The sequence below is a fragment of the Notothenia rossii genome (assembly GCF_949606895.1).
Source record: "Notothenia rossii genome assembly, chromosome: 9".
Taxonomy (NCBI): Eukaryota; Metazoa; Chordata; class Actinopteri; order Perciformes; family Nototheniidae; genus Notothenia; species Notothenia rossii.
In genome coordinates, this window is record NC_136907.1 from 67,878,796 (window position 1) to 67,994,906 (window position 116,111).

The 116,111-nt window shown below is 39.4% G+C and overlaps 12 protein-coding genes and 1 long non-coding RNA gene across 22 annotated transcripts in view; 2 read left to right on the top strand and 11 right to left on the bottom strand.

The window, feature by feature from the left end:
• The window catches only part of mmp16b (matrix metallopeptidase 16b (membrane-inserted)), a 16,560-nt gene extending 8,683 nt beyond the window's left edge, over window positions 1-7,877 (top strand). For both annotated transcript variants that reach the window (XM_079650209.1, XM_079650210.1), the window contains 4 exons: window positions 1,056-1,206; window positions 3,075-3,190; window positions 3,972-4,016; window positions 4,195-7,877. In XM_079650209.1, coding sequence (XP_079506335.1) covers window positions 1,056-1,206; window positions 3,075-3,190; window positions 3,972-4,016; window positions 4,195-4,556 — 674 coding nt within the window. In that variant the 3' untranslated portion in view covers window positions 4,557-7,877. The remainder of the gene's footprint in view (window positions 1-1,055; window positions 1,207-3,074; window positions 3,191-3,971; window positions 4,017-4,194) is intronic.
• Window positions 7,878-29,222: 21,345 nt separating this feature from the next.
• Window positions 29,223-33,099, bottom strand: LOC307019368 (low choriolytic enzyme-like). The gene is made up of 9 exons (XM_079650214.1): window positions 32,786-33,099; window positions 32,630-32,699; window positions 31,982-32,051; window positions 31,737-31,892; window positions 30,702-30,822; window positions 30,439-30,617; window positions 29,757-29,838; window positions 29,415-29,539; window positions 29,223-29,333 (listed from the first exon to the last, which is right to left on the bottom strand). Coding segments are annotated over exons 2-9 (804 nt in total). The 5' UTR covers window position 32,699; window positions 32,786-33,099; the 3' UTR covers window positions 29,223-29,331.
• A 4,987-nt stretch (window positions 33,100-38,086) lies between these two features.
• On the bottom strand, window positions 38,087-43,821 carry LOC307019366 (hatching enzyme 1.2-like). The gene is made up of 9 exons (XM_079650212.1): window positions 41,711-43,821; window positions 41,554-41,624; window positions 40,909-40,971; window positions 40,664-40,819; window positions 39,624-39,744; window positions 39,359-39,537; window positions 38,677-38,758; window positions 38,281-38,405; window positions 38,087-38,199 (listed from the first exon to the last, which is right to left on the bottom strand). Coding segments are annotated over exons 2-9 (798 nt in total). The 5' UTR covers window position 41,624; window positions 41,711-43,821; the 3' UTR covers window positions 38,087-38,197.
• Window positions 43,822-48,355: 4,534 nt separating this feature from the next.
• On the bottom strand, window positions 48,356-49,504 carry LOC307019369 (uncharacterized protein). The gene is made up of 5 exons (XM_079650215.1): window positions 49,366-49,504; window positions 49,087-49,159; window positions 48,852-48,968; window positions 48,666-48,744; window positions 48,356-48,486 (listed from the first exon to the last, which is right to left on the bottom strand). Exons 1-5 carry the CDS (start codon window positions 49,470-49,472, stop codon window positions 48,401-48,403), a joined length of 462 nt encoding a protein of 153 aa, XP_079506341.1. The 5' UTR covers window positions 49,473-49,504; the 3' UTR covers window positions 48,356-48,400.
• Window positions 49,505-54,127: 4,623 nt separating this feature from the next.
• Window positions 54,128-65,260, top strand: pter (phosphotriesterase related). The gene is made up of 5 exons (XM_079650211.1): window positions 54,128-54,255; window positions 59,802-60,259; window positions 62,522-62,787; window positions 63,233-63,373; window positions 63,889-65,260. Exons 2-5 carry the CDS (start codon window positions 59,828-59,830, stop codon window positions 64,097-64,099), a joined length of 1,050 nt encoding a protein of 349 aa, XP_079506337.1. The 5' UTR covers window positions 54,128-54,255; window positions 59,802-59,827; the 3' UTR covers window positions 64,100-65,260.
• c1ql3b (complement component 1, q subcomponent-like 3b) lies at window positions 64,874-67,154 on the bottom strand. Its single transcript, XM_079650213.1, has 2 exons — window positions 66,146-67,154; window positions 64,874-65,851 (listed from the first exon to the last, which is right to left on the bottom strand). The coding sequence occupies exons 1-2, from the start codon at window positions 66,755-66,757 to the stop codon at window positions 65,672-65,674; spliced, it is 792 nt and encodes a 263-aa protein (XP_079506339.1). The 5' UTR covers window positions 66,758-67,154; the 3' UTR covers window positions 64,874-65,671.
• A 1,918-nt stretch (window positions 67,155-69,072) lies between these two features.
• Window positions 69,073-72,930, bottom strand: LOC307019372. The gene is made up of 3 exons (XR_013802635.1): window positions 72,873-72,930; window positions 69,371-69,464; window positions 69,073-69,221 (listed from the first exon to the last, which is right to left on the bottom strand). It is a non-coding gene; the product is annotated as an uncharacterized lncRNA (long non-coding RNA).
• A 1,783-nt stretch (window positions 72,931-74,713) lies between these two features.
• Window positions 74,714-91,690, bottom strand: gpt (glutamic--pyruvic transaminase). Of its 4 annotated transcripts, none has more exons than XM_079650856.1 (12): window positions 91,226-91,410; window positions 87,464-87,650; window positions 83,220-83,309; window positions 82,912-83,020; window positions 82,634-82,767; window positions 81,774-82,017; window positions 80,259-80,338; window positions 80,033-80,169; window positions 79,341-79,515; window positions 78,374-78,529; window positions 75,972-76,084; window positions 74,714-75,332 (listed from the first exon to the last, which is right to left on the bottom strand). In XM_079650856.1, the coding sequence occupies exons 1-12, from the start codon at window positions 91,258-91,260 to the stop codon at window positions 75,242-75,244; spliced, it is 1,551 nt and encodes a 516-aa protein (XP_079506982.1). In that variant the 5' UTR covers window positions 91,261-91,410; the 3' UTR covers window positions 74,714-75,241. The 4 variants fall into 4 exon arrangements, with proteins under 4 accessions (XP_079506982.1, XP_079506983.1, XP_079506981.1 ...); XM_079650857.1 differs by lacking the exon at window positions 91,226-91,410 and adding an exon at window positions 88,167-88,317; XM_079650855.1 differs by lacking the exon at window positions 91,226-91,410 and having other exon boundaries at window positions 87,464-88,125.
• Window positions 91,691-91,999: 309 nt separating this feature from the next.
• LOC307019762 (guanine nucleotide-binding protein G(I)/G(S)/G(O) subunit gamma-5-like) lies at window positions 92,000-93,774 on the bottom strand. Its single transcript, XM_079650859.1, has 3 exons — window positions 93,598-93,774; window positions 92,891-93,032; window positions 92,000-92,283 (listed from the first exon to the last, which is right to left on the bottom strand). The coding sequence occupies exons 1-2, from the start codon at window positions 93,676-93,678 to the stop codon at window positions 92,907-92,909; spliced, it is 207 nt and encodes a 68-aa protein (XP_079506985.1). The 5' UTR covers window positions 93,679-93,774; the 3' UTR covers window positions 92,000-92,283; window positions 92,891-92,906.
• Window positions 93,775-93,849: 75 nt separating this feature from the next.
• On the bottom strand, window positions 93,850-101,864 carry ssx2ipa (synovial sarcoma, X breakpoint 2 interacting protein a). 2 transcript variants are annotated; one of them, XM_079650853.1, is made up of 14 exons: window positions 101,668-101,864; window positions 99,939-100,084; window positions 99,600-99,757; window positions 99,272-99,481; window positions 98,512-98,622; window positions 98,282-98,417; window positions 98,120-98,195; window positions 97,858-98,020; window positions 96,199-96,346; window positions 95,953-96,089; window positions 95,570-95,743; window positions 95,349-95,466; window positions 94,635-94,788; window positions 93,850-94,479 (listed from the first exon to the last, which is right to left on the bottom strand). In XM_079650853.1, exons 2-14 carry the CDS (start codon window positions 99,979-99,981, stop codon window positions 94,338-94,340), a joined length of 1,770 nt encoding a protein of 589 aa, XP_079506979.1. In that variant the 5' UTR covers window positions 99,982-100,084; window positions 101,668-101,864; the 3' UTR covers window positions 93,850-94,337. The 2 variants fall into 2 exon arrangements, with proteins under 2 accessions (XP_079506979.1, XP_079506980.1); XM_079650854.1 differs by lacking the exon at window positions 101,668-101,864 and adding an exon at window positions 101,513-101,661.
• Window positions 101,865-102,485: 621 nt separating this feature from the next.
• On the bottom strand, window positions 102,486-105,998 carry LOC307019040 (uncharacterized protein). Of its 4 annotated transcripts, none has more exons than XM_079649645.1 (3): window positions 105,862-105,998; window positions 104,679-105,491; window positions 102,486-104,333 (listed from the first exon to the last, which is right to left on the bottom strand). In XM_079649645.1, the coding sequence occupies exons 2-3, from the start codon at window positions 104,720-104,722 to the stop codon at window positions 103,025-103,027; spliced, it is 1,353 nt and encodes a 450-aa protein (XP_079505771.1). In that variant the 5' UTR covers window positions 104,723-105,491; window positions 105,862-105,998; the 3' UTR covers window positions 102,486-103,024. The 4 variants fall into 4 exon arrangements, 3 of the variants coding, with proteins under 3 accessions (XP_079505771.1, XP_079505773.1, XP_079505772.1); XM_079649647.1 differs by lacking the exon at window positions 105,862-105,998 and having other exon boundaries at window positions 104,679-104,998; window positions 105,103-105,744; XM_079649646.1 differs by lacking the exon at window positions 105,862-105,998 and having other exon boundaries at window positions 104,679-104,751; window positions 104,857-105,744.
• Window positions 105,999-106,138: 140 nt separating this feature from the next.
• Window positions 106,139-110,128, bottom strand: LOC307020871 (mucolipin-3-like). Its single transcript, XM_079652515.1, has 12 exons — window positions 109,784-110,128; window positions 109,501-109,668; window positions 109,264-109,417; window positions 108,885-108,966; window positions 108,715-108,811; window positions 108,498-108,597; window positions 108,233-108,345; window positions 107,434-107,583; window positions 107,188-107,289; window positions 106,958-107,080; window positions 106,631-106,840; window positions 106,139-106,534 (listed from the first exon to the last, which is right to left on the bottom strand). The coding sequence occupies exons 1-12, from the start codon at window positions 110,108-110,110 to the stop codon at window positions 106,397-106,399; spliced, it is 1,764 nt and encodes a 587-aa protein (XP_079508641.1). The 5' UTR covers window positions 110,111-110,128; the 3' UTR covers window positions 106,139-106,396.
• A 494-nt stretch (window positions 110,129-110,622) lies between these two features.
• bcl10 (BCL10 immune signaling adaptor) lies at window positions 110,623-113,679 on the bottom strand. Of its 2 annotated transcripts, none has more exons than XM_079652517.1 (3): window positions 113,371-113,679; window positions 112,250-112,538; window positions 110,623-112,150 (listed from the first exon to the last, which is right to left on the bottom strand). In XM_079652517.1, exons 1-3 carry the CDS (start codon window positions 113,419-113,421, stop codon window positions 111,741-111,743), a joined length of 750 nt encoding a protein of 249 aa, XP_079508643.1. In that variant the 5' UTR covers window positions 113,422-113,679; the 3' UTR covers window positions 110,623-111,740. The 2 variants fall into 2 exon arrangements, with proteins under 2 accessions (XP_079508643.1, XP_079508642.1); XM_079652516.1 differs by having other exon boundaries at window positions 110,639-112,153; window positions 113,371-113,675.
• Between the last annotated feature and the right edge of the window lie 2,432 nt (window positions 113,680-116,111).

Consider the following 116,111-nt stretch of genomic DNA (forward strand, 5'->3'; position numbering starts at 1 on the left):
CAAGCAAGCAAACATGGATGGTAACAAAACAGGATTATTTAACATTTTTCAAACCGCTTTTATACGTGGAAGACATCAGACACACAATGACTTGTTGAAACCACTGATTTCGTTTACATATTTTTTGTCTGTGTATAAGAAAATTGGCACCTTTATTCGTCTTCTTCCCAGATTTAATTTACATAGATAAAATAAATAAATACAAAAATAATAATAATAATCAAGGTTATCCTCACAAATAGGAAAAGGGTTCTGACAAAATAAATAAAAACACCTTACACAAAGAACCCTTTATCCTTAGTTACAAATAAATATCCATGATATTTCAAAACATGTTATTTTGACAAACGAGAACACTGTTGTTTCCCCCTCTACGAGTCCATGTGGATATTTTTGCTCTTCAAACATCCAGTCATCTTTTATCATAAAGCGTCTGAGCGGGTGACTTTGACGTTGCTTTGCATTCTGTACGGTAAACACAATGTTTGCAGGTCCATTACAGCCATCGGACCATCAGCAGATTAACATGACATCTGTCACCCAGTCGGATCAGAGTGCCTCATGCTTTATTTATTCTCTCAAGGGGACTTAACTGCATGTGTGTGTGTGTGTGTGTGTGTGTGTGTGTGTGTGTGTGTGTGTGTGTGTGTGTGTGTGTGTGTGTGTGTGTGTGTGTGTGTGTGTGTGTGTGTGTGTGAGTGTCGAGCTACTTACTGCAAGCTCACCACCCCAGCAGCTCTCCTCACCCTGCCTGATGCATTTCTAATTTTATCAATTAAAAGCAACAACAGCTTCAATAAAACTCAAAACAACAAGTTTCTGCAGCGTGGCGTTCATAGCATCATCCTCCTGTTTGTTGTATTATGGATAACACCGCATAAATGTTGTGTTGAGCAGATATTTTGTCAACGAGGTGTCACATCTGACCTTTAAAATCTTGTGAACAGGAACACACTTGACTGAGCTGAGAGTGTTTTGCGTGGTGTGACTTTTTATGTCATCTTCATCATAATGTCTTCGTCCCAGAGCATCATAATTTGTTGTGTTTATTTTAGGAAACCGTTTCTGGGTCTTCAAGGACACGACTCTCCAGCCTTCGTACCCTCAGGACATCTCGCTGTTCGGGAGCGGCATGCCCACTCAGAGCATCGAGACAGCCGTCTGGTGGGAGGACGTCGCCAAGACCTACTTCTTCAAAGGAGACAGGTCTGTGACGAACGGTTATCAGCACTGATGTGAAGTTAAGATGTTTGGCTCTCTGGAGTCTCTGAGAGCAGACAAAGTGCTGTGAGGATCAATCAAGGCGGAAATCTTGATTCAAATCTTTTGATTAAGCCGATAAACTGATTCTGTTTGACCAAATTGTATATAAACAGTAAGTTAAGGAGTAGATATTACAGATTTGTTTTATTTGTCAGCCCTTTTTGGCTCCTTATAAACACATTTAGTCAGTGTTTGGTATATTTAATGATTTTGTGGGGACAGTTTCCCATGGAATATTTAATTATTTAGCAGGTTTTTAATTCAGTTCACGTTGGCATAGATACCGTAGCTGTCATCTTTGAAGCAATGCAAGCTGTCACATTTTGCACTGAAAACACTGATTGCCTATTTAACAGCTAAGAAAATGCTGCTAATTGGCATTCAACCCAATAAGACCCAATAAGACCCAATAAGAGTAACACATGTGATGGGGATTGTAATGCTTGAGAGTTTTTTTCGAGTTTTCCCCGAAACAGCAGAGGATGTGTTGTTTACCCGTGTGCGTGGCAATGATGTTAACTGTTGAGAGATGACAGTGTGACTCACATGTTTGTTCAGCTGTCATGATAAATCATATCCTAGGAGGTCAGTGGATGGATGGTGAAAGCTGTCAAAATGCTTTGTCATGATACTGTCATCCCTCAACCTGCTGCTGCACATCATGACAAACAGGAGGTTTTGTCCATCGTCTCAAACACCAGTGCCTCTCTCTCCCTCCCTCTGCGACAGGGTGCTGTTTGTTCTAATTCAAAGAAATGTCACTGCATAGCAAGATTTATGTGTGTGAGCATCAGCGTATGAGAAGCAGATCAATCAAAAACAACCCCTGAAACACATTTGCCAGGCAGATAAACACAGTGTGGATGATGGATTGACCACTTTCTCTGGTCATGTGGATCAAGTCAGTTGCAGATCTTTTAAATGTTCAGATTAGGTTATTTTTTAAATCTCGCTGCAAGCTACAGATAAAATATGGCTGTGAACACAGTGTGCAGATGTTCAGTGCCATGGTGCAACCTTGATATTGTATACTTCCTTTTTTAAAGCCGTATATAGTTAGAGAATAACATCTTCTTAACTTAGAAGGCTTTTCTATCTGAGCAATATGAAAAATAACTGCCTCACTCACCTGGTTTTTATATCCACCTTGCTAAAAATCCGTACTCAAAGGGTATGTACTGATAAAAGCACTGGTATCATCACAGAAAACATCATAACAAGCATTGGAGCATCAATAATTGATATTTAGTTTTGATTTTGTGTAATAGCATAATTAAATCGTTGGAGTAACAAAGCCATCTACTCTTATATAACAAATAGATTATGTTTGCATCCAATCAGCTTCTTCTACTCTTTTGTTATGTATATTTCTTCTATGAAATGTGTTTCTTCACTGCATAGACACCTGAAAAGCCTTCATTTGGGAGACCAAAAGCCTTTCTCATTTGCTTGACATGACTGTTTTGGCAACTCAGCCCTTGTTTGAGTTCCTGTGCAAGGGTCTTGGCATGATTTGATAGTGGACAGGAATAAACTGAGGAAGTTAGTATATTATAATAATAAGTACTTATATTTGTATACTCCAGGGATTTACAAATAGCCGTGTCTGCGTAGCGTTGATGAATTTAGCAACTGTGTCCAGCTGCCGGATTAATTAAACTCTCATCACTGAGCTGATTTGTGTTTCAGTGTGTGGATTTGTGCATAGTTACAAGAATGTGTAATTTTCTCCGAACGACCCGGATCAGGGGGTCAGGTGTTTTACAGGCCCATGTCACTCACTGATGCTACTTCTGTCTGTCCTTTTGTAGGTACTGGAGGTACAATGAGGACATGAGGACCATGGATCCAGGTTATCCCAAACCCATCACCATCTGGAAGGGCATTCCCGACTCTCCACAGGGGGCCTTTGTGGATAGGGCCAATGGTATGTGAGCTTTAATGACCGTGTAACTAGTCAGTGAGATTGGATTGAGAGTATTTACACACTGGCAGTGCAGCACTTTTGTTTCTAAGACAGAGTGACATTTATAAAACATGAAGAGCAACACTTAACTCTTGTACAGAGATGCAGTTTGTCTGGTATTTGCTTTTATCGTTTTTAGTCCTGAATGCAACAACATGACAGAAGGAAAACAGGAAGTTGACTGAACAGCGTTTTTTTTCTGGATACATTTTCCGTGAATATATTTAAACTGGTGGAAAATCTCTGCTTTAAAACATTTATCAGAATTGGGAGAATCTGCACATATAAACTTTTCATAAGGGAGTGATAAACAAAAAGGAACACAATGCAGACACTGCAACTGCACAACACCAGTCGCAACAAATAGTGGATCCATAGAAAATGCATTTTGAATATCAATGGTTTACTTGATGAGGTTCTACATGATGATTTTCTGCTTGTTTTCGTAATGGATGATAGTCATTTTTATATTGTTTTGTTATCTCATAGACTATACGGTTAATGGTAATGAAAGAACATAAATAAAAAGTTCAGGCAATTCAGATCAGCATATCCAAGTTTTTCTCCTTTAGGAACTTTGACTCTTCTCAATTTTTTCTCCAATCTTGTTTGTTACAAATACAATGTTACTGTACTTTTCATTACTTTCAATACAACTCTATAGAAACCCAAAATGAATAGCCTTATTTTTAAGCAACCTAAAGCACGCATCGAGTAATTAATCTCTTTCTTTCACATAAAGATTCTGTTGAGAGACATCAGAATAAGAATCAGCTTAATTGGCCAGGTATGAGTACTGTGAATTTGACTCCATGTTGTTCATTGTTGCTATCTATATAGAAATTCAGCTAAAAAAAAAAAAGGACAATAACACATAGTCACTATTGCATGCCAAAGTGGTACATGCAACTGCACTGTATATGTATAAAAGTGGATTTGCTTTGTCCCACAATACCTCCCTGCAGGTTTTACCTACTTTTACAAGGGCAAGGACTACTGGAAGTTCAACAACCAGCTGCTTCGCGTGGAGCCCGGCTACCCGAGGTCCATCCTGAGGGACTTTATGGGCTGCGACGGGCTACCTGCAGACCCCGACTGGGACTGGAACCCCCCGGTGGCTGAGGAGCGCCACTACGACAACGGTGACGTGGACGTTGTCATCAAATTGGACAGCGCTGGGGGCACGGAGAAAGCCGTGGCCATCGCCATCCCCTGTGTCCTGGCGCTGTGCATGATGGTCCTCCTCTACACCGTTTTCCAGTTCAGGAGGAAGAGCACACAGCGCCACATACTGTACTGCAAGCGCTCCATGCAGGAGTGGGTCTGAGGGGCTGTTATCACTCTGTATAGAGAGGGGGTGTGAAGCTCTGATAGAGGTCTAGCTATTACTTGAAGCCCTAAGTACAGTAATTGGAAGCACTGTAAAGGGTACAGTTCTTAAGGATTGCCATGTTGGCAGATTTGAAAGCAGCTTGAACTCATAACAAGCTGCAAGGAAGCGAAACGATCAGCAGAACTCAACTGAAGACATTAAAGGAGCCACATCTCCTGTTTCCAACTAATATGTATGTATCTGCTTTGACTTTTTTTCTGTATCTTGGAATGAACTAAATTAAGTGAGACAGAGTTAAGCTACTGTAAGTGGGACCTTTGTCTATCCTCGTCTCTGCACGTCGCTTAAAAAGCCCCTAGCACTAACTTCAGTGGACAAATTAGAAATAGGCTTTACTTTCAATTCTTAATTAAAGCGCTCTGAGCTGTGCTTTTTTTTTTTCATTTAGTGTCCCCATAAAAGATTATTCATTGTGTGGAGGACTGATACACAAACCAAATATGACCTTTTCTTCCAAAGAGGATTACTGCTCAATTTTGTTTTTGATGGGATGTTTTTTCCTCCATTGATCGAACATTGTTGCATCATACTCCGATTTTCTTTTAGCCATCGGCATTCACATCCACTCGTCTGCTCTGTAATCTGTGTCGATGGGAAGCAGCAGTTAGTAAGAGCTTGGAACTCAAGACTGTTGTGGCAGTGTATCTCCAAAACGGGGGCCAAAAACCTCTCTGCAATATTTATGAGACTGCCTTAATCACAGAATGCTTAAACTCCCTTCCCTTTCTCTCTGTTTCTCTGGTGTGGAAGCTGAATAATAAGTGAAACAGTAGGAACACAAACAGTGCATTCATTGCTGCCCATAATGCAACTGCAAAACTAGAAGTATAGGACAGTTTCAATCCACACCCGGGTTCATTACTCTTGAAAATGTGCTAAGCAGTGCTAAATACCTGATGGCTAGCAGGCCATCAGCTTTCATTTACTGCTCCACCTGAGGGTATGAGAGAGAAAGTGAAGGCTAGTTGTGTGTGTGTGAAACAGACAGTAATTACCCACACTATAAATGTAATGTAGTGTCAGTTATCGAACAATTACCATCCTGCTTCACTTTTTCCTGGCAAGTTTGGACGCTAATACTCCATACGGTGTCAGGCCATGCATTTTAAACAGCTTTCTTTTTCAACTTTTGTACAAGGTTTACATTATATTTCACAGAGCACGCAGAGAGTTAGTGGAGGAAAGAGAACGTATACACACAGTACGTTTCATTAATCACTGCATATGGTCAGTGCTTTTGCCCAGATTGCTCCATCTTCTCACTAAGTTATTGCGAATAGTTTCTGTGAAAATGCAAAGTAAACAAAACATTAAGAAGGAAACACACATCTAAAACAATAACAGGATATAATCTGCATAAATAAAGACACTGAGGCAAATTATTGTCTGCATTTTCGAGTTCAATAATAGAATCAGGTTGTTCAATGCACTGTAAACACATTTACTATTATAACTATTAACAACTTACTAATAAATGCTTATAGAACTACTCTAACATTGGAATTAACAAAAACAGAACTAGCAAAACTAAGTCTGATGACAAATATGTTACATATATATCGTGATCTATGAATATGCCTTTAGATGACATATGTTTCAAACTGTCTAATCAGCTGATTATGAGAACCAATAATATAACATTAAAAAGCAGAGTCTCTTTCACGTGAGTTGGAGCAAAGGATGTTCCCCCATCCCCATGTATTGTATGATGAATGCAATACACAGCCTGGATCCTAATGAAATACATTGTCCTGCAATTGCCTTTGATTGTTGCCATACATGTAACTATGTGGTTGTGTGGTGTAGCGTTTCTCAGAGTTCGCCGGATGTCAGTGAGCATTCATGATGTGATTTTGTTTTCCTATAAATATTCGTGCTTTGTTACTCTTTTACTTGAAATGGTCATCAACATCAACTGTACAGGATATCCGACATAATCTTTAATATCAAGGCAAAGCTATTTTAATGCCATATCTCAGAAGAAATTAAGAGATTTTAACATGTCTATAATCAATGAATTATCTAAAGAAGGGTTAAGGGGTTGGATCTTGATTGATGGGTTGAACCTTTATTAGATGTGGTTTTATCTTGTCATCGTTGGTAAGGGATAAAAACTTTCAAACCTATGGGCAATGCATGCCGTTGTAAAACTAAGATGTCATTCTTTCATGGATCATTCAGACACTCTTCTTCTGTTCAGTCTCTCCCATTGTGACTGAGCAGCACTGCAGGTTTCTGTTGGATGCGTTGACACATCCAAACTGTCATCTTTTATAAAAAACTAAATGTGAAATTACTAGCTTCCAACCGGTCCTCCCTGTTCCAATCTTCAGTCGATTGTCAAACTGATGAAAGAAAATGTACGCAGGCAGGAACATCTTTCCTAAAGCAGTGCTGAATTGCAGCACGAATCACACCATGTTGATCTACGACCCACTGTAATTTAAGGCGGAAGAAAAACCCTCGGCTCAGTGTTGTGTGTGATGTCTTATCAGTTTTGTGTGTTTGTGGTGAGGCTCTGATGGCTCCAGCGAGAGTGAATTAAAGATGGCCACTGATGCGAGTCGGTACTGTATTTATTGCCGTATTTATTCCTCTGTGCTCAGCACCACAGATCTTGCATTGCATTGTACTGAGGACAAGAAGTGGGTTGGAAATGACACGTTTTTTTTCTACCACTCCCATGTAATTGTCCACCTTCTGTTACTGCCTAAGCAACAAATGATCTGCAGCGTAGGTTTTTTCCAATCTTTGAAAGGTAAATCACAAACTTGAAAAGGTTACATATAGGAAATGCTCTTTTTAACACCTGAATCACTTGAATAACTTGACATTTTAGATGTGAATTAAGTGCAAGGTGGAAGTGTCAATGCTCTGACCTGTCCCTGTTTATCTTCAGACTCCTCCAAGGTTTTTTTTTGTCTGCCTTGACACACTGCATAGCATTCAACTAATTTAAAGTGTTGTTAAAGGAAGTAGATGAGACTGATTAGACAGCAGTCGATACATCAGAGAGACAAGGGTACGGACGAGACAGGGGACATTTTGCAATCATTTGCCGTCACAATCTTGTATACATGAAGTATATATATCCGCAAGGCATAGTGTATGAGAAGTAAACATTGCATAATATGTACATAAAGAGTGTATATTGTCTGCTTGGGAGGATTTTGTTTTTAAAGTCATTCATTACATGGATAAAGAAAACGCTGTGTGTTGTAAATAAAACAAGTCAATAAAGAGTGTCTCCTTGTATCATGCTCTCACAAAAATGTGCATTAGATAAAAGCAGAAAACATCTATTAAAGGGTTGGTTTAACCAAAGGTAAAATAGGAAACAAAGTAAAAAATACCTCTAAATGTATTTACCAATGCAGATAATGTGATTAACACATTTGTTCCAAGGTATCAGCCAAATTATCAAAACAAAGGTGATTATAAGATGTTCTTAATCTCTTTTCAATTCCTGACATTCATTTGTTGACATCACATCCATGATGCTGAAGCTTTTATCCGAGGGAAACCCTAGATAAATTCCTGATATTGTTGCAGGAGCCATCCTTCATTTGTTGCATGTTTGTGATTGCTTCGAGGGGCACATCGCCTCTTTGCAGATCTCTCTGTGGCCTGGTGCTTGAGTCATTCCACTTCCTTTTTTGAGTAAAAACAGACAGAAAATAGTTTTGAACACACATAACATAATTATATCTGAAACACTGCTGTTAGTAGTTATGGTACATCAATAAAATAACTTCTGCTTTTATTCAACTTAATTAGCTTAACAGTTATTTTCCCCTGATTATCCCTTATAATGTAGGTGGTAATCAGTATTCACTTAATATTTAAATGGGTTATGATTATTATTTCAATTATTAATCAGAGTTCCAAATTGATAGTATGGTTTATTTTCTGAGAATACCTTAACCAATAATTATCTTAAAAAAACACAGTTTTTCACATTTACATTTTAATGCCTTTTCAGACTGCACGAAATAAGCACCACATTATTATCAACCCCTATTTATGATTTCATGAATACTCAATCAAAAATCAGTTATCACAAATACTTGTTATTAACCAGGCCGGCCCGATCCCAACATTATGTATGTAAAATGTACCACTGATTACATTGTAGATTTGACTATAGTCATTTGGATCGGTGGCATTCTTAGACCTTGTTGTGGAAGCAATCTGTAAAAGTATGAACAAAAGTAATGTTAAGAGATGTTATGGTACATCTAAATGTAAGATACACAGACATACATATAGTGGCCTTTGGCTGATAACAAGTAAACTCACCTTCATTCTGCAGAAGGCAGGGGCTGCAGGAGGGGGGAACTCAAAGTTAATTGCAGTAGTTATGCGGGTGCTGCGGGATATATGTCTGATTTCAAGGTCTGTGGGGGACTCCTTTAATATCTGGCAGACAAAAATACAAACACGTTAAGCTTGATAAGCATACATGACTCACTCTGCAACAGATCATTATTATTTGTAAGGAGTTTCCTTACTTCCAAAACATCTAAAAAAGCACTTGAAAACTAAAGTTGTAAGAAGTAGTTAATGTCAGAAATATGACACAAGTTTTCAGAGCCAGTATCATTTTAGCTGGTCACAGAGAAATGCCAAATTGTTCTCACCTCATACATGCACTTCTCTTGGCTGTCATCACACTTCTTTGTGCTCCAAGTTTTCACCTGGCTCACCACAGCATTGAACGGTTCAGAGCAGATATTGCAACTCTCTCTTTTATATTACTAAAACGACATTAAAGGCAACTAAATATCTTTATAATACTTCACCATATTGCTCTTTATAATGACGGGTCTATTTCTGAGTCGGCAGCCGGCAGCAGCTGCTGCAGTAAAGCTGAGGTAGTGAGCAAAGATCCAACACTCATCATGGTTGGAGGTGATGTCTTAAGTGTTCAAACCCTTTGCTGTGAAGCCTTTTAAAGTTTACAGGAAACAATGCATCTTCATTGGTCACCTGCCTCAATAAGGGGGTGTAACTTAGAAGTGAAATCAATAAGAGCTGCCTCTCCTAGATGTTTCTAGATCCCGCTCTGGGGATACCCGGTGGACAAGGGACTTGAAGTGATGATAGTGTAAAAATATACTCCATAAATTAAGTAATGATGTCATTTCTTGAGCCCTTAATGTTTACTGGCACCTGGAGGCCACTGTCAAGTTGAAACCATTATGCTATTAGTTGTGGAGAAAAGACTTGATTTGATTGGATGACAAGAACAAGAGATGTGTTCATGGGATTTTGAATGGCACTCGTGGGATCTTTAATAGCCCTAGAAACAATAGAGTTATCACAAAGTTAATAAAGCACAGATAATAGATTAAGAAAATGTCAGAGTCAGGTCATGTGTGTCAAGATTTATCGTTTCTTATGATCGTGCACATCCACAGCAACAAAGACTCATGACTCCTGATACCTGTCAGACCATGACCAGCGCAGGGGTCGGATCAGGTTTGAACCGAAGTCACATTCAGCCAGGTCACTCCTTAAAGGGCCCTGGCAAGCAGAACTGATGAGTCCTAAAGCTACAACATCTCAACAACTTGCTTTCTTTACTCTGAACAAGTGTTTGGTGCATTGGTACAGAGTTTGCTTCTTTTGACACACAAGCTAGCCTCTGTTTGACTGTGTGCCCCAACAAGGAAGGGGTTTATGGACAGGCAAGTTAGGGCTACTCAATTCATCTTATTTTAATCGCAATTACGATTTTGGCTTGCAACGATTATGAAAACATCATAATCGAAAGAAAACGATTATTTATTTAATTTTAATCTTTACATTTTTTTATTTTTTTATTATTTTTTTTATTGGTTTTTCAGTTGAATTATACTTACAGTAAAGGGTAATCAACCGTTAAAAACATACTGTTACATTTTTTTTTCAATAAATTGATGTTTTCAAAGTAAATGGATAATCGTTTTTAATAATCGTGATATCAATTATTGACCCAAATAATCGAGATTATGATTTTTGCCATAATCGAGCAGCCCTAAGGCAAGTAACCTTACTGTCTCTTCTTATTTTCTAACAAGCATCTGTAAATACTGAAGCCACTTTTTCCAAACTTCCTGAACTATCAACATGCATCTTTGCAGTTGATCCCACCTCCAAGCTCACTCAAACCAACATGGCATACCTGTTTAGATGTCTTAGACTTAGAATAACGATGGCAACAGGTGTATCATAAATGATTATCCTATAACTTTATATTATAGTTATTTACTCGTGATATATTATAGTTATTTATTCGAAACTATTTCTTTCAACCAGAAGGTTGAGGGTTCGATCCCAGCCCATGCAGCCGACATGTCGATGTATCCTTGGCCAAGATACTTAACCCTGAGTTGCTCCAAGCCATCGGTGTGTGAATGTGTATGAATGTTAGTTCCTAGTAAGCTACACTGCTCTGTATGAAAGGGTGTGAATGGGTGAATGACATGTAGTATGTAAAGTGCTTTCAGGGGTTGTAAAGCACTATATAAGTACAGTCCATTTACCATTTCTTTTGGATCTAATTTCTAACAAACAGATGAAAATTGTGAACAGCATAATCTGGATTGTCCACAACAAAAGGCCCAGTTTTTGGACAGAGGTGTTTCAGTTGAAATGTCTTAAATGCAAAATGTAAAAGATGAGATGTTAGTTTTACCAGGAATAGATCTACGAGTTGAATGTATGAGTGAATGAGACATTTAACCACCTGCAACAAAAATAAACATTGTTTACATGTCTATAGCAGATCAATCAGAAAACATGGTGTTTTTTGTATCTTAATTGAGCTGACCTCGTGCTTTTTCTGTTTGTCTGTTTCCCACACTCCACTGGAATCCTGCGTTCTTAATATGTAATTTCAGAGGCACTATGGGTGATAAAAAAAAATGACCTGTTTGAGTGTTTGTGCAATTCAAAATCAGAGGCATTTTATTACAGGAATTATAGACATTATCAGCGCACAACCACAAAGTCATACCCTTCATAAAATCAATCAAAACATTATTTTCCACAACTCATGACAAGCCTGATTTTTCAAAAACATTTTTGGGAAAAATCACTGCCGTCCAGGAGAAAGAAACCTGCTCTGTATCAACATGAAGACTCTGCTGCTGGCCTCTGCTCTCTTGGCAGGACTCTTTGTCTCCCTGACTGCCGTCCCTACCCTATCTCTGTTCCTTATCATGCCTTCTGCAAAACACTGTGGTGAGTTAGGATTGCTGCTTTTTATTCTAATGCGAGTTAAGCCAAGATCGCTTTAGTCTGGATGTCAAAAACATGATTTCAAATTAACTTTGTTTCATTTCTCTTTTCCAGGCTCTTTGCAGTACCTTGTAATGAAATCAACACCAAAGTAGTTGCACAGATTCAAGACTTCAGCCCTCAATAACTACTCCCCTGTTAATGTGAATCTCATTTCTTATCATCATGTGTGTGTAATGACATTTTGTTATCTCTTCCAGCTTCTGTCCACCAACCCTCTCTCCATTAGAGCCAATCATACTTCACTCGACAGCCCCGAGGGTGAGAACATCACCTTCGCATTGAACCCCACCATACTGACCACCGGCTGCCGTGTGTTCGTAAGTATCAATGATGCTCAATTTAGAAAAATGAGTCCAATTGTGCATAATTCCAATGGTTAGTGGTTTATAAGTTGTTGAAGTTTAACATTATAGCTTAAGATAGCTTTATGTGACCAGACATAATAAACAGTGATAAACAAGTGCAAAAGTAAGTTATTCCTTTGGTTAGTCTGTAATTATTTTACCAACAAAGTAGCTATTTTACTTGCCCCCTCAAGACATAAGTATTGAGGGGGCATTGCATACTTATTGCAAATAACCATACATTTACATTAATTACTGACAGATATGTCACATTAGGCTTGATTCCACTTTAATAGCAGCACCAGCTTTCTTTTATTAATACATTTATAGATATGAGCTTCTGATCTACTGAGAAAGAAAAAGGTTAACATAAGAAATAGTTTGAAGAGATATCTGCTCACAAGTTTATAACTTAGTGATATACTATGTTTTGAAAATCAAGTCATTATTTTCAGCATGTAACCTTAGTGTAAATGTATTAATCTGATTTATTTGCTTCCTTTCCAGGCACAGTCCACTTCTTTTGGATTCACCAGTCTTCTCGATGGTGGACTGAACTACTGCAACCTCTACAACCTGCTGTCAGGTGAGTTCAGGATCACTTATCAGCATGTCTCCACCATGCATGCTTAACCTTTTGTTTCTGCACAAAAAAAAAGAAGAAAATCCAGTTATTTTTTAAAGTACATTTGTTAAATATGGGTTTCTATTGTCATGCACACGTTAATAAACTTTACATTTAGAGACATTAATGGTTTATCAAGGTCTATGAATATTAAGCATAATTAATATAACTACATGTCTGATTGCAGCAAGCGGCCTCATCTCATCCCCAGACTTCATGGAGATGACCAATGAATGGGCTTGCCTGGGCTACGGGCTCGCCTCTTCTAAAGCCTGACAATCCTTAATTGATGAAATAATGTAACACTTCATGTCATGATCTTTTGACATTAGAATTGGAAAGTGGTTTTCCCGAGTCTGGTGTCTCTAACTAATATGTGAAATATTCAGTGAATAACTCAGAATTCAGAATAAAAAATGAAATGCAGTGACACTTCAATAATGTAATTCTCTGTGATCTGTGTGTCCGTTCGTATTCTTTTCTCCTGCAACTTGGCATGGTGAGGGAGCCATCCATTGAACAATAATCTAGTTTGATCTTCTCTACTTCAGCCAAGTTTGCCCAAATTAACTATTCCAAATAGCTAGACAATAACAGGAATATTATTGTTTGTTTAAAAACAATAGAGTTTTAACAAACCTCTCTTCCTCCCATGGCTTCTAACTCTTCAGTTTTGTTCATTTATTCATAAGTTATGTTTCTCTGGTGAGAGGTCTACGTCTTTCATGCCAATCATTTTTGATAAATCCATAAAAAATAAAAGCATGGTCTGCAATGTGCCGACAAGGTAAAGCTAGCCATTACTTTCGAGTCTAGACTCTGGAGCTATTTCAGTCCAAACCACTTTAGTCAAAGAAAATGTATTTAAATCTGCAGTAAGCAACATTTGCTGGTATGGCTTTGTCTTGACAGCTTCCCGCCCTTCCAGATGCATACATGTACAGTATGCCTAAGGCTAAAAGAGCAGCAGCAAAATGACCGCCATAGGGTACAGAACAAAGCAGGCATCAATGACAACAGAAACAACATTAGATGTGTCAAATACAGCATGAAAGGAGGAGCTGGGGTGTAGGTAGTTTGCTTAGTAGCCTGCAGAGGAAGCAGCCAACACAAAAACAGCTCCTAGTGCAAACAACAATCACTCCAACAAGGGAGTTGTTCATCTTTGGTCTGTCATTTGTACTATATTGTAACATCATGGCACATTTCCATTTTATGTCCAGCTATGGAAATTAAATTGCAGAACACTTCCTGATCAAACCTAGGTTAACCCTGTTACCCCCAAGTGTACAGTTTTGGGATCAACTGTGTCTGAATATTACTTATGTCACTGTCGGTTGTTTTGCCCCTATATTGAAAAGTACCTCACCTACAAACATTATGACAGTATATATTATATACAGTATATATAATATCGTTTTTTTCTCTTGTGTATGATTTTATTATCTGTGCACTGCGCATGAACCTATATGGAGCGTGTGTGCACGTATGGCTCAAATCACAAGATTTTCCAATTTCAAGGACCAGTAGTCATCATAGTCATTCACAGATCAGAGGACTCCTGTTAGCCATACATGTTGGTCACAGTGACCACATGGAGAACAAATTACCTGCATGAAATTATAAGATTCTTTAATAACACCAAAGAGTGGCTGATGGCTATTCACAAAGCAGGTGACTATTCAGTTTTGTGAATGACCTAAGTAAGTGTGTCAGAAAAATAAATGTTTTGTTTTTTACACACATACCTACATTAATATCCAAGCCTGGCAGGGGAGATGGCATATGATGAGTACTGGTTGGTCAGGGCACTCTTAACTGTGAATCTCGTTTAAAATGTTTTTTATTGTTACCCTAATGCGGTCCAAAAGCACAACATGTGGTCTTCGTTCTGTGATGTATAGCCACCATTGGCGAAGAGCTCAGTGTGCTGCAGCCTGGTTATGGAAACTGATTAATCCATAGCCTATATTTAATTACATTTTAATTTATGCCACTTACCACCCTGACAAAAAGCTCCCTGTTGCTTTGACCTCCTACATCAAGTTAACAGGTAATTATAATACATGTAGGTGAAAACTTGAAAAAGCATGTGTTTCAAGGGTTTTTGAGCAGAGCAAATAAATGTTTGAATATATTTGTAATGCTCAATGTTTTATTCTTGCAAAGCATGAAGTTTCTCAATGATTAATAACTAGTGCTCAATGAAAAGAGAAATAATATATAACCTTTGAATGTGGTGATCGGGTGAAATCCCTGGCCTCGGTTAGTGTGACCTGAACATATGGGGCCAAATTGAAAAAAGGGACAACAATTATTGATTTTTCTAGTGGTAAACTATAGCGATCAATAATATTCTTGAATTGGCTCACTTCAGCAGCCAAAAGAGTAAATAAAACCATGTATTTCTTGCTTTTGATGCCAGAATCATACCCTGAGAGAACAAAACTAAAGAAGTGAGAGCATGGCTGAGAGATGAAGAGAGGTTTATAAATCTATATGAAGATACTATTATTCCTTCCAAACCAAAATAAAAAGTAATGTTGTGAAAGAAAGGAGATCTGTGTGATCAAACTAAATTATTATCCATCTCAATGCTCAGTTGCAAGACACAGGAAAACCGACCCGTAATTAAATTTCAAGATTTTATTTGTTTTTTCTTTCCTATAGGCAGAGGTATGAATAATAAATCAAATGCTAGTTGCATACAGCCCACCTGGACAAAACATTAACTAATTCAAAGGATTCAAAGCTTCTTAGGCTTTGCAGGTGGCGAGTCCGTAGCCCAGGCGAGTCCATTCATTGATCATCTCCATGAAGCCTGGTGAGGCTCGCTGCACACACAAAACAAATGGATGTAGATTAGATCATCGAACACTCATGCTAAACACTCAGTGGTATTTATGCAATCATTATGTATCTGAAGATAGATATTAATAAAGCAGAGCATTCTTATACGATTACATTATGACAATTACTCTTCCAAGAATCTTAAATCTATCAAACCTTAGATGCACGAGTGACTGGACCCTACACTCTTCCATAAGAGGGTCAACAATATGTGTAATATGTGTTTTTATGCCATTTTGGTCATTTTGGTTAAGAAAAATCACTTGTTTAATAATTAGTATTATATTTTGGTTCACACAAGAAATATTTAATATTGAATTTTTCACGGTTTATCATTTTAAACTTTTTTTTTTACATTTTGAAACATTTTTTTATGGAAGCTTGGGGTAGTAATACAAAAACAATTTCTTAAAATGTAAATTAAAAATGTGAATGGCATGATATCCAAAACATGTTTTTTGAGGAATAGCTGGAATATGAAATGATAAAAATGTTTAATTAAAAAGATACTTCAAGAAGGGTAAAAAAAAAAGACCCACTTGTGCATCTAAGGGTTAAAAGAGAAGCATGCATGGACTAGACTGTTCATGTTGAGAAGTGTCCTCCTCAAGGAGAGCAGTGGTGTGTTGCTGAGAGAGCGGGATGCTGACTGGTCCCCTTGGCAACTTATTAATACGAAAAAACTGGCTTGTCAAGTAAACCGTTTAAATTGATTTAGTTAATGGCCTATACTTTGTGTCTTGTGCTCATTGTCCTAAACCAGGGGTGGGGAACCTTTTTCCTCTCAAGGGCCATTTCAATTTTTTCAACATCCTCCGAGGGCCGTACAAATTATTGACCTCTGCTTAAAAATACAAAAATCACAGCCCATTCATTTCGCCTTTCTTTCATGCAGTGCAAAGAAAAAGCAAGCTCTTAATCCAGATATTTTACCATGACTCGCGCATGCATGCACATGCACGGTTGTGGCATGACCACCAAAACCGAAAGATATGGACACCAGATGTGTGCAAATCTATTTAGTTTCCTATCCATGTGGACATGTCTTAAGTGTGGGGGGGGGGGGGGGGGGGGGGGGACCTAACCTCCTCTTGGGGGGTCCGGAGGCATGCTCCCGGGAAGATTTTTTTTTTAAATATTGAAGTTAAAAGCATCAATCTGGTGCACTTTGAGAGCAACATTAAGAGATCTATGGATACATCTCTCAACACCCATATGAAACAGAACTGTAAGCAGATTTCTTTTTCTTTATGGATATTTTACAAATCACTCCCCTTTCAAACTGTATTCTTGTTTATTAATAACCATTTTACTGTCATATAGTATTTTATACTTGTTTACTTTATTCTCTTATTTTTTTATAACTATAATGATCATATAAAGATGTGCCTTTACCTCACTGGCTGTAGAAAAAGCTTCTTATATTCGTTAGCATAGCTTTAACCAGATGCTAATAACAACAATGTTATTGACTGTATGATCAGTATGACAGATGAGCAGATCGCCACTGGGCTTTCAACTAAAGACACAGCCACGCACAAACTGCGGCATGTGTACGGCTCCTTATGGGTGCTGCAATTTTTGGATGTGCCGGAGCGACGTTCTGGTGCGCTCCGTCAGAACTGCACCCCTGTCAGACGAGACATATACCACGTGATGACACGTTAGGCTCGTGTTGTGTTCAAGGACCCTGACCTTGGCCAGGAAAAACAGGTACTCGCTTATTTAATTATTTTGCTGTCTAGATTTCTTAATTTTTTTCTTTTTTGCGTGTGTTTATAAATTACCTCGAGGTTCCGTATCAAATGGTCTCGCGGGCCGTATACGGCCCGGGGGCCGGAGGTTCCCCACCCCTGTCCTAAACAGTGATCAAATGCAACTAGTAAAACAAACCACATGGTTTCAATGACACATGTAAATAAACATTTTCACTTGTCAGCTTGTCACAATTCTGTTGCATTTGCCCCTGAAATTAGACTTTATAAAATGTTAAATGTCAGATTCATCCTGAGTTACGATCCTTGTAATTGATTTGTTCATGGGTATGACTTATGTGTCTTGTGGTGATTATGTGACAGAACAGCCCTGATTGTCTTTAATTCCACAATACAATGCCTCTTATTTAAAATCCTGCAAACCCTTGAGCAGTATCGCAATTCCACAAAATACACATTTTTATGCCTGGGGAATGTAGTGACATTTTCTCTATATGAGAATGAAATAAAATTAAAGATAAATAAATACAAACTATTTATATACAGAGAAGTAAAATAAGTTAATGTAAAATGTCCAATAAGCACATTTTTATAAATGAAACATGCCCCTGAAATAACATTTTAGCAACATTTTTGAAGAAAGTTTAGAAGTCAGCTTTCCTTTGTTAGTAAGTAATATTTTTTAAGATTAAGGGCCGATTTCATCAATCTGGACACAAAGTCCTGATTAGTCTTAATATCGTTAAACCTTAGTACGCTTGGAGCTACTTAGTCAGAAAGTAGAGGTGTTGATGTTACATGTTATTAAATGCAATCTTGAAGATGAGACAGCCACAAAATATCATGTTTCAGAGCAACCAAAATCAAAAAGGATTTACATGTGGCTACATGGCTAAGGGGAAAGAAGTATGGTGTATAAATGTACTTTATGTATCAGGAAAGAAGAAAATATATTTTTCTGAAACTTTTCGAATCTCTTAACGCAGATATAAAGACGTGAAAAAGTACTTAATAGGTGACCTTTAAGACAATGGTCACAAGACACAAAGTATAGGCCATTAACAAAATCAATTTCAAGGGTCCTTTGCTTGACAAGCCTGATTTTTAGTATAAATTAGCTGGCAAGCAGCATCCAGCTCTCTCAGAAACACCACTGCTCTCCAGGAGGAAGAAACCTGCTCCGTATCAACATGAAGACTCTGCTGCTGGCCTCTGCTCTCTTTGCAGGACTCTTTGTCTCTCTGGCTGCCGTCCCTGTCCCGGATCCTGCTCCTGCTCCTTATCATGCCTTCTGCAGAACAATGTGGTGAGTTGGGATGCTGATCTGGTTCTGAGATGTTACATGTGTTGCGTGTTTCATCATGAGATGAGACAATATTTTGGTGTCAGGAAAGTAAAAAAACAGAAACTGGATAACATGCAACATCTTTCTCTGAATTGTTGTTTTTTTGCTCCAGGCTCTTTGCAGGACCTTGTACTGATATCAAGACCATGTTAGTCACACAGATTCTAGCCTCCAGCCCTGCGTATACGGTAAGAACCGCTGTGCTGTTGATGATGTTTTAGACCAGGGGTGTCCAAACTACGGCCCGGGATCCAAATGCGGCCCGCAGGCCATTTTTAATCGGCCCTCAGCTAATTAACAAAGTGTAATGAAATATGGCCCACAAATGAGCATTGTTCTTGTTTTATATTGTACTTCTTAAATATACATGTAAACATGAACAGTATTGATGTGTTAATACAACAAATAACATTTTCAAAACAAATCTAAGTTGATGAGAAAAAGCCCAATAACTTATTTACATAACAAGCTTGAATTAGACGCTTCCTATTTCCTCTTATTATAAGCAATCTGAGGCTTCCATTTTAACGAATGAACTGCCCAAAACATTAATCAAACCGTGTGGAGATCTGTGATTTAAGCTGTTTTTTTTCAAGTATCAAGCATAAATGACCTTGATTGATTTTGCTAACTTACAACTTAACTGATAAGGCAATATACCTCTAGTGAGCGGCACAGCCCTTCTTATATTTTTCTGTGTGTGGCCCTTGGAGAAAAGGGTTTGGACCCCCCGTTTTTAGACGGTTAAGACAAAATAACAGACATCAATTATATTATCTTCATGTATTTAATAATGTTTAGTGTAATGCTATGTTTCTGTTTCAGCTTGTGTCAGTCGTCCCTGGTTTTGTCAAAGCCAACCACATGTCCCCGAAGACCCCCGAAGGAGAGACCATCCTCATCTCATTTAACCCCACCATACTGACTGGAGGCTGTCGCATGAGTGTAAGTATCAATGATGCTAAATATATTATAGCGTTAAAACAAATGCAAATAAATGGTTCACTTTAAAATTGTGACTTTTTTTTTTTCTTTTAACAAAACTATTTGCTAGGTGTGTATTATCTGCCCCAAAAAGTAACTTTCTTGTTGTCTCGTGGGAGAGAAACATTGGGATTATTACCTCTACAGCCTGTTTACATGCACAAAAACCTATATAACTCACCACAGGAAAGGGACAACCCCAAAAAGCATAATAAGGCCTCTGTAACCGATGATCTGCTGATCTACTGTATCTGAGAAACAGAAATTCACAAGATAATAATAATTTGAATAGAATTGTACTCATAAACTTTCAACAAACTATTATTATTGAAGGGTTCATCTATATTGAAAACCAAAACTAAGGCCATTAGTCACTGTGAGTAACTTTCGGACAAATCTATGTTGTGTATTTCCTTACTCACCAGGCACTGTCCACCTCTAATGGATTCACCAGTCTTTTCGATGGTGGACAGAACTACTGCAACCTCTACAACCTGGTGTCAGGTGAGTTCAGGATCACTCCTCAACATGAACTGTCTCCCCCATGCATCCTTTTCTCTTTGATTCTTTTAAAGCTTGACACCATTCAGGATGATACATTGTCATGTCATACATCTGTTTAATGAATGTCATTGAGTAGAATGAATGTAATGATCTAATTAATTTGTGTTTGTTTGTGTCTTGTAGCGAGCGGCCTCATGAAAGAACCGGGCTTCATGGAGATAACCAATGAATGGGCTTGCCTGGGCTACAGACTTGCCACCTGTAGCTGAGCTTGCTTCACTAAATCATGTTGGGATTTGATATATTTGATTTGTAAATGTTTTCTTTTCACCTTACTTATGCATGCACCCTTAAGAAAAAAGACCAATAAATGATATTGCAACTGATTTTGCTTCCTGCTCCTTTTTTATTTTCAGAACAAGTATAGGAATCTGTTATTTGTCCCACAGCGAGGAAATGTGCATTATTACATGAAATTACCAGTGCAAATAAAAGTAATAGATAAGATGAGTACGCTAACATTTTGAATAGAGAGAAAAACAGGTTAATAAAATAACATAAAATAAGAACATACATAAAAATAAGTATAAAAGCTTTATGAAAAAGTAAGTGAACAGTTATCAGCCAATTATGAAATTATACACTTGTAAAAAAATAAAAGATATAAATATTGGACATAGCACTGTTTTTGCACAACAGTGTTATCGTCTATATTGGTGTGTGTGTGTGTGTGTGTGTGTGTGTGTGTGTGTGTGTGTGTGTGTGTGTGTGTGTGTGTGTGTGTGTGTGTGTGTGTGTGTTGGTCTACCAGGGGCCGTGGTGTTTGTAAAGTCTGATCGCTGCAGGAAGGAAGACTGCCGCTGCACTAGTGCCCTCTACTGATCCTCACAATAAGTCCTTCATCAGTTTATCAGGGGAGTAGAGATACTGTCAGACATAGTGAAGGAAATGTTTTACAGAAATGTATAATTAAAACGTTAGCCCCTGCACAACACTGTATTTCCCTGTGTGATGGTGAACATCTCTCTCTCCCCTGACTTCTAGTTTAGGGAATATTGTTTGCCTCCAGTGCATTAGGTCCAGGGTTTTTGAATATGCCAAGCAGTACACATCATTTCACTATAATTTCATGTGAGATAAGATCACATCAACAAACCATTCATATTCTCGATTTGGCTATCTTTACCGGGTCACAATGAAACAAAATTGAATATTCTGGCAGATACAAACCAGGCTAGGATCTATCTGTGATTTCTTCACAGTTTTTGGGAGAAGAAAAAACATTGGCCTTTCGCTCAAGGGAAAAATCATATCATGAGAGCAATTGAATAAAACCTTAGGAGGTAGAAGGCAAGGGAGACAGGACTGCACACTCTCCACAGTTATTTCCCCAAACCCAAAAGAAAAGGAGAGCAAAAAAATGCTCTTAGAGAGAAGTGACTTATAGATAAAACTATTTTTTGATCAAGGTGTGGCTCCCTCCATGTTCAGTTGCAAAAAAAGAAACAGAGCATAATGAAATGGTAACATTGTATTGTTTTACCCTACAGTCAGAGGTATGTATAATATATAAAATAATAGTTATATACCTGGGCAAAACAACATTTGCAAATTCAAAGGACTCTCAGTTGGTTCGGCTTCACAGGTAGCGGGTTTGTAGCCCTTGCAATTCCATTCAGTGGTTATCTCCATGAAGCCCGGTTCTAACGGGAGGCCGTTCGCTGCAAAAAATAAAGTAGACCAAATTAGATCATTCTAATCAATAATGTCTTTAAATGTTAGATTTTAAAAAGTTGAATTATACCAATATATACATTTGTGAAAGCATGCATGGGGGAGAGTCTTCAAGTGATCCTGAACTCACCTGAGAGCAGGTTGTGGAGGTTGCAGAAGTTCTGTCCATCATCAAGAAGACCGGAGAGTCCAATAGACTGTGCCTGGTAAGTAAGCAAATATATAAGATGGATACATTTACATTGAGGTTTACAACTATCATGACTTTGTCAGTGTTTTTTGACACATTAACAACAAATAAACAATACCTTGTCAAAAGATTTTGTCTATTTTCCACATAAATGATTTCTTCTGTCAACCTATTCCTTTGTCTTTTTCAAATACAGTGGATCTGTAGGTCATCAATTAAAATACATGTATAAAAAGAAGCTGGGGTTCTTTAATTATGAGCGCACAAAAGGGAAATATCACCTTCTATAACAAACATGTGAAGCCTGCAGTTATACTGTATCTCTCACAGGCTCCGCCCTCTACTGGACTCATTGGGGTACTACCCCTTGATCATATGCAAGCAATCATCCACTGAGACTTCTATAAACGTAGCCGGCCCCGGGGCAACCTGAGAAGTAAGACGAGAAAAGAAAGAAAGAAGAAAAGCATGGACTCAACACTCAAACACCGGACCTTTCTGACATGCCCTGGCCTAATCGCGGGGGCTGATCCGCACCGCCTGTGCTTCCAGTGCCTGGGGCCGGATCACGCCAAGGACGGCCTAAGCCAGTCGCCGGCCTGCAACGCCGGCCTGCAACGCCTGCAAAGGACACTGATACAATTTGAGAGATTAAAAAAATAAATAAAAATAAAAATAAAATAAAAGTCGGAGATAGTGATAGAAATGGCAGTACTCCAGGTGTACCATGCTCAAAGTTTATTGGAAGGCCTGCCGAAAGAAGAAGGTCTTAAAGCCGGTTTTTCTGGGAGACCGGAGAGAAGTGCATTGCAATAATCTAGTCTTGGGAAGACGAGTGCATGAACCAGTTTTTTGGTGTCATCAATTGAGAGTGAGGGCTTCAGTCTGGAAATGTTTTTCAGGTGAAAGAAGGAGGTCTTGGTGCTATGTTTGATCTGGGCTTGGAAAGACAGAGTGGGGTCAAACCACCGAGGTTGGTGACAACAGAGGAGAGAGAAATGAGCTGACCATCAAGGGAGGGGCTGATGTTGGCGGCCTTGGCAAGCTGGTCGGTGGTGCCTATCAGGATTGTCTCCGTTTTTGCTGCTGTTGAGCTGGAGGTAGATGGTGGTCATCCAGGAGCGGATGTCTTCCAGGCAGGTGTTTAGTGTTTGGATAGTATTGGTGGTATTGGGTTGTGTTTTGATATAGACCTGGGTGTCGTCAGCATAGCAATGGAAGTTGATTATGTTGTCTGATGATATGACCGAGATGTAATAGATAGATTGGCCCCAGCACTGAGCCCTGTGGGACCCCGCATGTCACTGCGGTGTCGTCAGACCTGGAATCCCCCAGAGACATGTGGAACTCCCAGTTGGTGAGGTAGGAGGAGAACCACTTGAGACCCGTGTCCGTCACCCTGGTGTAGGTCTCGAGGTGGTGGAGGAGGATGGTATGGTCCACTGTGTTGAAGGCTGCACTCAGGTCAAGTAGGACCAGGATGCTGGGTGACCCAGAGTCGGCTGCCATCAGCAGGTCGTTGGCTACTTTTATTTGTGCTGTTTCTGTGCTGTGTGCAGGGCGGAAACCTGATTGGAAGGTCTCATACACTTTATTTTCAGACAGATGAGACCTACCATGGCAGGTATCATCAGGGGGCAGGGCCTTTTCGGACACGGCGTGTCCCGGTGTGCCCCCCCTCGACGAGAGCCAGGCGGCCCATCTGCTTCCGCAGGCAGCTGGTTGGGCGGAGGGAAAGAAACCTCTGCCCCCGCGGCAACACCTTAGAATATTTGGATAAAATGTTCAGGCTCTGCGCACAGATTGCGGCTGCGGCGAATAATCTTGGCGTGTTGGGTGTCTCCCTGATTACCCCTCAGATGGACACCCCCGCCCTCCCGCCTCAGGACGGGAGCGATTATCCGGACCGCTGCATTGGTCAGATGAATAATCTGATCCATGGGGTGGCCGCCGCAGAGGGGCGGGTGCAGTTGCGGCGCCAGAGATTTTCTCTAGGGGGTGCTGTGGGGTAGCTTGACGTTTCATAGAGGGTGCTCAAACATTTAGAGTTTCCCATTAATGCACCAGAGCTACAGTTGAATTTTCTACTGCAACACTCCCCACACAGTGCACCAGCGACTGTCACAATGTAGGCTCGATAATCAGCTCACGGCATATAGGTGTAAGCAGGGGTAAAGTGCTATTTTTACAAGTGGAGAGTGGACCTAACCTCCTCTAGGAGGGTTTTTTTTTTTAAATATTGAAGTTAAAAGCATCAATCTGGTGCACTTTGAGAGCAACATTCAGAGATCTATGGATACATCTCTGAACACCCATATGAAACAGAACTGTAAACAGATTTTCTGTTTCTTTATAGATATTTTACAAATCCCTTTTAAAACAAACCGTTTGAGACCCACTGAGATAACTAGACTAAAGTTAACTATCGAGAGAGTCCTTTACTTCACCTGAGCTGAGGTTATCTGAGACTCTCAGTTTGACAGGAGAGAGTTCTCCCTCCACCTTGTCGTTGAAAAAGCTCCTTATATCCGTTAGCTTGACTAGCTAGCACCAGATGCTAACCACAACGATCTCCGGTAGATACCCACTGGTGCGCGAGGCGAGCTCTCTCACTCGCTTGCGTACGCACACAAAATGGCTCGTGCCACACACACACCAGGGCTCGACATTAACGACTGCCCGATGGCCCGGGGCCATCTAGCATTTAGCTCGGGCAATGAAGCCTCACCTGCTGGTTGCCTGATCGGTCAATCTATTATGCCAGTATCATACAGCTCGCGGATCCAGTAATGAGTGAACCGACAGTAAAACTAAACATATCTATAACTAGTTTAGGTCGTTTGAGAGTTAATTAAAATAATATAAATTCTAACCTGAAGTGTGTTTTGTCCGCTCACCGCTGCATGTGATCATGCAGAGCTGCGTGTCGACTCGTCAGCAGCAACTGATCTCTCTCTCCCGTCAGATTAGACTTCACTCGCGTTTATGTCCATATCGATCTGATCCAGCTAGTTCTAGCTAATGATATGTCTACGTGCTTATTAAAAGACACCTAAACAATAAGTGTCGCTATGCAACTGGGTGAGGCCACAAAGTATAGCGCAGCATTATGAATTTGTTTACATGCCCACCGGAACCCCGACGCATTAACAACAGATCAACGCACAATCAACCCAGGACATCTCTTTCTCCACATTAAGTGTTAGACATTAGAATTGACTATTCTTGTCTGTCACATACTCTTCTTGTCTGTCACATAAGTGGCGCAACTGAAGCGGTATTGCGCTAAAGGGAAATTATTTTGACCGGACATTTTGACCGAAGAGATTTAGATTTGCCGGCTAACGGGAACAAAGTAGATAACATTACAAACATGTTTAACAGGGGCCATAATAGTGTAAATATTGTTTGTTTTGGCAGTTATAACTGAATTGAATGGGTTTTTTAAAAACTTTTTTACATCTGGGAAGGCATTTGCCTTCATCAGATGGAAAGTGTCTTGACCAACAACTTAAGTATTTCTTATAGCTATGCAGGGCATGCAAGCGAGCAAACACAAATAAGAACAAACAAACAAGTGAAATGAAGAATACAATTTAAATTGTACAATATAATATTGTGGTGGGGCTCCTCTTATAATTCAGTCTAGAGAATGCACCAGACAGCATCTAAGACCTGCAAAAATCAAAATGTTCTAGGTGCGTCATTTCGTCCTTGCGCATTTTTCAGGGCAATCTCTATTGGGCTCAGGGCCATCTGTAAATTAGCTTAGATGGCCCACAGGGCCATCTCCCAAAATCCTTAATGTCATGCGCGCACACACACACACAGAGACCCTATTGCAGAATCCCTCTCGCTTTCAGGTGATTTTGATTGAGTGTCCACACGTGGACGTTTAAGGACTAAAAAACGATAAATGTTTCACTTTGCTGTTAGCAAATAATTTGGCGCTCTAGCTAACAGGAAGTCACTCAAGTGTCACAAAGTAATTTAGCCTATGGGCAGGTCAAACATCGAATGGGTGCTGGCCATTCAACCCAGTCTCATGGCATTTCGTGTTCACCAACACGATTTTTAATCTATTGATTCGTGTTCACCAACACGATTTCCCCCTTTTTTTCGTGTTGCACAGCACGATTTTAAAAGCAATGTATTTCTATTGGTAGTCTCACGACATTACGTGTTATAGGAAGACCGGAAGCTGTGTGGTTCATAAAAGCATGTTCTTACTCAATATCAAGCCATAATTATTGCTTTTATTTTAAATCGTATAATTTCGGACTTTTGTTGCCGTCTCTGAGGAAAATAAATGGGGCTGAGAGCCTCAGGATACTGAAATCTGTATATTTGTAAAACTTTTTTTCCTTCTAAGTTGTTATTCTTTTCAAAATAACACACTGTTATTTACTCACCAATAACACACAATTATCCTTGTTTTTATTTATTTGTTTAATTCCATAATCTCTGGCTTTTTTGGCGTCCGTCAGGAACTGAATTTCAAAATAAAAATAACCGGAAACAGACGTAGGCATTTCGAGCGATTACCCAAGATCCTCAGCTATGGTTTAAGCTCGCCGATTGGATGTTTTAGCCGCAATGCATGCTGGGATTTGGTGTCTATATGATATGAAATCCGGAAAACATTTTAAAATAATACTTAATTCCGTGTGTTCTTGCTTTTCTCTTTGAAAGTCATCACATAACGGCATTGTAATACACGGTTCGGCTGCATTAAATATTACAGATCTGCCGTAGTTCTTTATTTATAGAGCCCTGATGAGAAGACCTTTGGAAAAACTGGAAGAAACGCCGCCGAAACTGAAGACTTGACGTGGATCATATATATATCAACAATTAAACAACATCTTCAATTTTTCTTCACACAATTCGTCTTCTCGCAATATCAACACTAATTCGGCTGACTTTTACATTTGATCCAATTGGTAGATAGTTTATATTTACACCATAACGGTGCACAGCTGATATAAAAGGACTTCTAGTTTTTAAAGATATTACTGATTTTCTTTGAATATAAGAATGTAAATACTGAGTCTGAAATAGTATAGCAATATGCTGTAAAATTATGTGAAAGCATGAATAAAACTACACATCTTCAGATGTTGTACATACATAAGTGTCCTACACTAATAATAAAAAGTTATTATGGCTGTGTGCACCTTGTGTGCACCGCCTAGTGGTTAAAGCATGTTATTGAATTATTGTTTTTATGTGTTATATTTGATTACAAAAATATTAAGAGTACATACTTTCATAGGGGGAAAGTAGAAGGTCTGTGATAGAAATATAGAATATAAAAAATCAAGAAGATACTGTAAGTGATCTCTACAATAAAACTGTTTAGAGCAGGATGTACAAAGATATTAATATGAGGATGTGCAAAACAGAAAAACGAATTAACCTTTATTCAAACATTAAATAATACTTTAGATTAAGGTCTTCTTTTAAATAAGAAAAAAGCTTTGGGGGTATCTACAGATAAATATTAAGCCTGACAAAGTACTTAACGTCTAATATATTGCTTTCCTGCAATGTTGACTATGTTGAAGCACTTATTTTAACTGATATCATACATATGAATTATACTCTTATGTATGTAGATAATATAAGAAATGTGCAGAATATGACAGTTTAATGGTGGTGGTACCATGGTGGTACACACATATTGATAGATGTCTTGTAATGCGCTGTTGAGGAACCTGTGACCCAAGTTTTTCATTCATTGCATACACAGTTGTGTATTATGATATGTCAATAAACCTTTGAACATCTTAAAATCTTGAAAGGGATGTGCAAAATAGCCATTATACAGTCTTTAATTAACTATTAGTAGAGAATAACGAGTAATGAATATACTTTATTACTCGTTTCCATTCATGTCAATTGCAGATAAATGTTTAGTCTTCTCAAGCACCAACTATCAAATATCTCTCCTGATTGTTGGCACTTGACAATCACCTTCCCTGAATTTTACTCAGGTGTAACTAAAGTCTGCTTTCCTGCAGGCGAGGGAGTGCAGCGCGACGGCGAGACAAAGGGAGAGGCGCCAGCATGGAGCTCCCGTGCCCGCGGCGCACTCCAACTCTTCGGCCCACCACGTGGAACCAAAGCTGTCATTTGAATGGCGGTCAATACAGATTTGGAAGTTTTTGCCAATCCGATCAGAAATTTAAGAAAACCGTGGATTTTTGGATATTCAAAGAGCCCGATTACAATGACCAGACAGGCAAACAATGACATTAAATAATTGGAAACCGGCGATCGGGCTCGATATATGGTAAAATATAGCAGTAGGCGATCGATCGACATCTACGTCACTTTACGGCCCTGCCCACTTTTGGGGGAAGCCAACGCTGCCATTTGAATGGCGATCAAGCCTGAAGCCACAGAGCTCTTCTTTTACTGTCATCTTTTCTTAGAGGAAGTACAGAAACCCTGAACTCTGGATTTGTTTTAATGTTTGAGGTGCAATAAACAACATATTATCTAAACAGAACTACGCCTATATAGCGTACAGTGCCCATAAACTATGCCTCCCCCCCCTCAAATCAGTAAGTTGAAGTGCCCCAGGGAGGGGAGGTGGGGTCAAGTGTCACTGACCGGCTTGCAATGTTAGTGCAGGCCCTGGTTGATAGAAGTTCAGAGTTTTGTTTTTGGCAAAATGTCAGAAATGAAAAACTGTTGTGCATTTTTCAATTCCAAATTATAAAAGCCAAGCCTCTCTTTATAGATGTCAAAATGAACCTGGAATTTGTTTTTTGCCCCCTGCGTTAAGCTCACATATTAATGAATATATAATTGATGTGGTTATTTTAATAATTTTTTTGAATCTGCAGAATTATCCCAAACTTACAAAAGTTATCTTTAGCTAATGCTGAATTTGCATCAAATTTCAGAAAGTGTGTAATAATAACACCAAATATTTATTATATACAAATGAATAGGCTTAGCCGTTCAGAAAAAAACTAAAACCAATGAATGAAAAATTAAAAGAAAACGTGATACGTTAAAGTAACTTTATTGTATGATGATTGACTCTGCAGCTTCTGTTGTTGATGGAGCTTCAGGAGACAGTATTCCTCTGATCCTGAGTCAGCACACATGGACAGCTTCCTCTGTAACAGTGAGAGGAGGGTTAGGTCAAAATGAGTGTGTAGTACAGACACAAGTGATAATGTGGTCATGTGGACACTCACAGCACTGGTAGAGAGTGTTGAGTCTGGCCTTATCATTGCGGCTCATCTCCTTAGCGTTGCCAAAGGATACGTTGGGGTTAGGGATGGGGACCATGGTGGGCTGGCCATTCTTGGAGAAGGCAGTCCTACAAGAGGACAGACAGCAGTTACAGTGAGCCACACACACACACACACACACACACACACACACACACACACACACACACACACACACACACACACACACACACACACACACACACACACACACACACACACACACACACACACACACACACACACACACACACACACACACACACACACATAATCAAACACACAGTGACTTCATGTTGTTCTCACCTGAAGTACTGCATGACAGAGTTGTAGTCGTAGGGAGTGCCCTGGTTCAGGGTGGAGATCCTGTTGAAGTTGTGCTCCATACCTAGAAAAGATACATTAAAGGAATTTGTAATTACTTTGGTTTGAGTTCACTTTTACACAGGATAGAATCCAGCTGCTGAAGAAATATCCCAGTAACCTTTTTAATGTCTTTTATAACATATTAAGCTCGAACAGACCCTATTTAATATGATATTTACAGTAAGAGAGCAAACCAGCAAATCCCAATATTTGAGAGGCTTAAAATCGCAATTTTTACCATATTTCACAAGAAATATTTTAATAATTAACCTGTTGTGAAGATAGTTGTCAATTATTATTTCAGTTGTTGTAGATCTTGTGATATTGTTGTCCTTGTAGTCCTCCACTATTCACTAGGGAAGCAAGAAATGAACTTCCCTAGCTTTAAAGAGCGACAGAATGTTGTTAAGGACAATAAGCACGGCAGATTAGCAGAATTGTCTAATATCAAAGTGTTTGCCTGTTTGTCAGGTTGTATTTTTTATGTCATAGTACACAAGGTATCTGTATATCAATCATTACACCTGCATGTTTGCATGCCTGCATCTGAATACTTGTCTTCCGTTTACCGGCTCTCCTCGCTCCTCTTTTTATCATTGTGAATAACAAACAGCTCCATTACCAGACACGACGTTCTGCAGCAGGACTCTGATGTGGTTGTCTCTGTCAGAGCGGGTCTGCTCGTGGTTGAAGCCCAGAGCATGGAGAAGCTCGTGCTGGACGGTGTGATGGTAAAGACATCCGCTGCGGGCCAGAGACACCACCTGCTTTCCACCACGACGGCCGACAAAGGACCAGCAGCTGGACAGAGTGAGGTGAGTTAAAGGACACTGAGGTGTGAGGAAAGCTTTGGTCTCCAACTCTTTGACAACATCAATTTCTCACCCATTCTGGGACTCAATCTGCAGCCAGTCGCGGTCGTTGCTCATGGTGGATCTGAAGCGGATGCAGGAGAAGGAGGAGAAGGACTCCAGTCCACGGGTGATGATGGCCTTCTCGCGGGAGGCTGGGAGGAGCATAGCACACAACATTTAGCTTATTTAAGAGCTTTCATTTTCTTGAAATTACATCACAAGTATGCTGACTACAGCAGATATTCTTTAACATGGAGTGTAACAACAACTCCTGGAGGTTTGCATTATTTAGTGCCTACAAACCCATAAATGGTCAAATGAGACAGGAAACATGGGATTCAACAAAACCATTCAGATTTGCCTCCCTTCTATGTTACATGTAGGTTCAGTACTGAATATCTCCATCCAATTCATCCATATTTTTAAGCCAATCAGAGCAGGTTTGTGTTTACACAAACTTAAAGAGACAGGCGCTAAAACGAGTCATTTCAGATGGAGAGTGAATGAAGGTGTTTACAGTCAGACATTAAGAGAAAGATTATATGTTTTTTGAACAATGAAACATGTAATCATGTTCTAGTAGAAACCCCAAATGTAGGAATGCATCTAAAAATCAGCATTTGATGTGCCCTTTAATTGAGTTATTTCTAGTTATTTAGAGTCATTTAGCCCTGATAGTGATTCCAGTTTAAATGAGAGGAGTTTCTGTTTGCTTGTTTAACACATTTGTTTGCGTAGGAGAAGAAATAAATTACATAAATAACTGAAGCCTAATGATACTCCTAATTCAAAGGGCTTTCCCCCCTTGGTGATATAATTTTTGTTTCTGAATTCTTATTATGTTTGACCTTTTCTAATCAGTTTTTATTTGTAGTCTGTCATGTCATGACTCCATGGTTCCTGGCTTAGTGGACCTATTACAGTGTTGTATATTCTAGATGAACCCTTCTCCCCTCAGTCTCACTCTCAAGCCTTTTTATAAGAGATGCTGTTAGAGGAAGCTGCATTAAAACTGGAAGCCTACAGGATACAGACAGACATGTTAGCCTGGCTGTGTGAGACTTACAGAAGCTGTTGGTGATGTAATAAGGAATGTAGACCTTTCCATCACTGTACTTTAACCACTTGCAGCCACGGCTGGTGCAGGGGTCGGCGTTTCTCTCTGCCTCGTTGTCGATGGCGATGTCCAACTCAGTCAGGATAGGCCCATTGTCGGAGCGAACTGAAACACATCACACAGCATCTCAAACTCCTGCTGAGGATATACTGATAGAAGACTAGGAGCATGGAGGTGCAGCAGCTCACACTCACCCAGATCTTTGTTGGCTCTCTCCAGAATTTCAGACACAGAAAGCTCCTCTGATTCTTTCTCTGCAGAGAGACATCAACAACACCATTTTATTTTGTGTAAAAACACAGTAGCACAAACTGTGCATGTAAAGACTTGAGGTCTGATCATTAGAATAGATACATACCTGCCTGCAGGTTCAGCATGGGATTAGAGGAGAGAAGACAAACACAGTTTAAATTACAGCTAAAACGTAACAGAACAATATTTTTGTAAAATAACCATATACTGTGTCTTAAGGTAAGCCACTACAGGCAAAAACATAATTTGTTATACGCTGGTGAATTTTAAGAGTTTGGGCTATTTTGCTTCCTTCAGACTAGTTGTGGAATCCAAAATTCACATTAATAGGTTTTTTTTTTGTTTAACAAAATTATTTTCGTGCAGAACATGTATCATCATCTGTGACAAACTTCTCTTAAAAAACTAAAAAGTAGTGCAAAGATCATACGTAATGGTCAGCTCAGCAGATCCAATTTTTTTATTATAAAACGCATCTCCCAGCAGATGGGAAGATGAGCGGCTTCATATAATATACAAGAATCCTTTCATCAAACTTGCATTTTAACATGAAAATGTATGAGCAGATATCACCCTGCCATTGCTCCTACCTCAGTGTCGGCCCAGCAGCAGGCAGACAGCAGCAGCAGAGCGAGAGCGGAGAACCTGAAGACAGACATCCTGCAGGACACACACAGCTTCACTCAGCCCACAGACACACACACAGAGGAATATACACACTGAAACAAAGTGCACATTGAACTCACCTTGGATCCTTGGTGTGGATTAGTGCAGAGGAGGTCTCTCTCCAGCTTTTTATATACGTTCAGCTGTGTCTGTCAGCCCAAATATGGTGTATCTGAGTACAGCAAGTCACAGAATCAGCTAAACTCACAGGCTTATCTGCAATGTACAGTATGTTCCATACATATGCAGGTGGGAAATGAACAGCTGTCAACAATTCAGTTGTCAGTATTTAAGTATATGTATGAAATGAGAATGTCTACGAAAGAATAACCTGCAATTACACAATTACATTAACTGTGCATTTTTCCATTGCAGACGGATCAGTTAATTAAATCTCAACCCATTTCCCTAAAAGTTCATATAAAACTAAACCGCATTAGTAGTTCTGTTATAAAAGCAAATATTGAAGACAATAAATGTTTATAATAATAATTGCAAATTATATTTATTGCTACGGTTAAAAGAGGCTGGATGATATTGTAACATTCCCAAAATGTTTCTGCATCTGAAAGTTGTTTTGTGTGCTGTTCTGTGTTTATTGGAAACACCTGGACTCTGATTTGACAATACATTGATAATAGAGGCATACTGCGAATACCAAAGGTATATTATCTTGGGCAAAATATATATATATTTATCTTTTATCTAGACAGTCTATCATCACCACACAATCTACTCTTAATGCTAGCTACATCTATTCACCATGTTAAATGATTTTCAATAACTATATCATATTTAGCTTCTTTTTGTTGTGTTTTGTTTCGTCATTACAGACCTCTACGTGGTTTCAGGGTGATTTTGTGTTTTTTAAGTTATTTTTTACATATTGTATTGCACCGATAATACCTGTGTATCATTAGGAATTGTTCATAAACTCTATTTGAAAAGTGTCTGTGAAAAATTAGTTTGTGTAACACTCTTCATGGTTTGGAAGTATTTTCTGCATATTTAATAATGTATTTATCTACATTGCCCATTGTCTGGGCCCCAATCTCAAGCTTCCAATAGCTTATTGGGTTTCCCATTTCTCCATTATGTCTTATGATTGATCTTATATTTGGATTTAAACTTGTGTATAAATAAATAAATACAATTAAATGAAGGGATATTTAATTTTTCTTTTGTGAGGGCAATTAAATGAAGGGATATTTAATTGTTCTGTTGTGAGGGAAAGGTCGGTTCAGTAAATGAAATTAGACATGTGTTTTGTTAAGAAATGGTGCAACGGAAACACATTATAAAATGGCTTTTAAAAACATTTATTAAAAAGCAAAGAGAATAAAATAAACATAAAATAAACTAAAATAGAATAATACATGAATGAACTACATAAATAAAAGTTACAGTGCAAGACATGAATAGTTCAATTAAAAGCAGTGGCAAAAAGAAAAGTCTTCAGCCTCGATTTAACATTTGTAAGAGTTGCAGCAGACCTGCAGGATTCTGGGAGTTTGTTCCAGATGTTTGGAGCATAGTAACTTAATGCTTGTAAGAGTAATTTTGGTGTGAGTTCATGTTTGTGTTTTGGGCTGTCACAATTTGGTGTTATTCACTGTGTGTGCCTTAGGGTGTTGCTGTCCGAGTGCCTATGGCACAGGTATTTAAGGTTGGTTTTGTCACCTGATTGGGTGTGTCTGACCCCGGAAGGGCACATTTTTTTGCTTATGTTATTTGCTCAATGTGGTGGATATCCCACGCTCTCTGAATCCAGCAGTTATAGGTGGGCATTTCTGTTTTCAACCATTTAATGGTGATGCACTTCAGGGCCGCTGTCAATACAATTCTTAATAGATATGTCTTAGAACTCCCTTCTAGAGCTTGTGCAGAAATCAGCACCAAAGTAGTTGCACAGATTCAAGCCTTCACTCCTGAGTATATGGTAAGAATCGCTCTTTGAATGATGTTTAAGACAATTAAAAAAAGGACATACATCAGGGGCCGTATTCACAAAGGATCTTAGGGCTAAAAGTAGCTCCTAACTGGCGAATTTAGGAGAAACTCCTAAACATAATGGGCGTGTCAGTCTTAAATTTAGGACTCCTAATTTTATTCACTAAGAGCAATTCACAAAGTATTTCAGGCCTAAAAGTAGCACCTAAGTTTAGGAGAGCTTAAAAGTCCTCGAGAGGACTCCTAACTCAGTAAGACCTATTCACAAAGAATCTGAAAATGGCTGAGAGACGAAATGTTTTGGAAACAATGGAAGACTGTGAATTGATCAAGAGATATAGGCTAAATCGTGAGGGTATCAAACTTATTGTGGAATTAGTGCGGGACGCAATAACATCCCCGACTAACAGGAATAACCCGATTAGTCCGGAAATAAAATGTTTGGCAACACTACGATATTTAGCAACAGGGAAAATGTAACTTTGTAATGCGGACGATTTAGGAATATCGCAACCATCAGTCAGCCGTGCCATAAACCAAACCATCAACGCGCTCTCTAGACCACATATCATCCAACAGTTTATCCGGTTTCCTTTGGACAATCAACAACTACACAGGATCAAAGCCAACTTCATGGCAATTGCAGGTATGCCCGGTGTGGTCGGTGCTATTGACGGGACGCACATACAAATAATTTCGCCATCAAAAGATGAGGACGTGTTCGTCAATAGAAAGAAAGTACATTCCATCAACACGCAGATTGTTTTCATTCATCATGATAGGGGGACTTGAACGGCGGTATGGGCTGTTATTGAAAGTGTTTAAGTGCTGGAAATATGCTCATTGGATAATAGTTTGCAGGGTGCTTTTAATTGCCTCCTTGTTTTAATGCAATTTACGTATTTTTATTGTTTGCTCTCTCTCTCTCTCTTTAACGTGCATCGTCATTATCGTGGTCTGCACAAACTTGTCATCATGCGTGTATTCTGCTAACTGCACTGTCCATAACTATTTGATAGGAATACATTTCTAGCCTAGGCTATTTCCTTGTTTTAGTGGGCTCGTTTTTGGGATGTTGCGGATGAGTTTCAGCGAGACCGCCTGCTCTGAACAACCAATCACCGTACTGACCGCTTCTAAACTCATGCACGAGAATCAACGTAATCCATAGCAACGGCGCGTCACTCTTAGTTCACTCTTAGTGATTTATCCTTAGTATGAGTAGGTCTCAGCGGCTTTGTGAATAACTTTTAAGAAAAAACTCCTACGTAAAATGTTTTAGCGCGAGTTAGGAGCACTCCTAGCGGTAAGATAAAATGCTTTGTGAATACGGCCCCAGATCTACTATCATAATTTAAGTAATGAATACTTTTCTTTTTTAGCTTGGGTTAGCCACCCCTCTGAATATCAAAGCCATCCACACTTCCCTAAAGAGCCCCGAGGGAGAGAAAGGTGGGGCGTCACATTGAGCCCCACCATTCTGTCCGGAGGCTGCTGTGTCACTCTAAGTATCAATGACGGTAGATGGTCTTCTGCTGTGTTTAATTTTTTAGGTTCCAACTTATGGGGGCTCATAACTAAGTAGCCTCAGCTTTGTATTTATGTGTGCATTATGAGACAAAAGATCGACTCCATATATGTCTTGATAACCACCAATAAAGCATGTTATGGCAGTGTGTAACCCTTCTAATCAATGTATATCTCTTTTATTTATCAGGCAATGTCCACTTCTCTTGGATTCACCAGTCTTCTTGACGGTGGACTAAACTACTGCAATCTCTACAACCTGCTGTCAGGCGAGTTCAGGATCACACATGAAGCGTCTCCTCCACGCATGCTTTTCCTTTTTATTCCAAACAGACAGCTTTTTGGATGATCATATGCTTCTACCTTGCATTATTCAAAGCTAAATCTTGAACATTGATTGTGTGATTGTCACTAAGTATTGAGCATAAGTGTTGAATGATCTATTATAATCATTTTGTGTTTGTGTGTCTTGATTCTAGCGAGCGGGCTCATGACTTCATGGAGATGACCAATGAATGGGCTTGCCTGGGCTAAGGAGTCGCCACCTGCAAAGCCTAAGAAGCTGCACAATTGAAACTGTTTCACTACATCATGTGTTTGAATTTGACATGTATTATTTTCTCCTTAGGACGACTAATGTACGCCTCCTCGAGAAAATCTAAATAAATGGTTTTGATTGTAATACGTTTTTTGAAAATGTCTATTTTTACCAGACAGTTTTAGACAGATCATTAAAAGGAAATCAAATCAAATTTATTTATATAGCCCAATATCACAAAACACGTCTGTCGCAGTGGACTTTACATATATAAAATAGCAACATTGTAAACAATAAAATTACAGGAAAATAATTAATAGACAAGGCAGAGTGTAAAATACAAATAGAAATAAAACAAATTAAGATTAAACAAAACACTATCAAAAATACATAGATGATATAGTTGTTCATCATTGGCGTAACAATACAAATGTATCGGATAATTTCTTATTATATTGCCCAATGGTAACATATACAAGGAAAACATAATGGGTCCAAGGACAGAACCTTGCGGCACTCCATGTTATACTGTGTTTTTTTATAGAGAATTAATTGTGAGCATAAACAAACTGAAACTGTTCTGATAGATATGACCTAAACCAGTTTAGTGCAGTACCCTTTATTCCAATTAACATGGAAATACTCCTGAGTGAAGATACTTGTTTACTAAATGAAGGAGATCTGAGGCCATGCAATGAAAAACATTTTTGAAAAAGCCTGATTGGTATAATGTGTCAAGGCAGCAGGAGATGGATTTCAGATGTTGTATAATGTTCTCGAGGTCTTTATCATTGATCAGATGGGATTGTGTGTCTTTGAATTTATTTTAAGTGGACACAGGGACAACACATTTCCTGTAGCTGAGGCACTTACTGCTTGTTTGATTTTCTGAATGTTGTCAGTGAATAAGGAGGCAATTTTAGTGCAGACCCTGGTTAATAGAAGTTCAGAGTTTTGTTTTTGGCAAAATGTCAGAAATGAAAAACTGTTGTGCATTTTTCAATTCCAAATTATAAAAGCCAAACCTCTCTTTATAGATGTCAAAATGAACCTGGAATTTGTTTTTTGCTCCCTGCGTTCAGCTCACATATTAATGAATATATAATATGTCTTCTTCCAGACTATTTGAAGGCAGAAATCCAAAATAAACATTGATGTGGTTATTTTAATAATTTTGTAGAATCTGCAGAATTATCCCACATTTACAAAAAGTTATCTTTAGCTAATGCTGAATTTGCAAATGTAGACATTGAATTTCAGCAAATGTGTAATAATAACACCAAATATGTATTATATACAAATGAATAGGCTTAGCCATTCAGAAAAAAACTAAAACCAATGAATGAAAAATGAAAAGAAAACGTGATACGTTAAAGTAACTTTATTGTATGATGATTGACTCTGCAGCTTCTGTTGTTGATGGAGCTTCAGGAGACAGTATTCCTCTGATCCTGAGTCAGCACACATGGACAGCTTCCTCTGTAACAGTGAGAGGAGGGTTAGGTCAAAATGAGTGTGTAGTACAGACACAAGTGATAATGTGGTCATGTGGACACTCACAGCACTGGTAGAGAGTGTTGAGTCTGGCCTTATCATTGCGGCTCATCTCCTTAGCGTTGCCAAAGGACACGTTGGGGTTAGGGATGGGGACCATGGTGGGCTGGCCATTCTTGGAGAAGGCAGTCCTACAAGAGGACAGAAAGCAGTTACAGTGAGCCACACACACACACACACACACACACACACACACACACACACACACACACACACACACACACACACACACACACACACACACACACACACACACACACACACACACACACACACACACACACACAATCAAACACACACACACACACACACACACACACACACACACACACACACACACACACACACACACACACACACACACACATAATCAAACACACAGTGACTTCATGTTGTTCTCACCTGAAGTACTGCATGACAGAGTTGTAGTCGTAGGGAGTGCCCTGGTTCAGGGTGGAGATCCTGTTGAAGTTGTGCTCCATACCTAGAAAAGATAGATTAAAGAAATGTGTAATTACTTTGGCTTTAATTCACTTTTACACAGGATAGAATCCAGCTGCTGAAGAAATATCCCAGTAACCTTTTTAATGTCTTTTAGAACATATTAAGCTCTAACAGACCCTATTTAATATGATATTTACAGTAAGAGAGCAAACCAGCAAATACCAATATTTGAGAGGCTTAAAATCGCAGTTTTTGCCATATTTCACAAGAAATATTTTAATAATTAACCTGTTGTGAAGATAGTTGTCAATTATTATTTCAGTTGTTGTAGATCTTGTGATATTGTTGCCCTTGTAGTCCTCCACTATTCACTAGGGAATAAAGAAATGAACTTCCCTAGCTTTAAAGAGCGACAGAATGTTGTTAAGGACAATAAGCACGGCAGATTAGCAGTATTGTCTAATATCAAAGTGTTTGCCTGTTTGTCTGGTTGTATTTGTTATGTCATAGTACACAAGGTATCTGTATATCAATCATTACACCTGCATGTTTGCATGCCTGCATCTGAATACTTGTCTTCCGTTTACCGGCTCTCCTCTCTCCTCTTTTTATCATTGTGAATAACAAACAGCTCCATTACCAGACACGACGTTCTGCAGCAGGACTCTGATGTGGTTGTCTCTGTCAGAGCGGGTCTGCTCGTGGTTGAAGCCCAGAGCGTGGAGCAGCTCGTGCTGGACGGTGTGATGGTAAAGACATCCGCTGCGGGCCAGAGACACCACCTGCTTTCCACCACGACGGCCGACAAAGGACCAGCAGCTGGACAGAGTGAGAGGTGAGTTAAAGAACACTGAGGTGTGAGGAAAGCTTTGGTCTCCAACTCTTTGACAATATCAATTTCTCACCCATTCTGGGACTCGATCTGCAGCCAGTCGCGGTCGTTGCTCCTGCTGGGTCTGAAGCGGATGCAGGAGAAGGAGGAGAAGGACTCCAGTCCACGGGTGATGATGGCCTTCTCGCGGGAGGCTGGGAGGAGCATAGCACACAATATTTAGCTTATTTAAGAGCTTTCATTTTCTTGAAATTACATCACAGGTATGCTCACTACAGCAGATATTCTTTAACATGGAGTGTAACAACAACTCCTGGAGGTTTGCATTATTTAGTGCCTACAAACCCATAAATGGTCAAATGAGACAGGAAACATGGGATTCAACAAAACCATTCAGATTTGCCTCCCTTCTACGTTACATGTAGGTTCAGTACTGAATATCTCCATCCAATTTATCCATATTTTTCTCTGAAGCCAATCAGAGCAGGTTTGTGTTTACACAAACTTAAAGAGACAGGCGCTAAAACGAGTCATTTCAGATGGAGAGTGAATGAAGGTGTTTACAGTCAGACATTAAGAGAACAATTATATGTTTTTTGAACAATGAAACATGTAATCATGTTCTAGTAGAAACCCCAAATGTAGGAATGCATCTAAAAATCAGCGTTTGATGTGCCCTTTAATTGAGTTATTTCTAGTTATTTAGAGTCATTTAGCCCTGATAGTGATTCCAGTTTAAATGAGAGGAGTTTCTGTTTGCTTGTTTAACACATTTGTTTGCGTAGGAGAAGAAATAAATGACCTAAATAACCGTAGCCTAATGAAACTCCTAAATCAAAGGGCCTTCCCACCTTGGTGATCTCGTTTTTGTTTTTGAATCCTTATCATGTTTGACCTTTTCTAATCAGTTTTTATTTGTAGTCTGTCATGTCATCACTCCATGGTCATGGCTTAGTGGACCTATTACAGTGTTGTATATTCTAGATGAACCCTTCTCCCCTCAGTCTCACTCTCAATGCCTTTTTATAAGAGATGCTGTTAGAGGAAGCTGCATTAAAACTTGAAGCCTACAGGATACAAACAGACATGTTAGCCTGGCTGTGTGAGACTTACAGAAGCTGTTGGTGATGTAATAAGGAATGTAGACCTTTCCATCACTGTTCTTTAACCACTTGCAGCCACGGCTGGTGCAGGGGTCGGCGTTTCTCTCTGCCTCGTTGTCGATGGCGATGTCCAACTCAGTCAGGATGGGCCCATTGTCGGAGCGAACTGAAACACATCACACAGCATCTCAAACTCCTGCTGAGGATATACTGATAGAAGACGAGGAGCATGGAGGTGCAGCAGCTCACACTCACCCAGATCTTTGTTGGCTCTCTCCAGAATTTCAGAGACAGAAAGCTCCTCTGATTCCTTCTCTGCAGAGAGACATCAACAACACCATTTTATTTTGTTCAAAAACACAGTAGCACAAACTGTACATGTAAAGACTTGAGGTCTGATCATTAGAACAGATACATACCTGCCTGCAGGTTCAGCATGGGATTAGAGGAGAGAAGACAAACACAGTTTAAATTACAGCTAAAACTTAACAGAACAATATTTTAGTAAAATAACCATATACTGTGTCTTAAGGTAAGCCACTACAGGCAAAAACATGATTTGTTATACGCTGGTGAATTTTAAGAGTTTGGGCTATTTTGCTTCCTTCAGACTAGTTGTTGAATCCAACATTTACATTAATAGGTTTTTTTTTTGTTTAACAACATTATTTTCGTGCAGATCAGGTATCATCATCTGTGACAAACTTCTCTTAAAAAACTAAAAAGTAGTGCAAAGATCATACGTAATGGTCAGCTCAGCAGATTAATTTTTTTTACTATAAAACGCATCTCCCAGCAGATGGGAAGATGAGCGGCTTCATATAATATACAAGAATCCTTTCATCAAACTTGCATTTTAATGAAAATGTATGAGCAGATATCACCCTGCCATTGCTCCTACCTCAGTGTCGGCCCAGCAGCAGGCAGACAGCAGCAGCAGAGCGAGAGCGGAGAACCTGAAGACAGACATCCTGCAGGACACACACAGCTTCACTCAGCGCACAGACACACACACAGAGGAATATACACACTGAAACAAAGTGCACAATGAACTCACCTTGGATCCTTGGTGTGGATTAGTGCAGAGGAGGTCTCTCTCCAGCTTTTTATATACGTTCAGCTGTGTCTGTCAGCCCAAATATGGAGTATCTGAGTACAGCAAGTCACAGAATCAGCTAAACTCACAGGCTTATCTGCAATGTACAGTATGTTCCATACATATGCAGGTGGGAAATGAACAGCTGTCAACAATTCAGTTGTCAGTATTTAAGTATATGTATGAAATGAGAATGTCTACGAAAGAATAACCTGCAATTACACAATTACATTAACTGTGCATTTTTCCATTGCAGACGGATCAGTTAATTAAATCTCAACACATTTCCCTAAAGGTTTATATAAAACTAAACCTCATTAGTAGTTCTGTTATAAAAGCAAATATTGAAGACAATAAATGTTTATAATAATAATTGCAAATTATATTTATTGCTACGGTTAAAAGAGGCTGGATGATATTGTAACATTCCCAAAATGTTTCTGCATCTGAAAGTTGTTTTGTGTGCTGTTCTCTGTTTATTGGAAACGCCTCGACTCTGATTAGACAATGCATTGATAATAGAGGCCTAAACTCTATTTGAAAAGTCTCTTGGAAAAATGTGTTTGTGTAACACTCTTCATGGTTAGGAAGTATTTTCTGCATATTTAATAATTTATCCATTTACATTGCCCATTGTCTGGGCCCCTATCTCAAGCTTCCAATAGCTTATTGGGTTTCCCATTTCTCCATTATGTCTTGTGATTGATCTTATATTTGGATTTAAACTTGTGTATGAATAAATAAATACAATTAAATGAAGGGATATTTAATTTTTCTGTATTATTAAGTATTTAAGGTTTGTTTTGTCAACTGATTGGGTGTGTTTGACCCCGGAAGGGCACATTTTTTTGCATGTTATTTTTTTCATAATGTTATTTGCTCCATGTGGTGGATATCCCACGCTCTCTGAATCCAGCAGTTATAGGTGGGCGTTTCTGTTTTCAACTATTTAATGGTGATGCACTCCAGGGCCGCTGTCAATACAATTCTTAATAGATATGTCTCCCTTCTAGACCCTCAGGTAAAACTCCCAGTCGAGCCACAATCAGACTTAGAGCTAGATATAACTAAATTCAAAAATACACATGTTCTCATGTAACTTCCTGTATGAAGTCATGTAATATGTCATTTTATTTTTGAAATAATCTTTTGGATTCTCATAGGTTGTTCCAGTACAATAGAGACGACTAATATGTTGAAACTCTCTTAACTTTGAAAGATTGCATTTAAAAACACTCAAAAGCAGCGCCTCTGTTCAGAAACTGTCACCTTTATCGTGTGCAATACCAATCACACTGTAAATACTGCCATTATTTGAAAAGAAGTTACAATGAACACAGCTGATATTTAGGTTTAAAAAGAACCACATTATGTCCAGGAGAGTGAACTGACCCCTTAATGTTAAAAAGACAAATGATGACTTTATGTCTTAATGTTAACTGATTTGAAAAGTATTGAATGTGTTAAATGTTATATATTTTGTAATACAATGTGCATATGTTTGTTACGTGTCAAGGTAAGAGGCATTGTATCTAGTAATTTGGGACAAAGAGCACAAGACCCACAAGGTATGCCATTAACAAAATCTATGTCATGGTGCATAACAAGCCTGATTTTTTGTATAAATTAGCTGGCAAGGGGACCAGTCAGCATCCAGCTCTCTCAGAAACACCACTGCTCTCCAGGAAGAAACCTGCTCCGTATCAACATGAAGACTCTGCTGCTGGCCTCTGCTGTCTTTGCAGGACTCTTTGTCTCTCTGGCTGCCGTCCCTGTCCCTGTTCCTACTCCCGCTCCTTATCATGCCTTCTGCAGAACAATGTGGTGAGTTGGGATCGCTGATCTGGTTCTTGTAGCTTTTTGGTTTCAAGCATGAATGTGTTAAAACTGTTGCTTCTTACTAGAAATCAGCAGTCAGCACCAAAGTAGTTGCACAGATTCAAGCCTTCACTCCTGAGTATATGGTAACAACCGCTCTTTGAATGATGTTTAAGACAATTAAAAAAAAGGACATACATCAGATGTAGTATCATAATTTAAGTAATGAATACTTTTCTTTTTTAGCTTGGGTTAAGCCACCCCTCTGACTATCAAATCCAACCACACTTCCCTAAAGAACCCAGAGGGAGAGAACATCGGCTTCACATTGAGCCCCACGTGCTGACCGGTGGCTGCTGTGTCACTGTAAGTATCAATGACGTTAGATGGTCTTCTGCTGTGTTTAATTTTTTAGGTTCCAATTTATGGGGCCTCATCACTAAGTAGCCTGATACTGTTGTCAGTACTAATTGGACTACTCAGGAGGGGAGTTTGACAAAGGATTACTCAAAAAGTACACAGTAAAAGTACTTCATTGTACTTGTGGTAGTAGTCCAAGGAGTACTGAGTCCAACAGTATCAATTTCACTCAGAACTTATTGCAAAAAATCATTTTATCACTCATCAAAGATAGCAGAATACATTAATTAGTGTACTCAGGACAGGATTTTAAACGAGTATTACTCAAAAAATACACAGTAAAAGCACGTAATTGTATTTTTGGTAGTAGTCTAACAAGTACTGAGTCCAACAGTACCAATTGTATTAAGAACTTATGGCTAAAAATCATTTTATCCCTCATCAAATATAGCAAATACATGAATTATTTTACTCAGGAGGGACACAGTAAAAGTACTTAATTGTATTTGTGGTAGTATTCCAACAAGTACTGAGTCCAACAGTACCAATTGTATTAAGAATTTATGGTAAAACATATTTTTATCGAAAATAACTGTTGGGTTTATTCTCATCGAAATGCCCTTGCTAATTCTAAACATGTGTTCCTCTTTCCAACCAACCTATGCAAAGATTGAGTGATGAGTACATTCAGGAGTTAGGTGAATTAAAATATTTTGAATCGAGTTGTGACAATTGCACTGACAGTTGAGACAATGTTAAGACTGTTTTAAAAACATGAGTCAAAGTGTGTATATATAAAACATATAAGAATAAAGATAGTCTTTTGACTTTTGCTTTATCACCTTTTAGTCACACAGTTTATGTCATAAAAGCTCATCTGCAGCCTGTAAGATCCATGGCAAGAGGATTGCCTAAATCGAGAACATTTAATATATAACACTGTAAACAACACACAGAAACCCACATACAAAACAGGGAATTATCTTTTGAATTGAGGCATGAGGGAGTCTCACCGTTACCAGACCAATAGCTTATTTTCTTAATCTGATGTGATACATTTAATCCGCCTAATGTGACAAGCCTTTTATATTGGACATATTTTGAAATATAGCCACTTGCTCAGTCCCAAGCGCTCACACTCTTCAGAGCGCGCAACCAGCATACTTTAACTTGCCACTTTGAAGAAACTCGCCTCATTGCAACCATGAGGGCTCTAGTTGTGCTGGCATGTGCTCTGATCCCAGGAGTTTATCCCTCACACCACCGTCCTGTGTCTTTAAGTCTCACACCAATATCCTGTCTTTCACAGATCTTCAATAAATCAGGAGAAAAAGCGCACATCAACTAAAGTGTGCTTCTTTGCCACAGGCTCAGTCTTCTTCTCTTGCATTAACCCCTTCTTGATGTTGGCCTCTACTGCAACCTCAACAACCTGCTGACAGGTGAGTGACCTTTCTTAATAGGAATTAATCATCTTTTCATGGATGCTGTTACTCTGCAAAGTATCTTATAATCACTCCATTTTAACCTTTTGGAGTGACTTTTTATTCTGTTAATGAAGATACTTTCTTTCCTCTTTGTGGATGCACTGCTTGTGCAAATGCAAACACATGTTATACATAAATGTGGGATGATTTGATTTCTATTCTATTGATATTTCTATTTACGCAAACAAATCTTTTGATTTCAGCAAGTGGCCTCAACTTAGCGCCGGGCTTCAGGGAGATGACCAGTGAATGGGCTTGCCTTGGCTATGGATTTGCCGCCTGCGCCACTTAAACAAGCTGCCAGTTGTATATTTGTAGCTTGGTTGTGTAGCATTATTACATACTTATTATGTACCTTTATATTTCTATCCAGCGGGTCATAATAAAGCCCTCTGCACATCTGTGTCATTTGTTTGTTCATTGTTATGTAACATACAATTCATGACAAAATGAAACAAATAAAGACAATAAGTGAGATATTTATAAATGCATTTGTGCAGGTCTGTAAGTATGACGTGTTCTGTGTTCTGCATGTTCAGTGGATAAATATCTTTCTGTCATCTGCATCATCAGATTATGAATTCACACACATTTTAACCAGCTTTTATATTCTGTGAAATCATTATATTCTGCACGATGGTCATTCACAAGTCTTATGACTATTCTTAGTTTCTTTATGGTAAAGGAAGATCACAGGATCAGGAGGCTTGACAGTCAGAAGAAGACACCACGGGATGGCTTACATGAAATAAATATACTGTAATGCAGACTAAAGAAAACATGTGACTTGTGACATTCACTGACACAAAATATTCCGCTTCAATCAGACCAGAAAATCACAACAAACATGAAGCCTGGTCAGCTGGAAATAAAAATCTATTGATATGTTAAACTTACCCAGAAATAAAACTATAGTTAAAGTAGAGACCTGGGCCTGAAAGCCCACAAACAAACACATGACTAATTGCTAATCAGCATGTCCAATGTTGTTAACTAGCACATTAGTCCACTCCCACCTTCACGCACACGCACTACCAGCAGAGTCACAGGTAAAGTTCCTCTCACTGATCAAATAACATGAGGAACGCAGTGAATATACGTTTTTCTAAATCAATAAACAAGTAGACATAACATGGTTTGTCTCTCTCTTAACATTAAATAGCATTAAAAACGTGTAACGTGCAAATCCACAGCATAGTTTACAATGTTACATAAATTCCTTCACAAATCCTCTATACATATAAATTACCTTATATATAATATTTTATGTCACATAGTTATACTGAAAATAGAGTGCATCTAAAAAAGAAGAAATGTAGCAGAATAATACATTAATATTTAACATCACCTAATGGTGTCAAAGTAATACATTTGTGTTTTAACATCTATTACAGGTTTTTTCCACCAAAGTATGTCATTTTGTTTATTTCCAGATTGTGTTAGTTACACAGCTTTTAAACCCGCATTAAATGTGTTTCTGAAAGTTAGGACATGATATAATATAATATCAAGACTATTATAATGGACAATCAGGATTGTTATAAAAAAACGCACAAAAGATTGAATGTATTGTCATTCTACATTCTGTCTTTAAGATAATCAAAAAATATATAATTTGTAATAAACCGGTGATCAACTTCACTTGGAGGCAGCGAGCTAAATGAAGGCAGGAAGTCATGCAGGACAACAAATAAAATGAGGCACAAATAATTGTTTTAGTGTTTAAAGGTCTTGTGGACAGCGTGACAACAGCAGGTTTGTGCAATTACACTTTACAGTCATTCGCATAGCGTTCAGTTGTCTAACCCTGTTTGACTGTGTCTAAATAGGAGGAAGGAAACAGGACAGACTCAACCATTACAATCACATCAGCAGAAGAAGACAAAGGGAGGTTTATAAACGAATATAACATTCATCTTGATTTTTTTTCTCTCCTTCTATGAAATCAATGTGTCAATCACATTTTATTTCTCTACCATAGCCTAAACCTTACCCTTACTCACCTGGCATAAAAAAGGTGTTGGTTGCTTGCTGACTTAAATCTAGTTTTACTTGCCAAATAAAAAGCACTAGGAAATGGTATGCCCAATAAGAGTTCTCATCACATTTTCTACCACAAACTTTCGGCTCAAAGTTCGACATTTAGTCAAAGAGTAAAGTTTCCTGTCTGCAAGGCTTGTAGTTTGAATATCAACGTTCTTTGACTTATTAAATAATAGCATCCTGTGTGACTAATTTCCTCGACGAGCACATCAAAGGTGCACAATATTAACTGCTTCAGAAAATAGAAAGCCAAAATTCAGGCCCATCCACACTGAGCAAAGGTGAACGTGTCTTTCATAGTTTAGGGTTTCAGAGTTAAACGTTTAGGAAATGTTGATTTCAACCTAAACGTGGGCTTTTTCAGGGCGTGTCTGAAATGAGGAACGTTTTGCTTCCTTATATAGTGTCTACGAGACTTAATACATCAGTATATCACACAATACAAATATTTATTTCATGATAAATATTCTGTAGCTCATGTAGGAAATAAGCTGCTTTAATAAAAATAAAAGAAGAAAATAAAATCAGCAAATACTGGGACCAGTTAACAACAAATGAGTTTCCTCATTAAGACCTGTTTTTATTGATTATGTACGTTCACTTGTTTGCAGACAGATATTTGAGTGTAATTTTAATCCTAAAGTTGTCATTAAGTAAACAAATATTGTTGATATCTATTAATTAGAATATGGTCTCCCTATGAGGTCTGCTCCATGTTTTTATATTATTACATCCAATGTGCCACACAAACAATCGTTTTCAAAACAGAAGTACAATAATGGAATTTATTCAGAACACAATGAAAAGTTCCTGTGCTATATAGAAAGAAAAACAACGTTTTGTCTTTCAAAATGTAGCTTTTATTTAGCAAATCCACGTATATCCTGTATAACGGGACGGAAAGTTCAGCCATGACACAAAATGCACATTTCAGATTCTGCAATCATTTGCAGGGAGAAAGTGCAACTCCAAGGCAGAGCCATTCGTTAGTGAACTCCATGAAGCCTGGAGCTTTGGTGAGTCCACTTCCTGTAACAGCAAGAAAATATCTTGAACTATAACCGTTAAAAACCACAGATAGGGACATGTCAGGACTGTATGCTGACCCAATTATGCAAGAGTATTGGTCACATTTAGACTAAAATTGATTTTAATTTATTTCAAAATAATCTCAGTTATAATATCACTTGTGTGTGAAAACCACCTACCTTGAATAACATTGTGGAGGTTACAGTAGTTGGTGCCGTTATCAAACAGGCTGAACCAGAACGCGGATATGGATGAACCCTAACCAGCAAACAAATAATAAACATGACCGTTACATTTGTTAGGAGGTTTATTTTAAAAAGCTACTAATTAAGATTTAGTATTTAGTTAAAAAGTATCTGTCTCACCTCGACGTGGCAGCCCATGCTCATCGCCGTGGGGATCATGGTGAAGTTAACACTCTCGACCTGGCCGACTGCAGAGGTGTGGTTGGCCTGAATTAGGTCTGGAGTCACTGAGCTCAGCTGGATTAGAAACACAAAAATAAGTTATTGCAGTTCTTTAATAATTATGACATAGTTCATTCATGTACCAGCCTTCAAAATAAACCTGTGAAACTGCATGTATCGTCAAGTTTCTCACCTTGTAAGAGCCCATGGCTTTAATCTGAGTCACGAGGGCCATGTTAACTTGATCACATGGCACTGCAAGCAACCTGGGAACAAAGGAGTGTCAAATATGTCAATTTCTTAACTGACTATCTGTATATTTATTTGCCTATATAGACCTTTTGGGGTTTCATTTTCATATTTTACATTTTAGCTTACTGTAGATCCCCTGCATGAACACACAGTCTGCATAAACCATCAAATAAGGAAACACATCTTACTAACACTTGATCACAAATAGATGAAGTCTTACCAGACAATTCTGCAAAAGGCGTGTGTCATTTCAGTTGGTCCGCCATTTATGACGACGCACATTCCCAAAAAGAGAGCGCAGGCCACAACCAAAGTCCTCACAGCCATGTTGAAGTTTGTTTCTCATGCCAGAGTTCTCCCAGACTGTGTGAACGTTTCTGCTTCAGGTTTATATAGAAGACTGCATGAAAAGGAACAACTGGCAGACCATTGGCTTGGCATGTGGACCCGTGGAAAAGTGATTCGCATGACACTTCAGATGGACTGCATGGCACCTTTCACGCCAGCAAGGTTGGATTCGACAGCCTGGATTCAGCAGTGACTCTGCCAACTAAGAAAATAACCAATTTAACTCGGTACTTTCTGAAACATATACCAATAAATGACAGGTTTTCTTCTTATTCATTTGTTCGACTATGCTCAAATTGGAGTTTATTCTTAAAAGTATCAATCTTTTCGTTTTTAAGACCAACCACTGCTCAAGATGAGACTGATGTTTACATTTTGGACCAAATAAAAAAGGATATTTCAATGTTGCTGATTCACAGCTGCTAAGAACTAGTAATCAACTCATTGTTTGGTTGATGAAATGTCACAAATGAGTAAACATTCTAAAATATATATTTAATTTACCCAAGAGCCAAAGATCAAATGCACAGATTTCACACTCCAAAAGTCCTCTTCTGTATTTATATATAGAAATTATATATGTGAACGCCTGAGTGTTGTTAAGTCTAGAGATCTTTGGGCTAAGGGCCTTAGTTTTTAATCTTCTTCAAACTTTATTTGTGATGGTAAATTGGTTTTGCAGCATAGTGTGCAACAACAAAAGAACATGAAACAACATTAGTCAGAGTAGCCCAGACGCAGCAGCACTGCATCAATGAATGAGCAAATTCCTTTGAATAGCAGTAAGAACAATACATGACATCCTGTCAGCTCCATGCATAGAAATACAACTAGTAACTCAGTGATGTTTGAATGCATATGTGTTGACATCACAGTGCAGTACTTTGAAAAAAGGTTACAGTACGCTTCAAAAAGCTCTTACACCATAAATCTCAAATGTAAGGGTAATGATCACATTTTCTTTTCTGTTTTCCTGTCCTTTGAAAACATGTGGCTCTGTTTGAACTCCATCGTTATCAAGGACGAGGTTTGCAATTCATCACAATGTCATTGTTCTTCTAATACTGTTATATCTTGAAAAGACATGCCTATTGATTTACAATTATTTAGGCTCTAGACAGCCTAACCAGCGTGATGATAGATAAAAGACCAGAAACAACAAGCAGAACACCACAGTCAACCACTGCTGGCTTTTATTGTTATTCATGTCATTTAAATTGACTTAAATCACCCCAGTCCCCCTCAGGCAACAGCAGTACTGTGTGCATGCTTCTGCTCATAGATAGTGGGCTACAGTGGTAGAGTATAACAACATAAATGTACCCTATCTTTATCTGAGTATTTTCTTCTCAAGCCACTTTATATTTATACTATACATTTCAGGCGGCGATATTGTACTTGTTATACAACTAGAGAAATGTCCCTCAAGAAACATTTTCAATTTGTACTTTAACCAAAAGTCTGAATACTTCCAACAATTAACAAAATGTGATATTGTAATACCAAATCAAACTTCAAAATAAGTGCCTCATCTCTGTCTGCAGAGGGCACCAGACCACAACACTCGGACGGACAGGGAAGTCATTCAAAGCCTCTGTCAGTGCAGAGATATCAGGCTCTTTCTCCTTAGGTAGCAAACATTGTCTGCCTCAAATTTAAGTGCGTAGTTGATGAAAATGTAACATAAATGTTCAAATACATAAATGCAGATTAGAACAAAGAAAATTCAGTATTTAAAGTGAGTTCAGTTGTGATAGTTGGCATAGGCCATGCTTTCGAAACATGTCCAAAAGCTGATGGCTCTTTTAACTGCCTGAAAAAACATGGTATCTCCAATAAGCTCCAGTAGAATACATTAAACTTGAAACTGTGTAAAGGGTCCCATGTCATGGCCATTTCTACTGATCATAATTCCATTGTTGAGGTCTACTAGAATATATTTACATTGTTCAATGTTCCAAACTCACATTGGTTTCTCACACAGCATCTCTGTATAGTATGTGTATTCACTCTCTGTCCTACACGCCTTGTTGGAGCTCCTGCCCTGGCGCTGAGAGAGTGTGTGTGTGTGTGTGTGTGTGTGTGTGTGTGTGTGTGTGTGTGTGTGTGTGTGTGTGTGTGTGTGTGTGTGTGTGTGTGTGTGTGTGTGTGTGTGTGTGTGTGTGTGTGTGTGTGTGTGTGTGTGTGTGTGTGTGTGTGTTTGTGTGTGTGCTCGCTCCACGGATTGGTCCATTTGGACAAATGGGTCCCTTTGGGTATGGTCACGTCACCAGGAAGAACAAGAGAAATCTCCAACGAGGCGTTCTGGGGCAGCAGACAGGTATTTTCTGTGTTAGAGTTTTACTTGCTAAAGGGTGTACTTTGAGGGTTTGTGACTGCAGACTGTTTACATGCATATAAACCTTCATAACACACAAGGCGGACGGGTAATAACCAGAAAAGCATGACATAGGACCTTTAATGTCTGAGCTGTGTCTCAGGAGGCCTGCCCACATGGGAGAGGTGGTTTTTAGTCATCTCTCTCCCTGAGAAGCTCCCTGTGTCTGTCTGACACATGTCAGAGAAATGGCAGTGACGATATCCCATTGTCACTAATGAGGAACCCTGCAGGGTGATGGCGCTCGAGGCTTATGAGCAAGAACACGTTTTGTTTTCAGTTTAACCTTTTTATTTCACAGGACCTCATGGTCTGTGTTTGCTATTAACTGAACCTTGAGGCCCTGGCTTGTGGAGAGTTATTTCAAGTTTTAGCTTCAGTATTGAATGTGTTGACATAATTTGACCATAAAAGTGACCAACAGCACACTAAACATACGGATCAAGCATAAGAGACTTTATTTATAGGGCACTTAAACAGCCAAAAGTGCATTACATACATGCAAAACATAAAAGAAAAAGGACAATAAGTGTTTAAAATGAACTAGAAAATACACAACTGCTGGTGGGTTTTGAGTGGATTTGTACTAAATTTGTTCACAGAATAGGAGCCACAAATTAAAAAGCACAGTGTCCTTAAGAGGAGACATGTTGCTAAAACAGTGTAACAGGTATTGACAGCAATATGTACATTTCAGCTCAAGACAGAATGGGCTTTTCAGCCTCATCGGCTCCAGTCGTGTTTTTTGACCATGGTAAATCTCTTTTTTTAAGACATAAATAAAAAAAGTTACTGCATATCGCCCCGACTCCATTCTTCACTTGTCAGCAGGAAAAGACGAAGAAGACAAGGCATGGCAACTTTATTTATATAGCACATTTCGGCAACAAGGCATTTCAAAGTGCTTTACATAAAACATCTAAAGCATGGAGACAAAGTGCCAATGAAGCCCACAATAAAGCCACATTCAAATAAAAAAAATAAAAATAACAACTCAGAGTATCGGGCACCTAGTTAGGATGCCACCTGGGCGCCTCCCTAGGGAGGTGTTCCAGGCACGTCCAGCTGGGAAGAGACCAAGGGGTAGACCTAGAACCAGATGGAGGGATTATATCTCTTCTCTGGCCTGGGAGCGCCTTGGGATCCCCCAGTCAGAGCTGGTTGATGTGGCCAGGGAAAAGAAAGTTTGGGGCTCTCTGCTGGAACTGCTACCTCCGCGACCCGACCACGGATAAGCGGGAGAAGATGGATGGATGGATGGACTCAGAGTATAATAATGTAAACAAGCCAGAATAGAATGAGACAGTACAGTGTAAAAGGGAATAATGATTTGATTAAATAATTATCTTTTGAATTATTTAGATTTTTTAAAAGATCAGCATGAACAATCACAGCTGCTGGTCGATCTACAACGTTTGATCTTGCCAGCAAATGGATGGCTGCAGTTCCACAGTGTGTGGATGGTCAGTTGCTCAGCAGTTTGCATGGTCAGTGACTGGCAGCTCCCTGCCACAGCAGAACAAATGCTGCTGTGGAGTCCATCTGCTGAGAGAGGAGCACAGAGAGAGCCACGGTCTGTTTCCCACACCCCGCATCATCCTCACATGTTCATCTAATCCCATTACAGATGACAGCTGATAACATTTACAACACAACTATTTGCCTGTAATTTATTTTGTGTAGTAGTGCTTGATTTGTGCCTAAAGGTTTGAATTTTGCAATATCTAATAAGTCAACCTAAAAATCAGGAGTGTTTGATATAAAAACAAAACTATGACCTATTCAGATTTCTGTTTAGTAAATGTATGCAAATCAGCACAACATTAATAACATAATGACTCTTTTGCATATTTAAACATAACATTGCAAGTAACTTGTAATACAAAACATTTATAATACTCGTCTTAATTTACTATGTCAACCAGGGAAGTTTAATTGTGACATCTTTAAAAAATCTTTCTTTTATCCTTTTCAATCATTTATTATACATTATGTATTTAGGTAGCCTATTGTTTATATTGGTTATCATAAGTAAAATCAACGTTTTTTTAAATAGCAAAAGAGTAAAAATGTAAACTCCATAGCCTACTTATATTCTTTGTTTTTTTTGTCTGCCAACACAATTGATAATGAATCAAAAACATGCTTAAAATAAAGGTCCCAGACCAATACAAAAAAAAAAACTAATTTAATTTAAATAATAAACGTATATTTATTGAGATTGATGTTCAGCCAGTTGTAAACATAGCAGGGTTATGTTGAACCTGTAGTCAAGTGATCTCTCGCGATGATTCACACTGTTCTCGCAGTGTACTGCTCTGTTTGTTAATCCGTAAACGTAGCAGCTGCCTGTTGTTGAACTGGACCGATATAAGCAGAAACAAGGTCAGCATACTGTCTGTCAACATATTACATATATTTTAAGATTCAAGTCAATGCCCACCTCCTCGTGCTGCAGCTATGGTTTTACTGCACGTTGTTTTTGGTTGATTTTAGCGAGTTACACTTGCACCCTACGTTAGTCTTAAAGGAGCGACTATTGAAGTGATTATGCTACTAATGATTTGCAAATCAAACATGTAGCTTTGAAGGGAATATATAATATATGCAACTCCTAGACGGACTACATGGTTAGTTCTACTACTAAAGATAATAACTTTTACTTTACTTACCTCGTTGAAGTTAGTTTTAGGTTGGATATTCGACAGACTGTCAATCCTCTTTTCCTACGACCACAGCCCTCACTTGTAACGATTTAGGGATCGTCAATAAATTACCACTCAAATAAAACAAAAACTAGAAGAAATGTTGTACACCTTTCTGATCACTTATGTGACATGAATTGATTTGACAACATATTTTTAAAGAAGACCTTTTTTTTCCACATTTTATGTTACCCATTAAGTAATTTTACTACTAAACTGAACACGTTTTTATAGGATATCAGGACTTTTTCTATTTTATGTGAATATTTGAAGTTCAGATTTTGTTATTCAAGCATCTTTTATTCTATTTTCATGACTATATTTATATAAATATTTAAATGTTCAAAGAGCTATTCATATAAATAGAAAAAGCACTACAATGAAAAAAAAGAGGCATTTCTTATTAGTTCAGTGTAGTAATAGTATGGTATCTTTACTGGTTTTTGTTTTCACTATAGTGGGCAAGCGAGCATGGAGATTCTAAAAATAACGTTGATTTTGCTTTACTCTAGCAGTAAATTATGATGGCCCCTAAATAAAACCCTAGTGTTAAGGTATAGGGCTCAGTTACCATGCTGTATGTGAAACTGAAGCAGGAGTTAACGTCTGTAGAGCAGCCTTTCCCAAACTCAGGGTCGCGACCCAAAATGGGTTGCGGACCCGTTTTGATTGGGTCGCCAGTTAAATGCATTGCTACACACACACACACAGCGTCAGAGCTGATGGCTGGTTTGCAAATATGTTTTTTAAATAATTTTTGTATTTTATTTTTTATTTTGAAAATGAAATTATGCAATATAGCATTGTATATTGAATGATTTAATTTTCTAAATACAAATAAACTAAAAATAAAAGATTGTATTTGTATCAGCTCTGACGTGTCTCCCGCGAAAGTTTATTGTCTGTTGATTAATCTCGATCGTACATGATGGCAAAAAGATGATACAAAGAGGAGTTTTTAAACGTTGGCTTCACAATGGAGAGGTGCTCAGTAACGAAAGCTTGAAAATGAATAAATTGGACCGGCATCTCCAAACAAAACATCCTCTGCATCGGGACAAATCGAAGGATTTTTTCATCTGCAAAGAAAAGTCTTTCAAGAAGCAGTGTTTTGACAGCGGAAAAGTAAGTCACTCATTTTAATCATTTGTTTTGTGTGTTTGTGAGTTTGTCAGGGTCTGTTGTGAAATTGTTTCGTTAATGCAAAGTTGGATGAAATGCAGACTGAGCCCCGGAGCAGACCGCCAGCTGCGCGCTCTCGCGCGTCCTCTACTCGCTCCCGCGAGTCCACTACATTCTGCAGCGGCACAGAGCGGTGTTTCAAAACAATAACCACAGGAAGATTAGAGGGAAAGTGACAGGTAGTATGAGAAGGAAAGCGAGAGAAAGTATCAGCCGCATGGACGTGACTGCTGCAGTGTGATGCACATAGGAATACATATGGGGGTTATCTTTATTTAAGAGCGTGGTCTTTAAATTTGAGAGCATACTTTATTGATTTCACATTCAGAATATGTATTTCTTTCCCTCAAACCCTGTCCTCACACTCAAATAGTGCCTGCTTGCGCTTAGATTTGCTCTGCTTCTGCTCAAACTGTACGCTTGCACTCAGATATATTGCTGCACTTCCAGGTTTCCTGTGTTCCAGTTTAAAACCTTCTCCTCGAACTCAGGCTGTTTCTGTGCGCTCGTGAAATGTCTGCTCTCAGATTTCTTCTGTGCGCGCTTGGATCTTTTGTGCAACAACCCTGTCAAAATCCCTCTGTGGGGATTCCCCACAGTATTGAGTATGTACTCGCTTTGGATAAAAGCGTCTAACAAGTAACATGTAATGTAATGCGCTATAAATGCGGTTGCCAGGTCCACATTGGGTATACAGCATACACCGGCTGGTGTTAAAAATCACCCAATAACCCAGCATTGTTAATGATAATATCTTTTCTGTTATTTTCAGGCATTCAAAGGGAACAGAGGGGCACTGAGGGCATCCTATCAAGTCAGCCTCCACAAAAAAAAGTTAATCAGTTGCCAAGTGTTGGAGTTTCTTTTTCCCTCAGAGTGTTTTAAAACAGCTCATTTAAAAGTGTTTAAAAAATGTGTGTACATAGTTTTTGATCTAGTGACAAACTTAATGTTGCACTTCTGATCATTTAAATGTGGTTTCACCTGTGATGTACTGAATACACTTGACTGCACTTCAGTTAGTGTTTTGTCCCTTTCTGTTTACAACATGTTTGTTCTTTGTTCATTTAAAATAGTTTAAAATGGTGTGTACATAGTTTTTGAGCTAGCGACAAACTTAATATTGCACTTTTGATAATTGTATAATTGAAATTTGTACTGTATATACTTGACTGCACGTCCCATGTCTCGTCTTTCTGCTTTGATCCTTATTTTTTTCTGGGCAAGCTCAAAGGGAAGGTTGTTATGGTGAGAAACCTAATTGCTGCGATGCACTTTTATAATTAAATAAATATTTTCATTTACATTTAAAATTCATGGTGTGTTGCATTCTTTGTTTATAACTGTAGATATTATGGAAAATCATGACATTTTTTGAGCTTGGGTCCCTTAGGACCACAACATTTCTGTTTTGGGTCTCATGCTGAAAAAGTTTGGGAACCCCTGCTGTAGAGTATCCAACCTAAAACTAACTTCATCGCCGTTTGTACTTTGCACTCCAAAGGTCCGTTTTCTGCATCCACTGTGAGTTGAACCTGGGGCCTGTGCTACGAAGCTAGTTCAACCTAACCTGGATATGTTTGAGTTAGCCGGTTGGTCTAATCCAAAACATACGCGCTCTCGCTAAACGGTACTACGACACGGGTTATCAAGTGGATCGCTCAAGCCAGCCGTGCCCTCTCTAGTTAGGTACGCGTTCACATGAAAGGAGTGGTATTTGGAGCATTCGACCAATCACAAACATGGAGAAGCGTACTGGCAGCGCGTGATATTTCTGATTGAAAAGTCAACTATATAATTAGACAAATATGAAAACGTTAAACTTTAAACATCCATGACTTAAACACTTTATCCAGGATCAAAGCCACATAGCTGCACCTGCAAGGTGAATACAGCTGGTAAAAGAAAAAGTGTGTGAATGCGTACATTAACGGGTTTATGATATCACTGCCCCATCTAAGACACGAGGATCTGACTTTAATTACATTTGACTCGAGTGTTTCGTCAACTTAATGTGTTGCTTAAAATAATACTTCTGCACAGTAGCCTATGTGAAACTGTGAGTGTTGCGCGGCCAGATACGGCTCAGCTGACTCAGATAAGGAAATATGATACATTATGATGTGATATGCCGCGGACTGTACTGTTACTTTGATCCGGTTACTTATGTTGTGGCAGATATTTAAGTAAGCTTTCTTAACGCTAATGTTATAATAGTCAGATTGCTCTGAACATGGCAGGTGATATTCTATTAATGTTCACGTTCACACTCGGTGATTTTTGCCGGCCGTCTCAATCAATCAATCAATGTTTATTTATATAGCCCAATATCACAAATGTTACATTTGTCTCAGTGGACTTCACAGTTTGTACAGAATATCAGTATGACAATACGACACCCTCTGTCCTTAGACCCTCACATCGTACAAGGAAAAACTTCCAGAGAAAACCCAGTTTAAAGGGAAAAATGGGAGAAACCTCAGGGAGAGCAACAGAGGAGGGATCCCTCTCCCAGGACGGACAGACGTGCAATAGAAGCCGTGTGTAAATTGAAAAGATAATACATTTGCAACATAGGTAGTCCAAATGTTTGGAAATGCATGTGTGTATAATAGGAAGATGAATCCATGAGTATATCCATCCAGGACTTATGATCCAGGACCACAGCCACGACTCAAGATCCAGGACTCGCAATCCATGACACAGGACCGCAGGATCATCCATGACTCCGGATCCCGGCGTATATAGACACCAAAAAGAAAGACATTTGGGGAAGCTGAGTTAATCGGAACATGAGAGTACACAGGTATAGACAGAGAGAAGGAAGAAGTAAGATGTCCCCCGACAAACTAAGCCTATATCAGCAAAACTAGGGGCTGAATCTAATCAGCCCTAACTATAAGCTTTATCAAAAAGGAAGGTCTTAAGCGCACTCTTAAAAACGGATAGGGTGTCTGCCGTCCGAACACAAACTGGAAGCTGATTCCACAAAAGTGGAGCTTGATAAGAAAAGGCTCTGGCTCCCATTGTACTTTTAGAGACTCTAGGAACAACCAACAACCCTGCATTCTTGGAACGCAATGCCCTAGTAGGACAATAGGGTATAATGAGTTCTTTAAGGTAAGATGGCGCCTGCCCATTAAGGGCTTTGTAGGCAAGAAGAAGAATTTTAAATTCTATCCTGTGTTCTATAGGGAGCCAGTGTAAGGCAGCCAGAACAGGAGTAATGTGGTCCCTTTTCCTAACTCTGGTTAGTACACGAGCTGCAGCATTTTGAATCAGCTGAAGCGACTTGACTGACTTCTTGGTACACCCTGATAATAAGGAGTTACAATAATCCAGCCTTGAAGTAACAAATGCATGGACTAGTTTCTCTGCATCGTTTTGAGGCAAGATATGCCTGATTTTTGCAATGTTACGTCTTTCCTGCAACAGCAGCTTTTCTGTATTTCCTTTCTCCTGTAATATGACTTGATCGCTTTAAACGCCGCACACTGAGCTCTGATTGGTCAGCAGGCAGTGCTTTCACTGAGTTGAGCTCTTAGCCTGCAACCTAACCTGCTCCGGGGCAGGTTAGCCGCTCTGCATAAGTTACCATGGAGATCTAGCCTGCTAAAAAGAGAACCAGCTTCGTAGGACCGGAAAGCCCGAGTTTTCCCTGAAGTTAGCCGGCTAAGCGAAAATCCTGCTTCGTAGTATACCCCCCTGGTCAATCAGTTTTCAGAGCTTTGTTTTACAAACACATCTCCTGTCTGATTTGAACAATTATACATGAGTACTGTCTTTTTCTATCCAAGTTTGGCTCATAAAAAAGGAAGAGGTTTTTGAAGTGTAAGGCTAAATTATTGTCTGATTACTGGCTCAAAAGTTTCACCTTTTATAAAAATGTTTATTTGTTTATCTGGTTATTGTTAGTATTATTATTATGAATTACTGTATCTTATAAATTCCCATTTGTTCTAAGCAGGGAGGTTTCTTAATGTATGCATAACTTGAATGTATTAAATCGATACATATATATTAAAAAAGTGTGTGTCCCTCCAGGTTGTTGGAATCGCTGAACACCAGTCATGTCAGAGTTGAGTGGGAAGGTCCAGACCGTCCTGGGCCTGGTGGATCCGGACCAGCTGGGCCGCACAATGACCCACGAGCACCTGACCATGACCTTTGCGTGCTGCTACTTCCCCCCTCCTCAAGGCGATGAGGCGGTGGCGGAGAACCCGTTCCAGATGCAGCACATGCACTGGCTAAGGCAGAACCCCTACAGCAGCAACGAGAACCTGCTGCTGCAGCAGGAAGTCCCCGCCGTGAGGGACGAGCTGCTGGCCTTCAGGAAGGCCGGCGGGGGAACTATCGTGGAGAACACGACCACAGGCATCGACCGGGACCTGCCCACCCTCAAGCAGCTCTCCAAGGACACAGGGGTCCACGTAATAGCAGGAGCAGGGTACTACGTGGACTGCACCCACACTGAGGCCACCAAGAGAATGAGTGTGGAGAAGGTGAGGCACAGTCTGGTTATGGTATAGTAATGTTTTGAAGGGACTTGATAAATGATTAGCTATTCTCAAGTTTCATTGCTGCTTATCTGCCAATTGCACAATTTCCATTTGATTTCCCCATGATCTGTCGAAAAACATCTATATTGTGGAAACTTAAAGAGATAAATATTCCCTAAAGGCATCATTTGTTTATCAGTTACTCACCCAGTTCTATATGCACTCAATGTTCACAACACACTTCAAACAGATACTAGTATCAGCCTAAATACATGTTTTAAGAAGTGCACAGACGACTGGATAAATAGGGCTTTTAATTATACTGCACTCGTTGCTAATTTGTTTCTAAAGGGATGTTTTGATATATGTTTGCTGTTTAAACACTGCCCCGATTTACAGTGGAGCAAAAAAGTATTTAGTCAGCCACCAATTGTGCAAGTTCTCCCACTTAAAAAGATGAGAGAGGCCTGTAATTTTCATCCTAGGCATACCTCAACTAAGAGAGACAAAATGAGAAAAAGAAATCTAGAAAATCACATTGTCTGATTTTTAAAGAATTTATTTGCAAATTATGGTGGAAAATAAGTATTTGGTCACCTACAAACAAACAAGATTTCTGGCTCTCACAGACCTGTAACTTCTTCTTTAAAAGCCTCCTCTGTCCTCCACTTGTTAACTGTATTAATGGCACCTGTTTGAACTCGTTATCAGTATAAAAGACACCTGTCCACAACCTCAAACAGTCACACTCCAAACTCCACTATGGCCAAGACCAAAGAGCTGTCAAAGGACACCAGAAACAAAATTGTAGACCTACACGAGGCTGGGAAGACTGAATCTGCAATAGGTAAGCAGCTTGGTGTGAAGAAATCAACTGTGGGAGCACTTATTAGAAAATGGAAGACATACAAGACCACTGATAACTTTTTGGTAAAAACTCAACTAGACGTGTTTGGAGGAGAAAGAATGCTGAGTTGCATCCAAAGAACACCATACCTACTGTGAAACATGGGGGTGGAAACATCATGCTTTGGGGCTGTTCTTCTGCAAAGGGACCAGGACGACTGATCCGTGTAAAGGAAAGAATGAATGGGGCCATGTATCGTGAGATTTTGAGTGACAACCTCCTTCCATCAGCAAGGGCATTGAAGATGAAACGTGGCTGGGTCTTTCAGCATGACAATGATCCCAAACACACCGCCCGGGCAACGAAGGAGTGGCTTCGTAAGAAGCATTTCAAGGTCCTGGAGTGGCCTAGCCAGTCTCCAGATCTCAACCCCATAGAAAATCTTTGGAGGGAGCTGAAAGTCTGTGTTGCCCAGCGACAGCCCCAAAACATCACTGCTCTAGAGGAGATCTGCATGGAGGAATGGACCAAAATACCAGCAACAGTGTGTGAAAACCTTGTGAAGACTTACAGAAAACGTTTGACCCCTGTCATTGCCAACAAAGGGTATATAACAAAGTATTGAGATTAACTTTTGTCATTGACCAAATACTTATTTTCCACCATAATTTGCAAATAAATTCTTTAAAAATCCGACAATGTTATTTTCTGGATTTTTTTTCTTCTCATTTTGTCTCTCATAGTTGAGGTATACCTAGGATGAAAATTACAGGCCTCTCATCTTTTTAAGTGGGAGAACTTGCACAATTGGTGGCTGACTAAATACTTTTTTGCCCCACTGTACATCAATGTATAATGAATTTCAGATTTTGGATTCTTTCTTCACAGAGAAGGTATGCAAGAAAAAACAAAATCTTTAAGAAGGCAAGGTAACAGGGAGCGATTAATTGGTATAAGAATGGTCTTTTGTGGAGAGAAGTATTCCTTTTATCAGCGGTTTTATTTTTTTTACATGTGTGTCCTAAATTTGCCACTGGTGCTGAATGCCTCAGTCATAAGACAGGAAGGACATCCTGCAACAATTTGTAGTGCTGACTATTTGAAATGTCCCCTATTCTCTCAGCACATTCTGTTATGTTCTTTTCCATCTCTGTATTGATTTGAACAGGTTTTACGAGTTATGCACTAAGAATCGGCATTACATAACATCACATGTCACTTGTTAGACGCTTTTATCCAAAGCGACCCACTGAGCCACAGCCTCCCTGCAATCTTCATAGATGTTTAAATACTATCATTTAAACATGCTCTTTCCATGTGCGTTTACCCCTGTTAAAGGGACAGAATCAAGAAGCCAGAAAAGAGTCATTTTAATGCACTAATATTTCAGTAAACAGTTTTTATTTCCTGCCGGTCAGCTCACAGACATCATCGTCAGCGAAGTGCTTCACGGCGCCGACGGTACTGACATCCGCTGCGGAGTGATCGGAGAGATCGGCACCGGCTGGCCCATCACTGAGAGTGAGAGGAAGGTGCTGAGGGCCACGGCTCATGCTCAGACACAGCTGGGCTGCCCCGTCATCATCCATCCCGGCAGGAACCCCGCGGCTCCGGCTGAAGTCCTGCGGATTCTTCAGGAGGCCGGTGGTGACATCAGTAAAACTGTCATGTCACACCTGGACAGGTGAGAGGTCCATAGAAAACAGTTGGGGATTGTTGACAGTGTATTCAGTCTTTAAGATATAAACATTATTGAATTTAAAATCACAATTAGAATTTTCACTCAGTATTTCCTGTCCTACATAACTTTTGTTCCCAATACTAAACAAAATGCCGATTATTACATTTGAACATTTCCCAGGAAAACAGTTCCTGTTAACCGTCATAATACGATCCAGACGATTTCCTGATGGCATACATTGTGAAATTCAGTAAAGAAGCAGCTACAGGCTGCATATTTAAAGTGCTAACATCCAGTGCACATTCAGCTACTTTTGACCTCTACACTCATATCTAACTTTACTCTCCGTCACTGAAAAGCTTTGGACTTGGACACACGATAAACGTTTGCTTTTAAATGTAGCATCTATCACTTTTCGTTCCAGTAACCTTTTCGGCTCTTCCTGCAGGACTATATTTGATGATGGTGAACTGCTTGAGTTTGCGAAGCTGGGGTGTTACCTGGAGTACGATCTGTTTGGAACAGAGATGCTGGACTACCCCTACAACTTGGAGGTGGACATGCCCAGTGACAGCCAGAGAGTGAAGGCGTGAGTAACACAGAGCAGGGCTAAACTTTCAGACTTACATCGTGATGGTATTGTGACGAGAAGTGCCAAACGGGAACAAGTGTGGTCACATTGATAGGGTCATGTTACATTTTAATTATACATTTATTCTTATTGATGTAACATTCTCTTGCACTATTTGATAGGTTTTATGTCCTATATACATTTCCACTGTTGAAGGAGCCTGTGACCTAAGTCTTTCATTTCCATATCTACACTGTAGCTAATGTGCAAATGACAATAAAGCCTTGAATGTTGACTTTAATCTATGTATCTATTCTATATCGCTACATTAGTGTATATCACTTAGAAAAAACATTATATTCTACTCCATGAGGAGAGGAGACAGCGTCCTATAGTTTTAGAGACACTAATCTCCCACTACTGTGACGTCGTGCGTCAACAGGAGTGATGAATGATTCGCCACATGTTAGCCCACACAAACAATAATGTGTTATGTTTAAGGTCCCTCATTTTGTTTCTTTCTCCGCCCTCAGCTTGGCGTTACTCGTGAAGGAGGGCTACGGCGACAAGGTACTGGTCGCACACGACATCCACACCAAGAACCGTCTCACAAAGTACGGCGGCCACGGCTACTCTCACATCCTAAAGAATATTGTGCCGAAGATGCTGATGAGGGGGATCTCGCAGCACCAGGTGGACAAGATCCTCATCGACAACCCCAAACACTGGCTGACCTTCAAATAAGCAAGAAAAGGGAGAAAACCAGAGAGCAATTTGATTAAGCATTTTTCTTTTCTTCACGCCAATAAATCTCACAATGAAGTCTAGAATGAAGACAATGAGATGTTTGCAATAACCACAGTCCAAACTCTAAAACCAATGAGCTTGTGTTGTTTGTGGATTCATTTGTCACCAGTGTCAACACTTAATGTCTAGCATTGTCTTTCGAATGGAAAACATTAACAGGCTGTTGTTTCATCCAGCGGAGAGGCTTTTTTTCTATAGAGGCCCTCATTCATTAAAACTTGATTTTATATTTGTGATCATACATTATTAACTTTTCTCAAAACAAAGCTTTAGAGGATCACAGTGCCTCATTAGCACTGTTTTGGTCCCATTTATGTCACCACAAATCTAATTGTCTTGCGAATGCAATCTAAAACAAATATTTTTGAATTATCTACAGTTGTGCTCTCAAAAGTGGTGCTGATTGATTTTTGTTCAATGTCAATGTTGTAGCAAAATGCAAAGATGTTTTTGGAGAATAAATAATGAGCGTGGCAGTAATCAGTATGCCGCTCTGCTCTCGATGCGGCTGCGTTAGATGAGTTGTCTTGTTGCCCCTCAGTGGGTGTCTGAGTGTCAATGGGAGGCTGACTGGATGAAGGACATGTTCTCCTCTCATCTGGGAACAGGTGGCCTCACAGGGTGACTTCGCCACATGATCAATGGCATGATCGCCACAAGTGACTGTGCGCCGTGAAAAAACATCTAACTTTGATTAATCTTCAGAGAGGATTACAAAATGAGACAGAAGGTTTATTTTTGACATGATTTTGTACACATTAGATGACAGTCTTATATGAAGGGGTTCACAATCGGCAGGCGGATCGATGAACATCAAGGAAACATTTCCGTCAATGTGACTGTTCAGTTTTTGTGATGGTGACTAAGCACCAGACCATCCTGTTACCAGCTGTCAAATTGAGACGAGTTAAAATGGTGATTTTGTCACAGTGCTTCAATTTGAACACCAGGATGGCCCTTTACAGAAGGGTTTCTATGCTGCACAGAGTTCAAATGTCATCGTCTATAATCATGCATTACTACGGCTTTTAAAATCTTCACTCAAAATGCAACAACCAACAATTATTTTTGAAAAATAAAGCACACATGGACTTATAACAGTGTAAACAGAGTGGTGATTATGTGAGTATCTATAATTAAGTGCTGAAGGCCAATACATTGAACTTGCAGTCTACATTCACTCATATGTTACCACGGCAGCATGTACAGTATGTTTTACAAATCAGCGAACTAACAGTTCATTCAGGGTGCAATAGTGACACAAACAATCTCACAAGTGTACAATTCAACCCTGTATAATTTAAAATAAGTTATTCTGTAATTAAACAGTGAGCTCTTAGCTGTTTAAAAGTACAGTTCTTTATTTTATTTTCAAATGACGTCCTCCATATCCTTCTGGACTTTTTTGCAGGATGTAAATGGTGAGCTCTGCCTCTAATAATCCAGCTGACAGTGATTTGAGCATGAGCAGTGAAGTAAGCTATATGCAGAGCAGATCTGTCCAGTGTTTCAGTCAGCGTACAACATAAAGCCGGAAAAAGTGCTGTACTTGTTGTTGTTGCCCCCGTGCGCCTTTCCACCGTCCAGCTTGATGTAAATCTCGTCCCCAGGCTCAAGGTGCAGGACAACACTGTTGCTGGCGTAGTCGTAGTTCTGGTCGGCGTCCTGGGCGATGGCACTGGCTCTCACCTGAAAGGGAAACATTTCTGCTGATGAAACATGTCTTTATTTTAAAATCAGTGCAGAGGACAGCTCCATCAGTGACGACATTTCAAATGTGGAACAACTTTACTGAAAGCATGTTTACATATCCGGGAAATGTGTTCTCTTTCAACCGTGCGTAAAACCTGTGCGTAAAATCGAGAAACTACAGATTGGTTAATCAAATAATGTCTTTTCACCGTGTATTCAAAACACAGACTAAATAGTAAAGCTATAACAAATTGTAATATTGGTATTTTATTAAACCATAAAGTGTCTTACCTGGTTGTTTTTGCAGAGGTCAGCCCACATGCTGGTTCCATCTCCTCCTCGCATCAGCACATGGTAAACAAAAAAGTAAATCCCCGGTATTGAGCAGGTGAATTTCCCTGAAGAGGGGTCATAGTGGTTGCCCAGATTTGTGACTACGTCGTCAAATTTCAACACTTCATATCCCTCGTGCTGCTTCTTCAGTCCTGCATAAAACGCAATCTTTGGGATTGTGTTGTAAGTAGCAGCACTGATGGCTCCGTTAGGCCCGTTTAATCCAGGTGCTCCGGGTGGACCCGGTACCCCTCTAGTTCCGGGCGGACCAGCAGCTCCAGGGGGCCCGGGCTCGCCAACAGGACCCCTCTGACCCATCCTCCCGACGCGCCCCGGCTCTCCTTGAGGACCTTGGATGAAAGTCGGAAGCGACTGAGCGAGTCGGTTCTCTTTGATGGTGTTGGTTGTCTTGGCTGTGGTCGTGGCCGCGGTCCCGTGGGAGTCGCACACCATTTGACAGGACCCCAGCATCTCGTAGCGGGCAGGTGTCCCGGCGGCGTTCACCACCACCGGGATCAGAACCACCAACACCAGCACCAGCGCGACTCCACAAACACCAGTTGCGATCATCTGCACTCTGCGGATCCGCTGTGTTCTCCGGAGCTGATGGTCTTCCAGCCTGCTTGTTGACGATATTTTGCAGAGAGAATAATTTCACCTGCTCTCGTTTTATACCGCAACTGCTGGATATAAAATAGTCCTTTAAATGTGTGTGCACAAAAGTAACCATCCACAACTTTTACGCCTTGCAAAAACTCTCTAACCGATTCATATCAACTGTGAGAAAAACAACATCGAAGACTAACAGGAAAAATGACACAATCTGCGTTTAATTAGAAAGCCCAAAGTCAGCCGCTCAAGTTTCTGCCCTCCACGGTGCCACAGGAGAGAATAGGCTAGAAATAAACCGTTACTGCTTCTGTGTTTGGAGAGTGAGGGGAGGGGTGGAGGTGATGGATGGGATATAATCCATGCATTTCTTCAATCAAAAGAGAGGAAGGGAAACATCTAAAAACACTGATGCAACTTTGAAGCTATGAAACGTGATTGCTTTATTTTATGCATTTGTTTGTTGAGTCAGGAGTTAACCTTATCATTAAACAGGGTTTTAACACCACTTTTATATTGATTGCTGTAACGTTACATCCCACAACTTGTTATTAAAACTCAAACTAAAAGGTCTTCAGCATAATTAGGCCCATTAAAGACAAAAAAAGCTATACTCCTTTGGCACCTGGTCACACCTCAATGGCTCCCTGTGTCCAATTGATCACTTGGAGAAAATCTATAGAGCCACTGAAGGAAAGGAGGGAGTCACTAGAAGCTGGCAGTGAAGGATGAATTCACCAAATATATTCTGATGAAATGACTGAATGCTGAGGTGTTTAGAAGATGAATAGGGCGAGAGCACTTAATCAAGTAAAGATGGGAATTCAGAAGTTAAACATTAAATTGTTAGTTGTATTATGAGTCTAAATAAGTCATGTTTTAGTTAAATGTTAAACAGACTTTTTAATTATTTAGGAATGACCAAACCTTAATACGGATTTTTAATATTCAAAACAAAATGTCCTGTCAAAAGAAAGGGTTTGTTTCTTTAGGTTTGAGTTATGAAGGGCTAATTCTCGTGGAATAGGGCAGATGCTGATGTGCTCATGAATTCAGAGGCTGTCACTCCAAGTCGATGGCTCCTCGTGCCATGTGGAGAGATGGATGAACAGGAGGGAAAAACACGGATAACCTTGTTTGTTTGGGAGGAGCGAGGCTTTGATTGCAGCCCGAATGAGATTCTATGTGAGTCACAAATGCAATGGTTGAATCATGATCTCAAAAAGTGGCATACAGAAATGTTTAGTTAAAATGGATGTTCATTTAAAAAAGTTTTGTTTTTGTCACAGAATTATATATTTTTTTAAATCATTAAATGTATTTGATTGAGAGACAATGAAGCTAAATATTTAATTATGTACCAGATCTGTATCTCTGGTTTCTCAAGATATGCATGAATACATATGACCCATTGTTTTTGGGTACTTTTGATCATATTTGTCCTTATCGAGATTGTGAGCCATGAGTTGGTGGAGACCAAAACAAAGCTAAAAGGATAATAAACGTTGGACTTGCATTTATTTGGTGGCAAAATTACCGTAAAAAAACATTGTAAAATTACAATTAAAAACGAATTTGATCCCATTTCAAAAACTTTCATTTGTGGCTGAAACCAGAAAAACACTTCCTCGAATACACTCGCAGCAAGTATGTTTGTCAATCAATCTGCCACTTCGGTCCAAAGTGAAATATCTCAACTACTCACAAATTCAGAAGACATTTTATCTTGGAACTAACATCTTATCATGTTTATAATTTGTCCAATACTTAATGTTTATTACTAATGACACAATATTAGCATAATTACATGATAAGCCAAGAGGATGATTATGGTAAACATTGTGTCTGCTGAACATCAGCATGTTACCTTTGTCATTGTGAGCGTGTTAACATCATGGGCATTGGTTAGCATTCTGAGTTGGTGCAGTTCATGATAAATGAGAACAAAAAACTGGAAATAACTAGGATGTCAGATATGAATACAAAAAGAAGCAATCTTCTAACAATTTTGAATTCAAAAAATGTATTTGAATTGTAACCAATATTTGCTTTGTTTATTAATATATATTTTTCCTGTCTATATTTCCGCTTTTCCTTTTGTTTTGTTTAAGTCATTCATCTTTGGTACAGCTGACAATGGTCTGGGAGGGCACTGCTGTTGATTTAAAATATATTATAATTTCCAAAAGAGCACATGTTTTCTGTGGGATGGGTGTAAAGTGAGAAATAGAATAGTATATAAAGAATAGTAGACACACATGCACACTCACACAAACAAAGTGGGACATACTGTGGTGGCTATGAGTCAGTGAGCACTTGTTAGTGGTCAGGCTCTCTCCCTCCAGTTGGCACGGGCCTCCAGTGACTCAGGGAGACTTGTCGACCGGGAGCCAAAGTGAACAGCAGTGTCAAAATCCAGCAAAAGCTGTGGGAAGAACACGAAACTTGTGTTCGCTGTTCACAGTATCGCAACAAATGAATCACAGTGCATATTTTCCATATCTGTTATTAAAAAAAAGGTATCCAAAGTTGACTTTCATCACTCTTTTCCGGCACAAGTCCTGAGTAACTCACCGTGTTGAAGGATTCCTCTGGTGGTGAAGGGCTGACAGGTTGCTTTGAGTCTCGACTTCATTTACAACCAGTCAGGCAGGAGTCCTGGGGGTGCCTGATGATTTTTTGACATCCGGACAAGCAGATGTTCAGAGGACATGAATAAAACATAAAGCCCATCTGACCAGAGACCGAAGACTTTCAGAGTGTCTAATGAAATCTTTCTGATAAGTGTGATGCTGAATGAAATATGTATGATGTTTATGTAGCCTGGCCTGGGTGGCTAAGTAGGGTTCAATTGTTTATCGCAATCAAAGCTGAGACAGGTTTGTCAGAGGAGGTTTTTGATGAATGGGAAGGGAAAGTGAATGGACCTCTCATTACCGGCCAGGAATACAAACAGAAATATTATGTGACCATTGAAACCTAAGTGTTTAACAACGGCTAAAACAGCATGTGTGCCGTGCAGCGGATAAGATGCATGTCCTTCAGTACTTTTCACACCTTCTGCTCTTTCAGAAATGAGTGTTCCTTTTTTCTTTTCCAACAGAATGAATAAGCGGGGCAAAACAGTTCAGCTCAGCAGGGGGGCAACAGAATGTGTTACCGCACCACCCACTCAAAGCCGGTCCTGTACTGTATTTAAGATGGAGAGGCAATCAAAAATAATCCAGGGCGGGACTTGAGTTTCATACTTGAGAGCAGGGATTTTCATTCAAAACCAAAGTCTTTGTGTTGTTTCATTTTATTATGCGTTTCCAGTCTACAGCCAAAAAATACCTTTAAAACCATTATTTTTATTTTTATTAATTTCCTTGTTTCAGTGTGCTGCCGGTATTTAAAAGTGTGCGTTTATGTACTCTAGGTGGATTCATGAGAGAATACACGTTAGGTCTTAAAATATTTTACAGTGAGATCTTTCCACCGGAGGGAAAATTAAGCCAAATAAAATCTTAAAAGGTTTTTAAAAACTTTAAGCATTTCAGGTCACTCAGGTTTATCCTTTCCCGTTGTGTGTAATATAAGTTTGTGTGCATGTAAATGGTCTGCAAATGCTAAAATCCCAAAGTTCCGCACAGAGGTAGTTTCTCTCCCACAAATTCCCCCCGCCTGAAACGCCTGGATTGTAGTCCTTTGTTTACATCTGCAACATAGTGACATCACTATGTAACACTCGTGTTTCTATTTGCTATCGATCTAACACATTGTACCTGATAGGTTAAGCGTCTGGACCCCTCTAAGCGGTTAACTTATCACAACATAGCCGGCCAGATAACCAATCAGAGCAGACTGGGCTCTGGTTTCAGTTGCAGTAGGTGCTGCAGCACAGGCAGTATATGACAAAGATGAAGATCTCTTTAAACAATAAAGCATGTAAACGTGACACAGTAGAGGCACAAAAACAAATGTGAATCTGAAAATGAGCATAAATATGTCCTCTTTAAAACAAATGAATAATCTGACAACACTTGTTTTCCATGCATGTTTCAGATATAACCTTTGCAATTTCCACACTGTAACATACAAATATCCTATAAAATACTACAGTAAAACAAATACCCAATAGATTATTTTGGACACTGCTTTTAGAAAGCAATCTGAGGACTGGCTTATAAACCATGACATACTTAAAAGGGTCAATTTGATCTGTCATATTGCAAAGCATAGAAAAACTTCAAACAGTCTTTTTTATGACTTTATATTTGTAAGAAACATAAAATGAAATAAGAAAATACTGTGGCTGTTTGGTGGTGTGTGTAACTGTCTCGCAGGAAATGCTCGCCCCCTGCAATCCAGGGCGGGTTTTATTTGCTCACAATAAAACGTTATGTATTGCAACCTGGAGAACAGGATTACAACAAAGGATTATAACAAAACCAAATCCCCTGTGCAACTAAAAAAAACAAGTAGATTGATTTTCATCGAGATGTCAATCGATGAGTCGTTTCGTTCATGGTGTCAGCAGGCGTAGTGTCACATTTTCTGCCGATGAGATTGAGCGGCAGTAAGGGGCTTAGTGGCAAATACAATCGAGGAGTGTAAACATACAGAGGGCCGCAAGAGGCAGATCAATGGCTCCAGTCTGGGATTGATTAATTACCCCAAGAAAGAGACTGAGGTGTGAGGGCACTGGAGAAACCTGATCAGAACAAGATTTATCACCCAATCTCTGCATCATCTCTCCCTCCTCACTCTTTGCTCCTTTTTACTTTTTCTTTTAAAGCTGCCCTTCTCCATTGACTTGAGTTTGTCATTTGAGATTGTGAATGGCTTTTAAAAAGTATGGTAAGTCTTCATGTTGTGAGGATATGGCTTCAAATGATGATCCTCTGAGTAATTCACTTGTATCAATTGAGCTTTGTGACCCAGAGTTTCAGAAATTAGGCCAACAAAAAAAAAAGACATAACTACAAATTCATTTCTAATGTTGCAGTGCCATGAGGGAGTTCCTTAGCTTTAAGGTAATTACTGTTTAAAAGGTTAAGAATGAACTTTGACACTTCATTTTAGATTAAATCTTCACAGGCTACTCTGGGGGATATTAAGATAAGAAGATGGACGCCACTCTAGCATGTTAAATATAATTCTACAGCCCAAAGCTTAGCACAGGGGTGTCCAAACTACGGCACGGGGCCAACTGCGGCCCGTGGTCCATTTTTAATTGGCTCGCAGCTAAATCTAAAAGTATAATTGAATATGAACCACACATGAAACTTGTGCTTTTCTTATATTGTACTTCTTAAATATAAATGTAAAGATAAGCCCGCTTTTCAAATACATTCATAAAATTAAAGTTGAAAACATTTTCAAACAAGTCTTAGTTGTTTAAAAAAAAGCCCAATAACTTATTTACATAACAAGCTTGAACTATACCATTCCTATTGCCCCTTATTATAGCAATCTGAGTTCTGTTTTAAGGAATGAGCTGCCAAATAATAAATTAAACCCTATGGGAACCTCTGATGTTTTTCTTTCTTAATGCATATTCAAGTATCAAGCAAAATGTACCTACATTTGATTGATTTTCTAATACAGTATATTTTAACATAAGAGGCAATATACCTCAACTCTAGTGAGCGGCCCAGCCCTTCGTATATTTTTCTGTATGTGGCCCTCAGTGAAAAAAGTTTGGACACCCATGACTTAGCACAATGCCCGGAAACAGGTGAAAAGCGTTAGGATGCCTCGGTATGAAGGTAACGGATCAACATTTTAGCTACTCTTATGCAAAGAATAATAATAATAATAATAATAATTATAATAATAGCAATAATAATAGCCAGAAAGTGACAATTCACAACGGAGTGCGTAAATAAAAACTAAATGGCTGTCTTTTTAAAATCCCGAGACGTATTGCTGATCTCATACATCAGATTTTCTTTCAGAACAACAACGATCAATCACATGAGGCAGGAAGCTAACAATATTTCCCCCCCTCAGATCACACAACCACTAACTGCCAATCATTGTGTTAAACATAATGACTGCAACGTCAACCTGAAGTAGTGACTACACTTCGTACCTTCAGAGAGCATGCAGCTGTTGATTGGAGGTGCTCACGGTTCCTCTGACTCCCTTACATTTCCCAGAATGCATCAGATCTACTGTTGGCATAATGCTAACATGCAGGACAAACCCAGAAACAGATTTACAATGAGTCTTTCTTCAATTTCTTGGTAATCTTCATTGTTTGCTAAATCTGTGAGATTTTCTTTACAAAACAATGTGGAAATCAGAGATATCTTACCTGAAACTGCTCGGAAAAAGTCCTCCTGATATGATTAAACTCTTAATCAGAAAATCTAATCATGGTCAGAAACACAAATCCTCTAGCTTGCAGATTAAAAACAATCACGTTTTAGCCGGAAATGTGTTTGAAGTAAAAAATAAATAAAACCCTTAACTTGAAAATATGAGTTTTTGGCTGTTGAGAATTGCCATTTTAGTATGGTAAAATGTGATTGCTTTTTTTCACGAGCCAGAAATTATTCTTCAATCTTATCGGTAAATTAACATTGATCCGTTTGAAGAAAAATAACGAAAAGTTTAGATATTGACAAATCTTTCCTGTGACTCTTTTGTGACATGTTCTGTGGCATCACCCTTCATTTCCATGCTAAACTCCAGCCAAAGGTATGACTTAAACCAGCTCAAAGACTCCTATGGTCGTCACTGTCCGCCCATACAGAAAGATTAACAATATAATTGTCAACTAGCCAACGCTGTACAGGTCAGTCATATGAATATCATCATATAAGACTGCACATAGTGAATAAAGAGCGGTCATTCTTATAGCGCTGCTGCCTGATGTGTGACTGTCCGTCTGCCACCCCTACATCCTCCCCCGAACTAATGATGACCTTTGATTCCCAAAAGATGTCAGGAAATGGGAGAAAAAAAACGCAAAGGCACCCAATTAATTTAGGGTGAAGAGGACTGGAACGTGTGAGCGCGTCATGCTGCTGGAGTGAACGGTGAGGAGCTCCAGGAAGGACACGGCTCGGTATAATTAGGATTCAGGAGGGCCATTGTCAAAGATAATTAAAGCTGACAGCCACTGTGGAGTAGAGAGGAAGAGAGCAGGAAACATCTTCAAACTACATGCTTCACTTTAACACAATTTCTACATTTCAATCTCACACACCCTCACACATAACCTGCACTGCCATCCATCATTCCAACTACTTCGGAAACTGCATACTAGGCAATCAAATAGAAGACAGATTAATAGAGACAATAAAGGCAGCTGTTGGACACGTGCGGCAGCATTTTGGGACTCAAATCAACAACATTATCAAAGGTGACCATTTCAGTGCAGATGTGTATCTCAGAGATGTGTGTGTGAGGAGCAACTTCACTCTTTATTGTTTAAGTGGAATATGTCGATATTACTCGGCCAATTATGACTTCAGCCATTCCTAATGAGAAGGAATCCATAAATTGGATCAGAACACAATTATCTAGTATAACAATGTCTCGCTTGCTAAAACATGTATCTATATGTATTTATGTGAATACCAGAATGTGAGTGTGTATGCAGTATAATAACTTTTCCTTCAATTTCATTTCATTTTTTCTGTCAGATGCTTTAAAGCTGGACTCAACGATTCGGTAAGATTTATCAAATTCAGAGAATAACCCCTCATGGTCCGTCAGCAATCCATTTTGTGAGTGTCTTAAAATATAAATACCTCTGAAACACACAACACTATAAAAGCTATAAGCGCAATGTCGCTGTAGGTGGGACTAAATGGGTTTAAGGCATATTATTGGTGGTCCAAGGTCAAAAGAGAAAGTACCTATTAGTGATGTTTTAAACTCTTAACACATGGGACAGCTCTTTCCAAAAACAACAAGACATAATAACAGCTGTTACATTTATTAAAACTACAAAATCACCTCTGAATCATCATGAAATAGCAATTTATTTTGCGTATTCTCCCTGTCAAGTACATCCTGCAGGAATGTAAGATTATAGCCAGTTATTCACATGAATGGTTTAAAAAGGCAGTCACCTTTTCCGTCATCTGCACCTATTTATTTTTAGCTTATTATTCACATTGACAGCCTATCACTGAAATGCACAAATACACAGACCTTCAGTTCATAAATCCTTCAAAGTTGAATCCATATTTTTCACACCAAACTTTACACACGTTCTGAATTCATTCATTTCCAGTTTTTTCCCAAAACACAAAACAGTGGCTTGTTTACTGTGTGTGAAGTACCGGATGAGATATCTGTGGAGGCTGAAGTGTGTCATCACAGAGACCACAAGAGCCAACGTAGGAAAGGCACTTAATAGTGACAGATATATTCTGATTGGCTGAGTTCTTTTTGTTTTGTTGGGTGGGTTTCGTCTCTAGTAAAAAGAGAAATGGACGTGGCCATTTAAGAATACTGCTCTGTGAATTTCTGGTGAAACTCCTTGACTTTGTTGAGCAGGATCTTCAGCTTGTCTGTCGATGGCAAGATGGTCATTCTAGGAAGGGATAGGAAAGGAAAGACAACATTAACATTTAAATGGATTTTCCAGAAACGCTTGAGAATCATCTTAGAAAAGTAATATTATGTCTCTTGTGTAAAGAATACTTTTAAAAACGATAAGCCTCCTTTACCATAAAGCCCTTTTTAGACATGGAAAATGTAACATTGTGTTTAAGTGATGCCTTTGTGATATTCAGACATTGTTTTGTGATTTTCGCCAATGTTTCATTCAAATATGACATTTACAGAAAGATGACACATTTAAACCATTCAGTTGTGTTTTAAATCTCTCCTGACCTCTACATAAAAGTAACTCTCGGGTCCTCATTCAAACACAAGACCAACAAATTCAATTCACATTTACTTTCCAACAAAGGAACAATTATAGATGCTTTGGGCGAGGCTTTTTTGGTGTCAAAGAAAAGACGAGCTGAAATGATTATTTGATTAATCAATTGTCATCAACCCTCAATTTGTGCTCGAGGGAACTGTTTATCACTTTTTTCAAACTGTTTTCAAGTCCCAACAACACAAACATATTCTGCAGGTCAATTTGGATATAAATGTATTTTGCTGCACTTTAAGAGAAATATTCATATTAAAATAGATGTAGAAATGCTTGAGTGTTCTTTACCTGAAATGGTACGTTCCATCCCTCTGCCCGAAGCCGCTTCCCGGCACGAGGCAGATTCCCGTCTCCTCCAGCAGCTTCATGCAGTAAAACATGTCTGCCTGCTGACCTTTGTCCTGACAGAGAGAAAATATAAACATGTGAAACCTCTGACACAGTATAACTTTCATCCTTAAAGTTTTGCACATACCTCTTTTACATTATTCCCATTGAGTAGCCTCATTTAAACTTGTTTTTTTCCGCTACATTTTTTATTAATTCATAACTTAATATGAAAGATTTCCAATTTGTAAATCAATTTAAAGCAGAATTGGACCAAATGAAAGCATACATTGCTCTATTGAGTATCTCTTTAGAATCAGAACAGAACAGAATGTTCTGAACTTCTAACATAAAATGAGGAATCTGACTGAATGCTCATACTGCGCTTAATCTTTGTTTGATTCTACAGCTTACGGCAACAGAAGCATTCATGTGTAACTCAGGTACGGAGCACAGGTGCCCTTGAGAGCTAAATCAATGATTTCTTTGGCAGCACAAAAGCGTTCTGAAGGTTGAAACAAATAGAGATGTGTACTAATTTATGTTACAATTAGGCTTTTGTAAAAACCTTTTAAAAACCTTAAGTGTTGCAGCCTTACAACTTTAAGAGGGTTGGGATCAAGAACAAGCTTAATGGACAGAAGCTCTATTTGAACTGCACATGGTAATGTTGCTAACAGGATGGTACTTTCTGAAGTGCGGTTGTATGAGGTTCTTATTCATGTCAGCACACCCCTAGTTTGGAGAAATGGACAGGAGAACTAGCATTGAAGCAAAGCATTGTGGGACTTGGAGGTAGCAGCAAAACATGATTACTCATCTAAAAGAAAGGCCCACCTAAAACATTGGCAATATCAGTTTAAGTGTACACAATATTTGGAATACTTTGACTTCTTTACCATCAGACAAGACACAAAAGGAAAAAGCTGGCTCCTGTTAGACCTGTAATATCTTTGATGTGCAATAACACTGCCTGTAAACAACATGCTAGGCAATACACACTCATGTGCAATACACCAGCTGTTTGTCTTCTAAATGGTCACCTACAAATACACTGCTACTTAGCTTTTTGTTACCATGGTGTATTTATCTGTTATTTGTTTTTACTTTTAATAATGTGTGCCGACTTTTATTATTACTGTATGTAAGTTTATTCTTTTTATTTTAATCTGTGCTGTAGTTTAGCTGTTGTAATGCCGTAAATGTCACTTTTGCGGGACAAATAAAGGAATTCTAATTCTGAAGTTGAACGATGATCAAAATTCTAAATATACCAAACATTTAAACTAATTGTTTCAACTGATGTTTTGCTGCTGTCCTCAGCAGTACAGTGGCTAGCTTCTATGCCAGTACTCCTCTCTGTTTTGTCTCAGTCTACTGTTGGTAACACACTGACTATGGATTAGTACCTCATACAACCCTATTTCAAAATAGCCAATATATCCCTATAAGAGCTGTCTTTATGCGTTGTCTTGGGGAAAAACCGGCATCAAAAAAGCAATGCTACAATTGATGAGCTGTACCCTGACCTTATCCTCTGTAAGGCTAATCAGATTCCCAGTGGCTCATCAGCCCTCCCTGAAATTCCTACTGAGCAGTAGGACAGAATTGAAAGCACAAGCTATTGGAAATCATTTCCTCCCTTTAACAGGGGGGTTGATGCTCTGTTTACTGAACCTGGTTAAAGCATCGTGTACGACAGGGCTATTCAATTAGTTTGGAATGGGGCCGGTTGATGAAAATGATCCAAAGCAAGGGGCCGGGAAAAAGATGGCTTGAAATATGAGCAATCATATTAAGAGCTTCAGATACAGTAAATACTACAACAGCATAGTGGAGTGCATATTGTGTTGAATTAAATCAAACAACATAGCCCCAAGGGCCTTTATAGATCTAAATGGCAAGTTCAGAACTCATTAGGCCTACATGTGAAGCTAATCTAACCATCAACATCATTTCATTTGATTTCATTTAGGTGAATGATCTAATCATTCACGCAGAGATGCAATCAATGACAGGAGTTGTCACTACAGTAGCTAGTAGGTGGGTTCGAAACCCGAGCCCGCCAAAGTTTTCAGGCAATGTCTTTCCCTCTATCTCTCAATTTAACACCCTCTCTGGAATTGACGCTGCCAATTGAATAGCCCTGGCGTACGAGATGTAGGTATTGTGTAGTGTTCGAGGTCATGGAGAGAAATAATGGATGAACTAAATGAAATGAGAAGTACAAGACAAGTGGAAGTGGTGTGTACAACCTATTGAATAACTTGCATTCGCTCATTGTCAATGTCATTTCCTTGAAGCAGTGATTCAGTTAAATCCAGTTCATTGAAGCGTTTATAAAAAGGAGCTTAAGGACTGACCGTGGCCTCCTTGATGGCCTTTTCGGGGATGGAGATGCGAGGGAAGGAGTACATAGCGCCCTGCACAGGGTTGCAGCTGATCCCCTTCACTGTGTTGAGAACCTGCTCTGTAAGCTTGGCCTTCTCCGCTAAGACACTTAAGGTCGCGCTGCGCTCCTGGATGAGGGAGAGAGGGGAGAAAGATGGTTAGAAAAGAGAGATGTATCTACATTTAGCAAATGCAAAATAATGCAAGGGAATGACTATACTAAAATAGATTTCCTCTTGTAGCAGTTCCTTGTGTTGTTAACAAAGTATGGAAACAAATGTTTAGATACAGAGAAATGTGTGTAGTGTTTAAAAAATAAGCAATTCTAAAAGGGAGTGTTGCAAGTGTAAACAAAGATGATGTAAATGCTACGAGCGCAATAATTAAAACTTCTTACACTCAGAATATGGTCACACCTACACAAATGTCCACCTTGTTTTTTGGAACCACAATATAATTGGACGTGATATGATATACTGAATATGCACTGTATTACAAAGTGCAGGGTTCATACACTTTTTCACCAATGATTTTCAATGAGTTCTCCATGACCTTTACCTAATTTCCCATGACCAAAAAAATACTCTTTCTCAGCGGTACCCCGAATGGGGGTCGCGAGATGATTATAAAATAAAAATGGAAAATAAAAAAATAAAAATTATTTTTAAAAGATTGATTACTTTTTTATTTTTTTTATTATTATTATTAATAACGTTTGCATAGAAATGTTTTTCTTTGACAATCCACTAGGGCAGTGTTTCTCAAACTTTTTCTTTTCTGAAATTAATTCACTAGCAACCCCCTCCCCCCCGTCGCCAGTCTCTGGCACTGTTATGTTGGGGGTCGCGGGCTGCAAGGACAATGAATGACAGTACCGGTGTCAGTGTATTGATAATGTTCCTGAAGAGAGCATGTCACAATGAGACGTAGACTCTGTACCTTGATAAACTTGTCATACGAGGGCTCCCCGATCTGCGGAGGGTTGACCACCAGGTCCATCAGAGCCTGTCCAGGAACAGGAGGACACAGACGGACGGACAACAGCTTAGTGAGCTGAGCCCTCACCTCCTCGTCCAGGTTGATGATCTCCATGTAGCCTCCACGGAAGCCGCACCTAGGAGGAAAACATAAAGGTGTGATACAGAAATGAGGTAACAGTCCAAACTAACTAAAGAGAAAGAATGCAGAAGAAATGACATTTACAGCCATTTTTAAATCCAGGATACAAATATTTCTACGTTCATGTGCCTTCTTTTGAGCGACCATGTTTTAACAATGGTCTAATACTTATAATCCTTTAATTCAATTACCTTCCGTTTTACAGAACTTTTTAATGTACTTTGTGCTGTCCTTTAATCCTATTTTATGTATGGGTCTTTGTGTTTTTATTTATGTAAAAGCAAACTGAATTGACCCTGTGAAATACAAGTAAACAAATATAAAAATAGACCATGTTACAGTAAATAGGCAAGGCAAGGCAATTTGATTTATATAGCACTTTTCAGCACGTGGCGATTCAAATTGCTTTACAGATTAAAAGCAAATACATACATTTAAATATATAATCATTTGTTATTTTTACCAGGTATGAAAGATTGATCGCAGAATGTAGTACAGTAAAATGGACTTACTCTCCCATGTAACACTTGGAGGTGGAGTGAAAAGATGCCAGTTCCACTATATCCGAGTACTCCGGCCCCATGTCGAACAGAACCTTCTTGAAGGAGTGGAACTGGCAACCCTCAGCGTACACATTGTCCTGGTACACCTGGAAGATAAAGTCAGAATGACAGCTGTCACAGGGCTCAGAAAACATTAGAGCAGGCAGGTGTTAAAGGAGATGCAGAGAGACAGTACCTCATCGGCCATGAGGAAGAGGCGCTCCTTTGCAGCAAATCGGATTACATCCTCAATGCACTGTCTGCTCTGAACCTGACCTGTGAATGAGAGAGGAGGCTCATTAAGGAAAGGGGTTTGAAAGGAAGGTCAGCCAGGAAGTTACATCCTCTTGCTGCCATCTAGTGGCTCTTATTGAAGCAGTGCATGGTGAGTTGGGTTATGGAGATACGTAGGAGGAAACTAAATCATGAGTTCATCTCATGCAGAAAGGATCTGATTTTAGGTTACGGTTATTGGTTATGTTCATATTCAGTACTTATTTGATTATTAAAATGTAAACCGATCTTTTTCATATGGGCGTTTTAGAGTTGTGCCCCCTAGATCAGGTCTCTAGTAATTGTGTGCTCAAAGTGCACCAGATTGAAGCATTTTACTGTAAAATGTTCAAAAAAAATCTTCCCGGGGGGATATACCCCCGGACCCCCCTTGAGGATGTGACGTCCAACCCCCAATTCAAACATGTTCATACAATACTGAATACATTTGAAGCCATTTTGACGTCTATTACCTATGTCAATAAGTTTCTGTTTTTGCAGTGTATTTGTCTTTTGTAGAGATTTTTCATTTATTCTTTACATATAAAATGTCACCTAAAATCTCACCTAGGGCAGCAAATTGTCTAGAACCGGCCCTGGTACTAGGCCTCAAGAGCCTTTCTCGTGCTGACACATAGAAACAAATTGGCGGGGCGCACTTCGCACGCGCACACACTAAACAATTCCACGCGCTCCGCGCTCACATTATGCTGGGCCCACGTGCCTTAGCACCGCGGCTATGACTCCATCCTAGGGGAAACACTGAGGCTTCAATTCACTTTTGATTGTCTATAATTAACTATAAACAAATATCGGCGTTTTAACACTACGTTTATATATGTACTTATTTTTACGGTTTGCATATGAGGTGGTCCGCGAAAATCCTTGATAATAAATAGTGGTCCGCATAAACAAAAAGTTTGAGAACCCCTGCCCTAGTGGTTAAGGATACTAACCATATAGCCTTAACAACTTTAGGCAGATTCAAGCAAAAAAAAAAATAGATTTGATTTTGTTTTTGCATAGCCCTTTCAGCCCAATATCTTTTGTCTCTTTCTCTGTAAATGTTTCATAAAGGTCCCAAAAATTATCAATAAAAGCACTTTAATCTACAAACTACATTAGAGATAAGTGGTTGCTAAATTGTCACAAAAAGAAAAATAATTGTGACTTAGTTAATAAGTTTACAACACCATCTTGTGGTCTTTTTGGCAAATTTATTTTAATCAAACTACCTATTTCCAAGGTAAAATAGGTCATATTTAACTGCTAAAACATAGCAAATTAAGAATATTATTGCTATATTGTATGGTTTATCTCCTAAAACCAACAACCTGATTATCAACTTGCTGAACAACAGAATTCAATATGTGAAAATGCTTGAATTTACTATGGGTCTAATAATCACGTCGAACAAAACAATGAAAGGTCTCTTTACCGGTGGGGTTTCCAGGGTTGATGACGCAGAGGGCTCGGGGGTTGCAGTGACGCCGGGCTTCATCCAGGGAGCGCTGCAGCTCGCTGAGGTCCATACTCCAGCACTTTTCCTCATTAAGGTAATAGTTGACCTGCACGGCGGCCAGTTCAGCCAGCGCAGCCGAGTACAGCGGATACTGAGGAATGGAGATCATGACCCCCGTACGGGTCTCACCTTTGCCACACACCAGGAGCTTCAGCATGGTCTAAAAGTGCAGGATATGAAAAGATATGTCAGCTGTATGTTTTAGAATTGTAAGTACAAGGTAGCTTTGTTTGCATGACACTTTCTAGGCATATACAACTGTAGAAAAAGGTCTGAAAAGAAGCAGGTGCCCCAGCTGGTGGTCTCTTTGCTTTTATAACAAATTAAAAAACACATACTGCAATACTACTTATTCACTTTTGTAAACCTTTCAGGACAAAAAAGGAAACTATTTGCTATTAAAAACTACAAAAAGGAAAACACCCTTCTGAAACTCCTAGACACAAAGCTCTTAGATAACCTATGACAAGGGGTTGTGAGTGTGTTATTACTGGCTTTGAAGGGTCACACGCTAGTAATGTGTGAGCATCAGTGACCTAATTGCAGCACTTTTTTTGCACACAAGCATTTATTCTCCTTTGATGTGTCCTTTAAAAAGAGTGAACCAACTCATGAAGGGTTCACTCCAGAATATTTGTTTAATTTGTTCAATGTTGTGAATAAATTCCCCACAAAATGACTGAGAAATTAGAGAGGTTTGAGCTTACAAACAAACACAATTGAAAGTACAATTTTGAGACACAACGTCAGTTTAAAAGATGAGACATGTTTAGTACCACAATGCCGTCGCTGGCCCCTGTGGTGAGAAAAATGTTGTCTGGGTCGCAGGGCACACCGCCATCTCTTCGCTCAATGTAGCGAGCCACATCCTGCCGCACTGACTCTATGCCTTGACTGGCACTGTAGGAACCTGAGGGAGATTTCAATGGAGACAAAACAACTTAAAGCTTTAACATAACAAAGCTAATCCCACAGAATGAAACCCACGTACAAAAAGAAAGGTGATAATTGGGGATGTATAAAGAGGTTGTGCTTATGTAAGAAACCAACGCACCCATACTGTTCCCTCCACAGGACTGCAGAATGCGTCGTGCTCTACTTTTAGCATCCTCTGGGAATGAGCTTTCATTCAGCAGTTCAGGGTAGGAGCACAGCGCCAACACCTTGAAACAGAAAGGGAGGTATGAGGATAAAGAAGGGACATTCTGCAAAAACACGCACAGATTAATGCACAAGACATGAAAAATATATTTGACATCAACTTCGCTGAGTAAGCATAACATATTTTTCATAGAAACTGAGAAGTCAGAGGGGAGGTACTAAATGTAGACTGGTGGTTGGGGGCGAGGAGTAGGTGCAGACCTGTCTGAAGAAGGTGATTGGCTGCTGGCCCATAGCATGCGCGTCACCAATGTTGGCCTTGATGACCTCGACAAAGGGCTTCTTCATTCCCTGCATGGCACGAACACAACATGGGGAAATGATTATACATCTGGAAAAAAGTTTTACCAATCACAACATTTATTACTTTGTACACAAACAACTATAGAATTATCATTTCAGAGATTTAAAGTTAATAAACATGAGAAGAGGCTGAACAACCTTGGCCCTGCGCCCACATACAGAGACTTTCACGCCTACATACGTTTTCCATAAATATTCATGCCATAAGAGGCTGCAGCTGCTGAGAGCACAGCGCGTTTGGTGGTTAAAACTTTGAGAGACGGAATAGATGGCATTATTGGTTTGTTTGAAGCAGTGAAGTACAAAAGGTCTGTAAGGAAAGAGTGAAATAAATATCCACTGAGCTCAAATTCAATTAACCCTAAACAACTAATGGCAATATCAACCCTTCTGTATCATGTCGCAAATTTTAGAATTTTAGAAGCCTTTTCGAGGACATTAAGGGGTCCAATAGATCAGGGGTTCCCAAACTTTTCAGCACGTGACCCCCAAAATAACAGTGCCAGAGACTGGCGACCCCCTGTCGACGGGGGGGGGGGGGGGGGGGGGGGGGCAAAACACTGCGCTAGTGGATTGTCAAAGGGGGAGCTTGTTGCGGGGAAATTATACAGATGGCTAATCCGCCCCTGAAAATGTCTATGCAAACGTTATTATTAATAATATATATTTTTTAAATTAATCAATTTTTTTTTATAATTTTCTTTTTTTTTCCATTTTTATTTTGTAATCATCTCGCGACCCCCACTTTGGGAACCCCTGCAATAGATGACAACATGCAGGCCAAAATGCCTTTTAACAGACCATTAGATTTGCAGAAACAAAGCGTACACAGGCAAAATCAAATGTACAAGTCTTACAGCACATTTTATACACAAAGAAAGAGTTCATCAGACAATAGCACGAAAAAAAGTTTGAAGTTATAGTTGAAATTAGGAGTGAGTGTGTTCATTTGTATGAACATTTGTTGCGCAATTGTTTCTTTTATTCATTGATGTCCCCCCGTAAATAATTAATTGTAATGAATACTCACAAAAGTGAATATACTGTTAGGCTTCAAAGATTCATTTTTATCCCTTACTTATTTATTTTCTTCTCACACACACACACACACACACACACACACACACACACACACACGTGCATTTGCAACAGCCTTGATCCAGATAGCACTGTATGTGTACACACGGAAACAAAGGTTGACCTGTGCACTTGCTTACCTCACTGATACCATTAACCTTCTGACACATAAAGACGGACTTACAGTGCAGTTGCCTTGAACCTACTAAGTGACTTTAGACTGGAAAGGAACAGTATGTATTACAGCAAAGCAGTAAACAACGGCAACAATAACTACAATAATACATCCACAAGTAAAGGTATCAATTTACTGTCTCCCAAGCCAATAATATGTTTCTGAAAGATAATCTCCCAAGCAGCTGAGACAACTGACGGACAGAAATGCAGTTAGCCACGTGCACAAACACAAGCACCCACACAAGATGTTAATAACAGATGTTCAGAACAGCATGACCCTGCAGAAAAATACATAAGCAGAACCTCACACTGACAACCTGCAGAGATCAAAACGGCATGTTTATTGTACGTGTCCAATGGAGTGCAGATTTTAGGAGGATACTGAGTCTGGCTCTCCCATTGGTCGCACATTAGAGGCGTCTCTCAGTCTGGACCAATAACATTGCATGGAGAGAATAACACCCCTAGGTCGATGGGGATCTTTTAGAAAGACACTGACCTCTGACCGTAAAAACTGTCTCCAAAAGGCCAGTTGTTCTCCACCGTAGATAAAACATCCCAGAAAACAATGCAGAAGGTTCAAACGGTGCTTTTTAAGTACAGCACAGGAAGTACTTATTTTTACTCCAAGGGCTTTCCAAGAAAAGCTTTTCATTAATGACAAACAGTGAAAGTCATTGTGAAAAAGGATGTGACTTAGGCTGCTCGATGTATATTTTAATGAGAAGCTAGGATAGAAACTCACATAGCATTTACAAATACACTCAATATTCAAATTAAATATTTGAAATGCAAATATGGAAAACGTTTTTAGAGTTCTGCTTTTTGCATTCATTGAAAATATGTAGAGAGAATAACAAAAACAAGCCTTGTGCGTTTACTGTCTGTCCCCATAGCAACGCTCGGATAAAGATCCTCATTCACTATTATCCAACAGCTCATTAGAACAAACAAAGACCACAATGTAATAACTTCACGAGGAGCCTTTGTGTGCTTTTGTTAACTGGTAGAGCAAGTTGGCTCAAGGTATGACCCGTTTCTATTCACTGTGCTGTAAATCGGATACTATGGGGAAAAACACAAGAACAGGGCTGCATTTGTAGTGTATAAAAAACCCCCTAAGAGATCAGTTCCGAAAAACAAGGTGTGTAGGAAACTGGAGCTGGGTATCTGTGTCTGATTAATCCACGGATAAGGGCGAGAATGCATTATTGTGACCCATTTCCCAAAGAAATGCATCACCATCCAAACCGCAAGGGAGGGGTTTATAAAATGAAGATTAATGTGTTTTGGACAAAACATCAGCATTGAAAGTCGTCACCGGCTTGATCTTCAATATTAGGATACATGTCTGTATTATCCTTGCAAGAATGGAAGTAGTCATCAAATACACCAGGTTGCATGGCACAAACAAGTAACTTTAGTAGAGCCCTTCATACAGTATGCTTACATACAAGAGAGGGTGTTACAGTCAACAAGATGGAAGAATACTATCTTAGGAACATAGCTATCATAACTTCAACTGTCTCATGAGCGTCATCCATGTAGTCATACATCCGGCTATGTACACAGCTACGTCTAAATGATGGGAGCGTTTTAAATTATTACTGGCAGCGGGACAATCTTCAGAGAACAGAGACATTTCAGTGCTTCCCCTATCGTAGTGGGAAATACAAATGTTTACCATCTAAATCAAACTGCATTTCTTTGTATTACACCTGATCAAACTCTTGAACAGGAGGAAGAAAATAAATATACCATTAAGAGAGAGAGGATGAACTCCAGATAAGTATTGACCTAGTCAAAAAACTCCCTAGAGGCTCTTTCACCTGTGGAACAACCTTTTCAAAATACTCGTTCCTTTCCTGAGCGAAGCACTCAAGAGAGGACTGTTTTCACACCAGACTGAACTCAGTACACTAAGCGCTGGTTGCCACATCACCATAAACTGTGTGAGAGGAACAGATGAAAAGTATCTTTGAAAAATAATACAATAACAAGCCTATATTTATAATGGATGTTTGTTTTCCAGCTGTTAAGATAAAATGTATATCATTATCAAATTGATTATAATGATATATACCATATCTGATTGCTTAGCAAAATTGACACTTTACCATTGAGGACTGGAAGAGGTCAAGTGAGGCAACATATGATATATTTGCATCACATGTAGGTCAAACATATCAAAAACAGTATGTGGTTTAGTCTATGAAATTTCACCTCCCACAGAGGGTCACTTCATAAACAACTGTGGTTCAGAGACAGGTCTTAAAACAAGGTTAGCCATTAACATGATACTAACCAAACTACAGATTTGCTGACATGATCAGCCTCCTCAGGAGATACTGACTAACTAAAGGACTTTCATAAGACGGTGTGTAAGCAAGCGGCACAGCAATTGATAACACCATTTTCTTTTGAGGTAAAGTTAAGTAATAGTGAGAGTGTAAACAGGAATTTAAATCTGCTGGTTTCATTTTTACAAAACCATTCATCAGCAGGAAATTTGCTGAGTCTCTTTAAAGTGAAAACTGTGAAACAGAATCAAATCTACCATTTTTAAAAGGATTTTCTTGAAAGAGATTTTGAAGTTCCAGGAATTCAAATGAATATAAACACAAGTCAAGTTCTAACTGATATGATTAATAGTCTTAAATGAGTCTTTTGTTTTAAATACAGCAACACAAAAACAACTTAATTTGATGATGTGTTCTGGACACACTGCACTGGTGTACATCCACAAAATATACACAACTTGTTGCCACATTCTATTTAATAGAAGGATGGGTTGATGTAATGAAAGACAGCTATAACAACATGTTTGGGGTGAGTTTGAAATACAAAGAGCAGATATTGTCCATAGAGATCAGACAGCGAGTACAAACCTCAGAGAGCTCCCTCTCCAGCTCCAGAGCCCGCTGCACGATGGGGCCCCGCACGGCGTACTCCATCTTCTTCACCGTGGGGTTCATGCTGTCGATGGTCAACACCTTGGCCCGGGGTAACACTCCATTCTCGGACATTTTCTCTTTGGGGAGCCCACGCCGCGTCGCGCTCAGACTCGACAAAGCTCTGCCGGGAGAGGAGGACGACAGAGGGGGAGAGGTGAGTGAGCAGACCCTGGGGCCAGCTCCGGCTAACAATTCGTTTCGCCCCCGGCTCAAAAGCCGCACGTTTCGGGGTGACAGCAGCTGCATTCGTGTGGCTGACATTTGTTTAGTCACGGCCTTCCTTCCCAACTTGGGGAACTTGTAAAAGCCTCTACGGTGCACAGCGAATTGCACAACGGCGGTCACTTCTCTCGAGAGGAGTTAAATCAAAAGTTGTGACACCACAGAGCTCCTTAAAAGGACTAAGCGCCCAGACCTTTGGACCTTGAGCCTACAAAGAAGGCTCCGATCAAAATTGTGATTAAATCCAAGGCTGTTTCTAAAGACAATGGCTGCTTCCACAAACTGACTGCTTCTCCCTCCGAAATTATTGGGGTATGAATCCTGCACACATGGCAACACACAGCCAGACCGACCGTATCCCTCCCTCTTGTGCGGCCCGTTATCCCACCCCCCTGTCCTCCGTTATCTTACGCACCGTGAGGCTGTCACTCAGGCTGTGTTCTCCGGTTACCGAGCTGAAACAGTTGAGAGCTTCAGACGAGGGTCGTGGGGATATCGCCAGTTTGTCCCGGGCTCCCTGACTGCACTGAGACTTTTTTTGTTCTGGGAGCTCCATGTGGTTTGGGTGGAGACTTTTTAAGCTTCTTTGTAAACAAAACAATAATGAATGCTCCTCCTATCTCTACTACACCCCACTTACATTTCTGGTTGAATGCTAATTCCTTTGACAAAATATAATTGTGCAATCAGAATAATTAGAAAAATGCTCAATTTCACAGGATCACAAATGTTCCTTTGTACTGGGATGTAAATGACAATCGGTATAAAACTCTGGGCCTTCACACCTACAAGTGTGACTTCAAAAAGTTTCAAAAATGATCAGTGCAGGTATGAACAGACAGCACTGTAACTATCATTACATGATGTATTCAGGAAATGATTGTTTTGTTTATAGTCACTATAATTTCAGCGTTAAGTGGTTGGGAATACATATAGTTGTGATAACTCACATAAGACAACGGTTGTAGGTATGACTTATTGAATGGACTTCTTTAAACATGCTTTTAATAGTTTTTCTTCTTAAAGTTAAATTCACATATTTACCCCAGTACAGTCTGTGCCAAGAACATTTCAGAGGACAAAAAACATTATAAAAAGTGTTTACTTTCATAGGTGAGTAGTTCAAATTGAAAGGCTTATTAACCATTGAACTGTCTGAGGAATTGCTTGTTGCATTTTTTTTTTTGTCAAGTAGTTTATTTCGAATTCTACAGTCGAATAACTTTGTTGTGTAGAAATCATAAAATACAAGCCACACATTTTCATCATCACATTAGTAAAAGAAACATTGTGAATAGATCATTCAAGACCCTCTGGATATAACAAACATATTTAGGATTCAAACTACAACATTGTTGAGCCAGAATGATTCAGAATGTCTACAAAGCATTATGTAACATTTAACCATGATGCTCAAATACAGTCAAATATTACTGAAAATGTTGGTATTCAATTAATCTAACAATTAATTCTGAAAAGGGCCTTTCAGTCAGTGAAGTTAGACGCAATGTGCAACCGTGACTTATTTCCTGGATGTAGAACAAAAGCAGTTCACTTTGGTTGGACAATTTCCATTGTTTTCGAATAATGCCAGCTTTAAATACCTGAGTAGTAAAGTGAAAATAACCAGTGATAACCTTTTCTACTGTTCATCTTTAACCAGTGGTGTGCTTATGATAGTCTTTACCAAATATGGAAAGATGGAGGCACATTTGTTGCAGCAATCAATAGGGTTGAATAAGAATCTAAATAGCAGCAGCTGGTTCACATTTAAGTATCATTTTAGTCACATTGATGGTTCATGGACAATCAAGATGTGCTATCAATTTCAATACTTCTATTAAAATCCAGTGGCACCAACAATATCAGAGAGAGTCTGTGTGGCCACTGTACGCAATGCAAAGGTGGGCACTGACAGTGGGGCGAGCACAAAGAGCTGGTGCTGCGGAGTCTGAAGGCCATAGCTTTTGCACTCTTCTGTAACTAGATAGCAGTGCAGTGGCTGGTGGGAGAATCCAAGGACAAAGTCATCAGTGTTGCCCCTCTGAGCCCTCTCCTCAGGGGACACACACAAAGTCTCCTCCTGGTTGAAGTAGCGTGTGGTGCTGAAGATGTAGAAGAGCTTCAGTATCTCCCAGCAGCGGGCCTTGGAGGGTAAAGGAGGTTCACCCAGTGGACGATTAGTGGAAGTCCGCACACAGGAGACTGAGCGACGTGTTTCACGGTTAATCAGAAGTAGTGCCAGCACATCAGGGCGCAAGGATACAGATCTTGGTAAACTGTGTTCTCCAACAGCCAAGCAGTCTCTCAGGGTCTCCACAAGAGGTGTCCAGAAACGACCCACCATCCCACTCTCAGCGCTGTGAAGGGAAGGCGTTGGGCCGCACAGCACGCACACATCTGCCCCAGGTAGCAGTTGGAAGCGAAGCAGGCGGTGGGCAACAGTGGGGCTGCCCTGAGGAAGGAAAACTGGGTAATCACAAGAGGCTGATCCAGAGGCAGAGAGGGACCGTATCAAAGCCGAGAGCAGCACAACCTCCGGTGGAGCCAGGCGCCACCATTTCTCAGTTGCTGCAGCTATCCGCCCATGGACGATGAGGCAGCCGAATTCACTGTCTGCAGCCTGAGCGAAGCCATCCACAGCATCTTGAAGAAGAGTGGGGTTTGGAGGCAGCAGTGAATCCGCACAGTGTGTCAGGTTACCCAGGATGCCCTCTTGCCTGTCCTCCAACAGTTGATCAATGAGGCTGAAACAGGACCGCAAGTCCCTCTTCAGTCTCTCAACATTTCTGACATTAGTCAGTTCATCCTGCCCCAACACCAGCACCATGCAGCTCCATACATTCTCCAGGAGCCGCTGTAAACGCACCTCGTCCTCTTTGCTGTCACCTGCACCATCTTGTCCACCTCCACTCACGACAATGAGCATCATACTGTCCTGGAAAACTCTCCATACTACTTTACCCCCGCCTTCAGTCTCACAGCTGGACAACACTACTCCGTGGCCACCCCCAAACATGTGGACACCATTCAGGGAGCCGATGACAGAGAAGGGCAGCTGCTTGGAGGCTCCTCTTGTGAATAGAGGAACCCCACTGCTGGCTGTGAGGCAGAGGAGCTGTGTGGATCCATGCTGGAGCATCATCATGCTAACTGTTGCTCGCTCTTGTGTTGTTTTCAACTGCAGCAGATTTTTGAATTAACTTAAGGTCTTCATTGAGTTGATTGTTGACTAAATCTGCTAAAAATACGATTCTAGCGTCACATCAGTGAGCACCTTGTTAGCATCACGTAACGTTAAACCATTTCCTTCAACCGGCTAACACCGGTACAAACAACGGTAAGACAAGATATATCATACAAGTCAGTTAACCTATCTACCATGCTAAACATATTCTCCGTAGAACAACCATTTCCTTTTGTTAGCTAACGGTATTTTACGACTTAACATGCTAGGTTAACAAAGTAAATTACCGTCGTTTCCACAGTAACGCCGTCCCATGATTCATTCTTCACGATTGAGAGGGCGGCTTAATGCTGCTGGTCGAGCTGCAGTTGGGATAAAAGAGACCTGGTTTACCTCCGAAGGAGCGGGACGAGAGCACCGACCCGGGATCAGTGCCCGGCGTCCATGGAAGTGCCCATGGATCTGAATCATCTGAATACCGTTAGTTCACTTCTCGCGAGAGTAAAAACCAAAAGCTCTGGGTTGATCTGAGGCTCACGCAACATGACGTTTGATATTTCCTCTTGATTTTGACTCAGAGTAGGAAAAAAGCACAGGTGTTACCAATCACAATAATTATTAAATGTAAACGATAATGAGTGACAGTAACCAGCATGCACACAATTAGGACCCTGAAACTGAATCAGATAAATGTAATTTTCACATCCTTAAATCTATTATTTACACCTCCATCCATCTGCAACAAGTAGAAATGTATTTTTAACAAGTAGAGACATCCACCTCAGGTCATAATCCCCTTCAACACATTTGTGTTACCAAGCTGATCCAGCAGATTGGCCCAAAAATATATATATTTGTGTTTTCTGTTCTTTTGTCTTGTATTGAAATATAGGAAATAGATGTGTTTCATCATCTAAAAATCAGATGCTTTTTATTATTATCTCAAAAACACTGTATAAATACTGTACTTCTGACATATGGTAGACAGTTACGTTTGTTATACTATGTTGTAAAATAATTTGCAGCGTAGCAAAAAACAGAAAATGCCAACTAATACAACATGGAGTAGTAAAGAATGTTTTTTTATTCATTAAATACAAAAAAGTCCAGAACAGTGATGACTAAAATAGAACAATAGAAAAGGCACAATTATTTACTGAAAAATCACACTGTGCCATGAAAAATAAAACTGTCTCCTTTCTTCTACTGTGGCTGAAAATAGATGGTCATCTTCCTGACATGATTCCAATGTGTTCTACACTCGAGAGATCCCGTGGCAGTATAATGGCTTGGCATGAGGAGCAGTGTTGAGGTCAACTTTTCCCTGTAGCATCAAAATGAAGGCCTGCAAGACAAGAAAATAAAAGCCACAAAAAGAAAATGATTAGGCTTATGATTTTAATCAATGAAAAATTATCAAATATATTGCAGTGTAATACATTGTTTAAATCTATCAATGATAGGACTTAATGTATTGTACTATAATACGCTGCTGCATATTTTGTATATCTTATATTATGTAAATGCAATATTATGAATTACTACTGATTAATAAAAGGTCTATCTATCTAATTACTACCAAACATCACACTAAAACAAATAGTTTTTGGAAAGATATGTTTCATAATTTTGAAGAGTGAGCATAGATAGCAAAGAAGTAAATTAGGCTTGAGATGTCTTGGAAGTCTTTGTGAATATTTAGAGTTATTCCAAACTCTAAAAATGTAGTGCAATTTTCAAGCTAAACACAGTTTGTTTGCTTTTTGTAATGAGAGGAAACCACTTAGATGTATCGATCAACTTACAATTAAATGCTTCTATTAGTGAATGTTAGTTTATTCTATTCAATACATCCGCTTCTCATTAGACCTTTTCAGAAATTACACCACCGACTTGTGCTGTATTTACGGGTGTGTGACTGATTCCAAATGTCAACAGGGTGCCAGACTCACCATGAATGCAGTGGTTTCACAAGAAGGAGCAGACCTTCTGTGGTCTGAAAGGGTTGGTGCTGGAGGACACACCGGTGAGCAGAGGGTCCTGCAGGGCGTTCTGCATGCAAAACTGTTGAAGGTCTGCAGCTGCCTGGGAGACCTGGTGACAAAAGAGGAACCAAAGTTTGAAAAAAAAAAAAAAAATCACCCTGGCCTGGTGATCATCAGGGAAGAGGGTATTTGAAGAATAACCAATAGTAGAGAAGAAAACTGAATATCTAGACCTCTGACACTCAGGTTTTAACCATTTTGTGTTGCAAACATGTAAAGATATCTAAAAAAAACAAGTATTAACCGGGTGAAACTAGTGAATGTATCAATGCCTTTGAATTGTGTGAAAAGAAAAAGGGTTAAAGAAGGTTATTCATCAGGTTGATTGTTAAGTTGCTAGTTTCACTTGGATGCAAGTTTACAACATGGATCTTGTCATCCTAAAATGAAAAAACAGATGCTAAATGTGATCAATTCGACATTTTTCTCCTCTTTGTCAAATGCCGATTAATTATCAAAAACTTCCCTTCAATCCAAGCAACGCCCTGCTACGCCTGTTGACTAGCGGCTAGCTTAGCTGTTAGCATAAACTAGCCGTTGTTAGCCGATTTGGCTAACAGTGGAGATCGCCCCCCTCAGTTATTTGCCGGAAAAACAATAAATACACAAATTACCTTCACTCTGTTTATGCTCGCTTCGAAACGGAGCTGCTGTACGACTTTCTTCATGGCCACAAGATTAGAGGAACCCGACATTTTCGGTGTTTTTTGTGAAAAATAAACGGTATGCTGTGGGTGGGATTCTTGGCTTGATGCTGAGAGACAAAAGCAAAGATGATGACATCCGGATTCCGGTTGTTGAAACTTGTGACTGCAACTCCTATTTGATCCCACTAGCGGGCGCCACAATAAAGACAGAATTCAAGCTTTCATAAAAATATCTTTATTGTGCTGTTACACCAGAAAAACCCACCATTATCATTCTTGTGTCAATAAATGCTCCATTTCAAATCATACATTTAAAATATGAAAACAAGGTTAATTTGAACAACTAAACATAATTTGTTAAATTTGAAACTTAAACATTGAATATAATTCACATATTACAAAAAATAAGTTCAAATCCCTACTTGGTAAATAACATCCTTTGAATATAGCTTAAAATCTGAATTGTCAAGTGTTGAATTGTTTGGGAAGTAAATAAATGAATAATGGCAGAATCATTAAAGTGCTTTCTCGTTTGATGAGATTTAGTGAATGATCTGTGCAAGTCCATACAAAGCGATGTGGCATAAAAGCTGCAAAAAAAAAAGGAGTGTTCATCAGTTGTGATTGAATTCAGCCATGACTTGATGCTTAGGTTCATTGCGAAATTATATATAAAAATTTGTTTTAAAAAAGGCACTGAAAGTTTTTCAAGTGAGGCTGTTCTCATCTCCACCCAAAGAGAAGATACTCAAGTCTCCACATCGAATTCTGTTTGATTTGACCCGAAAATCTCCATCTTCAGTAGTGCTGGACTCTGACCAGCATCCTCGTTTTGAATGTCTGGAGGAACTAAAATGTAAAAACAAAACAATTAATATTAGGCATGTCTGTAACACGGCAGCATTCATGGTAAAATAACACTAAAATGTCATTCCAGCACTGAAAGCATGCCTAGAAAAGAAAGACAAAGTACAAATAATAGTAATTAAGTGACTGAATAATACCTGCTGTCTGGTATCAGGCGGAGTGTGCGGTAAAGTTCGGTTGTGGATGGCACAGTGGCACTTTGTGTAGGTTTAGGAGTGGAGAAAACGGCGTAGGTTGATGATTTGGCCGGCGGAGATTTGGTGGAAGACATTCTCATCTCTGGCTCACTTCCTGCAATGCAGCGGATATTCAAATACGCTTATTCGTACGGTCACTGGTGTTTACATGCAGTATGCAGCAATTGACAATTGAAATGCATCTTTTCTCTTAAAACAGAAAACATTGAAAGTCAAATATGTTTTACAACAACAACAAATGTTGTATACTCGTTGCCATCCTCATAGCTATGAAAGCAACGTTATGTTACATTGCACCTTAAAAATAACAGCTTCAATATCATTTTGATTCAAAAGTGACTAGCAATAGGTAGAATGTTGCCTTTGTTAGTCCCACTCCCTGAACCCATGTTCTTGCATTATGCAAATATGGTTAGCAAGTGAAGTGGAGAAGTCCACTGGGCTCTGCAGCAACAAAAAGTATATTTTAGAGAAACTAGATCATATTTGACTTACTAGGAAATGTTTCCTTGTCTAACCTTTACTTGTTGCTGAAGCAATGCTATCAGCCAACTGCTGCTGACAGAAGCTGCTGTCAGACAATTAGCAGAATTGGAAAAAGTACAAAATCTTACATTATGTTGCTTTCACTACAGATTTGTATTACTGACTTACTTATTGATAATGCACTTTGACCATCAGACGAGGAACGTCTCCTACGGTCCGTAAATGGAGTCATGTTCAAAAATTGGTTCTTGAGCCAAGAGGCACGGTCCTCCTCAAAGGCCTTTTTCTGTAGAGTAAAAAACGTTTTAAAAAAAGGAATGTACTACAATAACAACGCCCACGATAAATGTTAAATAAGATCGTGGTACAACATCGAAAGACTTGAGTACCTCTCGCCCCAGGCGAATAGCAGCGTCTGTGAAGTTCTTCCTCTCCCTCTCAAAGTTTCTCTTCTGTTCCTCAAAGAGCCTCCACTCCTCTTTGAGACGCTCCTTCTCCTCCAGTGTGTAGCCGTCATTAAGAAGAGCTGCTGTCTCATCATCAAAGGATGTGTGGAGTTGTTGCTGAATGGGCAACAAACAGACAATTTGATAACTGTTAACAAAAGTATTCTTAAGAACTTCAAAATAATAAAAATAATAATACAAAAAAACGGTAAAAATGCAATCGTATCTGACATTTCTACAAAACATTGCACTCATATTGATATTGGTTTGAAATGTTAAACCTTTACAGACCTGCTGATCATCTTATATAAAAAAGCAGGACTGACCTGGAGGAGCTGTTGCTGTGCATGAATGAACTCTTTGCACTGCTGCACTTCACGCCTCATCCTTTCCATCTCATCCTCGTGGATCTCCCTTTGTACCACCTCTTTGTTGGACTCCATCTGATTCTGCACTTTGCAGGCTGGGGAAACAAATAAACCAAGAGTTGATACAATTACATTTTCGTCCAAGCGTATTGTACAATTACTTTTGCCATACTTCAGGTGTGTGACAGTGGTGCCTGCATGTACCTTGGCTGTCCAACTTCTCCATGTGGTTCCTCAGTTTCCTCCACTGCTGGCGGATGCTGTTGGTGAGCTGCTCCCTGGCCTGCTCACACGATTGGTCCAGAGTTTCCCTGCTAGAATTCCCCACCTTCTCCTCCCCATCAGATTCAGCCTGAGAAAAAACAGTGGAACAGATCTTTTCAACATGCAAGGACCTCATCTCATTAAATCTGACGCATATGCTCAAATGGTATTTACCAAATATATGTTTGTGCATTACAGGCTTCATACAGCTTTTAAGAAAGAAATTCAAGGACTTTTAAGACACCTAAATCAGAATGTTGAAGCCGTCATCATCGCATCTTAACTGTAACTCTAATATGTGAAAAATAATGTTTACAGAATTCCCTTATAACAACAGCAAAGTATATTTGGCACTTATTATTAAGCAGATGTTCATTTTGATCATACGTTTGGATGGTGATAATGTAATGTTTAGCTAGCATCAGGAGACAACAAATATGACGACATGATTGTAACATTTCAGCTATTCAAATTATTTTGGTTTCCTTTATCCGTTATTGTATACATGGTCCACCAGGGGGGTATACTACGAAGCAGGATTTTCGCTTAGCCGGCTAACTTCAGGGAAAGCTCGGGGTTTCCGGTCCTACGAAGCTGGTTCTCTTTTTAGCAGGCTAGATCTCCATGGTAACTTAGGCTGTGCGGCTAACCTGCCCCGGAGCAGGTTAGGTTGCAGGCTAAGAGCTCAACTCAGTGAAAGCACTGCCTGCTGACCAATCAGAGCGCAGTGTGCGGAATTTAAAGCGATCAAGTCATATTACAGGAGAAAGGAAATCACCGACTGTGTGAACGTGAACATTAATAGAATATCACCTGCCGTGTTCAGAGCAATCTGACTATTATAACATTAGCGTTAGAAAGCTTACTTAAATATCTGCCACAACATAAGTAACCGGATCAAAGTAACATTAAGTACAGTCCGCGGCATATCACATCATAATGTATCATATATTTCCTTATCTGAGTCAGCTGAGCCGTACTTGGCCGTGCAACACTCAGTGTCACATAGGCTACTGTATGCAGAAGTATTCATTTAAGCAACACATTAAGTTGAGGAAACACTCGAGTCAAATGTAATTAAAGTCAGATCCTCGTGTCTTAGACGGGGCAGTGATATCATAAACCTGTTAATGTACGCATTCAAACACTTTTTCTTTTACCAGCTGTATTCACCTTGCAGGTGCAGCTATGTGGCTTTGATCCTGGATAAAGTGTTTAAGTCATGGATGTTTAAAGTTTAACTTCTTCATATGTGTCTAATTATATAGTTGACTTTTCATTCAGGAAATATGACGCGCTGCGCTGTCAGTACGCTTCTCCATGTTTGTGATTGGTCGAATGCTCCAAATAACACTCCTATCATGTGAACGCGCACCTAACTAGATAGGGCACGGCTGGCTTGAGCGATCCACTTGATAACCCGTGTCGTAGTACCGTTTAGCGAGAGCGCGTATGTTTTGGATTAGGCCAACCGGCTAACTCAAACATATCCAGGTTAGGTTGAACCAGCTTCGTAGTATACCCCCCAGATCACCAATTTCCAAACTTTCAAGACTTTGTTTGAACCCTGGCTCTGGTACTAGGAGAAAATAACAATACCTGGTCCTGACTGTCATCTCTGGTAGGGCGTGGACTCAGGATATGGATCATCTCCTTCTTCATCTGCTGGAGGACTTTCTTAAGCTCAGCGTTCTCCAGCATCAAGGACCTCTGACTCACCTCGTAGTCATTGAGCAAGGACTTGTACATCTCACCCTCATGGCTGCAGAGAGCGATTTATCAATTCAGTTATCTGTACGATGATAATACATTCTGCAAATATGGTCAACAACAACAACTGACTGGAGAGTTCTCATGATACCTTTCTGTTGTTTTTGTGGTCTTCCAGTGGCTCCTTTTTCCATCCGACCGTCCCAGACTATTCAGAACATCCATAGCTAGAGGGAAAAATAGGAAGAATATGAATAACTTGATCTGAAATTCCCAATTAGAATAAATCTTTGCTGAAGACTAGCATATTCACCTAGTTTCTTATCCTTTCTGTCGACCAGTAGCTGGCTGAGGCGTTCCTTGAGCTTTGCAGTTTCCCTCTCTTTCCTCTTGGCATCATGACTGTACTGAGAGGCCCGGCTGGCTACGATGCTCTGGAGCTTCTGAACCTGTGCAGGGTGATCCCATAATGAGTTAGGCAGGCTCATGCATAGCATTTGCAAATAAAAGTGTTGGTCATAATATAATTAAGTACAATTATACCTCATCTTTTTCAGTTTTTAAGCAGCTTTGCAAAGTCTTGATTTTGAGTTGGAGCTGCCTCTCTGTCTCATGTAGACCCGATTTCTCCCTTATGGACAGTTCCAACTGATCCTGGAAAGACGTATACATAACTTTTATTATAAGCACAATTAAGGTGCTAATGTTTAGCATAAGAAATGAGTTTAGGATTAAAGAGTTGATTCTCAAAGTTGCATGTGCCGTCTAAGGACTTAATAACACTAATAGACCAAGAAAATCCATATATTTCGAGCCACATATTTAGTGAAAGGGCTGTACCACTTATCTTTTTATTTTACATTCAAAGCTTCTATCAAAGTTTAAATAAAGCTTTGGATATCATCCTATTATATAATGTTATTACCAAAAAAATATCCAATTTAGATTTTATATATGTTTTGACAAAATCTTCAATTCTAACAATATGATTTTATAAATACATAACTAAATAAAACTTTTGTTTTGGAAATGCTCAACAAACAGAATTGAACCGAATATCTTGTGAATCTATGTTTTTTGTTCAATAAATCAGACCAATTATATGTTTAGCCTAGCAAGCGAGCCAACTGTTGAGTTAGGGAAGACGAAACACAAATGTTGGTTTCTTTTCTGACATCTAGTGGTCCAATACTGACCTTACAGACTCAGATTACAGTGTGTAGTGTCCTGACACTAAGTGAATTAAAACAAGCTGTCTTGTGTTGAGAGAAACAGCGCCGAGAGGCCACCCTGTCATACATGCCTTGAGTCTGGAATTGTTCATCTGAATGTAGTCCAAGTTGCTGGATGTCTTCAGCTGGTCTTTCTCCAGCTCTTTTAAATTGCACATATTGCGTCGGTGAATCGTCATGATCTCATACATGGCATTTAGAGCTGGCACTGTGTTTATGGTAGCTCCCCCTGGTGAGCTGGCCTCAATGCGTGTAGAGCAGAGGCCCAGTGAGTCAAGCTCCTGTGAAACAAAGGAATTGTTTGTGTCACCATTTCATTGAATAATCTTTACAGAAATTGAAATAGCAAGTTCAAATAATGTATGGCAATAATAAGAATGTAGCAGGGCATTCATGTACCTGATTGATGTATGAAATGCACTGAGGCATATTATCCTCAGTGCAAAAGGCACTTATCACATTGTAGGAGCTTCTGGACAGGGGCAAGGAAGACACGAGGTTGTTCTGTCTTGAGGGCGACATTGTCACATGTGATATGCTGGAGATCTCATAGTTTCCTAAAAAATAGAGCAAGTCCCATTATATCCACAGTACATTTCACACCGAGAGGCTTGGACTAGTTTGCAGCCCTAAAATGAGAACAACATTTGGGTCACCTCTAAAAAAGGATAGCTGATGAGCCATTCTATTCTTGTCATATTCCACCAAAGACATCCCAACATTATCAGAGAAACGTACCCATAGAAGTCCCTATTGGCACAGTTGTCCACCACTCTCCCATATCACCGACACATCCGCACACAGGAATGCGAGGACATGAGTTACCAAACGGCAGACGGATTAGCAGCCAGGCGTGGATCAGAGGCTACCACTGGAACTGAGCCCTGAAATAGAGCAGCAAGTCATGAGATGGACCAGCAACAGATAATCTGGGTTGCTGCTGCAACCACACAGGATTAACTGACCAATGTGTGCCAGTGGGGGTTTAGGCCCTCCTAGTGGTCACTGCCAACTAAATTGCAGGGTAGTAAGATGATCTCAGCATAAACCAAAATATTTACAGAGTTAAAAATAAGGGAATCCATTGCACACAGGCTAAATAAGAGAGGGCTTCTGTTGCGTATGTGCCTTCAGGACAATAATGTTGAAACAAGCTGAACCAGTTATCTCCCACACCTTTATGATGCACTGAAATGCACCAAGTCATAGGGCCATGAGCTATAGTGCACTTTGTGTTGATTAACAAAAGGGAGTCATGTAATGCAACAGTCAAAGCTTGGGAGAGCAACATGTTGGTGAAGTCAATCAAAACTACCAGTCAATAAGAGTGTCTGCTCTTTGTGTCAATGTGCATCACAGCAAAACTCAATTCAATGTTGTTATCTAACAAGAACACATGCACAGCTCCTATCTAAAGTTACACAAACTGAGGCGGCGATAAAGTATTCTCCAGCTAAATATAGTAGGTTTAAATTTACTTTACATAAAAGTTAAAAGCATTTGTGTAATGTATTGAAGTACACTTACTCAAGTAATGTACGTTGGTACGATTTTACAGTACTTGTACTTCTATAAGTATTTCCATGTCGTCATGCTACTTAATACTTTTACTCCACTACATTTTGGAAGCCAATATTTAACTTTTTACTCTACTACATTTATTCAACGAAATTAGTTACTAATGACTTTAAATATTCAGATTGTAAACTTTGCTAATACAAAAAATATAAATAAATATATAAAGTATGATATCTAATGATAGGTTAAGATATCGAGCAGCAGTTAACAAAGTAATTAAATTAACTCCACATTTACCAGCTGTGAGGAACACATTAATGCATTAAAAAAAACATACTTTTACTTGTTGTACTTTAAGTACATTTTGATGCCAATACTTTTGTACTTGTAAGATTTGAAATACAGGACTTGAAACAGAGTATTTTTACACTGTAGTATTTCTACTATTACATCTGAGGACTTCTTACACCTCTGGTTAAAGTTGTCTTCATGCATTAACATGGACAGTAAGGTTAACTTACTAGCAGTTGAATTGGCTAAAGTTAGACACGTTAAATTACCAGGTAACTTAGCTAATGTGCTAACGTTAATGCCTTGTGTTTTCAAGACAATGTGACATATTAACATCAACGTTAACGTTTAAGTAATGTTAGTTGTTTAGTATACGTCAGCTTAACTCAGTCGTCAAGATTTATAACATTAATGTAAACTTAGACGTTAAATTAACAAACTGACTGCTGTCGTAGCTTTTTGCTAACCTGGATAATAGCTGCATGCTAAGTTTAAATACTCACGGGAGCGGCGTGAAGTGGGTCAACTAAATCCGACACCTGCCAAGTTTAGTAAGGTTTTCGAAACGAACAAAATGCTCCTTTATCGAAAGACCAGAACCCCCCGTCCTGAGTTCACTCGTCACCTTGTCGCCAGCAAAAACAAGACCAAATCTCACCTGTTTCAGTGTGAAGTTGTGAACGGAGCATGCAGAGAGATGCCAGTACGCTGCTGTTGCTTCTGTGTGTTTTTTTAAAGTCTATTCCTGCGCTGCCTTCACACCAATCGGCCCTGTTATTGGAGGCAGCGTTGTTAAGCAACCAGTAAGTGAGCCGTGCATTGGATATGAACACATGCAGAGGACGATTATGCAAATGAGAAATGCTGTCAGGTGGCACTCCTATGGCAGCAGGAGGTAAATGCCATCTATACCTGCTGGATCTCATTGTAGGTCATTTTCCTTTTCTTATGCCCAGTGAATTTATACGAAGCTTTTCTTTGGTATTTTCATCATTATAAATTTGTATTTCACATTTTATCAATGGAGCAGACTGCAATATACCTATACTCAAAATATTTGCACATCTGCACACAAGCTTGCTCTCATCCACTTTCCATAACAACAATAGGTCTATGTTTTTTATTATTAATCATTCTAAGTACTTGGCAATAGTATACTGCACGTAGTTTCTTTTTTTATATATCCAGATCATGTTTAAATATGTTTTCTGTATCTTAACGTATAATAGTTTCAATAGTTTTTATTACATTTGTTCGTTGTTATCTTTATATAATCTTTAACTGTGTTCATGATACACCATGTACTGTACAGTACACCAAGGCAAATTCCTCGTATATGCAAACCTACTTGGCAATAAACCTGTTTGTGATTCTGATTTTGATATATATATTTCTTTACTTTGATGCACTTCTAGCCTACTTTGCTTGAATAATTAAATTGTTGTTAGTATGAAAATATTGTCAAATATAGGCAAGTAGGGGAGAGCGGGGTAATGTGAGACATTTTTTACATTTGCTCTCCTGTAGGCGAGCTAAAATGATATATCAGTAAAATTTACACATTTCCCATTAATTCAGGATGTTTCCTAGCACTGGAAATGATCAGAATGTCTTCAGGACAAAGGGCAGTGAAAATATGATTGTTTTTTAAAAAGTGGTCTTGTGTCTCACTTTACCCCAGCTAAGGGGTGAACTGAGACAGACTAGAGAAATCAAGGGGGTAAAGTGAACCACTTACCTTTTCCACTTTTAAACTACAAAAACAACACATGTTGTAACAGTTAGAATCCTGACAGATAGATTGACAACCACACATTCCAAAACTAATGTCGGATGCGCAACATAATCATGGGGATTGGTCAATTTAGCACATTTTTTAAACAAAGTAACTCCAAACAAAGTCAAATACAACATAATATATTTCAAAGTGTTTTAATAAACATTCAATTAACCATTTAACCAGTTAGATTAGAACACGATATGATATGAACATCAGCCGCATATTTAAACAAGGCCTACTCTACATTCCAGCCCTGAAGGTTACAGGGAAAGGTGAACAGTTGCTCTCTCCGTGTTGTTCCTCCAGGCCTATTAGGTTGAGGCAGCTTCTTCACCACATCACCTTTAGGAACATGTGCCACATCCTTTTCTTTCATAGCAAACGTGGGTCTCTCCCACTCTCTGTTGTTTCCCTGGATTTTTCTGAGGAATTGGGTTAGTATTTCGTCCCCCTCAACCTTCTCAACCATGCCAACATAACGGATACTTCGGTGTTTTGTGGCAAAGTTGACGAGGACGAAGTCACCCACGGACAGATCTTTGTTTCCGGGGTCACTCCTCTCATCTTCAGAGCTCTCAAAATCATCCTCAAATGGGAGAGGGTCATCACTCTCCTCCGAGCTGCTATCTATGATTTTCTTCTTGGGTGCCTTCTTTTTCGGTTTTCCCTTTTCTTTGCTATTTTGCTTTTTCCCTGCTAGTTTCTTTTGTCTCTCTTCATAAGCCTGTTCTATGATTTGCTTCTCTAGAGTATCTGTTAAGATGGCTGTCTTCACACGCTTTCGTTTTGTTTGTCCTCTGGGGGGACATTTTGGAAGTGGTATGATTTCCTGAGGAGACACATATCCAGGTCGTGAGACAGCTGGCGAGGCACATCCATGTGGACCATGCAAAGTGGATGGAATAGCATCAGCGAGTGGAATAGCATCTGCAGCAGGTGGTTCATCTGCAGGGGGTGGATCATCTGCAGGCCGTGGACCATCCGGATCATCTGAAGTGGATGGACCAGTGGATGCAGGCCGCAGCTCAGGGTTTGGCCGGTCTGACACCATGGATGGTGCAAACGCCTCCTCAGGGAAAATATCTCTGTTATATGGGAAGATCCCAGTGGACTTGAAGCCAGAGGTGATATTGCGTGGTGTCACTGCTGACAAGAAGGCCTCGTTCACAAATCCTGCAATCTGATAGATGGAGACTGTTTTGCCAGGGTTAGATCTCATCCACCCATCAAGAGCTCGGCTGTATAGGGTCTTGAACGGGCCATACACCGTCACGTCGAGAGGCTGCAAGCGATGGGATGTGTGGGGTGGGAGGGTGAGCAGAACAATACCATTACTCTTTGCTTTCTCCACTGCCTTGAGTGAGATGTGAGCTCTCAGATTATCCAGGATTAGCAGCATGGGATGGTCAGGAGTGCACTTAGTGTGCTTTATCAAGTGATCGAGGAACTCAGGCCAGGTGTCTTCGTTCATCCATCCTGTTCTGGTGGAGGCACCTTTGGCTCCTGGAGGTGCTCCTATCATGAAGTCGTCCTTAAACCTAACTCTGGGGAAGACAAACATGGGATGTATGGCATTCCCAGCAGCATTCACTGCACACACCACAGTCACCAGTTCTCCTCTCTCAGCTGATGTGATAGAACCAACTTGCTTTTTCCCTTTCTCTGTCACAACCTGAATCAAGTAGAAAGTTTAGAATCAATGGCATGTGCAATCAGTAGGCTACTATTGGTCTAAAGGTACATTTTATTTTGTTGCAGTCCATTCATTTTTTTTCTAGTTCACAGGCTCACAACATTACTAATAGCATTAGTTTCAGCATTCTGCCAATAGCTAGCTGGTCATTATCACAAGCCACTCAGTATCAGTCTGCTGCTCTCTAGTAGCTTACCTGCCGTGGCTTTTGTACTGTAAAGACGCCTGTTTCATCCACATTGTAAATCATGTGTGGAGGAAATGTGTGTCTGTTAAAGAAGAGAGGCAAGGGAAGAACCTTATCAGAATCAAAACCAAATCTTACAGGTAAAGCCTCCATAAAACATTTGCAACTAAAGAATTAATTCTGTCACCTGTCCATCACTACAGCCAGATTTGTAAAGAACTCCCCCACTGTAGTCTTATTGAAGGCTGTAGCCCTTCCCAGGGATGTTGCCTCCGGAGTTCGGACAAAGAGATGGCGACGGGCTAGAAAGCTGCCAAACCACTCTACTCCTAAAGAGTGGACAATTCGTTATTATAAGATAAGCTTTGTGGCAAGATCAGTTGGCCTAAGTTGACCTACAGAATCATGTGATCTCTTGCGCACCCTAGCCTACCTGCACATTGTTTCTCCATCCAATTGGCAGGGACAGGGATATGGTTTTTGTCTGCATATTCAAATGCCAGTTCACGGCACTTAACTGGAGCAAGGCCATGGAACTGGTCAGCCAGTTGTTTTAAATGTTGGGCAAGCTCCTCCTCCATCTCATCTGTCAGTATTCTTTTTGCCTCAGCTACTGCACCCCAGGCTACTGATTTAACTCTCCCTTTCTCTATTTTCTTAATGAATCTTTGGAGGGTTGTCTTGTCGATATTTCTTTCCTTTCCTGCTTGTCTTAAGGACTTCTTTCCTTGCATGACCTCTGCAGCTGCACTCTCCATCTCTGTGAGGGGTGTTTGGCCCCAAGCTGTCTTCCTGATGTATCGTCTTGGCATGATGACTTTTCTACAATGTTTATGACATTAAAATTAAAACATATGTATTGTAATATTACACTAAAATATATATAAGACTAAACTTAACTTGTGCTTCATGTCGGGGTAAAGTGAGTCAGCGTCTCACTTTACCCCACAGCATCTGTCTCACTTTACCCCACAGCCACCATTTTAGAAAAAACAACATCTCTAGGCAATTCAGGCTAATCTTTAACTAGCATCAATCACATGGTTTTATATGTTGGAAGTTCATCAACATGTATGATATAAGTTTTTTCAACCTGAATCAATTTGCTTTGATACTACAGTTGATTACGTTCGCAGTAAGAACATTTACTTTTACATGTAACAAACACATTTTTGTGAAAAAAAATACTTACCACAGAACCAGCACCAACTTCTCCTTCATGACAAGTGGGGGGTGGGAGGGGCTTGAAAACATTATGGTCACATGACCGCAAATTTGTTTCTTTGCCTAGTTACAGCGGGTGTCTCACATTACCCGGTGTCCCACATTACCCCGCTCTCCCCTACAGTTTAATAATGTAGATATAAATATAATGAGTCAGAATCCACTTAATTGCGCAAACAGGATTTATTTTATAATCCACAACAAATACACAGTAGCAATCCAAAAAAAGGTACCAAGTTGTAGTAGTTATGGGTGCGCACTCATAATGAAATTACAGTTTGGTGACATTACTGGTCATGTAAGCACTTTCCTTTTTAATGATTAGCAATTCAAGTAAAGCAGGTCAAAGACATTCTACTTTGGTCAGAAGAAATTCTCGCATTCTCCTCATGCATCATATAGGCTATAATCAAATTCTCCATGCAGACGGACTCTAGACTTGTTCCCTATACTTATAATTTTAGTCAAGTCTTGGAAAAGGTAAAAGCCACAATCTTCGCACTTCAGCCAAAGCAGTAGCATGGGGAGAGGCAGCAAGCAGACTCTTCCTCAGTCTGGTATCTTCCAGACTCAGGCTGGTCCCTGCACTCTGCTATGAAGACCTGAAGCTGGGACACTGGCACCTTTTCTTGCTGGGAATGCTGGAAAAGTGCAAAGACGAATCAAAACAAGTCTCAAAAAACATTTCTCTACAGAAAGATGAGAGAATATTTATCAGAAAAGTGACTCAGACTGACCTTGATTGTCTCGTAGGTGTCAGTGATGAGAGCGATGAACAGGCTGAGCACCATGTAGACGAAGAGGGAGATGAAGGAGTAGAGGTAAATTCTGCTGAAAAGCCACACCATGTAGCCGGCCTCGTTCCTCAAATGTAGGAATGTGGCGTACATATCGTCCCCGTTGATGAGAGAGAAGAGGCACTCTGTCACCTTGGTCAGTGTTCGAAACTGAAAAAAAATGTTGATCATATTTCAGTGTCACCAGAAGAGCTCCCAGATGCGTGGGGGATTTATTAGGTCAGTTTGACATCTTTAAAAGATTGATTATGATTATAATTTCTATACTTTTTCATGGTAAGGCCCAAGCACGATCCAGCCACAGAAACAGTACCCGAGGTAGATCATGGCCGCACAACAGCAGAATCGGATCACATTTGGGAACGCTCCCCTTAGGGTCAAGATTAATACCTAGAAAGGAATAAAGAAGTGTTTAGTTAATTAAGATATGCATTTGCTACTTCAGCTTCATTGTCTGATTAATCATCGAGAAACCAAAAACCATTTGAAGTGCTTACATTGTATTTCTTGAAGAAACCAAGGTAACGAATCACGCCGACCCAGACGAGCAGTGTGGCTGTTCCCAACAAGATACTACACACGTCATAGTTTGTCAGGTACTGCAAGAGAAAAGAAAGAAAACATATGTATCAAAGAAGTAGAAGTTATAGGCCGATACTCTTAACCCATTGCCTTTATGCCCAGTCCAAATTCCAAACAGTGAACCTGTAAATAAAGCAAATAAAGTACAATAAACAACAAACCTTTGTTTGTATTCCAATTTTGAGCCCTGACCCAGCGATAGTTAGTATGTCACTGACAATGATGAGGATGTACCAGCCATTCACAAACTCCATGCGGTCTGACCAAGAGACACTTTTATTGTAGTATGCTTGGAAGAACTTGTTGAACTCCTGCATGAGAGAAAATTATCATATTGTAAGAACAAACCAGGATCTAAACATGATGGCTGAAGTGCTATATTTTTTTTGTGGAATTATTTAAATGTGTCCTTTTCTTTGATGACGGGGGGCTGACTCTTAAATAAAATTTAAAAAATACTGACCCAGACCTTGACACAACAATAATAGGCAACTTTAAATTCTCACAATGTAACACCCTCAAAAAGTCCTTTATAAGAAAATGACATTAATATTTCTTAGTGATATTTTCTGTACAATATTAAAGACTGAATAAACACACAATTTCTGAATAAAAAGGTGAATCCTTAATTTATTGAATTTTTTTAATTTTTTTGGGCAATCACATTTGAAAATATTAAGTCTAAAAAACCTGGAATGTGTCTATTCATTAACAAGCATGTGTGTGCTTATAAGTGTATAATTATAAATAACAAGTCCCACAAACCCCTTGAAAAAGACATGACCTCAGCGTCTAACTAAAGTCCTGTTTATGATGCTGGTTTATTATATTATGATTAAATCAGTCATGTATTACTTTTTGGATGACATGATGGCTAAACTGCCATTTTAGCTGCATAGCCAAATCCTGGACATGTATCGGTGATGATGGTAATAATTGACTTGTGCCTCATAAACTTACAAACTGGAGTTGGAGACCATTGATGACAGAGCGCGTGCAGAGGGTGAGAGAGAGGAAGCAGGCGAGGATGACCACAGAATCAAACGACAGGAGGAGGTAATCATTCTTACCAGCTATAGAAACCAGAGAACAGACTGAGTAAGATCATACTGGTGTCAAAGGTTACAGAATAATATCAATGCTCCCCTTGCTGGCCATTCCTTTCTTTGGCTGGGTCATAATAAATCAAATGCTTGAATGAAATGTGATATTTTGGAAAACGTACAAGTGCCTTCCACATTCCAGTCTCTGCATTCATAAATTCTTACATCGTTTTCAACATCAACCTTTATCTTCCCACTGTGCGCACGGTTGTCAAACTTGATCTGTATAAAAAAAGATTTCTCATTTAAGTGGCATGTTAAAAATATGTTATGTATGCCAAGTGAAATGTCCTAAATGATCAGATAAATGAGTGATATTTCTCCGTCATTGTCACCAACTATTATATTGAAGTCATAGCAGTCCGGTAGCTCGTGGTGACGCACAGTCTGCAGGTTGATTGTTTTCAGGGTAAGGTAGATGTTCACAGATAGCAGCCTGGACACACAAACATATTAGCAGGCTGTACTCTCATCACCTGCCATGAAATCAGCTTCCTTAGTTTAGTCACCTTTTAAAATCTATAGAGAAGTTTAAATGTGCACCCAAACCACTGCCATCAAACGCCTGCACAGGATATATGGAAATACAATCTGTGAGGAGGAAATACAGGCGGTACATTTAAAAAGCAGTTAGACTTCAGTGAATATTTCAACAGAGGAATACATCAGCCTGAATACAATACTTCCTCTTTCTGGAGTCACAAGTTAATCCACATTGTGATTATTTTCCATTCATGGTATGAATCAGATTCTATAAATACAGCAAACAATATACAACTCATGGTGGCTTTTAGACATAAATACAAGTTCCACAGCTTTTTATGTCTCCATTTTATGATTTAATTGTTTATTTATTTTATTTATATGGATTGTTTTGTGCTTTTGTACCTTTATCAATATGAGGATCAATGTCAAAGGTCTCAGTTTCTGGATCGATGCTGCTGTGTCTGTAAAATTCTTGGCAGACGGACAGAGGAGTGTACTGGCCATCAACACTCTCGTATGCCAGATTACCAACAGTCAGGTTTTGGAGATTGATATACTGAAGGAAAATGCAGGAAGAAGAATGAAGCACACATTTTGACATTTGATATACAACTCAACCCAAATCCAAAATGTCAGTACCCCGTTAATAGCGTAGTAGATGTGATCATACACATCTTCTTTTGTGTACAGTGCATAGCTCCCCAACCGTTGATCTTTGTATCCTTTTAGAAACAGATGTTTGAATGTCATCAGATTTTCATCTTTGAAGGTGACCATCATTTCGTTACTCAGGCCGAAAGAGACCAACTGAAGCAGAGAAGGAAAAAAAAAACACACATTTGAGACAAAAACATATAGAAGATAACTCATGCTCATTCATGCCTAATGACAAAACACTATCACACAGTTCTGTATATAGTACCTGGGCTGTGATGATTGCAATTTTGAATACTTGTAACATGAGTTTCCATGGCTTGCGGCCTCTGGCTGTGTATTTCTCACAGGGGTTCATGAAGAAGTACTTGAGCCTCCGTCTGAAGTCCTCCACCACCTTGGACTGCAGGGTCCGGGGGGGAGCGCTGCTGCAGTGTCCGTTCAGCCTCCTCTCCTCTGACATCGAGGCCAACAGTGGCTCTGATTCCTCCATCATTCTCAAGTACAGTGCACAATTGTACTGCTTTAGAGAGTTTTTTTTTTTTTTTAATTGAATACAGCTGCAAACAAATTCACACTCACTGCAAAAATACATTTACTTATGCAAACAACATTTACATCCTGTCTCATAAAATATAGTGCGAAGTTCACATTCCAGTCTAGGATGTATATCTAACTGGTTCTCCTGCATGTTTTGCTCCTCTCAGTCTGTTAACTCACTTTTAAATCTCAGTCTTGGGTGCAAACTTATTGTGCTAAAATAGGATATAATGTTCTATACACATGAAGAAAAGGGTTTTTAAACATTCATATTGTTTTATGTTTAACCATGATTAACAATGACTTATCACAGACTGGCATGCAGCAGCAAAATGCAGCAGGCAACACATGCCGAAATCTTTAGTACAACAAATTACTTTAAATACTTCCCTATTAAATGAAAACTGAAACAATCATGAAACCCATCAAAAATGAATAAAAGTTAAAGACACATACATTGAAACTATTCTAATGTAATTATAAAACCCTTACTGAGATAAATATGAAGGACAGATGGTAACCCTTTTAAGAAAAAGTGAATATATAATAATAATAAATGAATTACCTGCTGTGCACCAGCGTGCCAGAGTGACTGGTTTCAAAAATCCAGGTTTATGCGCTGTCTACGAAGATCAGTGCAGTCACACCAGCCTTCACCACAAACACATGTCATGTCATTCCTCTGCGTCATTTGAAGCGTTCCAGTTTTTCCATAACAATTACAGAATCACTGCTCACGCACCATACTGTCTTAGGCTTCTCTGAGGAATTAATATTGTATTGTCTTTTTTTGCAGACCAACTAAAAATCAAATAGGCCAAAGGTTGTCATCTTAAAGTGCCCTGAAATCAGCAAATAAACTATATTTTATTTTGCCCCTGAGCCACCACACATTAACAAATAAATAAAGAGAACACAAGTTGTACGCATAAAGAAAACCTTTAGTATGCAATAGATTATAGTACACGACCAGTTAAGACAATTGGGACAATGTTTTTTTCATGTTTTGTGATTCAAGACTGTAGTGACAAAAACCGCACATAAACTGTAGCTGCCATGCATTCACACCAAACATCAGGAAATCGCACCTTTGATATAATAAGAGTAGAAAAGGAGAATCCATTTTTCTTAGCTCATGCTGTGAGAATCATTACTTGCTGTATATGCCTTATATATATATATATATATATAGTTTAAAGCATGAGTATCGAAAATTGCGAAGTACTAAAAACTGGAATCGAGGCTTTACTTAAATTGTTCTTTACTTATTTTTTTAAGTTTAAAAAACATAATTGTCAATTTGAACCTGCATTTATTTTCTTGTACACCTGTTTTTATTCAAAGCACATTTAACAAGTGTGTCTTCTTTAGTTAAATAAGAAAAAGGGTTTTGTAAATATTCTTAGAACTATGGTTTTATTTTTGGCCTGGTATTAAAACTAAGGAAATGATTGGCACCAGTATCAAAACATTTCAAACAATACTTGAGCGAAAGTGACAAATTGTCCTTTTTTTCCCTTTTAGATAGCTGATTGGTATAGTAGTAGTATTTCCCATGTTCAGCAATTTCTCCCTAATAAAAGACATCACACCAAAAACAGCGATTTGGATACTAGATTAAGTAACTGAGGATTCTGTTGGTTTTTCCCTTTTACTGCATAAGAGTGTCTTATAGAGATGTGAAATTAAAAGATGCTCCCCCTGTGTGATGTTGGAGTAAGAGAGCGCGATCGGAGAGGCTGGAAGTTTGGGTCCCCCCCGGTACTGGTGCATCCCGGCACTCCGGCATCTATGTTAGAGGGGGATTCAACTGTGACATCATCCGGCAGCGGAGGAGCTCCGGGGTCTCCAGGCCGCGGGAGGATGGAGGAGGCTCTGGAGGAAACTACCCCGACGCTAGCACCAACACCAGAGGACAAATAGTCCTCTTTCTGTATTGATGGTAGGTTAAGTGAGCCTGGTAAGCCTGAAATAGAAGGGCTTCGTTCTCCGTCTGGGTGCAAGAGCATTGTGGAGTTATTGGAAAACGTCGGGAGAAGGCTGCTGGTTGTGTTTAGAGAGCTGAAGCTGCTGTCAGTCGGGGAACTGGAAGCCACTGCTGTGCATCACAGGATTAAAAACAGAGAAAGTTAAAGCATCAAGAACATATATTAGATTTAAAAAGGTACACACCAGATGTAATTGGTCTACTAACCTCTCAGAGACTCGATCTTCTCGTTTTTGGCCTTTTGCACCTCATCTGTGATTTTGGTGATGATAAAGTTTTGTGAGCGTGAATCTCTTATGGAGTCAACCAAGGCATCAAGACCTCGGGGGTGCTCCGCCAGCATGTCCAACATCATGGCCGTCCTCTTGGTCTGGGTGGTCCTGCAGCTGACCTCCTCCGCATCGTCTCGGGTCAGGATCCTGCGGGAGCGCAGGAAGTCGAGGTGGCGTTCGGCTCGGATCTTTTCGCAGAGGTAGTGCCGCATTCTGATCAGCACCTGGAGGAAAAAAGGGGACAGAGTGAGCACTGAGCGGTACAGGCCCTAAACAGGAGGAGAAATGGTATGAATAGGGAAGGCGGGAAAAATATGCAGGTTTTCTCCCACCAACGACTAAATAAGGTAGAATTTCTCTTGCAGGTGGTCTAAAATAAATGGCACATATTAATAGTTGTCTATCGCTGTGTTAGCTTCTGGTCGTGCTTTTGATGAGTCAGACTGAGCGACCCTGTCAGTATTTAGAAAAAAATGTACTCAAACTCCAACCTGTGTGTCAATGATGTTGTTGTTGGCCTACAAGTGGTACAACGTAACATTTTACAGCACTTGTACTTTTCGAGTATTTCCATTTAATGCTACTTCATTTCATTTTAAAAAGGTAAATATTATACTTTTTACTCCACTTTGTGTTTGAAGCTTAAGTTAACAAACAAACCAACTGCTAAAGTTTGATATATTAAGAAGGTTAAGCAATCAGCAAAAAAATTGCTGCAATAACAAAGTGATGAACACATTGATTCTTAGTATCCTATTGATGCTAATAATGTTGTACTTTCACTAAACACTCAAATGCAGTGTTTACTTGTAACATTTTAATTATTGCTAAGTAAAATATACTAATTCCCTACTTATCAACCCTAGAGAAGTGAGTGTTGCAAGTGGGCACAGTGAAGGTGTGGTGGGGTATTTCCTCATTTGAAGGCCTTTAACGCCAAACAAGGCACAAATAAAGTGGCAGCATAGAGTGTATCGATAGGCTTTTCCCACATAATGAACGTATCCGAATAATTCTTTATTGGTAACCATGATTTGACTGATGTAACCTACTCACGTCTTTTTTAATCTCTGCCATTTCCTCTTCAGTGAGGTGAGGAACTTCCATCCCTCTGACCCGCAAAGTGAAAATCCAGGTGTTTCGGTTGACAAATGACGACTAAGATAAATTAACAAGAAAGTAATAATGAAACTAACTACATCGACAAGTCAACCGTACGCGTTAACAAATGTGGCTCTTCATTATTTGTCGTTAACAAGTGGCGTGTCGTTTGGCCATTCAACTTTTATTTTTCGGAAAATCCCCGGACTTCCTGATTCTGTGCAGGTTTACGTCGACACCAGAAGAGAAGTAGCCTACACACAGAAAACCTGTTTCACACTAAGAGCTGAATTAGTTAGGTATATTTTAAAATGTGTAGAATGTATAAAAGACGTAAATTCAAATGCTGAATTAAGCTATTATTATCTTGTAAACGTTCTTTGTTTTGATTCGTGTTGATTACGTGCGAGAGAGATTAAATGTTTATAAAGGTGAAGTGCAGTTCTGGTGTAGTCCACTAGGCGTCGCTGTTATCTTGTTATACATCCATGGGTTATTTACAACAAGTGGTGGAGGAAACAGCCACTGGGAGGAAGTAATAGTACACTGTTTAATACTCGTATACTGTATATAGTTAATACTATGATACAAGTAAAAGTCTTGAGTTACCTAAGTAAACGTATGTAAGTATAAACAGAAAAAGTTATTTGGGTATAATTAAAATAATATAGGCTACTCAATGTGACTGTAGACTAATATCATTAGATTATTTTTAGCAATCCATTTATATAAAAAGGATTTTGCTGTTGTAGTTGGAGCTCAATTTCAACTTTTTCGCATTGGATTGCAATTTCCCATAATTTGATTATGCATCAATCTACTGATTATTGTTCCAATTAATTGACTTTGTTTCGTTTGTAAAACTCTGAAATTAGTGGGAAATGCTGTCACTATTAACCAGAGTCTCAACAAGCTTTATTTTGTCCAACCAACAGTACAAAGCTTACTGAGATATATTACATACCTCAATATATATATAATTCAGGATGTAGTACTACTGTCTTAAAATATTCCCATTTAATGCTATTTGTCAACTACAGGTACTTTGGAGAAGTTGCCCAAATACATATGAAATAGTTGCCATATATGTTCCATTAATGATTTATTTTAGTTTACATAGTTATTAAAGCTGTATTTGCTTTGTTAATATACACCGTAAAATAATCTCTTCTAGCCACCAGTCTCAGCCTGGCAACTGTACTTTTTTATGCAGTGGTGAAAGAAGTAACCAATGAAAGGTCCTGCACACAGGCACACTAACACAGGTGTTTTCATTTATTTTTGCCCTAATAGACTCTTTATAAAACTGTGTTGGCATGTACAGCTTGTCATCCAAAAAGTAATACATGACAGCTATTGGTGCTGTGATGCGTTCAGTGACCTTTCGTGATTCCCAGCATACACTGCAGTTGGTCCAAGTGGATGTGTAATCAGCCTGATTAAGTGGAAACACCTGTGTGAGTATTTAAGAAAATAACACATTGTTAAATACTGTTACAAGAAGTCATGCATTCATTCTTTTATCCACCTTCATTTACTTGTTGAATAGTGTTTATAATTATTTGAATGTGTATTATTATTATTATGAACTCAATTATATTATTGGATTATAATTACTGATGCTTTATTGAGCGTTTTAGCATAGCCCATTGTAACTTCCAATGTCAGGTCATTTATTTAAAAGAACCGCATCATGTAATACAACTGATCATATGTTTTGTTTCCAAAATCTGAATCTACAAAGTAAAACAGTAACTGCAACTACCTCAAACGTGTAAATACTGTATGTAAATGCAGGTCACTTACCATCATGTCATTTAATACAGCTGTCATCCAGTTCTGCATCATTAAATGTATTTTGTATGGACTTGTATTACTTTCTTCTTGCAACCAATGTTGGAAGATAGATACAGTCCAACAATAATAAGCAACTGTAAACTGTCATAGGGGATAGGTAGGGAAGGTGTGAATCAAAGCATAAAGTGAACGGGAGTGCATGAGAAGCACCAAAATAACAGCCAATTAGGCATGAAATAAATTGCAAAATTGCAAAACAAGATTTTCACCCCCCTCTAATCACACTATGCAACAAACGGTTTGAGGACGGTTGCTCCCTAAGGAGATTGTTGTCAGGCTTGTTTTGTCATGTCCTGCAATCCAATGTACTGTGGGAAAACACCAAACAGAACTGTACATCAGGGGATGACTTTCTGTTGCATGCCCGAAGGTATTTCTGTGTGGCAATAAGGATTTAAAATACAGGACAAATACAGGCTCCCATTGTGATGTGGCTGCTGTTCTATCCCAACAATGTCTGGAGGAGAATTACAGCAGAAAGATGCCCTTTAAATGTCAGGTGTTAAAAGGTCAAACTGTATTTGATTAAGCCTATTTCTGCCAACAAAAAGTTGAATGGCAACAATGCATCCTCAGATACTGACAATAGATGCCCACTTTTCCCGGAAAAGCTTTGTCATATCGTTCCTGTTAAACAGCAGAGGGTCAGTCTGGAAATAATGGTGAACCAGCTGTTAGAGATTCAGACGTACCCAGTGTACAGACTTGTGTGGGGCATCTGTGAATGAGAAACAAAGAAAGGGAAAGTCATTTATGAAATGACGTAATGAACAGAATTTGCAATCATATCTGCAAATCCTCGCAGACATTTCCGTCTGTCGCACGGTGAATGACCGCTC

What these genes read in the sequence shown, in the direction of transcription:
- LOC307019368 (XM_079650214.1), bottom strand. Translation starts at nt 32,698, where the DNA reads ATGTCTGTCTTCAGGTTCTCCGCTCTCGCTCTGCTGCTGCTGTCTGCC. An exon ending in GAGAGCCAACAAAGATCTGG is followed by an intron (nt 31,893 to 31,981) that starts GTGAGTGTGAGC and finishes GATGTGTTTCAG; the next exon opens with TTCGCTCCGACAATGGGCCT. An exon ending in GCTGCAGAACGTCGTGTCTG is followed by an intron (nt 29,839 to 30,438) that starts GTAATGGAGCTG and finishes TATCTTTTCTAG; the next exon opens with GTATGGAGCACAACTTCAAC.
- LOC307019366 (XM_079650212.1), bottom strand. Translation starts at nt 41,623, where the DNA reads ATGTCTGTCTTCAGGTTCTCCGCTCTCGCTCTGCTGCTGCTGTCTGCC. An exon ending in CTGCTGGGCCGACACTGAGG is followed by an intron (nt 40,972 to 41,553) that starts TAGGAGCAATGG and finishes GATGTCTCTCTG; the next exon opens with CAGAGAAGGAATCAGAGGAG. An exon ending in TTACATCACCAACAGCTTCT is followed by an intron (nt 39,745 to 40,663) that starts GTAAGTCTCACA and finishes TGCTCCTCCCAG; the next exon opens with CCTCCCGCGAGAAGGCCATC.
- LOC307019369 (XM_079650215.1), bottom strand. Translation starts at nt 49,472, where the DNA reads ATGGCTGTGAGGACTTTGGTTGTGGCCTGCGCTCTCTTTTTGGGAATG. An exon ending in AAGCCATGGGCTCTTACAAG is followed by an intron (nt 48,969 to 49,086) that starts GTGAGAAACTTG and finishes TTTCTAATCCAG; the next exon opens with CTGAGCTCAGTGACTCCAGA. An exon ending in GCATGGGCTGCCACGTCGAG is followed by an intron (nt 48,745 to 48,851) that starts GTGAGACAGATA and finishes TTTGCTGGTTAG; the next exon opens with GGTTCATCCATATCCGCGTT.
- pter (XM_079650211.1), top strand. Translation starts at nt 59,828, where the DNA reads ATGTCAGAGTTGAGTGGGAAGGTCCAGACCGTCCTGGGCCTGGTGGAT. An exon ending in AGAGAATGAGTGTGGAGAAG is followed by an intron (nt 60,260 to 62,521) that starts GTGAGGCACAGT and finishes CCTGCCGGTCAG; the next exon opens with CTCACAGACATCATCGTCAG. An exon ending in GACAGCCAGAGAGTGAAGGC is followed by an intron (nt 63,374 to 63,888) that starts GTGAGTAACACA and finishes CTCCGCCCTCAG; the next exon opens with CTTGGCGTTACTCGTGAAGG.
- c1ql3b (XM_079650213.1), bottom strand. Translation starts at nt 66,757, where the DNA reads ATGATCGCAACTGGTGTTTGTGGAGTCGCGCTGGTGCTGGTGTTGGTG. An exon ending in ACCTCTGCAAAAACAACCAG is followed by an intron (nt 65,852 to 66,145) that starts GTAAGACACTTT and finishes TTTCCCTTTCAG; the next exon opens with GTGAGAGCCAGTGCCATCGC.
- gpt (XM_079650855.1), bottom strand. Translation starts at nt 87,790, where the DNA reads ATGTCAGCCACACGAATGCAGCTGCTGTCACCCCGAAACGTGCGGCTT. An exon ending in TCCAAGTGTTACATGGGAGA is followed by an intron (nt 79,516 to 80,032) that starts GTAAGTCCATTT and finishes TTTTCCTCCTAG; the next exon opens with GTGCGGCTTCCGTGGAGGCT. An exon ending in CGTATGACAAGTTTATCAAG is followed by an intron (nt 78,530 to 79,340) that starts GTACAGAGTCTA and finishes TCCCTCATCCAG; the next exon opens with GAGCGCAGCGCGACCTTAAG.
- LOC307019762 (XM_079650859.1), bottom strand. Translation starts at nt 93,678, where the DNA reads ATGTCGGGTTCCTCTAATCTTGTGGCCATGAAGAAAGTCGTACAGCAG. An exon ending in CGAGCATAAACAGAGTGAAG is followed by an intron (nt 93,033 to 93,597) that starts GTAATTTGTGTA and finishes TTTTGTCACCAG; the next exon opens with GTCTCCCAGGCAGCTGCAGA.
- ssx2ipa (XM_079650853.1), bottom strand. Translation starts at nt 99,981, where the DNA reads ATGGGAGAGTGGTGGACAACTGTGCCAATAGGGACTTCTATGG. An exon ending in GAGATGACAGTCAGGACCAG is followed by an intron (nt 96,347 to 97,857) that starts GTATTGTTATTT and finishes GTTTTTTCTCAG; the next exon opens with GCTGAATCTGATGGGGAGGA. An exon ending in TCAAAGTGCATTATCAATAA is followed by an intron (nt 94,789 to 95,348) that starts GTAAGTCAGTAA and finishes GCTGCATTGCAG; the next exon opens with GAAGTGAGCCAGAGATGAGA.
- LOC307019040 (XM_079649645.1), bottom strand. Translation starts at nt 104,722, where the DNA reads ATGTGGATGAAACAGGCGTCTTTACAGTACAAAAGCCACGGCAG. An exon ending in CAGTACAAAAGCCACGGCAG is followed by an intron (nt 104,334 to 104,678) that starts GTAAGCTACTAG and finishes TGTCTTCCCCAG; the next exon opens with AGTTAGGTTTAAGGACGACT.
- LOC307020871 (XM_079652515.1), bottom strand. Translation starts at nt 110,110, where the DNA reads ATGTATTTTTGCAGTGAGTGTGAATTTGTTTGCAGCTGTATTCAATTA. An exon ending in TTGCAATCATCACAGCCCAG is followed by an intron (nt 109,669 to 109,783) that starts GTACTATATACA and finishes TCTCTGCTTCAG; the next exon opens with TTGGTCTCTTTCGGCCTGAG. An exon ending in CTGGAATGTGGAAGGCACTT is followed by an intron (nt 108,346 to 108,497) that starts GTACGTTTTCCA and finishes TGGTTTCTATAG; the next exon opens with CTGGTAAGAATGATTACCTC.
- bcl10 (XM_079652516.1), bottom strand. Translation starts at nt 113,421, where the DNA reads ATGGAAGTTCCTCACCTCACTGAAGAGGAAATGGCAGAGATTAAAAAA. An exon ending in TGGCAGAGATTAAAAAAGAC is followed by an intron (nt 112,539 to 113,370) that starts GTGAGTAGGTTA and finishes TTTTTCCTCCAG; the next exon opens with GTGCTGATCAGAATGCGGCA. An exon ending in GAAGATCGAGTCTCTGAGAG is followed by an intron (nt 112,154 to 112,249) that starts GTTAGTAGACCA and finishes TGTGATGCACAG; the next exon opens with CAGTGGCTTCCAGTTCCCCG.